The following is a 127,272-nucleotide window of genomic DNA, read 5'->3' as shown; positions in this document are numbered from 1 at the left end:
TGCATTTAAGAAATCATGGTACGAAATGGCCTGAATCAGTATAAGGCAGATTCCTTGGTTCCTAAAAGTGGGAAGAGACTCAAGGGCCACAGTGACTCCAACATTTATTTATGTATTTTTATTTACAACATTTATATACCGCTTTATTGTAAAAAATCTCAAAGTGGTTTATAGAAAGAATTAAAACAATAAAATTATTGGCAAAAGTGTTAGGGACAGATACTTAAAAACATTCAAAATAATAAAACCAACAATGAGTTAAAAACAAATTTAAAAACACAATAGCGTCCACATGCCTGGAGAGGCTTGCCTCAAGAAAACTGATTTTAGCAGGTGCTGAAAAGAGGCGTCTGCCTAATGTCAATAGGCAAGGAGTTCCAAAGCGTAGGTGCTGCTACTTTACAGGACTGATTTCTTACAAGAGCAGAACAAGTACTATGTGGCACCTATAACATGGAAAGCACAGCTTGAACTTGGCCTGGTAGCAAATCAGCAACCAATGCAGATTTCAGAGCAGAGGTATTATGTGCTGATAGCAATTCATGTCAGCAATTGTGCTGCAGCATTCTGCATTAACTGCAGTCCCCAGGTCAGGTTGTGCTGCATGGGGATTTCTGTGACCTTGGCTGACTGGCTGCTAGGATTTTTTTAGTTTGGGTTTTTGGTTATGAATCCTGACTGGTTGTGGGATGCTGAGTTTTCTGCCTTACTCATAGGAATCTTGTGGTTGGTATGGTATTACATTTAGGAAAGTGTTACTGCCTGTTGTGTTGTTTTTTTCCTATTTGCATTTCACTTATCTTTAACCTCACTCCGTTACAGCCATAGAAGCAACAGCAGCAAATGCAAGGTAATTAACTTCCATTAGTGATAAGAGCAAGAATTTATAATTATTATTTTAATTAAAACAAGAGGCTTATGAGTACTTTGAAGAGGACCAGATATTTATTTTCTTTCTGAGCCCAGGACTGGGTTTTTCATGATGCCCGGTTGGGGGGGGGGGAGCAGGAAAGTAGTCGATAAGACAGACATCCTGGCATTGGCAATCTAATTAGCAAGGTATGTGTGGGGTTGTTGCACACTTCCAGGCCCAGTTTCATTTTGAGTATGGAGGTGGAAACTGTGTAGATGTGGTTGACCAAAGGGAGAAGAAATTTTGAGTTAAGCAAAGCTCTGCTTTTATAAAACCTAAGAAACATACAGATACTTTGAATGTCTGAGTGCCTGCACCAGTGGAATACTGGAGGAACTTGTAAAACTTGCTGCAACAGTATTTAGAACTGAGCATGTGGTGTGAAAGACTCCTTTTCCTAACATTTTGGCTTCTTGTTTTTCTCCACCCACCACGTCTGACATATATCATATATGTAATAGTTAACCATACTAAAAAATATAAATAAGTTTATTTTGGTCAATGACCAGCAAAGGTTAACCATACTGCTACCCTGACTTACTTTATGCTTGTTGCTATTTTGTGTTTTTATTATGTTTTTATATTGATTGTGTATTTTTATTGTTTTTTATTATATTTGTAAGCTGTGCTGAGCTCTGTTTTTAACAGCAGAAGGGCAGGATATAAATCCTCTTAATCAACCAATCAATCAATCAATCTTCCATAGTGTTGGAAACTAGAGTCTAGGCATTTAAGGCTGAAAATGATGCTTTTAAAAAAAGATTTCTCACATCTTTCCCCAGTTTTTGGTGGTAATTCCTAGGCACAAAAACAAAACAACTGGACAATCCAAATATTAATAGGCAAATAATTTGCATAATATGCAAATAATATGCAATTAATTTGCATAATATGCAGATTAGCCTCTCCAGATCTGTGGAACTGGAATATGGCAATCCTACCATATCAGGTGTTTAGGAGGAGTCTTAGTTAAGAAGGAACATGGGTGATGCCACCCCAGTTCCAGTGATCACGGGTAGAGGAAAGTATAGCCATAGGGAAGTGGTGAACTACCATAGAAGATGAGGGCAAGGCTATCTACGCCTTGTTCCTCGCTTCCACTCCTCTCATGGACGGATTTCTCATTGCTCATGTGCTGTGCCCACTGGCCTGTGTGTTGTTGTTTAATGCTAGATCGGTACACAATAAGACCACTCTCATCCATGATTTGATCATGGATGAAGGTGCAGATTTGGTGTGCATTACTGAGACCTGGGTGGGTAAGCTGGGAGGAATTGATCTGACCCAGCTTTGCCACCTGGATACTCGGTGCAACACCAGCACAGGCTGCAGGGATGAGGGGGGAGGAGTTGCTGTGATCTACTGAACTTCCATCTCTGTCACCAGGAAACCACTCTGTCTTGGAGCTGGCTGTGAGGGCTTGCACCTGGTGTTGGGCCAAGGAGACAGGAAACTAGGGTTACTGCTGGTATATTTGTCCACCCTGCTGCCTGTCAGCTTCTCTGACTGAGCTGGCGGAGGCTATCTTGGCTGTGGTATTGGAGGAGCCCAGAACAATAGTCCTGGGTGATTTCAATGTCCATGCTGAGGCTGCCTCTAGTGTTCCAGCTTGGGATTTCAGGGCCTCCATGACAACCATGAGGCTGTCTCAAGTTGTTACTGGCCTGACGCATAAGGCAGGGCACACCCTCAACTTGGTTTTTGCTTCAGATGGAGCAAGAGGTGGCCTGGAGATGGGGTGGTGGTGGATGACACCCCATTGTCATGTCAGACCACTTCCTGCTGAAACAACATAACTGTGCCTACTGTGTGGCTGTGAGGGCGGTGAATAAGGCCCAAGGCCCACTTCTCTGCCCCTATGGCATCCTCAAATAGCCTTCCAGTGGAGTTTTCCCATATTGTCAAGGGTCTGGTGACATCAGCTCCAGGAAATGGAATTTTAGACCCTTGGGAGGCCCACTGAATTGTTTGCAAGGCACTTTGAGGGTAAGGTTGCGTACCTCTGTAGCAATCTTGAAGCCCCATTCACATCTATTGTAGTCCCCAGTGAGGTGTCCAGTACAAAGTCTGCTGCAACTTTTTGGGAACAGTTTCAGTTGATGCGGCCTGATGACATGGACAAGGTGCTTGCAATGATGCAGCCAGCAATGTGTCCTCTAGACCTTGCCCTTCTTGGCTTATTAAAGCTTGCCGAGGGGGGTTGACCGAGTGGATCCAGGGTGTGGTGACCGCATTGTTGCGGGAGGGAGTGGTTCCAGCTGCCCTGAAAGAGGTGGTGAGCCAACCACTCCTGAAAAAGCTCACCCTGGACCCATTGGTCTGCAACAATTACTGACCGGTCACAAATACCCCCTTCTTAGGGAAGGTGATTTAGAGAGTTGTGGCACAGCAATTGCAAGTACTCTTGGATGAAACAGATTATCTTGAACCATTCTAGTCTAGGTTCAGGCCTGGTTATGGGACAATTGGTTGTTTTCAGAGAATAGCATTGGGTGATTGTATTTATTTATTTAAAATATTTCTATCCCGCCCTTCTACCCTATAATAGGGCACTCAGGGCAGCTTACAAAAATAAAATCAAACATGTACTTAATAAAATAGTAAACAGTAAAATCACAAAAACATTAAAATAAATTTAAAATACCCTTTGGCATTTCCTCTCCTTAAATATTAGACAGGCGCCATCTCTGTTATCTTTTCGGCCACTACTGAAGACCTTCCTCTTTCAACAAGCCTTTTAAGTTGAGACCTTATCCCAGTCTGCATCTGTGTTGGAATTGCTTTTTAATATCTTTTTAATCCTTTTTTAAAAGATATTTTTAAAGCTGGATCATCACCTTGTAGTGGTGAGTGGGCTTGCATGTTCCAATGAACCCTATGAGCGATGCCATCAGGAGTCATGTACTCCCAGCAGGGTCACCCATGGCGGTAAGGTCAAGGGAGAGGAACCAGACAAAGAACGATCCAAGAAAGTCCTCAACAGCAGAACAGTCGGAGGATAACAATGTGTACTTTACAACGGCTGTGAAAGTGGATGAAGGCTGCAGCAGATAAAAGACTTCCAATCGTCGTGGTATCCATGCCATTGGATCAAAGCCTTTTTCTGTCAAGATTGTGTGTTGATCGTTGTGCACCGATCTCCCCACATAAAACAAATGCACGCACAGGCGTCTTCCAAGAGACCTTATCTTCGAAGTGATCACCAATGAATGTATATTTAATATTGCATAGTTTAGGGCTTAAAGAAACCTAAAGCTTCAGTTATCTCATGGCTGTTTCATACTTTGGATGGTATTTAGTGCTAGTTGTAATCAAGAGTACTCCCACTTAACTTAATAAACACAACTAATTTAGGTTACTTAATTTCAGTGGGTCTACTCTGAGTAGGGCTAGCACTGAATACAACACATTGGCTTTTAAGTGTACCTGAACAATGTTTTTCGTATACATGAAAAGTGTAAATTATGTGAGAGAAACAAGACATTTTAGTAAAACCCCTCTATTATGTAGCAACATGTAAGTAAATGCATCTATCTGGTAACAAATATGGTTGACCGTATTGATTCTATAATTGATGTTGGATGTGTTAACACACCTTTATTTACATATATGAGTTAAAGCACAATAAGAGATTGTTCAACTTTTCTCACTCAAAGGAGTTTAAATGTAGAGAGGGCAGGAATACAAGCTTCTCTTTAAAGAGGCCTAGCAGCCCTCTTACTTTTGAACTGTTTGTTCGTGTGAATGATATTAAAGTATAACATGCCTTGACCTCATCACATGGTATCCGTGTCTACCATAGTGGAGTATGTCTCCTGCCTGGAAAACATTGGGGGGGGGAGAATGAGGGTATTCTTGCATGACTTCACTCAGTATGATACTTCTTTCTGGAAAGAAAAGTGGACAATGTGCTTCTGAATGAAGAATGAACAGTACAAATGTATAAATCAAGCTGTCCTGAATAAACAAAAAATGAATCTAGAGGAGTATCAATAGCTAAAGGTGATTGTGATTACTTGCACAAGCTTTATGTACTTGTGCTAGTGGGTTATATAAGCTATACAAGTTTTTTCTTCCCTAGTGACACTCATTGTAGAGCATATATGGAGAATCTATTGCTATCCAGATGCTGGTGGACTACTACTCCCATCATCCCTGATCACTGGTTAAGATGCCTACGGCTGATGGGAGCTGGGAATCTAACAGTATCTGGAAGGCCACTGGTATAAACCAAGCTATAAACCAAGAACAAGAAAATCCAGTACATGGCCAGTTAGTACTCTGCACTTCCTTAGACTCAGCTCTCTAAACACTCCTAAGTGTCTTTGAACTTTGAAGAGTTCAAAGGTATTTTCAGGTATCATTAACTGACCTCCTTAGCAAAAGCAGAATGAAAGAGTTAAAGAAAGCCCAAGAGATTGAGGAATAAATAATACAAAATAAAAGTTGCCTATAGAATGCTATACAAATAAACTACAAACCAGGATTGATTTTATGCTAGGGGCTATCTTCATGCTCACCAAAACACAGCAATGTGTTTCCTGCTAAATTATTAGTGCCTTGAATAAAGATGAGAAAGACGAGGGAAAGCCTAGAATCTGTCCCAAGGAAGCACCACCTCCACTATTAAAGCAGTAGATAGCATGGTAGTGTTCATCTAGCAACTTCATCCACAAGATCACATCCAATTATAGGGACTAGGTTTCTTGTTTTAATATTTTATATGTGATATAAATATCTGCTGCATAATAAGCTTCCTGTTGTGGATATAGTAAAAACACACACCTGCAAATTCTTTAGTTTTGGATTTTCTTTATTCTACAACACAAGCAACATAAATAGTTATTTGTTTTAAAATATCTTCCTTTAAGAATTCCCTTTGAACAAAATATACACAAAATACGTTTTGCAAAATGACTTACAACGAACTGCTGAACATAGATACAGGAAAAACTAAACAAACATGGTTCACAAAAAAAGGGGGAAGGAGGACTAGGAAGTCATTTTAATTTAATAGCACAAGGAAAGATAGGGCAGGATTCAAAGACAGTTTAAAGGTATTCGTAGTTGTGTAGGCATAAGCTGACTTTGTATGGCCACTCCATACAGAGTGTAGTGACATGAAGCCAAGGGGACCGCCCACTGCTCCACTGCATCTCTCCTGGTTGTTCCTTGCTGCTAACCTCATTCCAAATTGCAGGCCTTCAGGGCTTACAGAATTGCACTTGCAAAAGGCTACGCCCATCTAACAGAACAAAAAGTCTGGGTTTATTTATTTGCAGCCTTCAAAATATTTTGGATTCTTGTGATTTCCTACCTACATGTGAAATGGAGCAAGACTTGTTAAGGAAAGTCATCATTTTTACAAGTCAATTTTGTTTTGGTTATATTCACTTTTAAGCGGGTCATAGCTTTGGCATAAGAGAACAAATGGTCCTTTGGGTCTTTCATTTCACTGCAATAGTGGGAAAAGTGGTTTTTATCCATTTAGCTTGGCACCATATTTCATATGGTGAACAGTAACCAGCGCTGGAAGATATCCTTGCCATATAAATAAGCAGCTTTGTTGCTCTAAGAATGATGTTGCAATTATTTAGTATGGTATCTTTTCCCTTTTAGTTAAGATGGAATGTTTTCTATGGATGGAACTATATTTAAACAAACCCCAAAATGACAGCCCTGCACTAAGGCTTCTCCTTCAAAATGTGTTAACTCCAGCCCTTAAGTTACTACTTGGAGCATTGTCTCAATTTTGCCCCCAAGCACTTGCAGCTCTTAGCAGAAAAATACTCATATAGTAGTGATGCCTGGACACAAGAGAAATTGCACTACGCAGTATGGTGGTAGAGGACTGACCTTGACACAGAGCTGCCATTCTGATTTTTGTGATGTGCAAGTTCCACCCTATGCCGACCACTTCATATGATCAGCAGGCCTTTGCATGGTGAAATGGTGCAAACTTTTACCTTCCACAATACACGTCTTGTAGGGCATAGGCACCTGATTATCCTATGCCTGATATCACCCTTTTTGAGATGGGGTGGGAGAAAGCAAAAGTTCAGTGAGCTCCTATGTACTTAAGCCTTGCCACAAAGAACTTTCTGAGTCATAACAGTAGAAGGTACAGCTCTGCCAGTGTGCACATAAAGTGCAATGGCTCCCTCCATTGAAGTGAATAGGAAACTATTTGCTAGCATGGAATGAAGCTCAATATGGACATCACTATTCACATTGGACTCACCTTTGCAGTATGTGGCTGGTTTGGCAATTGCCTTCTAAGTCTGCGACATTTATTTCATTATCAGGCTGTGGCAAGTTTTCAAAGTCAGCTAAGAAAACCCATTCCATTCCTAACAATGTTACTGCATTCTGTGGCACAGGCCATCAAACTGAGTTTCCATTTGCCCCTTCAGCTTCACCTGCCTAATCCATGACCCCTTGGTGGTCTTCAAAACGTGGAGCTTCTGTCCTGTTCTCTCTCTCCTCCCCCCCCCACTTCACGTGTATGTCAAAGGCCAGCTTCTATAGCTCGGTTTACGGTAATATATATAAAAAAGAAATTACGCAGTGTGCAAACACCCTGATCTCCATAGTAAGCTGCTGGACAGAAAAGAACTGACCCACATGGGCGACAGCTGCAATGCTGAATGCTTTAAAGTGGCCTTTCTACTTGGTAGCCGTAATGCCTTGTCTCCTTGAGTAACAATAGTTTACTTTTGCCTCTCCTCTAACAATGGCTATAAAATCTTCTCATACCACACTTGTCTTCCCAACATGCGCAATTAACAGTACTGGCTCACATGTAACATAAGCCTCTCCGTACAGAGTAACAACAAAAAAGCTATGTTTTCAATCTTGGAAAATTTTTTGGCATTCAGTAGAATGGAAGCAGAAGTCCTGAGTGTGGTATGTCTGTCCCTCTATTTAATTACTCTGTTAAATAAAAGCTTATAGCAACAAGCTAGAATTGCATATAAAATCCAACTAACAAACAATGTAGGTGTGCACCACTTGAAAATGTTCCCCTAAAAAATTCCAACTTCACAAAGAGAGCCATAGAAACACTGCATATTTAAAGTGAAAACCAAATAAAAGAACAAAACAATCAAATTCGGGCACAGCAGCAGCTTCTTTGACAAAGAATTCCATAATATGCATTAGATAGTCACAAGGTTCAGCAGCTGATAGAACATGTACATTCATAGTCTTCTATTAACTTAACAAAAAAGAGGGAGATGTAAGGGAAATGACTTCTTCCCCAGGGCAAACTGCAATGCATCATAAACCAGGCTGATGAAGGATCTAACAACTTTTAAATTCAATTACTGAGAACAATAATCAGGGTCGGTGCAAGAAGCTGCGCTACACCATCCAAAAGTTGTCCTCAAAGTTTTCCCTGGCACTGCAAGCAATCCTGAGATGAGGATCATAGGCTACTCTGTTGGGGTTCTTAAAAAACACCCATAGTTGCAATGGTTACCTGTACAGTTGGGTCAGGTTTGTCAATAATGACCTCAGAAACAGGGTGTAGAGACTGTAGGAATCAGTCTGATCCACAGGGCATGTGAGAAGCGTGTGTATGCCCGTGTGCCACATGGATGTGAGAGCTAGCTACTGAGTTTTAGAAGTAATTAAGATGTAAGGCCCTCTCTATTGTGTGAGGCCAAATATTGACTCTCCTCCTAGAACTAGAAACAGCCGCTCCACCTGGTTGCTCCAGGGAGGAGTGACAGCAAGGCCTCTCTCCATAGGCTCATCTGGGACAAGCTCCTAACTAGCTCCTCCCACCATAGGAGTTGCTCCCATTCTACATCAGAGGCAGAAGTGAGATAGCAAGTAGTTCTCCATTACCTAGGCTAGGACCAGTACTTTTTCTGTGATGCTACGGTGTATCGTCACCTCTTTTTTTGCTGCCAGATGCAGCCATTTTGTGCTGGCACCCACAGCACTTTTTAATATGAATACTGGCACCTCATTTTTACCAAAACAAAAAAATAAAACTGGCTAGGACCAACTGCCATTAGGTTTCTTCTCTCCGAGAACTGGCTCACGGTGTGAGTACACTATTTTAATTTGCTTATTTTTCTCTTCGTGTGTTCCCTTTCTCTTTTGTATTGTATCTATTAAATTGCAAGGCATTCTTTTAAATTATGAACCAGCTTGAATGCAGTGGGAGAAAGGTAGCATACAAGTGTAGCAAATTAAATAATAAATAACGGTGGCTACACACATATTTTATAGACCCTTTTCTAATTAATGGCCTGTATATTTGGCTGGGTATGTTAGCTTGGCTTAAGAAAAAGGATTTAAAAGAAGAAGTGTGGATAGTGGATGATGTTATACTTGGAAGGTCTCCGATCAATCCTTGCTCCGCCATGAAGGCTGGTTACCCTTTCTCAAAGTAGCCTACCTCACAGGATGAATGAAAGGATAAAATGTGCCACCTTCCAAACCTAAATTAGGGATTTATTCCTTTTCATGAAGAAGAGAGGTAAAACAAAGACAGACGGCCACAGAGACTGAAAATAGGAAATTCTGGGACAGTAGTCAATGGTATGACATGTTCATCTAAAATGTAGGGATGGGGCAAGGTAGTTGTCACAGAAAACAGTTAAATTGCTGCTTTATATTTAGCTATATATGATCACCTTTTCCTTGCCTAAGGACCTTTGGGTCACCTTCAAACAAGGTCTATGGCTTTTGGCATGGCTTTCCTTGCACAGAATTAACTAACCCATCCCTAGAGAGGCTGTTTACAGGGCCTGGAGACTTTCAGCACCATGGCACAGTAGCGCCTCCTCCGGTGGGGCAGTTAGGTGCAGGAATAGCCTCCAGCAGGAGCATTGCTATCATTTATTGGGAGGAGGAGCCAGAGAGGTCAGGTTAGGGCTGTGTGGGAGCACCAGAGGGAGGGGCACATTGGCTGTGCTGGTGCACCCATGTCTCCCCAACCACACTACTGCCTCCCCTCTCCCTCTCCCAGTAAGCAGCATCGACTCCCCTGCTCTGCCCCGCCAGGCAAGCTGCTCCTGCCATGTCATACCATACCACACCTACCGCTAGGATGACACAAAATCACGTTAGAAGTGCCTCAGAAGCCAACACACAGCTGATCCCCATCCCAGTGTGAGACAGAAAATTAAACCTGCATTGTGAATCTTGAAAATGTGTTCAATTTTTGGAATTTGGATGGTCTATTTTTCATTTCATGCTTTACAAGAAAAAAAATTTGTTAGAAATAATTGGCCTAGCTTATTACATTTATTGAATGATTCTCCCATCATCTATATGAATGCAGATGCTTTCAAATGTCAGTCTGACAGATTTTGGGGCACAAGGAGGTTCTATACTAAAGACACCAAAGCATCCATTGTACTCTCAAGTAAATTCTGGATGCAAGCCTTTTGAGTTTCTGAGGACAGAAATGCAGTGGAATAGGAAAATATTGACAACACTGAAGGTTTGAAAAAGTAGGCCCTCAGTTTGGCTGTTTCCTGCCAAGCCTACTTTATGTAGGTGTCTATTTTATGCTACCTGCATTCTACTGCAACTTCCATTCCCTTTCTTCCTGCAGAGAAACACTTCCATCTTTTTCACCCTTTGAAAAATATGCAATATAAAATCTGCTGGGTTTTCATGTATCAGCCTGATTTAATAGTATGTGCAGATTTAATATGCAGTATTATTTTGTGATACTTGATGTATAAGCACACTGTGGTTATCACATGCTCTTATAGACTTGAGCAAGACTGAATTGTGCTCTTAAGCAGTTAACAGCATGTAACAGAAGTTGCTAGTTACCAATGACCAGCAAATAGTTACATGTACATCCCTCTTATCATTTTTAATAGGTAACTTTCAGTAACTGCATTTGATTTGTACACCTCGTAGCGTCTTATATTCATTCTCTAGTTGGTAATGCAAGCAGTGTCTACTACATAAGAATGTCATACACTCTTCCCACTCTTCCCAGCCATTCTCTCACAGCCTGACGAACCCGAATGTCAGTCACATGACAAGTCAGCTGACTGATGCAGGGGAACATTGCTGGCTGGAGAGCTGTGAAGATCTGGTCTGGAAGGGCCTGAATCTGGTTAAGAACTGTCAATACCATGTTGGTCCATGCCTATAATTAGATAGGGAGAGAAAAGAAGAGAGTGAGAAAATATGGAACTATACAACTGTGTAAACATAATGATACAAAAGGCAAATGGGAGAATATAGTTCATCATATAAAACAGAAATGTATAATTCTGATGCTGAATTGTTTCTAAAACTGAGAACACTGGCGGTCAAATGAAAAAGTCTTAAGGTTGGAAACACAACCTAACACTAACGGTCTTATCATTACCTTTTCTATTCCAAGCCATCTTGGTTCACCAGTGCCAAGATGCAGAAAGGAGTAGACAGACATGCCAAAATGAAAACTAAAGGAAAGGAAAGGGATGGCATCAGAAAGAACTGGATAAGCCCAGTTATTGTAGGAAGTGATACAAGCATCCTGTTGGGGGTTGAAGCTATCATAGGAAACTCACAAAGAAATGGAAGCTTGACTGCTCTGGCCATCACTCTGAGGGCACAGTGTGTGTGACCTTATTTTGCCAAAAGGTCCAAACGCTTAAGATTGTCCCTGCAGTCACAAGTGTCTCATGTTCTACAACAATTAATGGGTGCTTATAGAAGAGGTACTTTCTGCCAAACAAGGAAAGCAACTACTTTAGTTTAAAAGGCATATGTTCTCCAATTTTAGTCTCTCCTTTGGCCTGCTTTCTTACCTGTATTTGTGCCTCACCATCCCGGACAGATATGTTGAGTGAACTGACCATTGACCCAGAGCGCGGCCTCTTCTCTTGTCTCAAAATCTCTGGCCCTGCGCTGAAGGAGTGTCGCATTTGGCCTTGATCAACCAGATTTTGAGGCCTTTGTGGGAGGGGGGAATCTGGTCCTCTTGTGCTGAGAGGGTCCCCTTTCTTGTCTGCTTTCATCTCTTTGGTGAAATTGGCCAGGTTATGCTGTTGTTTCCTTTTCTTATATTCTGTCATTAGCTTTGATATGGTTTTGTCTGTGGCGATGGTGTAGATTTTGTTGCCAGCACTCTCCCACCACTCTTTTTTCCTGCCTTGGTCCTTCTTCTCTGTTTTGGGGCTCAAGGGTGGAAGCAGCAGTATATCTCCACTTCCTCCCTTAGGAGAGATGTTCTCTGTAAGTGAGTCCCTAATCTGACTTTTGTCATCTTCTGAAGGGGTGTCCTTCCCAGAGAGTCCTCCAGTAGATGGGGTGGATGTTTCAGACTGAAAGGATGGAAGAATGAAGAAGGGCTCTCCTTTGAAGATCGGGAGCTCATCTGCACTATTTTCCAAATCCAAATGCATTTGAATATAGTTGTTACATAACTCCATGCACAGTTTATGAAGCCTTTTGATTAACCAAGCCCAGTCTGCGTTGCTGACTGGCTGGACACTCAGAGAGGGCAGCCTGGCTCTCCATTGTCTCTTCTCCTTCCCCCTCGGTGGGCTTACTTGAGCCGTCTCTTCAAAAATGTCTTCATCTTCTGAAGAGCACTGTTGGGACGAATCAGTGCTTCTTTCATCATCTTCGAAGAGGATTTTCTTCACCTGTTCTGCAGTGATGTTTTCCTGGTTGGTCATGATAGCACAGATCAAGGCATGGAAATAAATGTTGAAGCTCATTGCTGACTGGCGATACAAGTTGGCAGCTCCACCAATGCCAGATACCTTTTTGAGCAGGCACTTCAACCCAGTCCTTGTATCAAACTCTCTGGCTGTTCGGTAGGAATCCAGCAGTAAGTCAAAGATGACAGCCAAATTCTGCATAGAAATGTACCTGAGGAAGCCAGTCAGTTTGGTTTCCGGCAGTTGTTGTGCTGTCTTCTCTTCAGAGTGCAAGGGCCCTTTCACAAACTCTTCCAACAAAACATCATATAAATTCTGCAGCAGCACTTGGTGGGACAACAGGCTCACTACAATTGTTCTGAAAGGAATACTGCATGTGGCCAAAAGAGCACATTTAGAAGCTTAATACTATTTCTTTAATCATTCAGTCATATTTATATCCTCCTCCTCCTCCAAGGAATTCTACATGGTAGACTTAGAACTATATCATAATCATTATGGTAGCTACTTACACATTTTTCCTCAAAACATTATCTCTGTGCCAATCTTCCTTAACCTGGTGCCATACAGGTAATATGGACTACAATTCCTGTCATTACTATTGGCCATGCTGACTGGGGTTGCTGCAAACTGTAGTCCAAAATATCCAGAGGGTACCTGGTTGGGAAGGCTATTCTGAACCAATACTGTCTACCATTTGAAAGATGACATGTGCAATTTATTTTTATCCCTGAGTTTTCTCCTCTGAATTCTCCCACAATTCCTGTCCAAGCTGGAATTTAAATCCCCCCCAGATTATTTATTCCTTTTACTCAGGGATGGGAAACCTGTGCTCCTCCAGATGTTGATGCACTCCCAACGCATGACCAATGGTCAGGAATGATGGGAGTTGGAGTCTAATACAGGAAGGGCTGTAGCTCAGTGGCAGAGGATCTGCCTTCCATGCAGAAGATCCCAGTTTCAATCTCTGGCATCTTCAGGTAGGGCTGGGAGAAACTTCTGTCTAAAACTCTGAAAAGCTGCTGCTGCTGCTAGCCACTGCTAGGTCACAATAGTGTTCTAGATGGACCAATGGTCTGACTCAGTATAAGGCAGCTCCCTATGTTCCCCATGTCTGCTTTATATAGTTCTCATGTAAAATTCTCAACATCTATGTTATATTATACAAAAATCTAATTTGTTTTATAAATATGTCAGCAGTTACAATAAGCAATTTTAGTATCACAATCTTTCAAGCATTGCAGATATAATAATAATAATAATAATAAGTAACATTAAACAAAACACTTATTGAAAATGGAGATTATACAACACACTGGGGCTCTATGTGGGAATCTATCAGGAAAAAAACCCTGTATGTATTGCATTAAAGAATACAAATGAAAGGTCAAATTTGCAAGCCTCAGTAAGATATGGTGTGTTCAGTTCCATGAATAAGATTATAAACATGAGCCAGATGATGTTCTGGACACTATGTTATTCTCTTTGTGTATTTAAAGACAGGATAAAATGAAGTCTTTGGCTGCAATCATATATATTCCAGCTTTTCTCAACCTTTGGGTCCTCAGATATTGATGTACTACAGTTCTCATAATTGTTGACCATTAGCCATGCTGCTTGGGGCTGATGGGAGTTGTAGTCCAGCAACATCTGGGGATCCAAAAGTTCAGAAAGGCTGATATACTCTATTGATTAAGTACCAATCAATTCAGTCGGACGTACTTCTGAGTAGCAATGGATAGGATTGCAGCCATAATTAAGGATACATTTTCAAGAAGAGAAGAGATTATTTAAGCCAGAAACTGGCTGTGAATGCAAACGCTATCAAATGTCTTGTTATTTTCAGTCTCATGGAAATGCAGCCACCATGAAATATATTCCATTTTGTTTTCTGCCTGAGTTTGATTCTCCCCCACCCCTCCTCTCTTTCCATTTCTGACAAAGTCCTTTAAAAATATACTCTTTGTCTTGGGCTTTGACACTGTCTAGTAGCTGCACTCTAGCATTCGTTTTATGACACTCTATAGAAATTGTACAGGCAGAAGCTGCTGATGACTAGCCAAAGGGATGTGCCCCACCTGCATGCATACTTCAGCTCAGTGGAAGAAGTGGCTCTGGGCTTGTGTTTCCCTTTCAAAGTGCATGCAAGTCATACAGTGAGATATTGAAGAATGCCACCATTGTGCATGGAGGCCTTTTCCATATTTAGCTCTCTCACACAAAACTGTGGTGAGGAGGGAACTATACACAGGAACTTTCTTATAGGAGTGAGGCTTCCACTTCACAGACATTGCAGACACAGGTCCCAGTTCATCAAAGGGATGCCATTGCAACTCCACTGGCCCACTTCCTTGTAGAAGTGGCCTGAGCACAGAGGAAAATATGCAACCATTTAAACGAGGCAGCTGGTGAAGAACAATTGATTTTATTCCTAGTACTGCCAGCTAAGATGGTAATTTTCTGTGGAAGAAAATATATATTAAGAAAAGACTTTATTTGCTTTTGGCATGAAGCCAAAATGCTCCCTTACCCAAGCTTCCTGTGTATTGATGGCAGCATTAAAAAAAAAGGAAAGAAATAAGGTGGAAAAAGAGGAATTCTACAAAAGTTCAGCACTGTTACTGATTTGCACATGCAACACAGGCTACAAGAAACAAGCAAGCAAGCATGCAAACTCCCTGTGCAGCCATACTTTACTGTGGATTGCTAGAACTAATTAGGGTGTGAGAACCCATTCATACATCATCTATTTTTATCATGGTATTTTTTGTGTAGGCAAAAGAGGGACAGCATAAATGTTATATGCTCTGGCCCAAGTACACAGCCAAAGTGGTGACTATTTAAGCCATGTAACTGTGATAGCAAAAAAACCCCCAGGGAAACAATTGTAGCTCAGTGGTAGAGTACATGCTTTGCATGCAGAAGGTCCCAGGTTCTTTCCCCTTTATCTCCGGGTAGGGATAGGAGAGGCCCCGGACAAAATCCTGAAGAGCTGCTGCCAGTCAGTGTAGACTGAGCTAGATGGACCAATGGTCCAACTCAGTATAAGGCAGCTTCCTATATTCCTATCCTTCCACATGATGCACTTGCAAATATTATGGCATACCCTTCCCCCCCTTCAATTAAGGGTGAAAAGAGAAAGGGGAAGTAACTCTGAGGCACTACCAAAATAAATGGTTATTTTGGAAGGATGGGGGAGGGAAGAGGGATAATGTGCACAGCTGTAGAAGAGACAGTGCAGCTTGTCTTCACCCCTGTTCTCAACCACCTTTCAGGTGTGAATGACAGACCTAACAGCAGCTATTAACCATGCTAGCAAAACAGATCCTCCCATGTTCATCAGAGGCAATGTAACTGATTGCCAGATGCTAGGAGCGCACAACAAGGACTGGCCATCAATTCAACACATTTGGTAAGGCATCTGGGTACAAAACAGAGGCTGGGCAAGGTCTGATCCAGAAAGTTAATGCTTATATTCCTAAAAAAAAAATTGCTCACTGTTTGTACAAAATACCTATTATAAATATAGAATTTAGGATTTAAGAGTGGTAGCTTTCTATAATAACTGCTCATGAAACTGTACCATCCTACATAATAGACCCTTTCCCCAAATACTGTGGCTAATTCACATCCTGCATTATAGATGTGGGTCTAGGATCTTGCAGTACATGCTACTGGGACTAAGGTTACTTTGTGAGTGCTAAACACTGCCAACCAAATGTTTAGCCTGAGGCAAGACTAGAATGGCAGGATGAAAAAAGTGCCATGCAATCCCCTACTGTGATGAACGGAGGATGTTCTTATTGGAGGTGTCAGCATAAACTGCCTTTCATACTTTGCCATGAGAAACAAATTTGCCCAGCTTTAAATATCTGTGCAGACTCCCCCTTCATTCCCTGCACCTGCCTCATGCCTCGCCTTGCTTTGTCTTTGATCTTAGAAAAAAAAAGGAATCATCTTACCTTTTCTGTGTATGGCCATTGGGCTTCTTGTCAGGGGGCAACTCAATTATAAGCACACAGGATTGAGCATGTTCAAATCCTTCTTTGTTGTTTGGAGTTTTGGGGGAGCACTGAGTGTCTAACATGAACACCTACAAAACAGATAATACCAACTTGCTAAAGCCCTGGGCTGATTCACGAATGAGATACAACTCAGCAGCAAAGCACACAATTTGCATGTGGAAATGTCCCAAGTTCAGGCTCCAGAATTTCCAATGAATGATCTTGCAAAGCAGGAGGTGAGGTGCTCATAAACTATATCCATTCAGAATGCAGAGCAGGCAGCACTGGATTAGATGGACTAATGGCCTCATTTGGCACAAGGCAGCTTTTTATATCTCCTTAACTCAGGACTGCAAATGGAGTTCTAAAAATGGCAGTACCTGGCATAGCAAGTGATGCTCCCCGCCCAAATAAACTCACTATTGAGTTGGATAATAGGTTTCATTTTTTAAAAAGTGTTTCTGAGTTGCACTGAAGAATACAAATGTTTCATTAGGAAAAAAGCCTCATACCACAAGATTATCAGCTCAGCAAGAGAACCAACATTCAGGAATCAACTACAGGGATGTGCATCAGGAGCAGCCTTCTTTAGTTGGTTAATTAACATTTGTATCAATACCTAACCACTCCATAACTAAACACTGTAAAGGGTAAAGAGATCTCACTGTGAACAATTTTAAAAGCAAAGCCCGCAGGGCACACACCAGCCAAAGTTAAGCATGCAAGGAATTCCACTAGAAGTGCACCAATGCCCAGGTTGACTTTAACATGCATGTCCTCACTATGTCTCTCAAAGTAACTTACCTGTTGGGCCATGGCTCGTATTCTCCAATACTCAGCTTCAGCGCTAGGAGAGAGGGAAGGAGCTGCCACTTTCACCTCACAGGCATCCCCACTGAAGTTTTCCGAGCCACTGTGGAAATAGCCCAACAGATTCTATCGAGAAACACAATATCAGATATTCAGTGTGCATTTTGTATGCTAAGCTGTGTCATATTAAGCTGACATCAGTCTCCCTCTTTCTCTCTCTCTCTCACACCTACCTAATGTGCTAAGATGTACTTTCATCATCATGTCCTTTCATTTTATTGTTTTAAAAAAGCTCCCTAGCATGTTTAACGTGCTTCTGAATCTTACAACAAACATTCACTAAAGTGGAAGTAATGCAACAATCCGTTGTGTGACTTGCGAGATTGGACAACTGGTTTTGCAGTACCAAAGCAAGGAAAACAAGTTAACCCTTTTCTTTTAGTGATTTTGGGGTGGTTCATCCATGGGTATCCCCATTTGATCACCTGGCTGAATGGTGGTGTGGAGCCACCCATCCAGCTCCTGCCTGGGCTTATGCAGAGGTGTTGTTTGTCTGAACTGGCACCTCCACATAGATAACATAGGCCATCCAAATTTCTGAATGATAGTGCCACTTTTCCAAGATACTACCATTGCAGAAATCTCAGTGGCTGCTTATACATCACCCACACAAAGGCGCTAGTTCAAATAAACAATGCTGCCACTCTCAAGGTGATCACTACTATATATAAATGATCATCTAAGAAAATATTAGAAGTGTATTGACAGAGATTCTTGCAAAACCCAATAAAAAGCAGGTTATACCTTCACTGGTTCGAGAGTAGCTGAGAAGGCATCCTGTAGTGCACAGCATGCCAGCCTCCACATTTCTTCTGTAAAAACAGGACCAGCTGTCACTAGAACATATCTGTGGATGAGGAAAAATCATGAAGATTATAAACATCTGATAGCCTCCATTTTATTGGGATCAGCTCAAAAGCCCAAACAGTTTTTCTTATTGATGTATACCTATAAAGAGACAAGTGAGGCCCAATAGGGGCAGATATATGTTAAGACTAAGGCAGCTTGGAACATGACTTGGCCATGCTCTGTTTGCACTTTCTTTGTAACATCTGAAGGAGTAACCAATTAATCTTCCTCTATGGGTGGGTGTAGATGATTCAAGTATGTAGGGAAGCCATGCGGTAATGTCTGGTGAGCTTCCAAATTGGTGCTTTTGAAATCTTAATTCCCTGTTGGCAGAGGCTCAGTTTTCTCTGGTTTTCTGCAGAAGCCCCTAGAATACCTTCTTTTAACTAGAGGTAATTTTAACATCCTCATTTATATGTCATGTCTAATAATGTGCCCCCTCTCAACCCCCCCCAGTGACACAACTCTCAATGAGAGTTCTCATTGAGCATAAAAGTTCTATTTTGATAGGAAACAAATAAGTTAGTTATATGAATTGCTTACCACAACAGAAAATCTCAAAGCAATTTACAATAATAAAATACAGTAATAAAAGTGCACTAACATATTAAAACATAATTGAACAAGAAAAAAATCCAGTCATTTGGTGCTGCCCAAATGCCTGAGAAAAGAAAAATGTCTTTGCCAATGATTATGAAGTTGGTGCCAGACAGGGCTCGCTGGAGAAAGCATGTCATAGGCAGGGAGTTACTGAATAGGCCGTTCTCTTATTGCCACCATCTGGATTCTCTCGGAGGTGGCATGCAGTGCAGGGCCTCAGATGGTAATCTCAGGATCTAGGCAGGTTCATATGGGGAAAAGCAGTCCGTTAGGTTTCCAGGTCCTGAGTTGTATAAGGTTTTTAAAATCAAAAGTGGCACTTTGAATTAGGCCCAGAAAGAAATAAACCAGGGTTTAAAGAGAGAGAGAGAAATGCAAGCTTTGACTTGCCCTATTCTTTTAATGCCCTATTCTTTTAATGACTGTATTGGCACCTAACCCTAAACCATGATGTAGAGCTACATGCATGAACTAGAATGAGCCTTAGAAAACCCTCAGGCTCATGCACTTCTTACTCCCATACAACTGGAAGAAGATCTTCACTAGCATCCCCTAATCCCGACACATTGTTTGATAGGAACTAGAGATTATGGTTAATAATAAACTCTGGTTAGTTAACATCCCAGCTTCATAGCCCATGACTTGAGGTTGGCTTGTTTAGAAACTGGCCAGAGTTTGTTTTAACCACAAAATCAGACTCAGACAATATATTAAGGGAAAGTAAAACTGCATGTAGAGGTAAACCATGGTTCAGTACAGGGGCTGCCAACTTTCTTTGGCCTCTGGGGACATTTGTAAACCGAAGAAACTGCCATGGGCAGGACCCATGCACATCCTGCAACCTATTCTGTTAGCTTCTTTCAAGCTGACTTTCAGAGGAGCAGGGGGTACTGACACTGTGGGCACCAGGGAAGCCTTCTACAGAAACGTGTGGCCGTGGGTGCCACACTGCTGACCTTTAGGTTAGTGTTATGTGCAAACTGGCCCCATGTGTTAAAAGGATATAGAAACGAAATCTCTGTTACCTGATACAGGAGCACCCAACTCTAGAGATGGATTCTGTGGGTTCTGCCACACAAGCTACTAGTAACTTGAAGAGGTCTTTGAGCATTGTGTTGATCATATTCTCATAGCCAATATCTAAAGAGGAAATGAAGCTGTTGTCGTTGGTATTAACCATGGTTTAATAGAATTACAACAAAAAGAAACAATTTGAGATATTTAAACCATTGCATGGTTTTTTTTAAAAAATGTAGCTTGTTTATTTTACTGAAAGCATCTTTACAACAGGACACCCTGTTTGCTCGTGGTCTCTGTCCTGTGACCCAACTGTAAATTGGGATCTTGCAAATACTGTAGTCAGGATAATTAGAGATACTTGCTTGGCCAGGATCTAGCAGTTGGATAATATCAGACAATGTTCAGATCTCTTCTATGTTTACAATGCTGTGATATTTAGTACTACAGAAAAAACGCTGACCCAGTTCAGATAGGATGCTTTGTTTTGTTATATGTTTCTTCTTCAGAATAGTGTTTTGATCACTGACTTGAGTCATTTGTCTGTGCTTTAGTAAATGTATTTCTTATCAATGCAGATATCCACAGTGCTGTGTACCTTGTATTCACAGCCCATTTTGGGTCGGGATGCTTGGATACAGATAATGTTTAGGACATATTGGTAGCTCTAAACCTAATCTGGGAATGATATCCCACTCTTAATACTCTGTGAATGTGTATCTTTGAAATCTTATAAACAAATGAAACACAGCAGAGTCTTTTCAGTATCTGGATAAATAAACCAAAATTCCAGTGTATGTTTTATGTTTTACTCTAACATAATCCTTTCTCCACTCTGATAGTAGCTAAAACATGCTGCAAAGGTTTTCATGATGCTGTAAGAGTAAATGCCAATAGCAACGTTTATTTACACAAGTATGTTCAGCAATCAAGAACTTTATTTATTTGTAAAATTTATATCCTGCCCTTCATCATTAAAATGATTGCAGGGGAGGCCACAACATTTAAAACTTCATAAAATTACCTGAATGTATGAAATTTTGAATGTGCTCCACTACTAGTTCACAAGAAAGGCCAATAGCATGCTTGAAATTAGCAGATGCCACATCCCAGTAAGAATGATCGCTGTGACTGCGATGAAGCCAAAGGGACATTGTAGGGAGCAGAAGGTGCACAACTGCATAAATTCCAAATCCAGGACCTAGAGGTTAAAAACACAAGGAGAATGAAGATCTTTTGACTTCAAACATATTTTCAGGATTAACTCAGGGCAATATATCTTGTACATACGTTTAAGTGTGGCCCCCTGGTGGTCATTTATGATCCAATTCCTTTTTCCTCTAATATCTTTTCATTTTTTCAATCTCCAATTTTTTTTGCTTTGCAGGGAATTATCAATATTATAATCATTATTTATTCATGAGTCTCCACTGGTATCAATCTTTATTCTGAACTCTGTAATGACTGTCTGTTTACATTCCTTTTCAAGTGTACTGCAGAGCAGATTAAGGCAGATAATCAAGTCAGTGTCTTCCCCCCTGCTGCTTACAATCAACACCTCATTTCCCCCCTGCTGCTTTCTGTCTATAAGTTACAATAGCACTTCACTGACATCAGTGAAAGGGAATACATGTTTGAAGAGCTCACATAGAAAGTAGATCCATAAAAGTATCACTCATGCTATGGATGATTTTAAAGTGATTTTAAAAAAAAGAATCACAAAAAAGAAGAATGAACGCAAACTAGGCGTGGAAAGTTACATCAAAATTCTCTCCACAAAGATACAGAATATCAGAAATAATAATTAATCTGATAGCAAATCCGATTATTGCAGAAACAGAGCCCATCAGACCCCTCTGAGAATTGGATGGTCTAGACTGTAATGACTCTGTCCATCCCTCTACCAAAGCAGAGGCTGGAATCTTACACACTTTTACTATTAGTCTGTAAATCCAGCCAATTACCTGGTGTTTTGGTAACATCCCTCAATAGTTCAAAGAGCAGATCCAGGGTGGGAGGCTGGTGCTGACGGGGGCAGTTGGATATGGCAGTTGTCAACTCTTCAAGCAGAATGATCCAGACATTAATAAGGCCTAGGGAAAAAATTACATTAGAAGCTGTATGAAAAACAACATAAGCTCCCTGTTACAGAATTTATTGTGCTAGTTTTCTAGTTCTTTTCCCAGTTCACCTCTCACATGCAATGCCCCTCATTAAATTCCAGTACTAACTTCCCATGTTCTTCTTTGGCTTCAATTCAATATGCAGGGAGCAGACCTTTAAAGAAAGCTGTGGTCCCACTGATCAGGGTCCAATCCACATGGGCATTTTTCTGGGAAAGCCTCATGAGGGGTGAAGTCAGTTCCCCTCCATGGATCCTTGGGAGAACAAGGTCCTTGCTAAGGTGTGGGTGAGATTCCCCCCTCCTCGTCAACTCTTTATCTTCATTAGGAAGACAAAAATGGCTGGTGAGGGAAGAAGCCCACCCTGCCACACCAGAGACCCTTGGGGGTTCTTGCTGGGGATCCAGCCCTTTTCTTTTCCCCTACACAAGTTGTTAGGAGATCACTATCTCAGTTAAATTGTATTAACTGTCTGCACAGGTGTGGAGGTCCACTTGCTTATAAGTGATTGTTTTAAAGAGTGACCATTAAATAACACCCATTTCCCATGTGACTTAAGATCCTCCCATTTTTATTGCAATTTGCAGCACTATACGGCATGGAAAGGGTGTTACAAACAAGGGAGATAAGCATTGAATTCCATACAGCGTACCCTATGAATGACAACTGCATTTGTGAAAAATACCAGCATGCTCATCTCTTGCAAACGAAAGAGGCTTCAGTATGGATTGGACCCAGCTGTTTGGTGAGGAGGAGGAGGAGGGTCAGAATCCAGTCCCCAGCTTCTCCTCGGAAAAAACTATTCATCAGGATTACATATTTCTCAAAAGGGCTATTTTTGCATAGCCAACATTGTTTTGACTGGTTTGGGGAACTGCACACAGCCCATTTGCACAACTGGTATATATCCAGTTAAGGATGAAGAGAAATGCACATGTACGGCCCCCAGCTGGAACAAAGCATTATATTCACTAATAGGCAAAAAACCTTGCGGTTTAAGAAAGTACTTATAGCCAACAGATATTTCTATCAAACTTTAAAAAGCAGGGAAATTGGGCAACTCTAGTGAATGCACCAGGGGAGCAGGAGACCTGACCTCCTCTCTGTGATATTGTACTGCCCTACACATTTGTCAAAATGCAAACACAATTAGTCTTTCACAGTCCAATCCACTTCCTGTGTAGCTTGGAAGAATTTGGTAACATGTGCCTCTGAGTATATGGGAGCAGGCAGGAGGAGGAGGAGGAGGGCAAGTTTGATCATTTGCAAGTTTATTGAGTTCAGAGGAATTTACTCCTGTGCAACCGTGGCTAGGATAGGTAAAACTGACCGTGGGGGGGGGAGGAGGGGGAGGAGGGCTGGAATGGGCAGGAGAGGAGGAAGAAGGAAGAGGGGAGGAAGAAGGAAGAGGGGAGGAAGAAGGATGAGGAGAGGGGAAGGAGGGGAAAGGCAGGTCTGATAATTTGCATGCTTATTGAGTTCAGTGGGATTTACTCCTGTGCAATCAGGGTTAGGATAGATACAACTGACCATGGAGAAGGAACAAGGGGAGAGGAGAGTAATGAGGAAGGGGGAGAGGGGAGCGGGGGGGAGAGGGGGAGGAGCAAAGGAAGGGGGAGGTAAGGGGCAAAAGGCAGGTGATGGGAGGGAGGAGGAGAGGGCAGGTTTGATCATTTGCATGCTTATTGAGTTCAGTGGGATTTACTCCTGTGCAATCATGCTTAAGATAGGTAAAATTGACCATGGGGAAGGAGGAGGGGGAGGGGAAGGACTCTTGTGGCTGTATAATTTATGGTGTTACATATGCAGACTAACAAGGAAGTAAATACATAGGATAGTGTTCAATGCTAGTCCTACTCAGAGGAGACCCACTGAAGTTAATAGACATGAGTAACTGAAGTTCATTAATTTCAGTGGGTCTACTCTGAATAGGACTTAGTTGAATACAACCCATAAATCTTATGAGACTAATGCTTACACGCACAATGTATAAGCATTCACATTTTATTTTGTTTGCCCTCATATGTAGGTCACAGTATTACTGCTTATCTATATAGCAGAGAAACTGAGTTGGTAAACGATAGGCATTAAGTCTGCAGCAGAAAATCCTACAACAGTTTCAGAGAGCAGACATGTCCACAGTCATCCACTATGGCAAGAGTAAAGTTCACTCTCCAACAATAGATTGCTGCCACTCCCTTTCTGTGACACAGACTGGACACAGGAACCCATGCAACACCTACATCTGGGGATCCCTTCTCTCAAAAAGAATAGATGCAAGCTTATCAAACTTCTCCTTGGTCACAAAAAGTTTGAAACACAATCCCTCTAGCAGATATATTTGTGCAAAGATATTTTTCTACACAGTGCATGTGCATGTTCTGCTTCTGGTGGTGCTGGAGGAGGAAAGCCCTGTGCATTTGTTTATGCTGCTTTTGCAGATGGATGTAATGCATTCTTATGGTTTTGCTTTTATTTTCTTTTGTACACTGCCGCAGGATTTTTTAATGATGGGTGTTATATAAATTATGTATACATCTAGATAGATAGAGAGATATAAATATGAAGACTCTAAGTGGAGGGCTGCACCTCTTTTTTCTCTCAGAGAACACTGCATTCTTGAGGAAAAGCTATCTGTGTAACTCATCTAGAAATGATATTGATTCTAATTTTTTTGAGACTTAATTATTTCAGCCCTTATCTCCATGATAATCGCAGTAGTGCCAGGTTGCAATTTAAGTCTCCCAGAGAAGGATATGTTCCCAGCTTATCTAAGCATATAGAATAGCAATGATGTAAAATCACTGGTCCCATCTAAGAAGCCCCATTTGGTACGTGCTATTTAAGAAAGTTCCTCTTTAGGATCACACAATGGTTTTGCTTACCTGTGTCATCATCAAAATCAGAAAGGACACATTCAATGCCATCTTCACTGCTTGCAGATTGTTCCTGTATTCTTTGGGGTAAGTTAGCAAGTTTCCCACAGAGAAAAATAGGCTTCAAGGGCATTTTGTAGATTTTTGCAAGCAACTAAAAAGGGAGAGAAATTATGTGACTGGTCTGCGGTATCCACTGGCGTGACGGTTCCTAACTTTCATGTAAAGCATCTACATAGAAAATGGCTCGACTACAATACTTTGATATTCTAGCCAGGAAGGATACATACACTCAGGGGATTTGACTGGACTCTTGGTTCAGTGCTACAATCATAGATGAGGGGAGGAACCCCAGGGAAAACAGAAGGTTAATGTAAGAGAGAAAAGGAAAGAAACAGAGCAGTCACAGCACCCTCTGTGATGTGTCACACCTTTTCACATATGTCAAGGATAGGGAATCTGTAGATATCTTGATGTTGTTGGATTTGAATTCCCATCAACACCTCCCCAGCCAATGATTAGAGATTATAGGAGCTGGAGTCCAACAACATCTGGAGGGGCATAGGGTCCCCATTCCTGACATATGTCAAGGACAGCTGCTTCTGCATCTTAGTTGTCTCTTATGGCAACACAGAAAAAGAGAGAGACCACCAAGACTGGTCCCACTCCAGCACCCAGACAAAAAAAGAACAAATCATATGCAGTGATTGTGGGGTGGAGAGCCTGGGAATGTGCATATACAGAGTACTGGCAAATCATTGTGCAGACTTGGGGAGGAAAAACCTTTTCATCCACATTTATTATTGCATTTAGAGTTTGTGCCAAACCTCTAATCCACATAAGCATTAGAAACAGTCAAAGTACAGCAAATATACTTGTTTCTAATATCAGATGGTCAACTAAAAGCTTGACTCACACTGTTTTCACAAACAAAGCCAAGAACCATTCTCAGTCTAAAAAGCACCACTTGAAATTGCATCTGTGTGAGCGCTGCGCTATACAGCAAGCCATTTATGCGAGACTCCCCATGCTGCTCAGGATGTTTGTCCATGTTGCAGTGACCAATCTAGGGTTGTGCTAGAATTCTTCCCATTTCAGATTTGGTACCAAATTTTCCATTAATTCACTTATTCTCAATTGCTAAGGAAAGGATTTTAATGTAGCAAATTTCCACAGCTATTTTTGAAAATGGACTTTAAAAAAATCTACCTCTGAACATCGATTGTAGAATGATAATTTATCAGTATTTCCTTTAAAAATATTGATATTTCCTTCAAAATATAATTTCCTTTAAAAATATTGATATTAATATTGTTGTTTTTTCCAAGTGAAAAAAGATCAATAAAAGCAGCGGCTATTGGATACAGAATGAACTTGGATCGATAATAGCCTATTAAGTCAACAGAATGCTTTTAAACTGGCACCAGCCAATGGATCCCATCCCTAGCTCAGAGAGTCATTGCATAAGGAGTCACTTAATGGATGGCCTTTCAAACAGCTTCTATGGTTCTGTATGAATAAGCATCTGTGTGTGCACCTGAGAGCACCGCCTGAGGTAATCAAGAGCAGGAAGGCACAAGTCTGTAGACATGGATCCTGATCCTGGTACACAATCACCAATCTCCTTGCAATCCGCCTCCCCTGGGAGGGAAATAAGAAAATGTTTAAGCATGACATAATGATGTTCTGAACAATCTAATTACTATGACCCAATATGGTTATTGTGAAATCCAGAAGGATTTGCTGACTCACAAAATACAAACAGAGGTTATGAGAATAAACTGGTGGAGGGAGATGAAGAATGTCTTGGTGAAGAAATTAGACATAATGGACTCAATCCTGTCTGAACAGAGGGATTCTACTGTAGGGCCACTCTTCTCCCCATACCATCTATTTCCATGTACAGCTATTGCTGCACACTATGCACTATATGGATGGACAGAATATTCACTTCAAGGATGGCCCTTTTGTGCCTCATTTCCATTGAAGCATACAATGTGCTTATGATGTGCAGATGTGTACTCTTGATGTGCGAGAAGGAGTAGCCTGAGGAGGAGTAGGTTGCCAAATGCTTCAACATGAAGTGTGAGAGGACCTCCTTTGAAGAGAATGCTTTGGCTCCAACATATAGCATGTAACAATATTATTTATTATTTCACTGTACAAAACAGAAGCAAACCCCTCAGTAGCTTTTTGAGCTGAGAAACATAAGAAAGAAATATGACATTGATGCCACTCCTGCCTTGCCCTTTGTGAAATTTCTTTAAGCTCCAATTATTGTGATACAAAGCCTGCTTGACACAGCACAACCCTCCACGCTCATTACCAAGAAAGAGCAGTTAACTTTTGCTGTCAGAATCTCAAACATGTGTGAGTGTTCTGAAGGTGCCTGCAGTTTTGGCAAAGGCCAGTGACGTCAATAAACGTGTTAAGAAAGGAAAAGGTTATGAACAGAGAATGGAAAAGGAACCAAAAAAGTCCACCAGCACTCTTGGAACAAGCCAGTGCTTGGGAGGAATTACAATAAAACACCATAACAGTTCTGTGCGGGGGCACTTTCCCAAATCACAGTGCTGAGATTTCAATGCTTGTACAAACCCCACAAAGCTGCACACCCTAAAAAGCATTCACAGCATTCCTTGATGTTGGCTGTCATTCAGTATACAGCTTGCCATCTGTCTCCACAAACATCAAACCCTTTAAGTAAGCATATTTTATCAATTTTTTTTTAAAAAAAACAATCTTTACCCAATCCTTTGACAAACTTCATAAGGCACATAATATAACTGGTAGCTGCATTTGCAAAGACCTGGATGTTGTCTGTATTTAAAAATGCTTCAAAGACGTCAAACACAGGAGCCTGGCATTTTCCTGAGGGAAGAAGAGATGATTAGCTGATGAAGATATACATTAAAAGTCCAAGTGAGACATTATGCTTCTGGAAAGAGTTTTCTAAGTTGCTTCGGGTTGATATGTAATGCAATTCTATGTGTATTAACTTGGAAGTAAGTCCCACTGTGTTCAATGGGATTTACTCTGAGGTATATGGAAATACATTTTTAGTGTCAGCATGGCACTTCCAGATTTCTGGGTGTCAGGTGTCATGCTGTACTGACATGTAACAAGTCTCTTTCATTGTTAGAGATATCGACCTTCATCCAACTGTGCCGAAGCAGCATTTGGGTCTTCGCATGGACCTCCATTAAATGAATGAGAACCATACTGATGAACTGTTTGGCGTGGACAGAAGTATAAATGGGGGAGACTCAATCCAGCTTCCCTGCTTGCCTTCAAAGCAGCTGCTATCATAACTGATTTTCTGTGAGAGCTACAACCAGCTGTGTTCATATGCCTGCCTTGGACTGGGTGATTGTCATTTACTTATCTGCAAGGCTCCACCAAATGTCTGGAGGGTCAATATTTTCAATGGAGAAAAAAGGCTCTATGGGGACAAAAGGCCCCCAAAAGCTGACCTTTTATACAAGTTTGGTTTGCAACTGCCGTTGCCTGCAGCGTTGGCACACTTTTTATTGTTTAAAATAATATCCTTCTTAAATAAATCTGATTGAGTATGTGATAATGCAATTGAGGAGAAACAAAGCTAATTCAGCTTTCTCTCAAATTTGGCAGACTTTATCCACTCAGGAGGAGCTACTATGCCTGCAAATTTCATCTAGTCTATCAAAAGGTAAAGGAGTTACTCTTTGATTTCCTGGTAATAGCGAATGGGGAGACACAAACCTTTGGTTCTCCTGAAGCCAGGTTCTGATTTAGACCTGAATTGAACAGACTCCAAAAGCATCTGAGCCAAATCGGGCCACTTTCTAAATCACTGAACTGGGATATGAACTGATTCTTGCATTCAGTGCATACTCCTAGTTGATATAAACAAACCTAGGGTATGTGAGTGTCTCTGAAGAACTTACTGTGAATCACTCACCAAGTGGATAATAACTGGGCATCTTACATTTATTTATTTAAAAATTATTTTATACTGCTTACTATTAAAATCTCAGAAGGAATTCACAACATGAAAACATTCATTAAAACATACATGCTACTACATATAGCTGCTAGAGACCAGCAGCCAGCACAAATGTGGTGGCTAGTTGACTGACAGCACAATCTTACATAGAAGTGAGTTTAAGGGGCTGATTCCCAGATAAATGTGCATAGGATGGCAGCCTGTGCTTGGCATCAAACTAAGAAAACCTATCTGAGACATTCAACCATTTTTTATAACATTATGCTAAAAACTTGAGCTGATCAGTCATTTTACAAAGAGAGAGAGAGAGAGAGAGAGAGAGAAATAAAATTGTAATAAAATTGTAAACACTGTTTTTTCAATATTTGGGGAAAATGAACTCTGCCAGAACCCCGTTGTTGTGATGCAAAACTTCATACTGGATCAATGGTACTCTTTTATTCAGTGCCATTTTTAGATTATTTACTATAGAGATTAGGTTGCCTTTCTGTATCTAAGCAGTGGGATTAAAGTAAAAGTCTTACCCAGTGAATACTCTCCGACAAGGTATTCCTTAACCTCTGACTTGCTGCTACTATGCACAGTTTCTAGTGCACTGAACAACGGCCTCCATCCGGACTGGATCTGAGTTGAGCACACCTCCACCAGCTCCCCTATCGATGTAACCACCTGGTACAATCAGAGCACACAAAGCATTATAGAATAAAATAACCAACACAGAGAAGATGCTGTGCGAGGCAGAAGCGGCTCAGCAGGTGGGGTGGAGCTGCTATGCTAGCTTCCCAGCAGGTGGGTGTTGCTTACCAGGAAGAGGAAGGAGAGGGGCAGTGGAGAGGCTGGTGTGGTACAAATGCAGTGGTGGAGCCAATTCAGTGATCTTGTACTGTGCTGACCTTTCCTCTGCCCCTCCCCTCCCAGTAAGCAACAGTGACCCACCTGCTGGGAAGCTAGTGTAGCAACTCGATCTCAGACAGTGAGCCACTTCTGGTCTTGGTACCCAACAGAATAATGTTATCATGTTACTTATTGTTATAGAAAACCTACCTGATTTAGTAGAAAGCAATATATTTCTTGGTAACATTATTCTAATCAAAGCAAAAAAACCCCAAACCCTGTACTGCAATGAAACACTAGATTCTGAGACCTACATCCTATGCATATTAAGCATAATACCTGTGTTTAGTTTGCCATTTTTTTCCTGCTTCAGTTACTCAAGATAATCTGTCATTCAAGCTCTTATTGCTGGAAATCCAACTAAAAATCCATCCTGACTTTGGAGATATTGCTAGTTGTTGCTCTTTAAAAGAGAGGCAAGGAATCTGTAGTTTTCCAAATACCATTGGACTCCCATCATCCCTGACCACTGGCTGTGCTGGCTGGAGGTATGGGAGTTGGAATCCAGCAACATCTGGACAGCCACAGGTTAGCCAGCCCTGCTTTAAAACCTACCTGGACTGAGGGATAGACATTTCCCTTTTCCCTTTTTTAAAATAAAAACTGAAATTCTCCAAATGCTAAATGCCATTTCCAATATAAAATTTCAGCATGCCTGTGCAGAATTACAAAATACCAACGAGCCTTGCATGGAATGTTCACATGTCATTTCCCATTAACAGAAAGCAATTGGAAGATTGTAACCGCTAGGTATATAATAGCAATAAAAATCTTCCAGCTGAGAGGAGGCTGTCACCATCATAATCAAGATTTAGCTTGCCTGGTCCTGGACATCCTCATCACAGAGTTCCAGCTGCATGATACGCTCAAAGGGGCGGAACAGCGCCTCATTAAAGTGAAAATGAGGGGGCTCATTCCAGTCTGTCAGAACCTCAGTTAGGATGTCATGGATGAAAGAGACAGCTTTCCGAGAAACATGCCTTTCTTTATGACAGGCAGCCTGCAACAAAGAAAGGTGTAAAAAGCAGGATTTCAGCCAAGCAAAACATGTCTTTTCAACAACTGACAAGAAATATTTTTGGAAGCAGAGTGGGGGGAAATTCAAAGAAAATCTGATGAGGTCTAGCTTTAAAAATAGTTAGAATAAGGAAATGTGCTTGAACTACATTTTATGTTACAATGCCATTTTAATTTTATTTGGCTTTTTATCCCCTGAACTATTTGATTTCCTTAGACTGTGATCCTCTTGGGAACAGAACTATTAACATTCAAAAAAATGGCTGTAAGTCACTCTGAGCCCATCTCGAGGGAGACATCAATCAATTAATCAAACACAAATACTTATCATACAGGCTATTTTTGAGGATCTGTCTGAGCACTGCTTTAGACTGATGATGTGCATGTCTTTCCTTACATATATATATATATAAATTTCTGCACATTTCTGGAGTACAATCTTTATTAGGGCTTCATTCACCTGTGTTTTATCTTTCAAAGAACCTTAATTACACTGGGATTGCCCTTTGCAATTTGAAAATATTACAATACATAAGATAATTACAAAAGCTTCTCTCCCATCCCCCAGTGCAATTTCTCTCACTTCCACTAGGTGTGGTGCCACCAAGTTCCAGCAGCGCATAAGATGGAGCAGAGGACGGCATTTACTCCTTACAATTCGGAGCATGGCCCCTCCGAGACGGAACAAGTGGAGTGCACTTCTTCTGTCTTGGGTGGATTTTACTTCACCTACGAGGGGAAAAAACAGTGCAGAGTATCTGATAATATAAATTAAAATGTATATCTCTATATATGATGCTTTGTTTCTCAGAATCTTACCTGGCATTGCCAAGGAGTAATCAACGGTGTCTGTAACTGAGTGGAAGAGCTGGGACTGAGAGGCTTTCTTCAGCTGATACAGGAAACCTCCCAATGCCATCAGGTTCAGTTTGTCAACAGCATCTTCAAATAGCCTTCAGGCAAAGAGGCAGAATATTCACTTACCCTGACCAAATCATGAAGCAATTAGCTATTCGATGTGCAACCATTAGGCATATAATAGAAATGAACCAAAGAAGTGGTCAAGTAAACAGACACAAGTACCTGGGAGAAGTAATACCTTTCCCTGCTTACTAGTGCATGTCAGAAGTGCGGCTGGATATATTTAATGATATTTACATTTTTCTGATATTGTCAGCATTACAGCTGAATGTGACTACTGTCAAATTTGGGATATTCACAGTAACACATCCATCGAGGTTTCTTGAAGAAACATGAACCCGTAGCAATTGTCAAATGTACTGTCAATACCTGTCAGCCTGGGTAGAGAGTGTGAGAATAGCCTTGGCAGCACCACTTCCACTCATCAGGCTGCCTCCACGAAAATCAAAAGCTCTTCCCTTGCTGCCTTCTTTGATGAGCTCCTGAATGGAAACTGGCTGGATGACAGGATTATTCCTCAGCATTGACTCTTGCTCCACAGTCAGTTCCTGGACTGAGTCTGTACACTGAACTTCTCCCTGCAGCCCTGATGTGGCCTGTTGAACCTGGGTAATAGTTACAGGTGGCTGAGATGTCCCGTCACTGAAATGAGCATGTTCCAGGGTGCTAATGTACTCACAAACCCTGAAAAAAAGGACAGGAAACCGTGAAGTGGATAGTGGTTTATTCACTGCACAGAAAATTTATTCTTTAAAGATGATCTACAGTAGTCTTCAGGCTGCTGAAACAAAAGTTCTTTTTTAAGCAAGGTGTCACTGTGGTAGCTAATCCAAATGCAAACATTAAACACAGAAATTAAGAGATGATCACTGCAAATAAAAAGTAAAAGGATCTCTCCCGCTCTCCCTCCCCCCGCCAACTGCTATGGCCAGCAAAACTTCATGGATCATCCACTACTAGTTACATCAGCTTTTGAGAGATGCTTGTACTCATTGTTAGCTTACACATGATATTTCTGCCATTCTACAATCACAAAAGCTTTTAGCTGGTGAAATTGTAATGTGTTTGAAATGTTTTTAATAGTCAATAACTTCTCAAGAAGAGTTTAAGTTCATTAAAAGGTTTCACAAAAAAAGACTTCTAAAATTGAAAAAATGCAGAAAATATGCTTTTGAATAGTATTACATATAATAGAGATATAATAAATAACTATAAGAAAAGGATGATGTTTTCATTTGAAATCTAGTATTGAAAAATACTAGCTTTGCACTGAGTAAAAAAAGCTAATAGTAGTTGAAAAGTAAGTTTAAAAATCAAGAGGCTATTTTTACACATATAATTTTTTAAAAGGCAAAAAAAAATTGACAGAATGCAACAAAACAAGTAATAATACATAAATTCTTGACATGGACCCATGGGTGGGAGGTAGGGGGCAATCAATCTAGTCCATGTGAATTTTGCAAGTGTTCATTCATTTAGTCTGCTCCGTCCCCTTTCACATTAATCTGTGAATTTATGTTTTTAATCACTACAAAAAATCATATTTTAATATATATTTTATCACAAAATTATGTAAATACACATTTTTATCTCAGTGTACACATTTCTACACATAGTATGTTCTGATACATGTATCAGTCTGGAACATGCAAATTAGATCTGTTCGCTTTCAAACATGGACCAAACGAAATTTCCTCCATCTCTAATTGGAGGTACAGAGGCAAGACAAAAGGAAATTTCCTTCTATTTGCGGCCTTCTTCTCTAACTTCTGAGATGTTATAGAAAGACCATGAACATGCTCAGTGCTTATTTATTTATTTATTTATTAGATTTGTTAGACGCCCATCTGGCAGAGGTTAATCTGCCACTCTGGGCAATGTACAACAAAATACAATACAATCCATGTAAAAACAATTCAAAAAGCAAACAGTATAAAATTTAAAAACTGAATAAACCCCCACGGAACTACCCTCTGCCACCCTAACCCCCTTCCCAAGCCTGGTTAAAGAGCCAGGTTTTCAAGGGGAAGGGCAAGTTTTATGGGGGAAGGGCAAGCTATGGGGTATTGAAAATCAGTGCAGATGCTATTGGTGAGATAAAAATATGGGTTGGCCAGGAGAAAAACCTCAAAAACAGTCATGTGACAGGTGCACTGTGGCGACTGCAGAGCTCTTCCGTTCAGGAAGTCGCATATCAGAACTCACATGGTATAAGGGAAGGGGGGAAAAGAGGAGGGATTGCTTTGGGGTTATATAGTATTTTTTTAATGCTCCTGCTATATATAAATAATAGACATAATGATACAAGGGTAATTCTTTGGGCAACTATGGCCTGGTTCACACATCATACTAAGCCAAACCATGGCTTAGTGCACACGTGCAGGCTCAGAAAAAGGAGATTGTTCCTATCCAGTTGTTCTGCTTGCTTGGCTTAGCATGTCATCTAAACCTAAGCTCAAGCTGTAAGGAAAGTTTGTCCTATGGCTTACAGTTCATGGTTTGTCTGGGAGAACTAAACTATAAGTCCTAAGCCCATAGTTTAGCTCACTACAGAGCAGCAGCAGAATGACCAGGGAGAAGAAAAGTGGCTGTGATCTCCTCTCTGGAAGACTACACGCTCGCGCATGTGCACCATGGCATAGTTTGGCTTAATGCAATGTGCAAATCAGACCTGTATGCAGTAAAATGTCACACATGTACTGAGCCATTGCCTAACACTTAGTAGCCCATAGATTGGGAGAGAATTCTCTATAAAAAGGAAAAACATGTGACTAATTTTTTTTAGTAGTCATTTTATTTGTTTAGCAATATGCCATTACAAACATAGATAATTCAAAGTTTATTTATTTATTTTATTTATTTATTACATTTATATACCGCCCCATAGCTGAAGCCAGCACAAATAAGGAAACATGTATTGAGATATAATTTTCCTTGTCCAATAGCAAAAACCACACAAAATCACTTGGTGTAACAAAATTTTTCTTACCACAAAACTCAGAGAGATATTTCTCATGAGGATCTTTGTATACAGAACACTGGGTAATATAATGAACAACATTCTCTATAGCTGTTTTACAAAACACACAAAAATTGTGTTCTAAGGGAAGTTTCTTACAGCAACCATTGAGAAAGGCAGAAGGCATGAAATTAAACCTTAGCTCAGTAAAGGCGATTCTGCGTGGAGCTAAAGTAATTATCTCCAAATGGTTGGCTTTCTGGTGGTCTGTTTTAAAGCATGGGCACAGCCTAGAAAATCTCAAGTAGTTAGCATATCAGTTAAAGAAGCTCTCCCATACACAAACAGCTATAACTGTAATTTAGACAATAACTGAATCTCAGTCAGCGCACGATCAAATTTTCTGGCAAGTGTATGTAAAACAGCAACTCGCTTTTGAGCATTTAATGTTTTGTTTTCTTTTTGCAGTACAAGCTCACTGTTTGGTTGCTTCTGTGGAGTTAGAAAAGTCCTCTAGAGGCCAAGGGTAGCAAACTAGGCATGTTGAAATCAATAAAAAATGTAAATGTACTGCCTTCAAGTTGATTCCAACTTATGGCGACCCTATGAACAGGATATTCGTGGTAAGCAGTTTTCAGAGGTGGTTTACCATTGCCTTCCTCTGAGCCTGAGAGGCAGTCACCCAGTGAGCTTCATGGCTGTGTGGGGATTTGAACCCTGGTTTCCCAGGTCGTAGTCCAACACCTTAACCACTACAACCACTACACTACATTTCAAAGAAATGGTGTGTCTGAGTATAGCCTAAACTGTCTCAAACTGGGGGATGAACATACAGTTTCAAATTCCATACCTAAATACGTGCAGCCAGCAGTCTTGATTATGGCTTCCCATCTCCAATCCCACATGAAGAATGGCATCCATGCACAAAACGTGGGCTGTGTGGAGGCAGACCCCTTGCACTTTCCCCATCTGCTCCAGTTTTTGCTCCACTTTCTGTTTCACTGTGCCATTATAAATATAAAAGTTAGAAGGAAATCATGACTTGTTATGTCAAAACAACCAAGGCAGGGGTTTACCATAAACAAGTTTTTTAAAAAACATATTTTAACCTTCTTGCACAATTTACACACAGGCCCTAAGTTTTTTCCACACCTTGGCTAGCTGCATTTACTGAATGCGTGGAGAAGGAGGGAGGATCACGCTCGCTGGACCTGTGCAGAACCTGCATCTGATCAGTGGAAAGCATGAAAGGGTTTGTATACAGGCAGGCTCTTCCATGGGACTGGGAGCTCTAATTGGATAGGTTTTTAGTGTGCATGGATGAGTCTATACACATGGAACTAGGTATGCTTAGTTTCATGTGCATGCACACGCACAGAAAGCCTCTTTTGCATCTTCTGATGAATGCTAAGAGGCATAGGCCGCTACTAGCTACAGCACATCTCCTTAGTTTATTTAAATGTTCTTGACTGCAATGCTATGCAAATTCATTGTTAGCAATGCTACTTATCCCCAGATAAGTGCATGTACTGTAAGACTGCAGTCCTTGTTTTTACCCAATGGGATTCTCCCCCGTAGGGTATAGTTGTCTGAGGTCTGAGGGGGGTGTTTTAGACCCCTTACTTTTTTGGGAGCAGGGTTCCTATGCCTCCAGCATCCTAAGAGCCAATCAGCATGAAAGGGGAGTGTATTAAGCACTGAGAGGAACCTTCCAACATGCTTCCTTGTCCTTTCCTGCTGTTTGAAGCCGATCAGAATGAAAGGAAGAGTCTTCTCAGTAGTTAACATACTTCCCTTTCATGATGATTGGCTCCTAGGGATGTCCGTCGTGGTGGTAGGGATGTCTGTTGTTGTGGGAGAAGGCAGGTGCAGAAAGGACTAAGGAGTGTGGAGATGACGATGGAGAGCAATCAACTGAGTAAGGGGGCATGGCTGAGAAGGGGCATGGTATGACTATCATGAAGCGACCCTGCATTTCTGGATTTGCCATGACACTACTGCTTCCCTGCCACCCCCTCCACTGCCCACCGCTTTCAGAACCTTGTAGGCTCTAGCTCTCTGCAGGGAGACAGCCATTTCTGATCTTTACAGAAGACCCAAAGAGAGCAAACCCTATTATAGGCAGGCCCAAACAGCTAAATTTTACAAGGCTTCCAAGTGCTCCTAATACCGACACAACAAGGTAGAATGACCAGCATGGGGCCCATGTCATTGCTAAGTAATGATAACCAGTGGATCCCCTGATGAGTTGTACCTTGAGCGATGGCATCGTTGGGTTCTTGGGCCTCCCTTTCCTCTTTCTCCTCCTGAACACATGAAGCAGCAGCCATCTGAGCAAGGGCAGATGCACAATTAGCAGCAACCCCTGCAACAAAAACAAGACTAAGGAATTTTCATGCCTCCCGCTAGCTATCTACTAGCTGAAGTTTTGATAATACGAAGAGGAAGGTGAAGATACTTGTGTTTTTCAAACTTCCTTGCAAGGATGATGTCTATCTGCCAAAGTTCACATAAAAATGGGACCTATGATGCTGAATGCATTATACCTAAAGCACAGCTAAGCTGGGCTGCCTTCCTCAGTCCGTCCAGACTCATGCAGATGGCATCCTTCTCTTTCTGGTTCTGCTCCTTGACTCCTTCAGCTCCTAGAATGAATGCTAATCCTTTGGAGCTTCCTGCCATGCGTCCAGTCAGAGGTGTAGATAAGGTATCTGTCAAATTCTTCCAGCAGCCAATTAATAGGTATCGAGCAAAAGCGACACCTGAAGCAACAGAAAGGTGAAACAGATGGAGTCTTGGGAAATACAAGCATTACACAAGGCCAAAGCAGATATAACACTAAGAGCATCATTAGGAACCATGTAAGATTTGTTCATTCTTAATTAACAGGAGGTACAGAGGCACGTGATTTTCATCAAGACCACAGAGTGTTGGGAGAAAAGTTTAAAATCTATACCTCCTAGCACTATCAGCCCCCAGGAAAAAAAGCTATTATTTGCAGTGTTGAGGAGGGTTTTTTGTACTGGATGCAAGCTGGAAAGGATTAATCTCCCCTCCCTGTGTGCTGCAATCCTAATAAAAATTGCCCACTCCGCACCTGTTATTAATTCAGAAAAAAAAATCCTGATGTGGTCCTAATGATGAGTTTAGTTTGGCATCTTCTGTTGTGAATTAAGTATCAGTTCGGGTTCAACTGAACATGCTGTTGCAAAGAGTTTTTTTTTTCCTGGATTAGTTATCCTGTTAGAAACTTTCCAGTTCAGGAAATGTTGACCTAGGCAGGTGCTAGGAATCCATTTTTATTGAATATAAGACATAGATTCCAAGAATCAACAGTAAAAGGAAACCATTGGGGCATAGCAGTACAAAAAGATAAAAGCTGTCTTTTCAAACCCAGGCAGCACCTGTGCTTTGGAAATCCCTGCCCACTGACATTAGGCAGGCACCCTCACTATCTAACAAAAACTATCCATAAGCTATAAGTATTCTATCTAAGAAAAAAACTAAACAAAAAATCAACATGAAAATACAACAGTTAAGAGAAAAACAACGTCCAAAGTATCACAAATATATACGAAATTTGGGTCATGGTGCACTCTCTGCAGATCCTCTACCTGCCATAACTGCATCATCCGGCTTTCGGGTTTGGCTGAGAGGAGACTGCGAGGACGCAGAAGCCATTAGCTGCCCACCTATTGTACTGCTTCCCAAACCATCAATGTCTGCAAATAAAAACAACAAAAAGAGGAAGTTTACTATGGGGTTAGAACAAAAAAATGGGGAAATTCCTTAATTAACTCCCTCAAGTGACTTGCATCTGTATGTGTGAAATGCCTCCACTTGTATGAGATTTATGCAACAGGGCTGCCCAGTTGACAGCTGATGGGAAGTAATTTTCAGTGAGTCCTCTTGCCCCCTGCAGTGCCCTCCCACACGCTAAATCTTCTCCAGAAAACTGAGGGGACTCCCCTCAGCAGATTTAAGGGAGTCCATGGCGGTTATGGTGAATGAAATTATTTCTCTCCCTATTCCACTGAGGGAAGACTTACTGTCAGCTGACCCATTTTATATGTGAGGTAAGAAAGCTCTAGCTGTGGTATTTGATCTGTACAATGATGGCCATTCATTCCACACGCATAAGTTGTCACTTCCTGTTGTAAGTGATGGAGATGCCTCTTAAGTCTGACTGAACCACTAAAACAAAGCATCTTTAAAATCTAAGTTATTAGTCATGAAAGGTAAATCAAGATTGAGGAACCTTTTTGGCCAGGTATGCCAGATCCATATCAGTCCCCACCCCCATGGGCCCACTCACCTGTCAAACACCTGATGTCATTACAATATCCAATGACTGACAGGTGGGTTATCCCGCCCACCTGTCAGAATCCCTTGTGCAGCTCTTTCCAAGCGCATGACAGCTATCTGGTTATGGGGTACTTGGGAACTGCAGCGCAAAGGGCTTTGTCAGCCCCATGCTCGGCATTTCCCAAGTGCTAAGGATAGGGCTGGCAAAGCTGCTTTCTGCTTTGTTCAGCTGTGCAGTCAATCCAACAGGCTTGAAGCCACTAATCCAGCAGGTGAGTTCAATCCTACTTTCTGAAGGATCAACTGCTCAGTCAAGATCTCCATGGGAAATCGGTCACACAGTTGATCCAGCAGCCTTGAAGTCACTGCCTATCAGCTGATGGGTGGTGAGTTCAATCCTGCTTTCTACAGGGATCAGCTGCATGATCGAGGTGACCACGGCCGATCCAGCCATGTCTTTATCTGCCCTGCATCTGGCATTAGGTATGGGGGAGATGGTTGCAGTTTGGGGAGAACAGCCTTGTGAGCCAAATGAGACTGGTGCTGGGCCTAATCTGGCCTGTGAGCTGGAGGTTCTCCACTCCTTGTATAAATTAAAGCTAATTTGTGCTGACACATTGATTCAAATAGAGTGGAATATGAAAACATATGCATTCAGGTGGAGAAAAATCCTTTCTGTCTAAGTATCAGTAGATTTTTCTGAAACAACTTCAGTTTGCTATTAGTGAAGTTTAGAAGGGTGTGAGACAGACAGTATGATGTGAAATTTAATAATATTTGACTGTGTAGCAAGTACTGGTAATGGGAAAAGAGCAATTGATATAGAAAGCTGCCTGGGAACATCTCAGTTTTAACAGTTGTGGTAGCTTTTTAAAGGCGACAGTCTCATCCTAGGACATAATTTGTTCATTCTGTCCATATATTAATAATCTGATTTCATAAAAATACACTGAAAATTTGAGAGAGCTTCTTTGTCCATAAAACAGCACACTTTTTCACTGAAGGGAAACACCCTTGGTCTAAGTGTGTAACAAGGGGAGGTTTCTGCAAAACCCACAACTCAATTTTACCTCATATTTGTCAGCATAAGGAAAACAAGTCTAGAGAATGGTGAATTTGTTTGTCTGTTTAACAGAATTATATTCCCTTCAATACATTATGTTTTCCAGATGGCTAACAAGAACCAGCAAAAACAATACACAAACAATGCAACAGAATAAAAACAGAAGTACAAGCAACATAAAAATATACACAATTGTAAAATGAATGAGGCAAAAAGATTAAAAGGCCCGGGAAAGTAAAAGTTCATCTGGCACCTAAAATGTGAAAGTAATTAAGAATTAATGATCAGATCTTAGAGACAAAGAGCCACCACCCAAGAAGGTCCTCCTCCTGAGAGAGTAGAGGCACCCTGAATAAAACCTCAGAAGATGACCTCAGCTCACAAATGGCATAAGTGTAATGTGGACCCAGAAATTACAGACATTCTGTAAGATTAAACACAGTGCATGACTAATCATAGTCTTGCTCCCAGGGGACTGTCTGCTCATAGCAATTAAGCCCTAGAACACTGTATCTAGAAAAGGGATAGGTGCCCTCTAGATGCTGTTGGGACTACAACTCCCATCATTCCTGACCACTGGCCACGCTGGCTGGGGCTGTTGGGAGCAGAGAGTCCAACAATTTCTAGAGGGCACACTATTGGCTGCCCTTGATTTAAAACCTCATTATGGCTGCCCATTAGCTACCAAGCCAAGTTCAAGGTTCTAGTTCTAGTATACAAAGCCCTATGCCGCTTTGGACTAGGATACCTGAAAGATCATCTTACTCCTTATATAGCAAGTCAATCACTACGCTTTGCAGGTGAGGGCCTCCTGCAGACATCATCAAATCAGATTCGTTCTACACAACATAGGAAGCAGACCTTTAGTGCTGTGGCACCTACCCTTTGGAATTCCCTCCCCTTAAATATTAGACAGACCCTATCTCTGTTATCTTTTCGGTACCTACTGAAGACCTTCCTCTTTCAACAAGCCTTTTAAGTAGAGAGCAGTCTGCATCTGTGTTGGAATTGTTTTTTAAGATGTTTTAAAGTGCTTTTAGTGTTTTGGTTTGCTTCCTCTGGGAGGAAGGGTGGGATATAAATATTACTACTGCTGCTGCTGCTGCTACTACGCAACTTACATGATTTTGCTCATATCAGTCGATTTCCCCATGATATTAATTTCTAATATTTTGGACACTGGTCCAATGCATTTAACCAGTGATGTGTATTTATTTCTATATTGTCCTGGTATTCAAACGGTATTATACTATCATGGTACTGACCAGTCAGCATGGTGATGAGTGGGAGGCTGTGCTCTTCAGGACTTCCCCAGTATCCTGCCTCGCCAAGAAGATTTCTCTCCAGTACTTGATGGTAAATCTCTTCAACCCAAGCCTGAGAAAATACCATCAACACTCCACTGGATTGGACCTGCTTCATAAACTCCTTCTGCAGAACAGAACAGCACAGTTCAGCTTGCACAGCATTGCTGGGCATGTTGCTTTTCCTCAGAGATCTCTAAAAATACAGACATGATCAGAAGCATAAAACTGAGGTGAAAAGCATAGGTAAAATTATTCATCTATTTGTGCACATAATATCAACATCTCTCTCTCTCTCTCTCTCTCTCTGATGCAGTTGAGACATAACAGCAATTCATGATGCTACCTATATGAGCAACCATGAGCCTCAGGCTCACATGCTTTGCTTCTCTCCTTAGCATACAGTACATGCCATAGTATGTTTGAGTATGTTGGTTAGATGTGTTTGAGTGATGTGAGTGTGTTGATCATGTAAGGGTGTGCTTGAATGAACTGAATGATATGTAGTTCCAGGTGTAGTTAGATTAACTTGTGTTTATTGTTATATAGGAGGCTGGGAATGTAATTGCTTCATTTAATGGTATGATTTGTTGATGGTGGTTGGGAAGTATGTTTCTTTTGCTTAATTGTCTATTATGTTATTTTAAAAGGTTGAATTTATACCTTTTACTTAATTTTTACTTGTAATTTTAGTTTCTGGTGTCTAGAGGATATTCTGTTTAATATTTATATTCTGTTTAATATTAATATTTATTATTAATTTTCCTTGTATTTTTGCTGCTGAATTTTATGTGTAAAGTTTATGTTGATACTAAAGATAGAGATAGAGAGGACACTCCAGTTGTTAACTGTATTTTATAGAATGCAGAAGTCCCTGGTATTTTTTGTATTTTCTGTTTATTTAAGATGTTTTAACTTATGTTTTCTTTAAATATTAACAGTACAGAAATTGTTCCAACGAATATATAAATAAGTAAAGCTTTCTTAACTTGCTTTTGGTTCTTAACAACCTACAGGTCACAATTTTGTCCAAACTCAATAAACTATGTTTGTGCAAACTGGAGAATGATGAGGTATAAGCAGTATCTCTCTCCCTACAAAGTTAGTAAAATAATCAGAGTGCAATACTCCACTTGAGTCAGGCTGAAAACATTTGCATAAACTTTCATTTTTCTTCTCAAAACATTTTTTAGAATGCCTTTTGAAAAATCTTGCCCTCTGTTTTCTTTTAAGTCCCCATCCATCAAACCCATGAAAGATACACAAACAGATTTCGGACCCAGTAGCTCTGATTTAAACCCATGCATCAACCTGGATTAAGTCTGAGCACTGAGCTGTGGATTAACAGACTATAAGAATTCAGGATGGTTCCAAATGTGTGGTGTTCCTCACAATTAAGGACACTTCCCGACAGAAGTAGTACTGCAGGTTTTTTTGCATTCTATACCCACTCACCATTAATGCAGGGGATTGGGCAGGCTTTTTTCGGTAGTAATCTGTATTGGACAGCTTCAGGTTAAGCAGGAGAGTGTAGTGAGAGACCATATACAGACTATCTGCATTCATCAAACTCTGGAAGCTAAAGCTGGTGTTTCCTTCAAATCCCGGAGCATGCATCATACCTAACAAAAAGGTAGAGACATAACAAGTGCTGTGTATGAGAAATCTAGTTGTAGTGGTTCAATGGCAGATAACTATTGAACTATAACCCACATTTCAGTAACTTGCAAGTCCCTTGCACAGTCCCATCTGATACTGCTGTGTTTCGATGGAAACATATGCCACTATCAGCAATGAGCTAAAAGGTCTGGTGTAGTAAACAAAGTGCTGGATTTGGTTCGGATAAGACCTGGAGTTCTCTGAATGGATGGTCTTGGCCAATCTTATCACTAACCTACCTTACATGGCATAACCCCCATGTATGCTGGCCAAGCGCTCTGGAGAAAGGGAAGGAAACCATGTCATAAAGAGAAGTAAAAAATATTTCTATTGAAAGCCCCCCCCCCATCCTAATACAGATGTGATCTCTACAATGATGCCACCAAATTGTATTTGTTTGTACAAAGACACAAGTGAAAAGCAGTACTGTTTTTAATTTTTATGGAGTAAAGAAAATGTTATAAAAGGGCAGGAAAAGGGACCGGCACACCCTGTTGTGTACCATTACATAACACTCCACAGCACTTGATGCTACACTAAGCCAAAATGGATTTTAACACTGATATTCTCGATAAATAAGTTTTCTAGAACATATGGCGGTGGGTGGGGGAAGCTTCCCAAACTTCTGAAGGGCACAATTTTGCACACAACAGCAGTTTACCATATTGGTGGGTACAACTAATTAATAACGTATAGAACAGCTTGCTTCTTATATATGACTATCTAAGCATGAACATTCAGCTTTTGTATGAGTAGTCAAGTGTATTAAAACATTTGGATCTCTAGGTTATGGGATAATTTCCTCTGAAAATAGATTAGCATTCAAGACTCCCCATATACTGTTGAAACACATGTTATGTACATCTATTATAATACAACTTATAAACTTGACATTTAGATAACATGGTGACTGAAACACTGTTAAAACTGTGTTTGTTGAACTAATTCAATAGGCTGATTTTCATGTGTATTCCTCCATTTGACAAACTGCTATGTCAGAATAAAAATTCCACATGGATTTTCTTGGAAAAATCAATGAGAAGAAGCAGATTGTAGTACCTTGTTTGTGGATCTTTCCTAAAAAGTTCAGATTCTGATACAACCTTTTCATATAGATTCCTTTTGTGAAAGAGAAACAGTTATGTTGGAACCAGCCTACAAAGACATGACCTGTGTCAACTCCACAGAATTTATTCATAGGGCTGCAAGTAGATTAGAATGTGGATTCCCTCAACCAAAAGTAAAAACCGTATTTGATGTATCAAAGATTCTTAATCAACAAAGTTCTATTGTGTTCATTTAATTACTGTCTGTGAAGAAAAAGATCTACTCACAAACCTGAACAAAAAGCTGAAGCAAAATTCTGGAGGGCTAAGTCAACTTCTTCTACTTTAGGAAGAGCAATGAGTCGAGGCAGAAGAGTTTCGAGGGACTGGATAAATAATCTGGCACTGTGCTGATCTGCTTCCTGGTTCTTCAGCAGTTTCAAGGAAAGAGCAGCAGTTCGTAAAGATTTGTGCCCTGTACAGTCTCTTGGGGTCTGCTCTTCATCAGCCAATGAGCAATTGTCTGAACCGATATCTGAAACATCTGACCTTCCAGAATCTTTCTCTGCTGCCATAGAATATTGGTCACATGAGTCAAATTCAGTCCTAGAAAGATCTTGGTCATCAACACTAAAATTGCTCTCACTGTACCTGGATCCACAAGAACGTGCCCTGCAATCAACTGAAAGGAAATTAGTTATATCTGGGTAAACAACCATATGGCTCCGTTGAACAACATCTGGCTGGTCAACGGTTTCTGATTCTGGCTCTTTATAATGAATTTCTTTACCCACTTGTCCAGCTGGCGACTGTATAGAATTTTTACAGATTTCAGAATTATCGTCTGGAGTTGTCTGTCCCAGATCACCTTCTAAGGTTGTCTGACCAGTATCTGTTGTGACACTAATACTAATATCAGGACTCTTTTCATTGCCAGTATCCCAGGGGGTGTGCTCTGATGACAGGATACGTCTTTGCCACCTAAAATCAGCATCATTGATCTCCATGGAATCTCTACTTGTCTCGCCCCCATCCTTTAATTCTTCCAAGCGTCGGAGAAGCAGATGGACCTGCTCCTCATCCAGGCCTTTCCCTTGACTTAACTCATCTAGAGTGCCAAGCAGGGCACACACACAGGACACCGAAGCATAGCATGCTTCAATACCACCTTTCACGCAGGCTTCAGTCATCCCATCCAAGATACTACAATAAATAAAAATAAGACACACTTTATCTTTTTTGCTTGAGTGGATAACATCAAAGCATCACTTAATACAAGAAAAGAAGTCCTGTTTCAAAGAGGAGTAAAGATGTACTTTCTGTCTCTTAGATAATGGGCTCATAATGAGCAGGTATTTAATGATTTCCAATTCTGTGTATGTTGGACTTAAACGTGAAGAAGAAGCATGTGGCATTTCAAAAAGCTTTTATGTACTGTCTTGAACAAGTAAATAGTTTCAGGCTGATCTAACTACAGAATGCTTTTTAAATAACTCTGTCTGAAAAAATGGATGGCAAGAGGGTTGGATTTTAAACAGCAAATTTATCTTACTGATATAAGCTCAATCAGTGTCTTCTCACACATCCACCAAGCATGTGCATCAGGGACTCTGAGCTTGATTCACAAGGATGAAACCTAGCCTAGCAAGCTACCACAGATGGTGTGCTCTTCAAACACAGACGGAAGCAAGGGTGTGCACATTGCCTGTGTCTGGCATGCAGTATGAAGCCTCTGGATGGGCCAGACATGGAATAACTATTAGGAGTTCAGCTTTCTGCTTTTACTTGTTCATTACAAGAAGTACTTTCTACCTGCTGTACTTCAGGCTCCATCACTAGACTTATAGTTAAGCTCAAACTCTTAGCTGAAGCAACTGAGTTGGAGAAGCATTAGTTTTACATTTAAGAATAAACCAAAGCTATTCAATGTAAACATATATTTTACTGATGTCTGATTATTTTAATTTATTCTTTGCTTTTTCTGCTGGCCCATTAAAATAATGAGGAAGGGTACACGTATGCTAATTAGAACTATGTAAATTCCACCACACCCAAGAATTTAAAAAGAAAAGGAAAAGGAAAAGTACCTATTTGGATAGACTCTAAGAAATAATCGGAAAGGAGGGAACTTAAAAAATATTAGCGGCCAAAATAAAGAAATGTAGAACATACAGTTTGAGAAGATCGAGATGGGACTTTCTTTTTGAAATTGACCTCTTTCTGGATTCTGGTTCAGTGGAGCAGGGGCCTGCCAAATCACAGAGCCGCTGAGGACTACCAAGCATCTAAACAGAATACAATTCAAATCTGTATGAAAACAAAAACTTCATGCAGATTAAATAAATGCATGATTCTGGAACTACAGCTACTTCTTCAGTTAGCTGATCTGCCAAAGGACACAGTGAGCTAATTATCTCTACTGCAGGATATACCAACCAGTGCATTATGAGGGGTTGGCTTCAGAAAACACATTTAACCTGTGTCAGGTTGCCTGCACCGGCCACCTATAAGCTACAAAGCAGCCTTGGCCCAGCCTATCTGAAGGATGCCTACACCCAAAATGATCTTCCACTCCTTGACCTCTGTTTGGGGATAGCCCTGCATTATCATTTCTTCACATGTTGTAAAATCGAGGAACAGGGAGGAGAGGGGCAGTCACTCGGGCAGAAGGCTTTCTCACTGGTGGCACCAGAGCTTTGAAGCAAATTGCTCAGGGAGTCTCCCTCCCCCCTCCCGCTATTAATGTGCTGCAATTTAAACAAATAAACAGACAAAACAGCTCTTTCCAGTTAGTTCACCTCTTTCATGATCTTGATAGCTTCTACTCTGTGCTGAGGCGGGGGATACAGCAGCATACGGTGGTAAAGAGACTGCAGTACCGGCTTCATGGACTCCACCGACCCAACCAATCGAACTAGCTCTGCAGCAATGTAATAGATTGTCCGGGCAACGGGACTACTAAGGGCAGGAGCGGTGGAAGAGCAACCTGACCCTCGACCATGATCAGAGACCCCCGAGGAAGGAGAATCAGCCTCATGGCCAGTGTTGCTGTGTGCAGAGGTGATTGTTTTGTCATGGACTGGATTTCCCAAGATTACTATGAGGGCTGGGCACAGCTGCTTCCTGCAAAAGAAATGGCGGCGGCGGGGGGGGGAACAGACAAATAGGTAGCAAAGAGGATGGAATCAATACGCGACTCTGAAACGGGGGAACATATTTCAGTTACATGAATAAATGAGGCAGTTGGGAAGTACTCAGTATCCATAAAGAGCCTACAGAAATGAAAGAACCACCACCATGGAAGAATTTTTGAAGTTAATTTTGACGCTATCAAGATTCAGGAGTTGCCAATATGGGGCCCTCCAGATACTGTTGGACTAGAACTCTTATCATTCCAGACTATTGGCAGTGCTGGCTGAGGCCAATGGGAGTCTGAGTTGAACAGCATCTGGAGGGCAGCACATTGGGCCGGTTTGCATGACATGGTGCACCAAACTGTAAGTTGCCAGGAATGTGCAAATGTGTGACCTTCCAGAGAGGAGCTAGCAGCCCTTGTCTCCTGCCTGGTCCTTTTTGCTCCCATGCTGTGCTGTGCTAAGCCAAGATTTGGCTTATTGTGTTATCCAAACTGGGACGAGGTTAAGCTCTCTCCTTGCTAATCATGCGCTACAGCCAAACCTTGGCTTAGCTCAGCATGGCACAGCAGTAATAAGGAGCAAATCATAATTTGGCTTACTGTGTCATGAGAACCAGGGTATTGGCTATCCTTGTTCTATATTCTAGACACTATTTTAATTTAAAGGCAGGATTATGAGCATCTGCTGAATGAAAGAGCACACCTACTCCCTGAGATCGGTCCCTGTGAATGCACAGACTATTATTGGAAAGGCTTGAAAGCCTTATTCCTCACACAAGGAACCTCATCATCTAACATTTCCAGACTAAGATCTTCAGTTTAGGACTGTTGTTCATTTTATTTTACTGAAATACATATATTACAATATGATGAAATGAATGATACACGCAAACTTGAATAAGAAAGCATGAAACAAATAGGAATAGTCATTCCTCAAAAGACAATGGCTAGCTTGGGGAGTTTTTTCATTCACATGGTTATCCAGAGGACTTGCATCAAGACCTTGCTCTTTGATGGAGGCAGCCACTATGCTTTCATGGACTGGGGCTGATCAGGGAAGAAATGTCCTCAGTCAAGAAAAAATTGGGAGAAATTCCCTTCCATCCTTCCAGCTGGACCTCTGTGACAGAGTGCTCTGGAAGTTACTTTGCCTTGAGGCAATCCCCATGTCATTTCCCAAGCCCTGTTTGGGGGTTCAGTCTGCTCACATGCAATCAAGAGGCAAGAAGTAAGGATGCACTGCAGAGCCCCACCCTCTCTGCACAGGGAGGCTCTTCTACTTGTGGAGGCTTCCTGTGTGGTTTACAACCCTACATGATTTACAACACTGATTGGGCACAAACTATTTCATATTTGCTCAAATATGGTTAAGGCCATTTCTGTAAGACTGAAATTCCAACTTGTTCTCTAAGTAAGTGATTTCTCCTTAATTGGGAATAGTCCCAGTTAACTCAGTTGAACTCAACTGGGCTTAATTCTAAGTAGACTTGAATGGGATTGCACTCCAAAGGGTTCTAAGTAGATCTACTTACCATATGAGGTCAGTGAATCCTTTATGGTGGTGCATAGTAGGAGAGGAACTATTCAGCATTGAGAGAATGCATTCCAGGAAGAGAAGCTGCAACTGCTGATTCTCACTGACAAATGGAAGCACAATGTGTAATTTTATTGTAAATTTCAAACAGATACAACAATATAATAAAAAGCGAATACTTTCTCTTCCCATTTCACAGGAAAATATAAAACCAAAGTTCTTTGCAAATAAAATGAAAGCAATTGGAGCAATTGTCTAGAATTAAATTAACCTGACAAGAAAGAGGAATTTCTTGTAAAAATGAAAGCAGCTCTTCAAACCTCAGGAGAGACATTTCATAGCACACTCATACATAGCACAACACACAGCACACTCATACTGGGAAGAGCCATGGCACAGTGGAAGAACATCTGCTTTGTACTGTATGCAGAAGGCCTCAGATTCAATCCCTGGCATCTCCAGGTAGGACTGGGAGAGACCTTTTCTGAAATCCTGGAGAGCAGCTGCCAGTCAATGTAGATAATACTGACCAAGATGGTCCAATGATCTGAGTCAGAGGAAGGCAGCTTCCTATGTTTCTAATCTGAATCATGTCAGGTGATGAACCTTTTACTTCATTAACAAGAACATGTTACTGCCATTGATCTCAGTGGGACAGAATGAAGCATTTGCTTAACTTTCTCCCATTAAACAATCAATGGGACCTAAACATGCTTAAGGCCCTGGAAGTTATTTTAGTCATGTGTTAGCTGATAGCCTTGGATGGGGATACACATTGCCATGCTCCTTAAAAGATTCAGCTATTTGATTGATTGATTGATTGATTGTATTTGTATACCGCCCCATCGCCGAAGCTCTCTGGGCGGTTTACAGCAACTAAAAACATCAAAAACAAATATACAAATTTAAAACACATCTTTTAAAAACAATTTAAAACACAATTTAAAAAATTCAAAACAATAGCCAGTTTAATGAGTACCACATGAGCATTGTGATACACATTGAGACGGCCTCCCGCTGTACATCTGCCTCTACATCAGCAGTGTGTGCAGAAGGCTGCCTCTGTACATAGAACTTCTGCAGTGCAGTTAGGCAGCTTTTTCAAGGTCATGTGATGATACAGGTTTACATGCTAAAAACAAACGCGGCCTTCCCCCAGGTTCAAATGCTCCCTCCTCCTCTCTTCTCTTCCAGTATAGCCATGAGGAGATCTCAATTTAGCATGTCATTTGAACCCTAAAGGGTGGTTAATTTTAACTACGCTTATTTGTGGCTGGAAGTTGGCTTCTTTCCACTAACCACAGTTAACCCTAACCACAATTTGTCTGGGTTTGGATAACACGGCAATCAGCACCAGAGGAGAATGAAGAGGTACAAGCCTAGGGAGAGGCTTTAGCATTATATATGAACCAATCCTACGACTCTTCCTTCTGATTGCAAGCTTCACTTCATTCACAAGAATGCCTAGTATTAATAATGGGGTGTAAAAAATATAATCTGGTTTAAAGCTGAGATCAAGTAAACAGTTAATATAATTAGTTCTTGTTTCACTGCCTTGAGAATTGCTCAGGGTGAGTTTCTCTGAGCAGCTTCTTAAACGGTAATGCCACAGTTGTTGGAATGAGGAAAGACTTCATTTTCTCTTTAAAGATGTCATTTGAGTACCGTATATTCCGGCGTATAAGACGACTTTTTAACCCAGGAAAAGTCGGGGGTCGTCTTATATGCCGGGTGCTGAAAAAGAGCGGGAAAATTAAGTAAAAAAAAAAGCTGCAGCAGGAGTGGAAGCAGTCGCAGCCGCCGTCCAGAGAGACCGTCGCTGCGAGGAAGGCAACGCAGGGAGGCTCAAGAAGTTACGGCAGAGCCTGAGATGAAATTGACTCAAAACGGAGTTACTGCTGTGAGGAGGGAAGCCTCCGCAGAGCCTGAGATGAAATTGACTAGAAACGGCGTTACTGCCTTGAGGAGGGAAGCCTCGGCAGCCTCGGCAGAGCCTGAGACGAATTGACTCGAAACGGCCAGATACAGGAGGGAGAAGCCACAAAAGGCTCCTGGGGAGAACTTGGGCAAACTCTATATTTTAACTGGAAAAGTTGGGGGTTGTCTTATACGCCCAGTCGTCTTATATGCCGTCTTATACGGTACTTCCTTAATTAGGCTTGGCAACATAATTATATGCATCTATATCCGCTATGCTTTATTATTGAAAGGAACTGAACACCAAAGTTACGCACTTGTCTTGTTCTACTTTTTAGATACATAAGACCAATAATACTTGGTTAAATAAGTATTATTTTGAAACTTATTTCAGTATGCCAGAATACAATACAATCCAGTGAAATCTCCTGAGTAGATGAATTTAAATATACATAATCATCTTTGTCAAGCCAATGGTGTAAATGGCATATTGCAAAGATATCCTAGCCTGATATTCCATCTCCGGTAATTTAAAAGTATTGTATAATGAGAAAGAAGGAGCAATTACCTAAGAGATACCAATTAGGAAAAAAACCTTGTTTCCAGTTATCGAATCTCTAGTACAACATACTGTTGCACGCCACTCCAATCTCTAAGCGGTGAGATTTCCAGGGGTCCCTGCGCTTGCCCTGGGTTTGGTTTTCTTGGGAAGAAGGTCAGCAGAGACTGTGGTGCCTTTATGAAATATGGTTTATTTATTTACACACATTCCAACCTGAGCTTAGGATGGAGGAGTTCAAGGCGTCAGCAGTCCAATATCCAGCTTTTCCATCAGGGTTCCAGGAGGCATCCTAAAGCCAAGGTGCAGACAGCCAGTCTCTCTGCCTGCCTCCAATTCCAGCCTTTCTCTGACACAACTCTGCAACACAAGCCTCTCCTCAGCGGGGGGGGGGGGAGGCTCTCCTGAAGAGTTTCAATGACAAAAGGATCTTCCTGGCCCATTCACCAGTTGCTGGGCACCTGATAGACCCATTAACAAACCTGGTCACTCTATTAGCTTAACAAAAGAAACTCATCTGACCAGCAGAGCAAGTTTCTCACCCCAAGGCACAGGATTCCAAATTGAAGGGGACTCATAGAAATTATCCATTTCAACCCCCAAACTCACACCAATACACTTGTAATGCATTGTCCTGTGTGCAGGATCTAGAGAGGAACAGGATGGGTGATTTTTATTTTTTTTATTTTTCAGTCTTTTACAGTGAAATTCAGTGTAGTATGTCCTCCTGCCTGATAGGACCAACCTATACATCAGGCTGATAAGTAACCTCTTTCCTTTCACTTGAACATCACAGACAAAAATCAAATGCTAGGAACAAAAAGTAGTCCCTCATTTTCCCTCTCCCCCTCCTTTCCCCTCATTAGGTATCACTGCCACTGTCTGTAGCCAATAATCCAGAAGCCTTTGATATGGGAGGAAGAACCCTACCATATTTTCCTAGTCCCTGCAGGTCCTGGAGGAGTGTGGCAGAGTTGCATTGGGCCCTACACTATGGAGACTGTCTCCTCATCCTAGAGGGCCCCTGTTAGCTTTGATGCTGCTGAAAAGCAAGGAAAAAGGGAGGTCTGTGGCATTTCAGTCATTCAGGAAGGAGAGTGACCTTGCAAATAGGTGGAGGTTTATGAAATTTATATATCCTTTCCCACTTCAAACGGTCCTGAAGTGACCCAAGTATAAATCTAATAACCAAATCCAAAGTAATAGCTGGCAATCAAAGTAAAAATCTAATAATAAAAGTTACATAAGCATGTTAAAAACTTTGAGGCAAGAAATTAAAATCTTGTAGTAAACCCCTCCCAAATATATTTCAATATCATAAAAGGGTCCCCTGACACTATAATAATGGGCACTTTGTTAGTATAGTAATAATAGATAATACATACTACTACTACACTTAGAAGGAACTGTTGCAGTAATTAAGAATGTGCACCATTAGCACAAAGATACAATAGATATAAATAAAGCTACTGCTAATAAACTGCTTGCAATTATGAAGTAGACAGATCCTATTTGCAAATAATTACAGTTATTTAGATGTACACATAATTGCAATCTCTAAACTTAATATAGGATACATTAGTATCAATAATTGCTGGGAAACAGTAAATGCCTGGTTTTGCAGTGTAGCTCAGCGTTACTCTATTGTTACCCTTAATAACAATTGTTCCTTAATTAGTTTTTCCATGCTGCAGCTCATGTATCGCATAGCACATCAAGGACTAATCCACTTAAATGTGTGCTAATCATACTCCGGCATGGAATATTCTGGATGGATTACCATTGTCTCATCACAAAAAGGGGAAGATTAAGTTGATAATACCTGGTTACATGGAACTTTTTTATTTAAAGTAACTAACTGTTGTGCCTTACTGTCTTTGAAATCAGACTGTCAGGTGAAAGCAAAGAATAAAAACAAAGGAGTCAACAAAGAAGAAAAATGAAACTTCACAATGGAGACACAGTAACAAATCTTAAACTAATATCATTAAGTCTAGGATGGTATAACAATAACTCCTATTCATGACCTTGTGCAAGTTCCTGCAACAGACATTTTCTGTAAATTACTTTAATAACTTTAGTATGTTCCAATTGCTCATTTTAAAGGTTATGTGAAACTCATTTTCCATTTTTGTATAACTGATGGGAAACTGACAAGCACTAAATGGGACAAAGTAGCCAAAGGAGGGAAAAGAGAAATAGAGAGTATGCATTTTTCTGTGACATTATCTTTATATTTTTTCCAGCTATTATGTACACACATGAAAGCTGCAAATCTGTCCTTTTAAAAACAAAAAAAACAGTATCAGAAGTCTGGAAGAGACACCAGTTGCAATGCTAAATCTGATTCTACATGACAGAGAATTCTGCCCAAGCACAATGTTGGACTCCCCTCGCTCCCCATTTATATTTAGAAGCACTCACTCACCTGATGACTGTCTGAAGTTTTTCACAGAGAACCATGAAGACAGAGACAACATCATCACAAAGGGACTCTGCAGTAGAATCTCCAAAAGGGACAAAGGGCACATAATTAGCAGCAGCAGCAATGTGTGCACCTAACTACCTAATTTGCGGAACTACCTCCAACTTTAATGACTCTGCATTTCACACAGAAAATTCTGGGGAAGGCGAGGATGTGGTATTAAAAATGAAGGTTTCTCCCCTCTGGTCCCAAATTCAGTGCTCTGGCACAAAACCGGGAATGTAACATCCACTGAGAGAGAAGATCCCATGTTCTTTGTCTTAGTTCCCCATGCAAAACACTTCACCTATACTGATCATATAAGGATACCAGTCTGTTATACAGACCATTGAGAATAACTATGAGATGGTTCATGACATGAGCTAGGGGAGTGGGGAGCAGAGGTGCAAGAAGGGGGTCAGAGTCGTATTGGCGATGCTCCTGCTTGCCGGGTTGGGGAAGTGGTGAGGTCATGGGAGCTCTCTGTTGGTGCCAGCCCCACTGCTCTGCCACCATGAGGAGAGTGCTGTTGTTGCTCCGTTCCCCCGCTGCCACCACACCACTGTTCCTGGTAGTGGAGGTTTCAGATGTGCTGTTATCAGCACATTCAGTTGTTTCTGACCTTCATTAAACCTTTGAAGAAAAACTGTAAAACCAAGATTTTGGGAATATTTTTTCTTTCTATCCATTACACACATATTTATCTACTTGTTTCAAGTGCTCAGTCAATAGAAGAGCTTGCTGAAATTCCTAGAGATTACAAGTATGTAAGGGGTAGGAGTGAGGTATAACGTAAAGTTTGTGAATCTTTTAGTATATGAAAAATGCTGGGAGCTCTGGAAGATTGCCATCATGGTCGAAGAACTGCAGGGTGATTCTAATGGACAATGAGCCATGGGAAATGAAGGAAGCTCTATATATGGTGGAAATGCATAACAATTTTGCGTAGGCAAAATGATGGAAAGAAAAAAAGAAAGTTGAGGGGGAGAAATAAATCAATTGCTGAATAGTCATGAACTCATACCTGGGCTCTTGCACCCCTGAAAAACTCCTTGACCTTCAGCTATCTATTGAGGAAAAATAAACATATTGTCATTAGCACAGGTATGAGAAAAGTAACCATGTTCACTGAAGACCAGTTTTTAGTTTACAGTTTCTAGAAAATGATCCAGAGAAGAATTATGGAGCCCATTAAAGCTAACCTCAGTTTTGAGGTGGATCTTAAGAGGCTGCAGAAGTTTGTTTCCAAGCCTGGCTCTGGCAAACTTTGTATCTATAAATGAGATACAGGTAACATTGCCAGGAAACACCAATCCATCTATGGTTGCAATAGGACTCACAGTATTCTCTTGTTTATGGCGTAATTGTAAAGTCAAATCACTCAACATCTGGCTGAGGGTTGCCCGCACAGCTGTGTTAATACTCCTCTGATGATAACTGGAGACATACGTTTCAATGCATACCTGCACAGGAAGGAGAAAAGGAACAGCAGTAGCAAGGTAATTATACCTTCTCGTTTTTTTGATGGAAGAGGCTAACTTGCTTCATTCAGATGTATGCCTTGCACACCTCGATTCAGGGTATACCATTTCAGATTGCAGGTGAGAGCTCACATGATTCAACACTCCTCCATATGAAAAATTTGGTGCACATAGAAAGTTATATATCTGGAAGATGGGTTCTAGCCTAGCCTTACGCTGACATGCCAGTTTTCTACAAACTGGGAATCGCACATACAGAGAACCATGGGATCTTCAACCTATGGAAGAACCCTAGCACAGGTTTACCACCTCAGTGGGAACTAGCCCCTAGTTGGAAAAAATGGAAATAGACTGCTTTCAAGTTGATCCCGACTTATGGCACCCCTATGAAGAGGGTTTTCATGGTAAGCGGTATTCAGAGGAGGTTTACCATTGCCTTCCTCTGAGGCTGAGAGGCAGTGACTGGCCCAAGGTCACCCAGTGAACTTCATGGCTGTGTGGGGCTTCGAACCCTGGTCTCCCAGGTTGTAGTCCAGCACCTGAACCACTACTCCACATTGGCTCTCAGCCCCTAGTTAACAGCATCTAAAACAATTATCTGCTGATATTATTTTGCAGCGTTATTTTATCAATTAAGATAATGTCATTTTCACATATTTAAATTTGCATTTAAGATTTTCAAAATATCAGATGTGACAAAAAAGCATCTCTTAAGCTGAAATCAAGCCAGTAAAGGAGAAAATTGCCTGTCCAGTTCCCTATGGGGCTTCTGGCTCGAAGGTCATGGGTGCAGTCCCTGTTAGAGCTGCTACAATCCGGAAACAGAGCATGGGAAAATGAAAGAAGTACAGGGAGAACTCAAGGAAGTAATGAGGGAATTGTAACATTTCTCTGAACAAATATTTACAGTTGTGTAAACATATTACAATTAGGGATGGAGAGATAACCTATTTCTCTTCCATATCAGTTTCGCATGCGCTCAATCATAGGTCTGTTTCATCCCATTTTTTCAGATTAAAACACACACAATTACAAGTTAAATTGAACACACTTTTCCCTAAAGTATGTATTTTGTACCCATTCTTTCCCTAATATATCCATTTTGAATGCTTTTCAATGCATTTTCCCCTAAAATATGCCTTTCATACAGATTTTTCCATAAATTGCATATTTTTGAAGTGAAATGGAATTGCAAGACATGTTTGCATATAAGCCAAAACTGGCAAATTAAATCACTTTAAACTATGAAATAAATAAATTTCTCCTCCATCACAATTCTCCCTAATCACAATTCTTGCTTGAGTAATTTACATTCAACCTAGCTGTTAAATGCACATTCTAGTGGCTGGCGATTCAGTTATTTTATTAACATAGCCAAAGCTTAGCTTCCAATCGAAAGACAGCACTTACCTCAGCAATCTTAAGCACTGAACTCCCATTCAGCTCAAATGTTGGAGTGTATGTTATACAGAGCAGGACCTACAATCAAAGGAACAGCAAGGGCAAGAGAGTTAGTCTGATAGCACCCTGAAACCCTGGCCAAGGTTGTGAACTGCATCCAGAAACAAGTCCCCCCACCCTCGCACATGACTTTTTTTGTTGATCAGAGACTCACAAGGAACAGGCAGAAAAGTCAAATCCAACCTCTCTGAAAGCCAGAATCCCACATTTGTGGGATTAATTTGTGGAGTCCACAACAGAGGACAGAAATAAAGAAGGTGAAACATATAAAGGTGTCAGCACAGAACAAAGCACAAACAGGCTAAGCACTCATTAGCTTTTGTAATGACTAGAGGAAAACTATAAACCAAGTTCCTTCACTCTGCTCAAATATTTGGGATCACTACTCAGTTTGACCTTATGGAAAAATCCTTTTCAGTATTCTTCTTCTGGAGAGTATCTATCTATCTATTAATCAATCATAATATGCAGGAAGTTGTTTGGATCTAATTCATTCATTTTTATTTCTATTTTTAGTTTCCACAAGCTTTTATTATTAATCCCTTAAAAAAAATCTTTTGAATTTTCATAGCTCAAACTTATGACATGGTGTACAAATAGAATGAAATGTGCAAACCATAAACTAAACACACAAAGATAAAACAAAATTACCAAATAAAATAATAATTATACTAACAGGGATAAAAGGTAAGTAGCGAGACATTTCAGGAAAGCAACTGCTCATTGTATATAAAGATAGAACTCTATAGAACTATTACCTATTGTTCCTTATTCGTTTGTTCCAAATGCTAAGAAGCTGGCAGGTGGCATAGCAAAATGAGAACACCAAATTTCTTAATGTTCACACCAACTAAAGGTGTGCACATGCTGTTGGTAGTGCCCTTGCACCTGATATGCAATTTACATACTGAATAAATGTGTACCACACCAAAGCAAATATGACTACACATTTTTGTCTTATCTTGCTGGTTAATTTTTCTAGCAGGGCAATCTGACAGACTTGCTGATATCAAGTGGTCAAATAAGCCTTTTCCATTTTATTTATTTATCTATTTATTTGATTTATATCCTGCACTTCCTCCCAGAAGGAGCACAGGGCAGCAAACAAAAGAACTAAAAACACTCTAAAACATCATAAAAACAGACTTTAAGATCAATTAAAACAAAACATCTTTAAAAACATTTTTAAAAAAGCTTTAAAAACATCTTTTTTTAAAAAAAAGCTTTAAAAACATATTGAAAAGCAATTCTAACACAGATGCAGACTGGGATAAGGTCTCTACTTAAAAGGCTTGTTGAAACAGGAAAGTCTTCAATAGGTGTTGAAAAGATAACAGAGGGAATTCCAAAGGGTAGGTGCCAGACACTAAAGGTCTGTTTTCTATGTTGGGTGGAAAAGACCTCCTGATAAGATGGTATCTGCAGGAGGCCCTCACCTGCAAAGCACAGTGGCTGACTGATTATATAAGGGATAAAACAGTCTTCTCAGGCATCCTGGTCCCTAGAGCTTTGTACATCAAACCCAGCACCTTGAACGAAGCCCGGTAGCTAATAGGTAGCCAGGCAATGCTTTCAGCAGAGGAGTGACATGTTGGCAATACCCTGCCCCAGTGAGCAGTCTCACCGCCACATCTTGCAGCAGCTTCTGGATCAACCTCAAGGGCAGCCCCACATAGAGCGCATTACAATAATTTAGCCTGGAGTTTACCAGTGCAAGGACAACAGTGATTAGGTTATCCCAATCCAGAAACAGCTGCAGCTGTCTTACCAGCCAAAGCTGGTAAAAGGCACTTCTAGCCACGGAGGTCACCTGCACCTCTAGCAACAAAGATAGATCCCGGAGAACCCCCAGACCACGAACCTACTCTTTCAGAGGGAGTATGACTCCATCCAAAGCATGCAACTGACCAATTATATGAACTTGGGAACCACCAACCCACAGCACCTCCATTTTGCTAGGACTCAGACTCAGCCTATTGGCCCTCATCCAGCCTACCACTGAGTCCAGGCACAGATCCAGGGCTAGCACGGCCTCTCCTAATTCAGATGTTACAGAGAAATAGAACTGGGTATCATCAGTGTACTGCTCACCTTGCCCCAAATCTCCTGATGACCGCTCCCAAGGGCTTCATATAGAGGTTAAACAGCATGGGAGACAAGATGGTACCATGTGGCACCCCACAGCACAACTGCCAGGGGGCCAAAAGACAATCACCAAATGCTATTCTCTGAAAACAACCTTGGAGATTACTACTGTAAAACAGTGCTTCCAATACACATCCCACCAAGTCTGCTCAGAAGGATACCATGGGCAATGGTATCAAAAGCCACTGAGAGATCAAGTAAGAATAACAGGGTCGCAATCCCCCGTCCTTCTCACGATAAATGTCATCCATCAGGGCGATCAAGGCCAATTCAGTTCCATAACCAGGCCTGAACCCAGACCGTAATGGTCAAAATAATCTGTTTCATCCAAGAGTTCATGCAATTGCTGCTCCACAGCTCTCTCAATCACCTTCACTAAAAGGGGGGTATTTGCAACCGGAAGGTAGTTGTCACAAACCAATGGGTCCAGGGTGGGCTTTTTCAGGAGCGGTCAGATCACCACCTCTTTCAGGGCAGCTGGGACCATTCCCTCCCACGATGATGCATTGACCACACCCTGAATCCACTCGGTCAAACCCCCTCAGCAAAACTTAATAAGCTAAGAAGGGCAAGGGTTGAAAGGACACATTGCTGGCTGCATTGTTGGAAGCACCCTGTCCTTGTCATCAGGCCACATCAGCTGAAACCAATCTGAAGAAGTTGCAGCAGACGTTACATTGGACACCTCACTGGGGACTACAGTAGATGTGGATGGGGCATCAAGATTGCTATGGAGGCAAGCAACTTTACCCTCAAAGTGCCTTGCAAACAATTCACAGTGGGACTCCAAAAGGTCTAAAAAGCCATATCCTTGAGTTGATGTCAACAGATTCCTGACAATACGGTATCCCAGTAGGATGAGAGAATTGGGAACTGTCAGACCCACTCAATATCTTTCACACAGGGTAAATCTATTCCCTCCCTGTCTCACACCCAGGGAGGGCCAGTCTTCTGCCAGTTGCAGACTCTCACTCTGAAGGTATCTGGCAACTTTCTCCTATCATTCAGTTAATTGCACAGGTTCTCACCCTGTGCAGAAACTACACATGCGCCATACCACTACCAATCTCCTCTAGATTGTTTTTTTAAAAAAATAGAGGGGGGTAGTGCCCTCAGGACTCCCTAAGGGGATTCCCAAGGGGCAACTGCCTTTGGTGTCACCCCGCCGGCGGCACACCCACCACCCAAGAGCAGCCAGGCTTTTATGCCCCCTGACCCAGCCAGGGGCTGATGGAAGAGGCTGCAAGTTGACTACAGCCTCTGTCTGGAGCCAGGGTCATGCAGGAGGTCCCAGGCCTTGCAACATTTACCAGGAACTTCAGTTGTCAGCAACCCAGTTGAGTGAGCAAGCAAGCACTCAGATGCTCAGGTACTCACTCCTAGGGCAGGTCTTCTTCAGTCCCCCAGTGCTGCAGCCATTCCCCATACCCTTCCATGTTCCATATCCTTCCATGTTCACTTTGATCAAGTGATCAAATCCTTATTCTTCAAATATTTATTGTGGTCTGTGTACAGATTCAAAAGGGCTAATTGTGAATTTATTACTAGATCTTGTTTCACAGTTTTCTAGAAACAAACAGACCTCCAACCCCAAATTACTTGGACCAACTGGCAAGTCCCCCACCCATGTAGGTAGATCCCAGTTTCACTGAACCTCCTCCAGGAAACAGAGGGCACTGTGTTACTTATTCAAGGCAGCTTTCCAGGAGTCGTATACCAGGGATGCCCCATTTTTAACACCTGACCCTTGACCAGACCCAATATTGTTTTAAAAGGGGGGTTCTCATTCATTTACAAGGTATCAGGAAGAGAAGTTCCTTTCAACATATATAGCTGAAATTTGGTATACATCCCAATTACTCAAAATGGGAGATTTTACCATCTTTCAAAATTCATTATATGAATTCTGCCTCAGCAGTCCAGCTTAGGGCAAGCCAAATCATAACTGACATAGTGGGTTATAACCATCCCAACTTAGCCTCTGAATTGGGGAAGGATGATTTATCATGGCCACCAGGAATGTTAGCCTGAATGTAGGCCAGGTCATACAGGCCTTGTCACACACATGAACAATACTTGGGTTGGGCGAAGGAGGAAATTTGCAATTATCAGATAAGAGTGCTAGCTATATTTGTTATGTGCCTTCAAGTCGATTACAACTTATGGCGACCCTATGAATCAGTGACCTCCAAAAGCATCTGTCATGAACCACCCTGTTCAGATCTTGTAAGTTCAGGTCTGTGGCTTGCTTTATGGAATCAATCCATCTCTTGTTTGGCCTTCCTGTTTTTCTACTCCCTGCTGTTTTTCCCAGCATTACTGTCTTTTCTAGTGAATCATGTCTTCTCATGACGTGTCCAAAGTATGATAACCTCAGTTTCATCATTTTGGCTTCTAGCGACAGTTCTGGTTTAATTTGTTCTAATACCCAATTATTTGTCTTTTTTGCAGTCCATGGTATCCGCAAAGCTCTCCTCCAACACCACATCTCAAATGAGTTGATTTTTCTCTTATCTGCTTTTTTCACTGTCCAACTTTCACATCCATACATAGAGATCAGGAATACCATGGTCTGAATGATCCTGACTTTAGTGATACATCTTTGCATTTGAGGACCTTTTCTAGTTCTCTCATAGTGGGCCTCCCCAGTCCTAGCCTTCTTCTGATTTCTTGACTATTGCCTCCATTTTGGTTAATGACTGTGCCAAGGTATTGATAATCCTTGACAAGTTCAATGTCCTCATTGTCAACTTTAAAGTTACATAAATCTTCTGTTATTACTTTAGTCTTTTTGACATTCAGCTGCAGTCCTGCTTTTATGCTTTTCTCTTTAACTTTCATCAGCATTTGTTTCAAATCATTACTGGTTTCTGCAATTAAATATATCTATCAAGCTATGCATTCAGCTTGGAGGATAACCACGTACAAAGTAGAATTGGATTACTGAAAATGCCAGAGCACAAAATACTATAAATGTCTCATTTCATAAGGTGACAAATATTGTTGTACTGTGGCAATATACAAGTGTTAAGAAAACATCTGGAAATGGCAAGCACAAATGTAAATATTCTACCCAAACTTTCTCTGGAGAAGAGTGAAATAGAACACTCTACATTATAAAACAGGATTTCAGTGTGTTGGTATTACTTTCATCAGTTCTCTGCTCTTGCAAATGGAGTAATTCAGGAAAGAATGAGAAAGAAAAAATAGAAACAAATGCATTCTCTTAGATTTTACTCCCATTTCTGTTAGTGATCAAATGACCATCATCTTCTATAAAATATGTTCAAAAATCTGTGAAATTAATTTCCAAGAACTTTAAACAGAAATTGCTAAGCATTATTTATTCCTTGGAGTTGTCTAGATATGCCACATCTGCAATTGCTTGCCTTCAGATATTCAGGGATTACTGCAGGTCCTAAAATCCATGGCAACGATTTAGAGGCATGCATGATGACTCCCAGTTATCTCTGAATACAAGCTACCTGGTTGGGAAGCAAGAAGCAGGGACTAAATGCAACCCACCCCCATTCTTGTGTTGCGAACAGCTAATTGGCAGCATTTAGACATTACATGCATGTAGCAATGCCTCTATCTGGCCCTTAGCAGGATCAAAGTGCCTGAATGCATTCCTTCACACTAATGATCCTTAGGGAGGGTCTCAATCAGGGTACCTTGACATGGTGCCCTCCAGATGTTGTTGCACTCCAACTCTCATCAGCCCCAACCAGCATGGCCAATGGTTAGGTTTTATGGGAGCCATAGTCCAACAACTTCTGGATGGCACCACGTTGGTTACCTCTAGTCTAGATAAGCTGGAAGCTTGTGACATTGCACTATTATTTGGAAGTTCCTTATTGTATAAAGACTAGTTATCTTTCTACTTGTGCTGAACTTACTAGAATTCATTTTTTATGCATTTTCAACTGAATTTAAAATGTATAGGCTATGAAAGGAACAGGACTTCCTTCTATCTAAAGCATAATATTGTAGATTGGGATGATTATAGGAGTGTGGCACAGATTCAGCTGAAGATGGCTCCCTGCTATTTATTGATTATAATAATTTATTTATAGAATTTATTGATCATTCTTCTGTCTAAAACGATGATTGTCTGTTGTGTTACTGTACATTAGTTCAAAAAAGCATAACATCAGTAGGTGGTAAGAGGCAAATCAGAGGCCCAGTTCACAAATCATGGTAAACTATAGTTAATGGTTTACCCTGAATGCATTAATCTGGACTGTTTTGCTCTTTTCCACTAGTGTGCAGAGGAAACAAACCACAATCCCTAGCTTAGCATTATGTCCAAACCTGGGATTGTGGTTTGTTTTGCTTAAACAATGATCAGTAAATTAAAATCAAATGTTGGGTACAGATTGTGGTTTGTTGCAGGCAAAAATAAACCACGGTACTTGGTTCAGATATAATGCTAAGTCAGTGACCATGGTTTCTTTCCTCCATGCACTTATGGGGAGCATCAAAGCTGTTCAGATCAGACTTACCGGAAGGATTGCTCCGCCTGTGGCTGCCTCTGAGATGAGCTCTGTCTCAGAGGAAGCTTTTTTCAGTTTAAAATCAGTCAAAAGGGAACTTTGACTGGTATAAATGTTCTCCCAGGCAAGGGTGAACCGAAGAGATTATCCACAGAAACTTCGTTGGGCTGTCGGTGGCTGGAATTGATCAGGAATTCCCTGGGAAAAGAAGGCATACCTAGCAGCCGAGAACGGAGTTAGGACTTCCAGCAAGCTGGACTGGAAAAAAGCGAGACGTTTTTCTTTTAAACGATCTACAACAGGCGAGCTTTCTTCTGTCTAATCTTATCATTTGGCTTAAATTACTACAGCAAAAGAGATTTGTTTAAGAATCAGCAATCAAGATACCTGGGTGAGTTACACTTCTCTCTTTTATACAAGGAATTAAGGAGGAGGAAAGAAAATTTTAAAAAAACTTATCTTATTTTTTTTATGGCAAAAAGCCGGCCTGAATTTGGAAACTATAAAGATTAAAACGGATGAGGGGCAACTTACCCAAAGAGAAAATCTGATTTAGATGATTATTTGATTGATATATGTCTGGGACTATTTTTTCTTGGACTACTTTCTTTAGACGAATCTGCTGTTCATGTATGTTACTAATTGTTCGGCGCTGTGAACCAAATTTGTTTTGCATTCTTGGACGTGCGGGAGATAAGAACTGTGCTGGCCAGATGATGTCAACAGGCATGGAATATTAACTCTTTTGTTGTTGGAAAAAAGCCTTTATGTTTGGGAACAGTGGTTAATATCAGAAATTAAAGGCTTCTTTTGGAATATTAACTCCTTTGTTGCTGGAAAAAGAAATAAATTGCTCTTTGCTTGGGAATAGTGGCTATATTGGAAATTGAAGGGTGTTTTTTTTCTCGGTCTTAAGAATGACAATCAAGAAAGTGGCTGAGACCCTGGATGTACAGGAAGGGGTCCTCTCTCTAAATATGTTTCAGAAAATAATGGATGAGATTGAGATGGCGAAACAGGAGCTGAGACAGGGTAGACAAGAGATGAAAATTGAATTTGGCAAAATGAAGCAGGAGCTGAAAGAAATAGGGGATTCTATGAGAGAGGACGTAGATGAGATCAAAGATATAACTGGACAAGCAATAGAAGATGAAAGAAAAATTAAAGGTAGGATGCAAGTCCTGGAGATTGGAACAGATATATCAAGTGTGGAACTGGAAAAATATTTGGAGTTTGTGGATCCTGGAGATAAAGATTACTGTTTGGAATTCGGCGTTGTCCCTGGAGAAATTGATGAAGATATCAGAGATAAAGCTATCAATGTTTCGATGGAATTTCTGGACTGGAATGATTTGATGGAACTTGAAATAGAGAAAATTTATAGAATTAATTCCAGATATGTGACAATGGAAAAACTCTCAAGAGATGTGCTAGTGCATTTCATAAAAAAGAGGAACAGAGATATGACTTTACAACAATATTTCAGCAACACATTCAGAATTGATGGCAAGGAAATATTTGTGATGAAGGAAATTCCCATCAGACTCTTACTATATGACTATGACTATGACAGCAAGATTATTATGGGTGCAAGGATGGAAGTTGGAAGATGGAATTAACACTGATAATGGAAAAATGGCTATTGAAATTACTGGACCTAGCAGACTTGATGAGATGGATTAATTGACATGTTTATTTGGAGAAAAATCGATGGATATATTTTTCAAGGAGTGGAAACCTCTCTTTGACTTTTTGCAGAAAGAATAAAGTGATGTTAATGAGATTTGATGATTAATTAAGATAACTACTGGAGGAAAGTGATTTTGTAATATATTAAGAGACAGGTTTGTTATATATTATAGACCTATAACTGATCTGCGACAAATCGGAAGTCAACATTTCATTTTATTGTTTAATTTGTTTCTTTTTTGTTTCGTTTTGTTTTGTGTTTGAAAATTTGAATAAAATTAATGATAAAAAAAAGCTGTTCAGATCAGTGCATTCAAATCAAATCATTAACTACTGTTTATAATAACATACAAACTAAGACAATAAAAGGTTAAATACTCTCTTCAACAGTGAATAATATAAAGGTTTAATAGTGCACCTAAAGCACAAAAAGTTGCCTGCAGCATCTTCTTAGAGAGCTCATTCCACATTACTGATGCCACCCTAAAGGAACTGGTATTATGTGCAATACAAATCTTACTTTAAAAAAAGACAAGATATCTAGAGCGAGGCGTCTAAGTCAGTGAGAATTAAGGAGGGCACAAACAGTGCTAGACAAAATGGAAATAAGAACGTGAAAAAGAAATTTCTCCTATGAACAAAGAACCCTGTTATGTTTAGTGATGACTGAAAAAGACAAACAATATTAGATTGATTCTTGTCTTGCAAATGCCCTGGTGAAAGCTGTTTCCATTAATGAGTAATCCATATTGAGTATGTGGATCTTAATTACAACTAGAGTGCTTCCTTTCTTAAAAGAAATGCTGCTTTGCTCTTTGGTTGTCCAGAATATGAAAGTTATCCTGATGAGTTTTTCAAATTGAAGAAAAGAAATGATGGAAGCAACTGTTTTTATTAGAATAAAATCCATGTCCCCTAGAACTGGGTTGGGCGGCATTTTAGAGTGCTTCTGTATGGCCTGTGGGGTATTAGAAATGTCCATTTTTAGTCTGCATGGCTGCACAGAACAGATTTTAAAAATTATTGCAAAAAAGTAACACACAGCCCGAATAATTTTTTCTCTAAGTACCACATATTTTAAGCCCACAAATCAAAATCTTAGGAACTTCAGGTTAACGTTTCAAGAAAACACACTTTAAATAGAAAACACTATAAAATATAATATTTTTTCTATCTGCAGATCCATCCATCCTTCGCTACACTGGCCCTGGCAGAAGTGGTACTATTAGGAAGAGGCAGGAGAGATTAATAGTCTCGCTATTATGTATTTTTATTATATATATTATTGTGAAAACCTCCACCAAAAAAAGCATCTCTCACAGGAGAAAGAACTGCTTGAACAGCTACAAGAGTATCACCTACACAAGTAGGCTTTGGTATTTTGCAACTTTCACAGCTATCACATCAATCTCCCAATCACCTTTTCCACATCTATTTGCATGATCATCCCACACAGTAAGTGACAAGCAGCTGTTGTGTATTTCACATTACTAAATTAAAAGGTCAACTAGCAAGCAACAGACCCTCACATCAGATGAGCACATCTACTCAAGTGTACAGGGTTCCTTGGGCTTTCCTCCAGCAGCTAGGAAAGCATGTGCTCTGTGCCACTCACATTCAGAGGGGAGGTGGGTATAACACCACCTTCATAAACCAAATACTGCTGATGAAATATGCTGAAAATGAAGGGAGAGAAAACAAGAAAAAAAACATGTCCAATAGAGTTCTAGGCAAGGGTAATTGCATTAAAAAAACATGAAAAACAATGGTTTGGTATTAATGTGGGCATACAGCATCAAGGAACAACAAGCATATCTACATGGTCATACACCTGGGTAGGAATTTGGGATATGAAAACCTGGGATACATTGCCTGGGGCTTAACCAAACACAGAACCCTAGCGTTAACTCTGCACGTTATGCAAGGACTTATCTGTCCCTAGGTTCTGTTTCAATATTTATTCCCACTGCTTGGTGGCCATTTCAGGTGCTCTTTAAAATATTCTCCCAGCCTTGTGTGAACCATTTATCCATGAACAGATCACAGACACACACCTGGCAGAATGTCTACATGACCCAACCACATGGGTTGTGGGTTGTGTTGGTCTTTCCTTCACCTCCCAGCAGGATGCCAATTCCACAGAAATATTCCACGTGGCTGGATCAATTACATGCAGCCCCAACTTCTCCTAGGATCTTCCCATAGGTAACTAAGCCACTCCTGTATGGTTTGGAGAACATTTAATGAGTCCTTCACTAATCTCAGATATATTTATTTATTTTTAAGCAATAAACATTCACAAAACATACACAATTAAAATCACATCCTGGATATGTAATGTATGAAACTTTAACATGAAAATTATGCGCAACCCTCTGGCTCATTATCTATATAGCTCAGAAAAGTTGGTCAGGAAGCACAGGAGTTAGTGAAAAGCAAGAATCTGACAAAACAATGGATGGTAGGAGACATGAAGTTGAAGAAAATAACTGGGGCAAAACTACACATAGTGCTTTAAGGAAAGAGGAATGATAGACTCTAACAGGGGAATTACACCAGTAATGACTTCTACTTTCATGACAGCATTGTGATCTGTCAATCCTAAGGACTAACAAGCATTTGCAGAGGGGACTGAATGTAATGTGTTGATTGGAACTGACTAGCCAATTCTCTAGCTGCAGTCTTCTAGCTTTCTTCAGTACTGTACATGCTGTTCATTCCCTCAAGAACAATCCTGGCTATATTTTCCCTTCTCCAGTACTCCACAGTGCTCAATCACAAACAATGTTTCTCATGTGAACATCATGTGAGTGAATGGGCAAATATAAGTTCATACAGGCTATACCGGCCTTTCCCAACCAGTGTGCCTCCAGATGTTGTTGGACCACAACTCCCATCTTTCCTGACCATTGGCAATGCTGGCTGAGGCTGATGGGAGTTGTGGTCCAACAACATCTGGAGGCACACTGGTTGGGAAAGGCTGGTCTATGCCCATGGGCAGTTTTCTCTCTATGAAATTAAGAAGTCTCTCCTTTTCTCCCCTGCAATTATTTTAGTTACATGGTAGATATATGGACTAAGTGAAACGACTATATGCCTGCTTTCAGCTTTTGGAAGCTCTAGAATATAATAGATTCTTAGCCTTGTTTGTGGATTCCTGTTCACATGCTCCCCATTGTGTGAGAGTAAGAAGAGAGCCACACTCACTGGCCTCACTCCCTTAAGACTTGATGTCTACACACTGGGAAGAAATCTGAAGTGCTCTACACATATAGGCTCCCATGTGATTTAGAATCCTGGTCATGTAGCGTTCTAAATCACATGATGAGGAGGCTTCCTGCTTCACACTCCCTACCTCCATGTGTAGACTATGGGGAGCTGCCAAGGACATGATTAAAAACAACTATTACTACATTAGGCATAGATATTTACAGTCCAAAAATTAAGAAGGAAAAATAAAAGAAAACTCACAAAGTAAAACAATCTACCCGACCCCAGAGTACCTTTCCAACCTGGGATCCCTTTAACCCAAACATGCATTTACAGACCTTTTTTTAAAAAAACCTTAAACTTGTATGGTGGTAGTGCTGCTATTGTGACCCACTTAGGTCAGGCTGTGGTCTGGTAGGTGGTCCGACCCACCAGTTGAAGAACAATGCCTTATCACTGCATGTCAGTTGGCTATGTTGCTCTCTCTCTTTCCATCTCCGAAAGAGGCAAGAAAACTAAATATACTGCCCCCTCAGAAATGTCATGTGATTTTGTTTGTTGAAGTTATTTATTCATTTAGCATGGAAAACATGTTAGTTAGTTAGTTTTACACTTTCAAAACAAAATGCAAATAAAGAAAGCAGAAACAAAAAAAGCAAATTGCCAAGAAGATACAAAAACTTTTTAACTATGTCTTTTTCCATTGGGGGGGGGAGCATCTACTGATCAGTAAAGTGAACACAGGGTTTCTCATGCCTTTGGGAAATGTATGTCAGAGTTTACTACAAGTTCCGTATTGTTGCATAGCAAGCAAGGATTAAATAAACATTATTCTCTGAATTCAGAAACAGAATAAAGGCATGCCACACATAAATAAAAGAGTCTGTCATATGTCCCTTGTTCAGATGGATTTTCTAGGTCAGTTTCTCTGATATTGCCAGGAATCACACTTTTTCATACCAAGGCTCTCCTCAGCCCTTCCAAGTGTTTCCAGGAATGAGTGATAATCATCCTTGTTGCCATAAGCAAGAAATTAATTCCCTATGGGTGTTATTCCAGCCATCCCAGATGTTAAGGAGGGCTAATGTGGGGATTGACCACAGTTCTTGCTTATTTCTATAAATACCTTCCCCCAGAAATTCACCACAAAGTCCTACTTGTGACCCAGGAATAGAAAGGCTTTCTACAGCATGTGTCTAATTTTCTTAATTACTCTCCCTCTATCTTGCATATACTCTATGAATTATTTGGTTTATCCCACCTCAACCTCATGCTCCCCCTTGGCTGCCAATACCACTCCATATGTTCATTTCCAAGAAAGGTTCCTTCTGCCACATGGAACATGCCATCCATCCACCAATTTTCATGTTTTCTCAACAGGCTGCTTCCATTATGGAATTTGCTCCCACAAGATGCAGTGATGGCCACCAGCTTGGATGGCTTTAAAAGAAGATTAGACAAATTCATGAAGGACAGGGCTATCAATGGCTACTAGCCATGATGGCTGTGCTCTGCCACCCTAGTCAGAGGCAGCATGCTTCTGAAGACCAGTTGCCGGAAGCCTCAGGAGGGGAGAGTGTTCTTGCACTGAGGTCCTGCTTGCGGGCTTCCCCCAGGCACCTGGTTGGCCACTGTGAGAACAGGATGCTGGACTAGATGGGCCACTGGCCTGATCCAGCAGGCTCTTCTTATGTTCTTATGTTCTTACTAGTCTCTTATCTAATGCATTTGCAGATAAATAAATAACCTAGTTAGAATTTACCAAAATCCAGAAGACAATTGTATTACAGAATTGTCTCTGATTGTTTAAATAAAACCCAATATTCTGGTTCAAGTAAATGTGTGTGTCCTATGAAGGATACAAGGGCAAATGCATTCATAACTCTGGGTGGATTGTGTACTCAATGTATAAAGCATGACATGTTTAATTATGAAGAGGATGAACACAGTGGTTTCCCATCAGTCAGTGGAGCTGCAAAAAGGTTCTGCTGTCATTGGAAACTGAGAAGCGCCTTTGGAAACAATTATTCAGAGTGATCGATGCTTAAAACGCCCGGGCAAAGTCTTACATTAGGAATGGAATAACTGCAAAGTATGTGACTTGTTGAACATTCTATAAAGAAAGCATTCATTACTCTGATGTGCTAGGACAGAACTCATTCTGAAAACCAGGTGAAATGTCTGCTTGTGTACAACAACCATAGTAACATTGAAACAAGGATAAACACTGAAAAGTGTTATTTAATGGCTGCAATAGTAGATTTTGCATTCAGAGTTATGATGATACAAGGAACATGTGAACAGAAAGCCGGGGGAAGAAGTACAGTACTAGTGCAATCTTAGGTGCATCTATGATGTACGCTCCACCCCAAGTAAGTGTGTATAGGATTGCCCATTATGCATCGCTTTTATCACCACTTCTAAACATTAAACATCAGTGGCAGATGCGACATAAAAATAAATGCAGCATGAATTCAAAGTCTGACCATTTCAACATATCTGTAGACAAAACATTAAAGTCAACTGCAACTGAAAATGATTCAGCCTTCATCATTCAGACTTTGGAATGAAAACAGCCTGTTTGTCTGTCTATGAGAGGGGCCTTTTCAGCATTGGACCCACATTTTTGGAACTTGATTCCAAATGAGATCAGACAAGACCCATCCCTATAGGCTTTAAAGTGGGCCTTGAAGACACTTGTTCTCTGCTGCTTTTACAGAATGATTTTAATTGGGCTGCAGGGATGGTGCTGCCAATACCTATATTCTGTTATACTGTGGTTTAATGAGTGAACTGGGTTGGCTCTTTTTACGTGCTGAGTATTTTAAGGTTATTGGGCATTTTTAAGTCTTAAACTCTGTTCTTTTTACATTGTTTTCGTGTGTTCTTTCTATATTATGTAAACTAAAAAACACATATATTCATACCTATTATGTTTGCCACTTTGTGAGAATATTTTTCTAAAAAAAGAATAAAATTAAATAAATTTATAAATACAAATAATAAGTAAATGAATAATTTCAAAGACCCATATCTGAATGTTTAAATTCAGACTTCTGTCTGAACATTCCCATTCAAATTCTAAAATCTTCCTACCCCAGGGATCGTTATTTTGTATAGAAAAGCAGTACTTTCCCCGACCCTAGTTCTGACTTAAGTGAATCTAGGATGACAAATGAAAATATTATTTTATTTCTTTATTTAATTAATTTATATCCCACTCTTCCTCACAGAAGGAGCCCAGGGCGGTGAACAAAAAACACTAAAAGTCTGTAGCACAAGTGCATGGATAAGCTATTTTGAGATGTCTCCAGGGGAAGCGCCATAGGTCACTGGCATCTCCAGGTAGGGCTGGAAGAGACTTCTGCCCAAAACCCAAGAGAGTTGCTGCCACTTGGTGTAGACAAGGTTCACTGTCAGTAGTGGTTGGTATGGTGGCACAGGTAGGACTACATTGCTCTCCTTACTTTGGGTTGCTGCCACTGACAAAAAGGGTGAGGGGCAAGGCATGTGGAACTCAGCATGTGGTGATGCATGGTAGCAGGAGTGTCAAATTGGCTCTGCCGCTGCACACTGCACCACACTGCGCTCCCTGTGTTCCTCTCAGAGAGTGGCAACTACCCATGGTGTTGGGAAGCCAGGAGAGTAATGGCTACTGACCCAGTCACTGCTGTTGACTGTGATAGCCTAATTTATCACCAGACATACCCTTTAGACAGGGGTGGTGGACAGATTAAGATGGTGTACCCCTGGAGACTAATGGAATCCACTGGATTCCTGAATGCCCTGGGGATGTTCCCAATAGATAGAGCAGGTGGTCCTGTTGAAGCCCTTGCCATGCTGTGGAACAACAAGATGCATTGGGCTATTAACACGGTTGCCCCTGAGCATCCTCTCCAGCATTGTGGAGCCCGGTTTGTACCTTGGTACAACAGTGAACTAGGGCAATGAAACAGGCTGGATAATGGCTAGAGCACAAGAGGAGAAAGACGTGCTGTAAGGCTGATCGGGCATGAGTAAAACATCATAACTGTGCCTACTGTGTGGTGGTGAGGGTGGCGAAGAAGGCCCACTTCTCTGTCTCCATTGCATCCTCAAGTAGCTGTCCAGTAGAGCTTTTTCGTATTGTCAGGGTCTGTTGACATCAATCCCAGGAAATGGGAATTTTAGACCCTTCAGAGGCCCACTGTGAATTGTTTGCAAGGCACTTTGAGGGTAAAGTTGCTTGCCTCCATAGCAATCTTGATGCCCCATCCACATCTACTGTAGTACCCAGTGAAGTGTCCAGTGCAACATCTGCTGCAACATCTTGGGATTGGTTTCAGCTGATGAGGCCTGATGACGTGGACAAGGTGCTTCCGACAATGTGGCCAGCAATGTGTCCTTTCGACCCTTGCTTTTCTTGGCTTATTAAAGTTTGCTGAGGGGGTTTGACTGAGTGGATCCAGGCTGTGGTTAATGCTTCACTGTGGGAGGGAATGGTCTCAGCCAGCCTGAAAGAGGAGGTGATCCGACCTCTCCTGAAAAAGCTCACCCTGGACCAATTGGTTTGTGAAAACTACCACCCGTTCGCAAAAAAACCCTTCTTAGGAAAGGTGATTGCGAGGGTTGTGGAGCAGTAATTGGTGAGATGGGTATCCGAGGCCCTGTTTTACAGTGGTTCTATTCCTATCTTCAGTATCATTTTTAGAGAACAGCATTGGATGATTGCCTTTTGGCCCCCTGGTAGTTGTGCTGTGTGGTGCCACAGGGTACCATCTTGTCCCACATGCTGTTTAACACAAAGCCCTTGGGAGTAGTCATCAGGAGATTTGCGGTGAGGTGTCAGCAGTACTCTGATGATACCCAGCTCTATTTATCTGTAACATCTGAATCCGGAGAGGCCATGCTAGCCCTGGGCCATTGCCTGGACTCAGTGTGGGCTGGGTGAGGGCCAATAAACTGAGTCTGAATCCTAGCAAAATGGAGGTGCTGTGGGTTAGTGGTTCTCAAGTTCAGATAATTGGTCAGTTGCCTGCTTTGGAATAGGTTGTACTCCCTCTAAAAGAGCAGGTCCCTAGTCTGGGGATGCTCCTGGATCCATCTTTGTTGGTAGAGGCTCAGGTGATCTCAGCTTCGACTGGTAAGACAGCTGCTGCCATTTCTGGGTTGGGATAGCCTGACCAATGTTGTCCATGCATTGGTGACCTCCAGGCTGGATTACTGTAATTCACTCTATGTGGGGCTGCCCTTGAGGTTGGTCCAGAAGCTGCAGCTACTGCAAAATGTGGTGGCGCGACTGCTTACAGGGACAAGGTTTTGGTGTATAAAGCCATATGCAGCTTGGGATCAGGATACCTGAAAGCTCGTCTTGCCACTAATATACCCAGTCGATCACTGCACTCTGCAGGTGAGGGCCTCCTGCAAATACTGTCTCATCAAGAGGTCTGTTCTGCACAACACAGGAAACGGATCTTTAATGTAGTGGCACCTACCCTTTGGAATTCCCTCCCCTTAAATATTAGACAGGTACCATCTCTTATCTTTTCAGAACCTACCTTCCTCTTTCAACAAGCCTTTTAAGTAGAGACCTTATCCTAGTCTGTGTTGGAATTGCTTTGTAAGATGTTTTTAACATTTTTTAATAAAAAGATCCTTTTCAAGATATGTTTTAAGATGTTTTTAAAGATGTTTTGTTTTAATATATTTTAAAGTCTGTTTTTAAGATGTTCTAGAGTGTTTTTAGTGTTTTTGTTTGCTGCCCTGGGCTCCTGCTGGGAGGAATGGCAGGATATAAATTTAATAAATAATAATAAATAATGATGTGGGGATGCCTACAAGTCTGCCTTTACTAAGGTCCAATGCAACAGTTAGGTATAACTACAAAGAAAGCAAAGTATGCAAAACAAGTACCTTAAAATATATAAAGTATTACTTATGTTTCAATCTTATGCATACGCACGTAGAAATAAGTTCCACTGAGCTCAGTGGGATTTACATCCAAGTAAAGAAGCAAAGGATCAGGCTGCACTTGTTTTATTGTACACCCAAAAATGAATCTACAAAAAGATTCAGGGGGGAAACCAACCAGAGCATCAGTTTCAAGTTAAGCAAGTTACATATTTACCATTTATTAAAAGGATTCCTTAAAACAAACATCACAAAACCCAATACTAGTTAATCCACCACTCACTTGGAAGAACACTAAGTTTTTTTCAACCGAACAGGTGGCTACTACTTTGCCTATTAAGGAAAAACAGATATTAACAGTCCCTATTTAATCCCTTAACCATATGTGTTCTTCTAGTGGCACAAAAGGCTTCTGCTTGTTTCCATGCCTGCATGACATACCACACCAACCTGCTAAATTTATGAAGATTAGTTTTTCTAGGGCCAGGGTGAAAAAACAGGATCATAGTCTGTTAATATTGTAAGAAATATTCCTACCAACAATCCAGGGGTTCTTTATCGCTTTAATTAACAGTAAAGAAAAAGGGTCTCATAAATACTAGAAAAGGTCACTGCTGACAGTAATTCAGGGAAATAGTTGAACACGGATGAATTAGTTATTTCCAGTTCTCTCTTTTCTTTGCACACAGCAGCTGTTTCAGCAGTTTCACATTTTCTAGGACAGACTTCTTCAACCCGGTGCCCTTCAAATGCATTGGATCACAACCTCATTCAGACCCAATCAACACTGCCAATAGTGTAAGCCAAACCATTTGGACTGCACAATGGTTGGAGAAGGATGTTCTAGACACATCAATAAAATCAGGCACCAAATATTCCATTCAAATCTATTATGTACATGGCAGATAATGAAAGGGTTCAGGTATGAAGCTTGTTTTTGTTTTTTGTTTTAGTGGAAGACCTTGGGTGACTGAAACTGACATGCACATTTTAGTAGCTTTTACTGGCATAGAGATAAAGACATAGAGAATGTTTTAATGCTACACTGTAGCATGTCAAGCAATTTCTGGGGCTCAATCAGAAAGGAGTAGTAGTTAACTAATATTTTTTCAAATGGTGGCTTGTAAATCTACTACAGAAATGTTGCAACATGCCTGTAGCATGAATTTGGACGAACACAAAGTATCTGAAATGGACTGAATTAGGTACAAGAGACTGAGAAATTCTAATGTATCCCACTGAGAACTTGTTTCCACTATCCTGTCCTTAATGACCAACATTACAGCCTTTAACTCGGCACTGTGCCATGATGTAATAAAAGGAACTGAGACTTTAACAAAAGGGAAAACACATTTGTGAAATGAGAAAATAAGGTGCATATATATTACACTGTACAGTGGAAATCTGGTAAATGTTACCATTCACATGTAAATACTGAGAATCTCTGATGAATTGTGTAAAAATATTTCTATCCCACCCGTCTACCCTACAATAGGGCACTCAGGGTGGCTAACAATAAAATCATACACAGGAAAAAGAAACACAAAAACATTAAAATAGATAAAAAAGACTATTTTATCTATTTTAATGTTTTTGTGTGTGTGATTTAGATAAAAATGATAAAAAATAGATAAAAACATAACATGGTTAGAGTGTTGGACTACAGTCTGGGAGACCAGGGTTTGAAACACACACACACTCCACAGCCATGAAGTGCACTGGGTGACCTTGGGCCAGTCACTGCCTTTCTTTGGAGGAAGGCAATGGTAAACTACCTCTGAATACCTCTTACCACGAAAACCCTGTTCATAGGGTAGCCATAAGTCGGAATCGACTTGAAGGCAGTACATTTACATTTAGATAAAAACACCATTAAAAAAATCTAGGGGAGTGATATTAAAGGGGACTAATGAGATAAAACTAAAAAAGGAGGGAAATAAAATCAGTTTCAGGCTATAACTTCAGCATTATGTTAGCATGATTATGTCCTCATTTGTCAGGCATTCACTAGAGAATATTGATAATCTCATTTAGGAAACTGTCAATGTCCCCTGGTGCATCTCTGAGGTATTGGATATTCACAAAACTCACCAGTTTCAGTGCTGATATAACCCTTAATCTAGTAAAGATCGTTGAGGGAAGAACAGGAGAAATTATCAATGAGACTGTGAGTGCGTGATTCCCTGGCTAACTTTTAAACATAGTTCATAATCAGGAATGTTACATCTACATTAGTGAAATAGCAGCTTATGTACTACAGTAGGGCCCCACTTCTCAGTGCTCCACTTTTTGGTGTTCCGCTAATACAGTGCCAGTGGGGCAATCAGCTGGAAGGGGGGCTGGAACTCCCTGTGCTCCAGCTGATGTTGCCGGAGGAGGGGAAGATCAGCTGTAGCATGCTACAGCTGATCTCCTTTTCTGGCACAATCAGACTCCTGCGCTCGAGCTGATTGCACCGGAGCAGGGGAAGATCAGCTGTAGTGCACTACAGCTGATCTTCTCCTCCGGTGCGATCAGCAGGTTAGGTTCCAGACCCCCGCACTACAGCTGATCCGCTTTTCGGTGGTTTTTGCTTTTCGGCGGGGGTCTGGAACCTAACCTGCCGTATGAGTGGGGCCCTACTGTATGTATCTGGAAAGTTGTTTGTCTGCTTGCTATGCATTTGTATACCTTTAAAGCAGAGCTTGGAAAAGTTACTTTTTTGAACTACAACTCCCATCAGCCCCAGCTAGCATGGCCACTGGATTGGGCTGGTGGGAGTTGTAGTTCAAAAAAGTAACTTTTCCACGCTCTGCTTTAAAGATACTGTAACCAACTTTGCATGATATGTATTAAGATCTATATCAGGTTTTCATCTATGTGTGGATACAGTTGGATGCCATTTGTAATTAAGATGATGGACTGAACCTTTCAAAACTGCCCCCTGTTTATCAACTGATTTCAAAACTGCACTGATGTTTTTATTTCTTATTTCTTATTTCCTGACAATCCCAGGTATGAGGCTGCTAGTAGATTATATGGTATTTTTTATTGCCCAAAAGTTAGACAATAAATAATGTGGGTAATGTTAGCAACAGGAGTTATTGATTAGAGGGCAGTGCAGGTAACAAAATTCTATTTGGTGCAGGGGATATTTGTTTCCTTATGTCTTTCCAGGTGCTTTAGAATCTTACAAAAGCCAAGTCAGAGACACATTTCAACAGTTTGGACTGCTTTGAGGTGACAAAAGATACAAGGAAACAAAACAATAGCTGTTTTATCTCTCAAATCATAAATAAAAATGTGTAGCCTTAGTAGAAGATCAGATACCACCCATATAGCTGATCTGATTAAAGCTGGTGCTGTTTTTGTCAAGATGGCACATATTCTTGCAGACAATGCAGAGTAATGCAATTGCACCAAAACAAAAATTCAAAACACACCACCCTCTTTAAAAGCATTTAATATACACATCAGTAACAACTGTTGAAGTCTAGAGTCTAATCCAAGCATATGTCTTTCCTATCTTCTTTTGTTTGTTTGTTTACTCTTTCACCAAAAGAAATTAAATATGTGCAGTTCTGAACAGGATTCTGCAATTTAGCCACAGGCTATAACTATGGATTTTTACCTCTTATTCATCCTATGGGATCTCTGTGCAATGAAGGGTGGGATATAAATTCAACAAACAAAAAAACAAACCTGGACGCTGTAACTGGCTGAGAATGGCTACATTAAACACGCCTGACAGAAACTATTTAGGTTTCAAGAATTTATGTTCCTTTAGGATTAAGGATTTCCTTATACATTAAACAGACAATACATCAGCCTAAGGATCTGCATGTATCCCTGACTCCTGGCCAGGGCTCCAGACAGCCAAGGAACGCAGTGGAGCGAATTATGCAGGATGGGAAGGGAAGGATACCTTTCCCAACGTCTCATGACTCCTGCAGTCTCCCCCCCACACTGTTATATAATGCTGAAAGGTTCAGGGATGGCTGCCAGGCTTGATCCTAAGCTCTTTACTGCTACGGGACAGGGGGAGAGGTTTATTCCTCCCTACTCCCTTCCTGAAACATCGCTGTATAATGCAGTGATTTAAATTCATGGTCTGCACTCTCTGAAAACTAATTCCATCCTCCAGTGTAATGTCATCTGTTAAGGACTTAAGCAGGACAATTTCTCCACCTTCTTTAGGAACATAGACATCGGAAGCTCCCTTCTCCTGAGTCAGAACACTGGTCCACCTAGCTCAGTACTGTCTACTCTGACTGCCAGCAGTTCTCCAGGATTTCAGGCAGGGGTCTCTTCCAGCTCTATCTGGAGATGCCATGGATTGAATCTGCGACCTTCTGCATGAAAAGCAGATGCTCTACCACTGAGCTACAGCCTTCAACCAACACCTTTATCATTCTGCAGCTCAACTGTCCTTAGCATTCCATAGGTCTTGGAAGTCACTGAGCACGGGTCATTTTTGTTTTAAATTTTCTTTTGCCTTTCATGTACAAACTAACATACTTCTGTATAAACACTGGGAATCCCGAGTACGCATAAACTACAACCAGGGTGGCCCCATTTCACTTCCCAACAAATAGGTGGATGACGACCAAGTTAGGGTATTATAGGGAATGATATGCTGGATGTTTTAATAGGCTAAGTCAACTGCTAAGATTAGATAGAACAAAATACATGTAGATCTGTGCCTTTTCCTCAAACCCCTGCCCACATGCCTTCCACCATAATAGCATAAACTAAAACAATGAATATCAATATTTTGTCACCCTATATAAATATGCAAGGGGTAAAAATGAAATCTTATTCTATATGAACAGATTTGGAGAAAATGACATCAAGATCCAGTAAGGCTCTTGTTATATTCTTATGCAGAAATAGCTTACCCGTGTGATTCCTGGGAGAGAAACAGTGACTGAGGAATAAATTTCAACAAGTGCTGTTATAACTTCATAAAAAGCATGAGGAATACTTCCTTGATGTTCCTGTCTCAACTAAATTCAGCACTCACTTTCACGCTGTCTCCCTCTCTCATATTCCTCCGTTAAGAGCAGTGAGACTGGTGAGGACCAGGTCCAGAGCCTTCTCAGTAGTGGCTCCCTCACTATGGAACTCTTTGCCAACCGACCTTCGCTAGGCTCCCTCCTTGCTGTGTTTCCAATGGGCCTTGAAGACCTGGCTCTTTAACCAGGCTTGGGAGGTTAGGTTGGCAGTGTGCAGCTTCTGAGGTATTTTAATCTCTCAATTTTTAACCTTAATTTTATTTTTAATTGTTCTGTGGATGTTTTTGCATGGATGGTATTCGTGTTTTGTTGTACGTCGCCCAGAGTGGCAGACTAACCTCTGCCAGATGGGCGTCTAACAAATCAAATAAATAAATAAATAAATTCTCACACACACCCCGAAAAGAAAGAGGCAAAAAATACAGCAGCACATAACTAGACTACTGTGAATCTAACACAGGACACGTTGTGCTGGGATTAACCCTTAGGAAGTCAAAAATATCCCGAAGGGGCATCAGGTATGAGTGGAGTTTAGCTAGATTAAGCCACTCAAGAAGCCTCTGATATTCAAAGATTTAAGCAGTCTGGATGGCAACAACAAAATTGTTGGCTTTATGATTTGCTGCCACTAGTTGGTCAATGTGAGACAAACCAGACAAAGCTGGTAAAAGGCACTCTTAGCCATAGAGGATGCTTGGGCTCTAGTGACAAAGATGAATCCAGGAGTACCCCTAAACTATGGATCTGCTCCTTCAGAAGCAGCACAGCATCATCCAGAACAGGTAACTTGCCTATCTCCTGGACATTTTCTTCCTTTTCTGAAAAGTCATAGTGATCTAAACAAAGAAACAAACAAACCTAGAAATGAGAGGCATAAGTTATATACATCCCATACCTGAGAAAGCATTTCTTTTAACCAGTCATGCAGTCTTTTCCAGCAAGGAACTGACATGACAAAAGTCGATTGGAACAAGAATCGGACAATATTTCCTTGCCCTCCCCGCCAGTGTACAAGGCTGCTTGCCAAATAAGCACTCCAGCTAATTTAATTCTTAAGTAATGAAAGCATGTATATTTCTAGGAACAGTAATGTACATTAAATACACAAAGTCTCACACATCAGTTCAAGCACTAAAGCTGTGCCAAATGTTTGCATTTTGAGCACAAAAAAAGCAGGGTGGGGGCTTTCAAGGCATTAAAAAGCTTCTCAGAAAAAAAGAACAATCCACCATGCCAACTTTTTTTCCACACGCGTTTGCAACTTCTCACAACCCACTGGCTTCTGATGGGCCACCACACATAATTACCACCTGTGTTTGGCCTCCTGTGTCCTAAATTTTGAAGGCCCATTATACAGTGCAATGCTCAGCAGCAGATAGAGTGGTGGTGGGACTGCTACCTAACCTCTGGGCAGTTGCTCCTGCTTACTGAGAGAAGGGGAGGGGCAAGGTAGCAGCAAGGTGCAAACACACCTGGTTACGCTGCCAGTGCATTTGAACTGCACCAACCTCACTGCTACCTCACCCCTTCCCCTCTACCTCCCAGTAAGCAGCAGCAATGCAGCAAACCAGAGGTCAGGTGAGTGGCAGTGCCTACCACAAAATCTGCTACTGGCAATGCTGTGTTTGCAAGAGATACTTCCTTTGTACAGTAGACATCAAAATGCAGAACAGTTTGCCATGTAGTTGCTTCTAGCTACCAAAGGTTCTTCAGTCAATAGTTCTGTCATCATTTATATCTTCTGCTATAAACGTTGGTAATGTTGAATCATTGTCCTTTGAATCCAGCCTTAAACTAGTAAAGCAGAGTTCAACTTGAAACAAAAATACAAGAACTAGTTTTGTACCATGATGTAAGAAATTTTACTCAGGATTCAGACAACTCCAAGAGAGCTGCAGCTCTGAGTCAGACAGGAAGTCTCCCCTGCAGCCACGTAAGTATCGACGTCTATAAAACACTAACCTTCATCACTTCTACCTGTAGGTCTTCATTGAGGGAAGGAGTCACTCTGACTGCATTCAGCATCTGATTAAGCAACTGCTTGTCATCAGAGTCTGTTTCCATGGTTACAAATCTCTCATCAGACAGTAGCTTCTGCAAAGAAAACATGAGGCCACTCAATCGCAGAGATTCTCAATTTGCTTGATACATAATGCTGTTATATCACAGTTACCCACACAAAATACCTTATTTTTCAAACTCTGTCTTTAATACTAGGCTTTGATGGGTCAGGAAGGCCTAGCTGACACATGCATGTACATCACTTGGATAAAGATGTATGTGTGAAGTCAACCTGCCCTAGTTATGACCAATTTCAAACCTTTCTGTATGATGAGCAAGAACCAGATGCTCCTCAAACAAGGGAAATTATTTCTGCAAATCCCATTCTCCTTGGACTTCAACTAGTCCAAAATACAACAGTCAGTTCCCTTTAGATCTCATATAACCCCTGTTCTAAAACAGCTGCATTGGTTGCCAGTTCATTTCTGGGCCCAATTTAAGGTGCTCATGTTAGTGCTTAAACCCTAAGTAACTTAGGCCCCAAATATCTGAAAGACCAGCTCCTTCCCTACAGACCCTCTTGGGTGTTGAAATCAGCAGAGGGGGGCCTTTTGGTAGTTCCACCACTAGGAAGGTGGTGACCTAGGAGAGGGCATTCTCTGCAGCAACCCCTAAGTTGTGGAACTCCCTTCCCACCAAGGTGTGCCTGGCAATACCACTGTACAGTTTTAGGTGAATGCTGAAGATGCACCTCTTTACACTGGCCTTTGACAGCTGAGATGTGTATTTTCAGACCCACCCTGTTTTGTGATTTTAGGCTGCTTTTACTGCTGTATTTTAAAATTGTTGTAACCTTTCCTGGGACCTTTGTGTGAAGGGCAGGTAATACATGATACATAGGATAGATAGATTAGGATAGATAGATTAGGATAGATAATTAGTTAATTAATTGGTGTCTAGAGGAGACTTAACTCCCAGTCAGAAGGCTGCTCTATTTCCCTGCTCCTCTAGTTTAGATCTAGAAACGTGGGGAGTTTCTGCCTTGCCAGAGTCAGAAGAGTGATCCTGACTCTGACAAGGCAGAAACTCCCCACATTTCCAGATCTAAACTAGAGGAGCAGGAAAATTCTCACCCCGATATTATCAACATGAATATATAACTGAAGGCCAAACTTGCTAACAAACGTACAGACAAAATTATAAACTGAGAAAACAAGTGGGGAATGTCCCTGTCAAGTTCTGTTATATGAGTGTAGAACAACCACTCACTTCTGAGAAGACCTGCCCTCAGGGCTGTGGAGTCAGAGTCAGAGTCATGGAGTCGGATTTGGAGTCGGGAGCAATTTTGGGTGGAGTCGGAGTCGGTAGGGGCTGATGGGAGTTGTAGTTTAAAAAAGTAACTTTTCCAAGCTCTGGATTCACGTGGTGGTGATGAAATGCCTTGTGCTACCATTTTACTACAGTAAATTTGTTATTTCTAGTTAATATACATTTGCCATTTATGAAGGAGTCGGAGTCGGACAGTAGAAAAATAGAGGAGTCGGAGTCGGAGTTGGAGTCAGAGTTGAAGGTCTGGTGTACCAACTCCACAGCCCGGCCTGCCCTCCAGGCCTCTCTTTCTGGCCCTTTCCTCAGGCCACCCCTCTCACTGGATCTGCTCTACACACTCCTCCAGGTCTTTTGCTTGGCTAGAATGTGTCCTTGCACCATAATGACACCTCTTGCTTGGCTGGAAGTAGCGATGTATGAGTAGAAACCTCTGGCTTTTGCATAGTTGAAGTGTATAAAGATTTGAGCGGCATCTGTTTCCCACCCACCCCGCCCACTAATTATCAGCCCTGGAAAGTTGCCCATGAGGAAATGTGGTCCTCAGGTTGAATAAGGTTTCCCACCCATCTCAGAAACTAAAATTTCAACAGGGCAGCCACTTCCATGATTCACAAGCACATCCCCATGAGGCTGAACCTCATCGCCATGTACCTGCATCCCTGCTAAAGCATGTTGGGCCAACTTCATGTTCTTGCTTTCCAAAGCAAGCTGGAGTGGAAGGAGACACTTCTCCCTGGTATTCAAAGAAAAAGAAACATTGTTCAGGACTAAGCACTCAGAAAGTCTGCATGGGTAACTTTTGAATTTGGCACCTGAAAAATAATTCACAGTGTATTTTTCATTTAATCTTCTTCGATGCAAACATTAATTTTAAAAAGAGGAGTTAATGCACCTGGAATAAAAAAAAACAGTCTGGAGGGGCCACAAACAATGGTCACATCCACACCACACATTTAAAATACATTTATACCATTAACAGCCATGTTCCCCAAAGAATTCTGGGAACTGCAGCTTATTCCTTACAGAGTTACAGTTTCCAGCACACTTAACAGACTACGGTTCCCAGAATCTTTGAGGGGAAGCCATGACTTTTAAAGTTGTATAAGAGTGCTTTAAATGTATGATATAGATGAGATCAGTGTTAGGAACCTCTTGGCTGTGGTTGAGCAGGCTGCAGGATTATACACTCCCTCCCCACAGCTCTTCTCTTTGGAGCAAATTCCCCCCATCCCACTTAACTACAGTTATGGGATACATCACCACCAACTTTTAACTGTGATTCAGCTAGCTAAGATTTGAAACCACACTTTGAAGCCAAGAGAAAATGGCTAAGAGGCAACCATCGTTAAAATTGGTGACAATTCATTTCAACTTTCTCCAGAGAGAAGAGAGGATGAAAACAAAGAAAGCATACAATCCTTTGGCTTGCTGCCAATTTCTTAATTGTGGTTAGGGTATGCACTAGCATTACATCTGTACCACCCATGTTCTTAATTGGGTTTTCTGGGTCTGATAGGAGCCAATTTCAGGGAGCTGTTTTTGAATGGAATAGATGTGAAGTGTTTGTTTAGGAAGGACAGCAAAGAAGTAACATTTTAAAACCAGACTTGGTACCCTGGGATTAAAATGTCTTCTTATACTTCTCTTTTTGAAAAGCTATCCCCCCTCCCAGCTCACCAAAACAAAAAACCACAATACAATGAAAATTATGACGGCAAGTTTATTTCTTAATTCCTTTTTCAAGATATGGACATGTCTTTACATTAGCTGATAAGGCACTTTTTTTAAAAAAATGAACAATTGGTAATGTGAGATTGTGCACACAAACACACGTTTAGATGGCTCATTCTTCCAATAATGAAAAGGACCCTCCTCAAGATTCTGGATTTCAGTTTGTTTTGGCAAAGGAACTGCCATTCAGTTTAAGTACAGGGATGCCATTGCCAAGATCAGTACTGATCAGGTGTTCACAAGGAGAAATTCCAAATGCCTGTCAAAATATAATAATAAATGGCCAATTTGCTGCCCTTTAATAGGACCCCAAAATGTAGCACCATTCATCCTACCTTATAAGGCTGGCCCCAAAGATAGGTAAGACTGCACGAGAGTGAGAGTGTCTTGCACATGGCAAACTAACAACCCCACCACTACAATCGCCTTCTTAGCTGCAACCAACTTAACAGCTGGTCTGTGCTGCAAGCTCATCTACCTAGACTTTAGAGTTCAGGAGCGGGATTCAGATGAATGTAATAAGAGAAAGCTATTAGTTTGTCCCCTCTGCTGCTCCAAGATTTTCAGGGGCCTTTTGTAAGCCTAAAAGGAATAAGAAGCCACAAAGCGTGCCTGTGTGCATATTCTGAACAGTCATGCATGCTCTAATTTGGTTCATTTGTATCTATGTATCTTAATCTTGTATCTTAAGAAATACATGTTTCAATCTTAGCCATTGTTTTGTTCACCTGGCAATCAGCCAGACTTTTTCAGTAGGAGGAGGAGGAGGAGATGTATTCCAATAAAATGGAGCAAAGTAGTGGTTTCTTACAACTGAAAGCCAGGTATTATGGTTTTATGGATCACTGCACAGCAACGGTGCATTTCAACAGAATGCCTGCCCTCTACACTAGCCTTCCCCAACCTGGGGCCCTCCAGATTTTTTTGGGATACAACTTCTATCAGTCCAGGCCAGCATGGCCAATGGTCAGGAAAGATGGGAGGGGTAATCCAAAAGATCTGGAGAGCACCAGACTGAGGAAAGGCTAATCTATAATCACATTCCTTTAACCCAGCCTTTCCCAACCAGTGTGCTTCCAGATGTTGTTGGATCACAATTCCCATCTTTCCTGACCATTGGCAATGCTGGCTGAGGCTGATGGGAGTTGTGGTCCAACTACATCTGGAGGCACACTGGTTGGGAAAGGCTGTTTTAACCAATAAAAATGAGACTTCTTCATAAATCTCAGAAGCCAAGTGCAACACTGCAAGAACATGGATTGAAAACCAGGACTGATTCATTTAGCTAGAACTATGATTAATACTAATTGATCCACTATGTTTTCATTACTGCATTACTACTAAATGAACTGTCATTGTGTCATCCGTGAGATTCCCCCCCCCCATCAGTCAAGGGTATGCTCCAACTATAAAGCAGCTACAGTAACTTGGCCAATCAGAATACATAGTTGGCTCAGAATGGCAGAGCTTTAATTTTAAAACTGCCAGTTGATTGCATGTTGCAGCATCTGAGAACCTATGACTTTGAAATAGAACATTCCTGACTCCACCACAGTCCCCCTTCAAGCTTCTACTTTGTCTTAGAAGCAAAGAGATTGTTAATAGATAACAATCAGCAGGTTGTTTTAGTGAAAGCACCTCATGCATCCCAATGGCTGTAAATAACTGCTCTGTTTGTTGTAAAGTCTTAACAGTGTTGAGCATCAGAATTGGTCACATATATTAGATTTTGTTTCCTAAAGCTTCAACCCTACAAACACATTTGGAATTAAAGGACTAAGGTAGCAATGGAGTCAATAAAAGTTCACTACACGGAAGGATGTCAGAACATTTCAGGAGCAAGATTATGGAGGAGGAAGGTAAAGCTTAAAGAAATCAGATGGAACCCAGTTGTTGACACACAAAATGAGGGAGTGGGGTACCTGGGAAACAAAGAGATACAATACAAGCAGGAGCCTAGGACCAATGTATGTGTAGGTAAGTGAAAAGGTAGTAAACAATGTGCCACTTGTGCCTACATTTCTTTTAACATTTGCATCCTAAAAAAAAGATGTGAAGAGTATTAAAATAATGCTTCTATGTATTCCCTCCACTTGTTGGTTACCAGCATTTTTTTTCAAGTCCCAGCTTTCAGTGCTTTGCTTTTTGTAGAACCAAATTTGATGTATAACGAAGAATCCCAAAGATAAGAAGGATAATATACTCCCACATTCCACTAGGGATGGATAGATCACTGCATCTTTGAACATGCACATGGGAATCCTGACAGTGCATGTACATACAGTACTTGTATCCCATCCATGCTTCATGTTTGCGGCAGGAAACACTGGCATACACAACAAACCTATTTGCAACAAACAGAATATGTGGAGCTGTCCTAATTATTTAGAAGGTGCATTGTTTTGGCTGAGAACAGACAGGAACATACAAGACTGCAGTGAAATTAGAGAATTCTGTGGACCAAAGCATTCTCATTCTAATTAGAGTGAGCCAGTAAGAAATAAATGTGATGAAGAAGCCAATTTCCATTATTAAAATGAACAAAATAGTGCAGATTCCATTTGCTGGCTTTTTATGATTAGGAAAGGAACTGCTTGCCTCACCCTCCAAAGGTGTCTTCCCAAATTGCACAGTGGGAACAGAAGAGCTGAAATTCCAGAACATCCTTCCTGAAACTACTGGCTTCAGTGCTAAGCACTGACCCTTCCCACACTCCATTTTGGGGACTGGCTAAGCTGCCTATTTCTTCTTTCCAGGTCTGAGAAGCTGTCATTGTGGACAAGAGTTTATGACAGGCCAACTAAAATCTAGAACACTAGCAAGGTCACAGAAAGAAAGCCACTGGCTGTGAGAAATGAAAGTTCAGCTACTTCATTCTGGCAATAAAAGACTTTAAATGTGAAGAGAATGGCAATGTCTCATTAATTCAAGCTCTAAATGAAAACTGAGATGGAAAGGAGAATTGACACAAACCGAATATTTTTTCTTACAACATCTGTAGAACACTAACAAGCCCAATTGTCCTCAAAGGCTGATACAGCAGAGCTTGGAAAAGTTACTTTTTTAAACTACAACTCCCATCAGCCTCAGCCAGCATGGCCACTGGATTGGGCTGATGGGAGTTGTAGTTCAAAAAAGTAACTTTTCCAAGCTCTGCCAGACAGAGAAAGTTCACAACCCAGCACTTCTGGATGATCTGTTTATCGAGCATTCATCCTGATTTGTTTGCAGGGAAGTTATATGATGTTGCATCAAGCAAACATCCCATGTTTTCCAGTGCATTTCCCCATCATTTTCTTTATCACAAAAAGTCTGGTTTTTGTGGAAGCAGATTTGTTGCATTAAACCTCCAAATCAACTTGCAAATTTATTGTCATTTGATTGAATCCCACCTGAAAGCAGCAACAATGTGGAGGTGCCCCTTGTTCCTTTTGTCATCTGGCTGGCAAGTGTGGGAGACAGGATGCTGGACTAGACAGGCCTTTAGTTTGATTTAGCAAGGCTCTTTTTATGTTCTTACTTTATTTCATATCCAAGTGCCTGGCTGCATGATTAATCAAAGTGCATTCTAATATTACCCTTTGTGCTATACTTCTGTTAAGTCCTTTTTCAACAGGAATAGCAACATCTCCTTTTTCTATATGAAATTGGGGAGGGGAGGCTGCTATTTATACCTTTTTCTCATGCTCATTCTTGTCTGTGCTAGAATGTCCATCTAGTCAGGTGTATCATTGTTACACAGATGCTCCTGCTTGCCGCCCTGGGCTCCTACTGGAAGGAAGGGCAAGATATAAATCAAATAATAAAACAAAATAAATAATAATAATAAATTGTGAAATCAAGTTTTACAAAAGGTGGGGCACAGGTGCTGTGTTTGCAGCAGTTCTTTAAAAGAAGTAATGTCTACATGGTTACTTGTGTGGCAGAGTTCAGTGGTGGTGGAGTAACACTAAAGAATCAAAACGTTGAACACCTTATTAAAGGTCATGGTGGAGGGACAGTTGCCCCTATCATTAAGTATAAAACAAAAATGCCCTATAAGGGGACTGCCACACTTCAGCATCTGCATCCAACATGTAGGTAACAATATAAAGCTAATGTGCTATACTACACACAGCACAAAATATCACTGGGAAAATACACTACAGCTATGACAGGAGAGTAGCCTTGAAGAAAGGTTAAGCACACGACTCTAAAATGTTTTTGCTCTCCAAGCCAAAAGTTACAGTTACTCCAGTTGTCAAGCCCCATCCCCCAGTTGGGGGTGGAGTGTGTAACATTGAGAGCTGCTGCCTCTAGGTGCCCTGAGTGTCCTGACATAGCAACATCCAACATTCTCTGGCCCTTGTATTTACTGACAGAGGGAATGTGGGAAAGTGTGCACTGTGCATTTATCCCCCCCCCTTTTCTGCTTCACCAGAGAAAATAGGAAAGGCAGTTTCATCCTGGTTGGCAGAGGTTCTTTGGGCAGCTTGGACAAACTGGACAAATAATTCCCAGCCTTCCTCCCAGCAGCAGAGCTTAAAGGTGACAGAGATCACCAGGCAACTGCTTTGACAATCCCCACACAGCTCTGCAACTTCAACGTTTAGAGGAAGGCTGGTTTGTTGTCACAGTTGACAAGAGTATTGTGTCACATTTGCCATGGCAAGCAGATATGGTGAAGCCTGGTCAGATATATTCAGGTTTTGACAAAAATTCATTTCTGGATTGTGACTTATGCATAAAAAGTGATTTTTTAATGCAGAAGTGACTGAGAGATGTTGCTAAGGTGGTTCTAGAGGACAAGTTCAGGTAGACCTTTCTAGAGAGCATTCTCAATCTGGTGTGGTGTGTCATGGAATTTCATGCATTCCTCTCTCACGTAGCAGAGAGAAACAAACAAATTAGTTAGGCTGTACTGTGTTTATCTTGACACAGCTGTCTGTCTCCAAAAATAATGAAAAAATTAAATTGGGTACTCAGGAAGATATTACGTTGAAATAAATGTCAAACAGTTTGTTCTTTATTTTCTCATCAAAGTGAAAGTGAAAGGCACACACAGAAGACTGGGACCTGCTTGAGAATGCCATAACACTTGGCAGACACTTTGGCAAAATTGGTAACCAATACAAATATCTTCTAATTTCTTCAGGAAGAACTGGAAAAAATTGTTGTGGTATCAAATCCTAGGAGTTTATATATACATTGTATTAACCACCTGGGGCTTGACATGAAAACATATTTGTGATTAACTATCTTTCCCATCTGGAATTTAATGGCATATATTTAGACAGAACTGCAAATTTTGTTCAGGTGTTGCTACTAGCAATCTAAGTTAGATAAAAATTCAAGGACAACTGTGGAGAAAATTATGACTTTTTTTTCCTAGGCTGGGCTTACATCAGAATCAGAGTTGCTTTGATGGGCATTACTGCTTTTGTACTTAAAGCAAACATTAATAAAAACAACAGCTGGCTGTCAAGAGTATAATGAAAAGCAAGTAAAATCATTCCTATTATTGGCTAACATAAACATATCTCTCAGAATGACTATTACTCACCTACAGGTAAACTAACTGGATCCATCTTTATTTCATTTTTCAACAAGAGAATCATTTAAATAAACACAAAGCCACCAGCATCACAGCATTGTCAAGAACGAATGTCAGACACACAATGTGCTTGCTCAAGAACAGATGAACAATGGAAGAAAAGGATAAAAATAGCAACAACACTAAATACTGACAGCTATTCAGGGTGTGCTATGAAAACAAGATGGCCTTGGAGCACAATCTACAGCAGTTTCCAAAGAGTAGCCATGTTAGACTCTAGAAGCACAAACAACAAAGGTTTTTGTGGCATTTTAAAGTCAAACCAGTTTATTATCAGATTCATGATGTGTTTTCTGAGTTGCAGGGGATAGTAGCGGAACTGTAAACAGTGAGGTGAGAAGGAAATTAAATGCAGAAAAGTAGAGATGGTGATAATTATGTTATTGACAGTGGCCATTCACAAAAAAAATCCAGTAGTTGATAACACAGACATCCATTCCATCTGCAGGTGATAGCACTGAACCTCTTGCTTGATGTAGTGAAATCCAACAGTTTCACTCTGCATTTGAAGTTCCTTTGTTAAAGGAATGCTACTTTATAGTCAATTACAAAGTGTTCTGGGAGGGTAAAATGTTTCCCCATTGGTGTTTTCCAATATTGCCATTTCTGATGTCAGATTTGTATCCATTTATTCTTTTTATTTATTATTTAATTTGTATCCTGCCCTTCCTCCCAGCAGCAGCCAGGGCGGCAAACAAAGTGCTAAAAACACATCATAAAAACAGATCTTAAAATACATTAAAACAAAACAGCGTTAAAAACATTAAAAAAAACTTTTTAAAAGGGTTAAAAACATTATTAAAAACATATTAAGCAATTCTAACACAGACACAGACTGGGATAGGTCTCAACCTAAACGTCTTTTGCATAGAGGATTGCCTCTTTGTTCCATGTAGAATGAAAAAGTTCATTCTTGGCAGATGATGGCATATATCACACTGGTAGATGAGCAGGTGAATGACAAGTTGTGGATGGTAACATTAGGTCCTGTAATAGTGCTGCAAGAATAGATTTGGGGACAGAGTTGGCATCCCTTAAATAACCAGCCGATCACTACGCTCTGCAGGTGAGGGCCTCATGCAGTACCATCTTATCAGGAGGTCCGTTCTACACAACGTAGAAAGCAAGCCTTTAGGGTTGTGGCACTCACCCTTTGGAATTCCCTTCTCTTAAATATCAGACAGGCACCATCTGTGTTATCTTTTTGGTGCCTACTAAAGACCTTCCTCTTTCAACAAGCCTTTTAAGTAGAGACCTTATCCCAGTCTGTGTCTTTGTTGGAATCGTTTTTTAAGATGTTTTTAAAGGTTTTTTAAAAGGTGTTTTTAAAGATTATTGTTTTAATATAAAGTCTGTTTTTAAGATGTTTTAGAGTGTTTTTAGTGTTTTGTTAGCCACTCTGGGATGCTTCTTGGAGGAAAGGCAGGATATACATTTAATAAATAAATAAGGGTCTGCCACAGATCTGGTCCCTGTGTCTGTACTTCTGTTGCATGAGCTATTCTTGCTGGTGAGTAGCTGTTTTACATTGGGGACTTGTCTGTAAACAACTACTGCCCTGACACCCACCTGTGAGAAGGAAACATCAACGTCCAGAATGGGTTGCAGATAACTGATTTTATGTTTTAAGTGGGAGCTGCTACAACAAGCAGTAGTCTGTCATTTTTTCCTCCAATTGTGTCCTGTGGTACATTGTTCCTGACTTTGTTGATCTGTTATTTCCCTGCATTGGATGGATGTTGTAGCCTGATGAAATTTGTTTTAAGTGCAAGTCTGTCCATGAGCCTTAACAGATGTAATCATATCACAGAGCTTGACTGCAGATGGTGGGTTTAGTGGTACATTCTAAATGTGCAAGAAACTTGACTATTATCTTTTTTAATCTTTTCTTTTTCCTAAATAAATAATTTTACTTTTACATCATTATAATTCTACATGAGGGCTTCATTCACATTCACCCTTACATGCCTGCTTGGCCTAATGTGCTACTGAAAATTTAGGACATCCTATATTTACTGGAGTTCCTTTTTCCTCTTTTGGGCCCTTTTATTGGATATCTGCAGGTATTCTCAAGGCCAAACTACACATTTCATTAAGAATGCTATTTTAAAACTTGAGAAGAACCTGCCATTTCTTGTTCTTAATAAAAAACTCAATCTGGATTGAGACCATAGCACGGGGGCATACTTTCACCCATTACCTTTTTGCTGAGGCTGCAATAAGCCTTGCAAACAAACTCAATAGCCCTGAAAAAAGTAATATAAAACTCTGGCCTAAAGCTAAACTTAGTGTCACAAGACCTCACAATGTTACCTGCTTCATATACACAATGGAACAAGTGCCAGATGGCCAGCAAACTTGCTGCATCTGTAGCAATTATCAAGCCAACCATCCATGAACAAGAGGTGGTATGGGGGGTAAATCAGTTTTCTCTACCTGCTTAGAATCCCAGTGAAAACTGATGGGAAAGAAATCAGATGGGAGAAGGAAGAAATGATGAAATTAACACTGCTCACACAGTGAAGGTTTTTAAGCTGTTTTCTGGGCTCGAAGCTTTCTAAACAGAACAAGATGGCTTAGTTGCAGGGTTCAACAGGGTTCATAAAAGCTTAGGGAGAGGGAGAAAAAAAAACAGAGCAGCCAGACCTGTTTAGGAGATAAGAAGTAGTGTGCAAGACCTTTCTTTTAAAGATTAAAAAAGATTAAAACCACCCTGAGCCATCTTGTATTGAAGTAAAAGGTGTGGGGGTGGGGCGGATGGGGAATCTTGGAAGGCGCCTGATTCCAGATGCTCTTAAACCTGGCAGTACCTCCAAGTGTACCACTATTATTATTGTTAAGCCAATTGAGGTATATCTTCAGTAAGACAGAAAAGTCTTCTTGCTGATGACCGATGGTAGAAATTGAGCCCTGGTAGACAACAGCCTACATAACCACATTTTCAACCAAACTGTACAACATTGCTTTTTTGAGACTGGACCATTTTCTGAATACTACAGATCTGTAACAAAAAGTAGAAAGTGATAAATAACACCCACATATGGCTTGTTTAGATCATGTTTTACTTCTACACAGTGCTTTTTCTGGGAGACGGGTAAAAAATTAGGTGCCAGTACTCATATCTTGATATAAGTGCTGTGAGTGCCAGCACAAGCTGGTTACCGTGGACAGCAAAAAAGAGGTGCCTGTACTCCATACCGCTCAGTTCCATCACAAAAAAGCACTGCTTCTATATCATAGTAGTGTTACTTTGGTTTCAACTATAAACAAATCTCAAACCCAGCAAGCACTTCAAATCCTAACCTTGATAGCTTTGCTAACATCTATAACTAAGGCAGTATAAGTTGCCTACCTTAGCTGATACGCAAGGATCTTGGTCGCAGCCTCTGGGGATTCTAAAATTTCTGTTTAGAAAAGGGGAAAAATCATTGTAGAGGGCAATGAGGATGGAAACAGTACACCACAGTTATTGCACTGAATGTCTGATCACCATAAATCTTCTACCACCATAGCAAACATTAGTCATATTGTTTACTGTAGTTTTTCCTGAGGCCTACCCTTTCAAATGTGCAATTACATGTCCCTAAAATTTGGCAGGATCAAATGTCCATGCTCATCTGGATAGCCTCAGGTTCACCATTCCTGGTTCATAGGATGAAATCCAATGCTGCTGTTCCATTTGCAGGATGGCTTTTGATTCAGTGGAGGCACCTACTCATAAGAGAAGAGGAAGCAATTTTCATCCATTTCTCCCTTCTCAATACAGCCCCTAAAATCTGTTTCAGAGGACTGGGAGATCCTTCAGAACAGCAAGTAAGTGGTGTAGGGGGCTGCAAAGGAAATGGGATATTGGAGAAAATTTCATATATTAGCAGATGCCTCTGCTACATCAAAGACATTTTGCAAGCAGAACAGCACACCGGATTTCACCTAGAGTTACTATGTGCAGGCAAAGCTGGTACTTCCTTTTGAATTAGTTTGCTTTCCCCCCTGCTGCCTTGGTCCAAATCGCATGGCCCAAAGCTGTTTTCCATTCAGACTGGCAGAATGAGTGTGAGAAGGAGATCAGCATGTATGTCTTTTATCCATACGATTTATAAAAATTAAAACTATTTTCTAGGAAAAAAGCAATCAAATGGAACCCCTACCCATATATTGCCACAGGGCAGCATGGGAAGGCAGCAATGCCCAGCAAACACAAGATGAAAAAAGCAGTATAAACACATGGGGCTGCCCTTGATGACTGTTTAGGGGCTTCAGATAGACTGTTGCATTTTACAATACTATCTCTTTCCAGAGATGGGGCTCACTACAACGCACAGTGCTCTAGCGTCTGCCCTGGCTCCTTATAACCTCATAAACACAATTCAAGGTGCTGGCTGTCAATGAACAGCCTAGGCCCAATGCACCTAAGAACTGCTTCCTTTACTCCCTGTTACAAGTTCCAATTCACAGTGCAAGGTACCAAGGAATTTTGAGGCCGTTGTCTTGGTAATAAAGCTTCTTGCTCCTAGTCTACGGTATTCACAAACGGATGGTTCTCTTTTTTTCCCCTTAATGCAGATGTGCTTTCTGCTTCTGGAGCAACTAGTTGCAATCAGATCACAAAATTTAAGTTTAGACAAGACTCTAGTTACAGGATAATTTTTTTTAAAACAAACAAACAAACGACCCAGCTTGTGGCAAGATTACAGCAGGCCTACACACAAGGAAATGGACACTACTGCTCCTTGTTATGGTTCTGTGCTCACCACCAGAAAGCTTTTTCATTTATGTTTTTAATAATTTATATTGCATTATTATTTATCATTTATATCTTGCTCTTCCAAAACGGCTATTCAGGATGGCAAAAAAGAGCAGGGGAATACAGCCCCCCCCCATCCACACAAATCATGTGTGGAATCTAACAACATAATCCATGCATTTTAAAGAATCTTTAAAAGCCTGCTTAAAAGAAATAATTTTCACAGAGACATCTAAACACCTGCAGGCTTACACACAAGAGGGCTGCTCTGAGCAGGGTACTCCATTGCTTCAGGGCCACTGTGTAGGAGAGACATGAGAAAACATTTTTGCTTAGCAACACCTTTTATGGACACTACTCAAGGCAAGGACACCCTTTTCTCCCAATACATAGCTCTTTTTCAGTAATGGTAAGAGTCTCCAAGCAAATGTGCACTTATCATTGGTTCTGTTGAATTAATGCAAGAAAGTAAACTCCTGAAATTGTGCGACATTACAGTTGCTTAGGGCATGATCAAGACAAAGTTAAGCACTTTTAATTCCCATTGATCTCAGTAGGCAGAGATAAGCATTATACATAAATTTTCCTGGTGAAATAAATGGGATAATTTTTTTCCCCACTTCAGCCGGGAGACTATGCCCTTTATTCACAGACTTCCAGCCCATTAAGGCTGTTTTCTGTTCTGCAAACTCCATAAAAAAACCCACAAACATAGATGCTGTGTATTTAACTCAAGGATGCATTAAAGATGTACGCTACTTTGGTACAAGTTTGTGTAAAGGCATGTATTTCAGAATAACCCATGTGTAATCATACTGTCTATATGGTGAGGAACATGTAAAAAAAAACCTAATATAACAAAAATGTCACAATACATAGGGAAATAACTCAGGGCAATCTGCACATTTAAATGGCATCAGACAACAGATTCGTGTTAAGGTCAGCAAGAACTATATTTTTTCTTTTAATTCATATTACATTGGATGCTGCTCTCTCCAATCAGATGCTGCTTCCACAGGACCTGGTGAAGTAGACGAAATAAATCTGCTTTGTCAAATGACAATTGGTTGGGCAGTCACAGGACAGAAGGAATTAAGTCTTTCTACTCAACAGATCTGATTCTTCATTTAGCTGCCCCTGTTATGCCATTATACTTCATTTTTAAAAATTCATGATCTAGAGTTATACCCATTTTATCAACAGCTAACCTTCCTTAGTTCACTGTTCAGCAGTGAAAGACCACAATACAAAGTCAAATCCACAGCCCATTCTTTGTTGTTTAAAGGTTGTTTTTTAAAAAAATAACTTTATAGCTTATACATTGGTGGGGAAAACAATAAACAATTGAAAATTGATGCTTTGATATTTTGACTTTAAAGCGCTGCTTAAGCAAGGGAAATTATTGGCGTAGTATGTATTACTAGGTTTGAGAGACCCGCTGAAATCATATCACTGAAATATTCTAGGTATAATGGAAAAGATTTATGGGGGACTGGGGAAGCTTTCAAAGAATTCTATGCATCCTAGAAGCAGCTCTGGCAAAGAGTTCTGCTCAATTACCCTACAGGGAACTCAGGTTGAAGGCCAAACAGATCGAAAGCCAGAGATGGAAGGAAGCACAGGATTAGAACCGTCCTGGTCATTCGTAAGAAAACACAAACACACCAATCAACCAACAATACAGCACAACAAAACCAGCACGGTGCTTTTATATCCCCGATGCCGTTAACATTTCCCCAAGAACAAGTTGTGAGCTAACGGGAAACGATTAAGCATATGAATAATACATCTTGGACCAGGAATCAGACGCGCCCCCCGCCCAGTGCCGACGCAAGGCGTTCATCCACCGTGCTCGTCTAGCCACCGGGAGGGCTGCCCTCTGGCGCCGGGGAAGGAGAAAGAGGAGGGTGTCCTCCGTTGCTTGCCCGCTTCCTTACCACTGGCCCAGGTGCAGCTCTCCTTGATCGCCTTGTATTTGTTCCCCGACGCTTCCTTCTGCAGCTTCTTCAGGATTTCTTCCATCTTGCCCTTTTTAAAAAATCCCTGTCGGGGATCCTCAATCAGCAGCCAGGAGGGGAAAAAACCCAAGACGGGAGGTCGAAACAGAGGGGAGAATGGTGGGTCCTCGGCCTCTCTAAGCTGGGGCTGCGCGCAGCATCGCACCGCCGGCTGCCCGCTCCGGAGGCTGTTGATGAATCATGCTAAGCTCCATGACAGGGACACGTCACTCGGCTCCGCTCCCGCCTCCGCCTCCAGTCTTTGGCCGCCCGAGTCGAAGGCGGCAGCGCCAGGTTCCTGCGGTGGCGGCTTCAGCTGGGCGGTCGGGCGGGCCAGCTCACAGCGCGCTAACGCCACAGCACCACCAGCCGGAGGGAGGGGCTCCACTCGTGTTTGCTAACTGGCCGGATCGATGGATGGGATCAGATTCGCTCGGAGGAAAGTGGAACAATGTATATCCCCCCCCCCTTTCCATGCGACCTGGAAACCGTGGCAACAGATTTATAAAACTTGGAAAGAGAAAAACGCGAAGAGATTTTGGAGTGGAGGGAATGTGTCAACGATGGACAAATACTGTCAAGAACTGTGTGCTTAATTTCTTAAAACATAGATGCCGGAGGATCAGGCCTGCAAAAGCTATGTTCGGTGACCGGAACCCTAGTCCCCCCTCCCCCCCTCCCCCTCTGGTTAAATTGGTCAACATCAAGTTTAAAACAAATGAAAGAAAGCATGCCAATAGGATGTTGCTCGATCTCTGACCCAGTATGGCAATTTGTATATTATTACACTTGATAAGAGTTTTCTGTTCATATGTCACAGCGTGTAGCCATTTACATACAGACCCAGTTCTCACACCATGCTAAGTCAAACCATGGAGATGAGATAACAGCTGCTGCACTCCTCCCATTGTCCTTCTGCTGCAGTCTTGAGACTAAGTCATGGTTCAGCCTTTGGCCCTCCAGAAGCTGCTGAACAACAACTCCCATTGGCCCCAGCAAGCATCGCCAATAGCCAGGAATGATGGGAGTTGTAGTTTAGCACCATCTGGATGGTCAAAGGTTCCCCACCTCTGTCTTTGAGCATTATCTAAACCCAGGCTCATGGTTTACCTTGATTTACAGCTAATGGTTTGTTTGGAAGAGACAAACTACGAGCCCGTGGTTTAGCCCCGGGGTAGCATAGCAGCTCTAAACTCTAATTTGGACAGAAAACCAAAGGGAAGTTGAATACACTGAATACCAAATATGTTGAATTTACAATTGGTGCATTTCACATTTCTTCTCAGGCTGTAGTCATTGTTGCACTTAGTTTATTTGGTGTTATGGGATGATACTTACAGGTCTGGATGGAAAGATGTTAATGATTGGGGTGCAGAAAAAATTGTATTCCAGTTAAAATACACGTGGGTGGTCCTCGGGCACTCTCCATGTGGCTTGCCAAGCCCTGGGAGGTCAGCCTGCTTTTCCACACTGCCCAGCTGTTTTGTATCAGTCGTTCTCATTCCCCTTCAGAATCCCTGCTCCATGTCCAGTGACTGTTGAAGGTACTGCTGGCATGCACAAGAACGAGCTGTTTGGTGCAAAAATGCAATGCCCTCTCTGGGAAGATCTGCCAGGCCCCCTCTCTTCTTATGCTTAGACAGATGCTGAAGATCCACTTATTTAAGCAGGCTTTTTAACATTTAATGGTGTGGAATTTGTGACCCTCCAGGTATTTTTGGATTATATCTCCCATCAGCCCTGGGCATTAGCCCTAGGGCTGATGGGAGTTCAAGTCCAACTCTGTCAGGTTATATCCAGTTACATCATTGGGGGTGGGGACTGCCACTGCAGAGTTCCCACCGATGGGCAGGTGGAAGGTGCTACCAGCTGTAGCTCGCATATGCTCCCCAAACAGGGCATTTCGAGGGCAGGGAGGGGGCAGAGCTGGTCTGGCCTAGAATCTGCTGAAACCTAAGTCTTTTCCACTACTGGCGAATTGTAGCAATGGCCTGAACTGGGCCTGTGCTGTGCCAGTCTTGAGCTGGTGCAGCAGAAGTACATAATTTCCCTGCTACTCCCTGCTTTCCTCCTTGGCCAGTGCAAGTGGTGGCGCTCTGGATGTGGCAGTGTCTTTATTAGTCTGTTAAGTGGCCCTATTGATCTGGTGCCCGCCAGGATATAACCAGCATGGAGTTTTCACATTCCGCCATGTTAAATTGAAAATACCCCCCAAGCCATTCTGCTTCTTCCCATAAGCTCATTTCAAAACAAAATCTTACAGAACATATAGTCCTGAACTCAGAAACGCTTGTTTAACAACCCTCTAAGTTTTCATGGCAACCACACATAACACTCAGAGAGAATCCAGAGTTCAAAGTGTAAAACAAGAGGGGGGGAAATCCAGACCCCTTTTGACTTTTTTCTGTCATAATTTGTTGAAATTAATTAAAAATCAGCCATGTTCACAGAGTACCTATAATCTTATTACTAACCTTGCCCCATACTCTGACCTTCATCTTCTGCAGTTTAAAATTTTTAAAAAATGAATGGCTGATTTTTAATTAATTTAAGAATTTAACATTGGACTCTATGATAGTGCAGGCATACTCAGTAAGAACAAACTATTAGGGTTCTAAAAGCCAGACTCACAGCTGTTTGGCTTGGCTAATCAAGGGGCCACACCCATGCCAGATATTTTTTCCACTTTAAACTGTCATGGCTTCTAAAGAATCCTGGGAAGTGTAGTTTGTGAAGGGTGCTGAGAGGAGACTCCTATTCCCCCGACAGAGCTCCAGTGGCCAGAGTGGTTTAACAGTCAGCCCCTCTTCTGGGGACTGTAGCTTGGTGAGAGGAATAAGCTGTCTCCTAACAACTCTCAGCATCTTTCACAAACTACACTTCTCAGGATTCTTTGGGGGAAGCCATGACTGTTTAAAGTGGAATAAATGTCTTGTGTGGATGGGGCGAGGGACAGTTTTGGTTTAAATTTGGGTGGGGGTAGAATAAAAAGGTGGGGCAAACACCCCCAAAATAATGATACTGTTAATAATGATAATGTTTTCCTTTTGGAAAGGAAAGGGGCTTTCCTTCTGCTCAGTGCCCACTCATCCAACCTTCCTCCCACTCCCTGCCCCCCTGGTCAGTTTCACCTATCCTAAGTATGATTGCACAGGAGTAAATCCCATTGAACTCAATAAGCATACAAATGATCAAACCTACCCTACCCTCCTCCTGCCTCCTATCCCCTTCCCTTCCCTTTCCCCTCCCCTCTGAGCATATGGTGAGTGGTGGCAACACCTGCAATCAGGACTGCATCTCCAAAGATAATTACATTTTTTGTATGTTTGTTGGTGTTCTTACTTTGCTTCTTTCCTGTGTTACTACTGTTTCTACAGAGAATCTAGCCTAGAAAATTATTTCTCTCTTTATTCGTCCTAGAAATGTTTCTAAGAGCAAAGCTGAAACTGTCTTAATTTCCTTTTATTTTTGCTATATTGCCAAGAAGTGTAATGTGGTCTGCTAAAGGATGTAATATTATATTTAGTGTTGAAAAGGGTTTTGTGTTTGCTGTGACATTTGTTATGTTATTGCTTTATTACTGTTGTATTATTTTGTTGTTATGATTTTTTTTGTAATTGTTTACTTTTGTTGTAAGCTGCTTTGAGCACAATTTTTTATGGAAAGGCGGCATTACAAATAAAAAGGGGAAATCTGTATCAAATTTAATTTTTATTAATTTCAAAGCCTTTTTATTGGTCAGTGTCATATGATGGTGAAGACAGCCTTTCGTGTTTCAAACTGGTGGTTATACTCTATTTCTGTTTTTGGTGCATTAACAGTTGAATCTGAAACTGCAGTTTTGATGTAAAATCAGACTGATTATAATATGTTGCTACTTAAGCAATGAATCTAGCTGTTGGGAAAAGCAAACATGCCCAAGATGCATGTGTTCAGTCTGCGATGCTTAAATCACTCCACTTAAGGAGTCAATTAAAAACATAGAGCACACCTAGAAATTTGCTGGAATATATTTCACTTTCCACTGTTTCATCTTGTGCAAAATGAGACATTCCTCACGTCCACTGGAGACTATTCTGCAGAATAGTCTGTGCCATTATTCCGCAATTGTTTTTGGAGTTTTTAAAGTGTAAATTATGCAAAGTGTTGCTGTACTTCACATATTTACAGAAACCAAAGCAAAAGAAAATAATTTACTATGGGAAACTTCACTAAAATTGCAACGTAAATCAAACATTTTAAGTCACTATCTGAAGAATAATCTAAAGTGACTATCTGAACTATATCAACTGCCTTAATATTGTTGCTTCTTCCCTGCTGAAACAAGATCAGTACAGCACATGTCTTGTTTCTATTATTTGGGCTGATTGCAGGTGTTGCCACCACTCACCATATGCTCAGAGGCACATGTTACCAAATTCTTCCAAGCTACACAGGAAGAAGACTGGACTGTGAAAGACCAACCCAATTTTTTTTACAAATTTGTAGGGCACTACAATATCTCAGAGAGGAGGTCAGGTCTCCTGCTCCCCTGGTGCATTCAGTATAGCTGCCCAATTTCCCTGCTTTTTAAAGTTTGACAGAAATATCTGTGGGCTCTAGGCACGTTCCTAAACCGCAAGGGGTTTTTTTGCCTATTAGCGAACTGTATCTTTGTTCAGATACAACCCAAAAACCAGATGTGGGGAACCTTTGGGTCCCCAGATGTTGCTGAACTACAACTTCCATCATCCCTGGCCATTGGCCATGTTTACTAGTGCTGATGGAAGTTGAAGTTCAGGAGGGCCAAAGGTTCCCCATACCTTCCATAGATTTTAATGTATACACTTTAGTTACGTTTGGATTTTAATCATTATAAAACATTTCAATCAATATAATTTAATCAAGGTTTCTATTTGTGGAGTAACAAGTGTCTACATAGAATAATTGTTCCTATCTTGTTACTACCAGGAATTGGCAGGATTGTTATGTTCCTTCAAGTCGATTACGACTTATGGAGACCCTATGAATCAGCAACCTCCAGGAGCATCTGTTATGAACCACCCTGCTCAGATCTTGTAAGTTCAGGTCTGTTCCTGGTCATTTTCGTAGAAAGTATGGAACTTCTCTATCTTCTGCTACCAATTATATAATCAGTTTTATTCCTATATTGACCATTTGGTGATGTCCATGTATACAATCATCTCTTTGGTTGTTCAAAAAATGTCTTTGCAAGAAACAAATTATTGGTTTTACAGAATTCAATAGTCTCTCTCTTGCTTCATTTCTATCTCCTAAGCCCCATTTCCCACAATTTCTAATTCTTCTCTGTTCCCTACTTTTGCATTCCAGTCCCCCATGTTTATCTGAACATCTTATTTTGGTGTGTGATCAATTTCTTCCTGTACTTCTGCATAAAATCTCACCAATTCCTATTCTTCCGTGTTTGCTGTTGGAGCATAGACTTGGATGATAGTTATGTTAATAGGTTTCCCATTTAATCTCATTGATATCATTTGTTCAGACCAGAGCTTGGAAAAGTTACTTTTTTGAACTACAACTCCCATCAGCCCCAGCCAGCACATGGTGGCTGAGGCTGATGGGAGTTGTAGTTCAAAAAAGTAACTTTTCCAAGCTCTGGTTCAGACCTTGCATTATAGCTCCTAATTGCTTTTGCTACATAATTTCTCACTATTAAAGCAACCTCGTTTCTTCTTAATCTTCCATTCCCTGCATAAAATATTTTGTAGTTGCCTGACTGAAAATGTCCCATTCCCATCCATATTAATTCACTCACACCAAGTATTGTACTGTTGATACGTTCCATTTCTTGCTTGACAATTTCTAACTTTTCCCTGGTTCATTCTTCTCACATTCCAAGTTCCTATTGTGTGTGTCATACAACTCCAGACTCTCCTTTCGCATCTATGAGCATCAGCCTCCGGGCTTCCTTTCGGCTTTGACCCAGTTGCGTCATTAGTCACAGTGCTACTCCTGCTTGTCTGTTGTTCTTCCCCAGTAACTCAATGAGTGCCATCTGGGGGTCTCATCTTCCAGCACTATCTCATGCTGCATTTTGGATACCCTGTTCATAGGATTTTCATGGTAAGAGGTATTCAGAGGTGGTTTACCATTGCCTTTCTCTGAGTTTGGATGCATCTTAGTCTGGTGTCTCAGCTTTGACCATTCTGCCTTGGGTGACCCTGCTAGGAGTTTAGCCTTTTGGTCTAGGCTCCTGACAGCATTGCTCTCAGCTTCTTCGACAATCTGGTGACTGCATTTTGGACCAACTATAATTTCCAAACTGTTTTTAAAGTCAGCCTTAGGGAAAGGGCATTGCTGTGGTCCAATCTGGAAATTGCTAAGGCATGAATTGCCAATGCTACGTCTATCTTCTCTAGGAAATATCATTTTTGACAAACCAACCAAAGCTGGCAAAAACTATTCCTGGGCTTAGCCATCATCTACACATTCAGGGAAAATGTCACGTCCAGGAATACCATGACCTTTCAGGGGAATTGCCATCTTATCTAGTTCAATTTGTACTGTCTCTGCCAGATTGCCAGTACCTATGACCAGCAATATCTCTATAGTGCCTGCACATTTTGCCTCCTATCTCAGGTTCTACAAATGCTAGAAACTTACTTTTTTAAAAGGTTGATAATCGGGGGGTTATGTTTCATCTGTTTATGGTTCAGTGTCCATGTATCAGGCTGGCACTAAGCCAGATTCTTCTTAGAAATCCAAGCTTCTAATTACCTAAACATGTTAAATAGTTCCAGCCCGGATCATTTGGAAAAGGACCTCTCTGCTGTATTTCAATACATAATGTATTTTTTTCAATATTAGTACTCTCTTAACACTGTGTTTATGGACAGAATTATCACTGGAACATCTTTTGTTTCAAACATCAGATACATCTTTTCATGCACATTATATTTAAAAAGACTTCATTTTCTATACTCCAAAGGCAGGTTCTTAAAGTACAGAGAAGGACACCCTGATATGTTGTGACAAAATATTAGGGAAAGGATAAATGTCCTGATCTGGTAAGTGACTTCAGGACTGAGGTTTTCAATAATAAAAATAATTTTAAAATTACTTTCAGAAAAATGTATAAACATGCTCACCACAGTCTCGAAGTGCTGGATTTTGGTCACAGAATTCCTTAATGTTGCATCTACTACCCTCTAGTGGTTAATGTGTTTGCCTTTTTTTTCTTAGCAATGCAGACAACCATATAAATGTAAATGTACTGCGTTCAAGTCGATCCCGACCTATGGCGACCCTATGAATAGGGTTTTCATGGTAAGCGGTATTCAGAGGGGGTTTACCATTGCCTCCCTCTGAAGCTAGTCCTCCCCAGCTGGCTAGGGTCTGCTCAGCTTGCCACAGCTGCACAAGCCAGCCCCTTCCTTGTCCGCAACTGCCAGCTAGGGGGCAAATGGGCTCCTTGGGACTATGCAGCTTGCCCACAGCTGCACAGGTGACAGGGCACGTAACCCCTTTAGCTGGCCCTTTACACCCAGACACAAGCGGGGATTTGAATTCACAGACTCTGGACTCCCAGGCAGGCTCTCCTTTCCACTGTGCTATACAGGAGTGAAAAACTATTAGGATACAAGGATGAGTTGCTATAATTTGTTTTCGGTGACAATCCTATACACACTTACCTGGAAGAAAGTCACATTCAGTCTGGGGAAGGGCTGTAGCTCAGTGGTAGAGCATCTGCTGGGCTCTTCAAGCAGGCTTTTGGGGTGGGTTAGGTTTTTATTGTTATGGTTTTAAATTTTAACGTTTTAATGTATTGTTTTTTTTTTTATCTTGTACGTCGCCCAGAGTGGCTGGATAACCAGCCAGATGGGTGACTAATAAATTTAATAAATAAATAAAATGTAGAAAGTCCCAGGTTCAATCCCCAGCATTTTTAGGTAGAGCTCGGAATGTTCTCTCCCTGAAACCATGGAGAGCTGCTGCCAGTCAGTGTAGACAATACTGAGCTCAATGGGACCAATAGCCTCATTCAATATAAGACAGCTTTCTGTATTCCTGTTGCAACTAATGGGACTGACGTCTGAGTGAACATGGACAGGACTGTTAGCCTGCTATGCTAAAAAAAGGAAAGGAATTATGCATCACAACCTTATACATGTGTCTGCTCAGATGTAAGTTCCATTGAGTTTATTTATTTATTACATTTATGTTCCACCTTTCTTTCACCACAGAACCAAAGGCAGCATACAAGTGGTTCCCAGGTGGTCCCGTATGCAAGCACTGACCAGACCTAGACCTCCTTACCTTCAGCAAGGTGGTGACTTCATGTGCCTTCAGACCAGTCTGTGAGTTCAATTAGACGTATCCCTAGGTAAGTGTGTATAGGACTGCAGCTGGAAATTGCACTGTCAGGTAGTTTCTAAATGTAAAGCTATCAGATAATGCCTGAAGATGTCCAAAGTATCTGTGTGTCAGATTGCACAAAAATGCTGTTTGCTGCACTATGAGGTGAAACTGGATTAATCAAATGCATTTTGCTTTTAAAACATTAATCGATTAAAATTAATTCTTTTGTATCCCAATATTTGATTTTTTTTAAAAAAAGTTTATTCATCACCTTTCTAGGATAAAATCAAACTCAATGTGGCATACAATTAAAATATAAATCACACAAAATTAACAGTCCTATAAAACAATCCAACAACAACAAAAAAGAAGCAGTAGTAAAAATAAAGACAACATTGGTGATTTTCATGTTTAATGTACATAGTAGATTCTTCTGACTAAACATCACTGGGAGAAAAAGAACCTTATTATGTAAAAGCATTTAAGGGTTTATTCTCTGAGGCATCTTCACATCAAAATGAAATGGGTATAGCCTTCCCAGGATTGTGCCACTTCAAACTGGAAGTGGAGACTTGCTTCTTTGATTGCTTTCCCAAGTTAAAAAAAATGATGATACTTAAACAGAAATAACTACCTACTCATAGAAAATTAGCATATCAAGGGCATGAGTTGTAGCCTAGTTTCTTCTTTACTTTTCTGCTTGCAGGAGTTGGGCTTTTATTTCATGACACAGTAATCAAACATGTGATCTAACTGCATTCTGAAGTGGCACAGTACAAGAAGTTTGGTTTGTGTTTCTGAAATCCAAAGCAGCTTAGCTGGGACAACTTTGGTTCTTAGTTGAAAACGTGTGTATAGTATTCACCCAAAGCCATTGGGTGATTTAAGACACTTATTAAGGGTGGAATCAATTTTATTTAAGGGTTTGGCCATTTTTAAGAGCAGCATCTTATTTAAGGCAGGCCTGACTCTGGCAATTACCATTTAACCAACTGCAAACTGCTGAGTCGCTAACATTATTGACAGATTTTCTCACACGAACATAGCTACACCCGTTTAATAACACTGATTCATAAAAGCTGTATGGGAGTGCTTTGCAAGAAGCGTCTGTCCCAAAGGTCTCACTGTGATTCATTTGAAAAAAAGAGTATCATGTGGCCAAATCAGACATGACAACAAGGCTATCATTCATATATCTGCCCTGTTCACATATAAATTCAGATTGGGTGTGTCTTACTTTAACAATAAGAGGGAATACATGGGAGAAAGCTGTTAAGCCCACCTCCCTATGCTTTAACTCCCCTTGGCTGGTTGCTCCAGGCACTTTTCTTAGTTTCTGAATGTAAGCCAGGAACCCAGGGTGTGTGTGTGTGCGCGCACTTAGAAGCAAGATGAGTATGGAAAGTCCCACCTGCTTTTACTCTCAATGAATCCTCACCTGTACATCATACGGGGGTTGGATGGGCATATCAAAAGAAACACCTGTGCACTGCTGTCATGTATATGACATTTGGTCCAGCACACAGCAAAAAACAAGAGTGTTTAGTCACACTATTTCCCAGCAGAGGGCAGTATATAAAAAAGAGGTTCTGCTATTTGTGGCCACACCAGTTGAAATCGAATGACATGAACATATGAAGCAAACAAGGGTGAAAACTTTTTTTTAAGTTAAGTTACTTTTAAACAACTCAGTCAGTTAAATGAAAGGTTTGTGTTTAAGAGAAAGATATTCTGTGTCAGCTACTTCTTGTTTTAGTTGTTGTTATTTCTCTTGGTCTATTTTTTTACTCTTGGTATCCTGAGCACCAAACTAAGACCACATTCACACCATACATTTGTTCCACCTTAAACAATCATGGCTTCCCCCAAAGAAACCTGGAAAGTGTATTTTAGGAAGGGGACTGAGATTGTTAGGAGACTTCTGTTCGCCTCACAGAACTACAGTTTTCAGAGTTCCCTGGGAAGAGGGACTGACTATTAAACCATTCTGACAACTGTAGCTCTAGAAGGGGAACAGGAGTCTCCTCTCAGCATGCTTCACAAACTACACTTCCCAATTTTCTTTGTGGGGGGAGCCATGGCTGTTTAAAGTGGCATAATAATTGAATAAATGTATGGTGTGAATGTGGCCTAAATGCAGCTATGTATCTGAAATACAGGTGAGCCCAATCATGTTGGGAACCAGTATGCAGAGATGGGAATCTTATCTCTTCACTTACCCACTGTGATCAGAAGTGAGATTTTACACACAAACCTGCATTGTAAACCAGTTGGTTCAGTTGAATTTTTAAAAGCACACAAAGCCATAGTGTGTGTTGTTAACAGATAAAGATATAATGCTCTATATTCACAAATCAAATGGTTTTTTTTAACCAAACTTAAAAGCATTAGATTCAGAATAACGAACAGGACAAGTGACATTCCAGCATGCTTATCAAACAAGTTACGGGAAGGTTAGTACCTCTAATCCATAGAACCTGAGGGCCAAACTAGATGTGCGATGAAATGCATAGCAGGCGGCTATGTATCCTGTTTTTCCTTTCCTAATGATAGGCATGGGGAGCCCAACTCTCCCTTTAAAGACAACAGATTGTAAGGAGAGGCGAGAGGCATATCTCTTCATTCCCCAATCAAGATTAGAATGGAGATTGCACACTCACACACGTGTGAGAGGCGAGAAGCCTTTAAAAAAATAGACTGCAGTGGCATCCGGATATAATGCAACATTTTGTTACACTTCCACTTGCCACCCTGGGCTCCTTAGGGAGGAATAACAAATTATATAAGAAATGAAAACAAAGTATTATGCTATCATATACATGGTCACCAAAAGCAAATTAAAATAGAAAAGATTATCTCCACTTTTGAAACAAGCTGAGGCCTCATCTACAGATGCAGGAAAATGGAGTAATGAAATCCTGAGCTGACAAATATACTGCATCACTTCAGACAAAAGGTGGTGAATTTCAGGCTTGATAGTTCATCCACATAAAAATTCCCCACAAATAGAAAACTAGCACATTAAGGAAAGAGGAACCAGCTGACCAGGTTTGAACAAGATATGATCACCCACCTACAGTCTGTAGTGGTACAGCCCACGAACCAACCTATTCGTGCTGCATGTGTAGACTAGGCCTCTTTGTTTCCAGGGAAAGGGTATTCTTCAGTTCTACAAGTTCTTTCATTCGTTTGTCAGATTATTAATTTGCCATTTATAGCCATATGCCCTGATAATATAGTATAGTCTTGCAGGAAAATCAATACAATTCCAAATTTAGGAATATGTTTAATTAATAAATCTCTTTTCCAAATTTACAGGTACCTTCCCAGTCACAGCCACACCTTTACATTCACGCCCTTGTCAATGTGTCACTCCCTCACTCTCCTTCTTTTGCAGCACTTTGTCGGAATCTCCAATTAACTGAATATGACTTGTGCATTCCAAAATAGTTGGAGTATTAAGTGGAAGCTGACACATCAACCTTATGGAGGATAAAGCTATCCACAGCTACTAGTTATGATGGTGATATGCTACCTACAGGATCAGGGGCAGAGTGATGGGGAATATAACAGCAGGAGATGGCTATTGCCTTCATGCCCTGCTTGTGGGATTCCAACAGGCATCTGGTTGACCAGTTATGGCAAAAAGGATGCTAGACTAGATTGGCCTTTGGTCTAATCTAAGCAGGGCTCTTCTTATGTTTTTACCTAAACACTTTATTTGGAACTAATGGTACTACTTACTGACAGGTGCAGGTATGCTGATTTGGCATGCCAGACATCTCTGGAAAACAAAAAAGATCAGTGTAGGCAGCGCAATCCAAAATAGCAAGCATAGCACAGACATTCTGTACTAGCTCCTCAAAGAAAATGTTATGGTATGGTATATTTCTATGCCACCTTTTGCCCAAAAAGGCCCCCAAGGCAGCTCACAAAGAATACACAGAAATACAAAATACAAGTAAGAAAAGAACAATAAAAGTTACAAAAAATTAAGACAAAATTATAACATTTTCAAAAAAGCAACAACAACAACTAAAAGTCAAATACATTCATATTCCTGGTAAAGGGGAGTCTCCACATAGGTGTCAGAAAGAACTGGGGTAAGGGGGCAAATTAGATGGAAACGCTTGTCCCTTGAGGGTCCCAGTAGTCTCACTCCTGCAGCAATATCTCTCAAACAGCAGCTCTTAAAAGGGTTCAGACAGAGGGGGGGGGCAAATGAAATTTTATCCTTTTGGGATAAGTCCTAAACCAGCCATTAGGGTTACCAGCCTTTCTGGGCCCAAGGGCCCATTTACAAACCTGAGAAACTGTTGTGGACACCACATACAATGCAACCAAACACACACTACAGCTTTCTCTGTTGGTTACAAAAGAATGCTCTTTCAAGCAGGGCCGGTGCTATCATTAGGCCAGCTAGGCAGCCCCCTAGGGCGCAGACCTCAGAGGGGCACAAGTACTGACCTTTGAGGGGCACAGTTTTGTACAGATTAGTTTTTTTAACCCTTGGAAAAAATGCAACTAAAATAAATTTAGCAGTTTCAAGTTTTGTGCTTTTCATTTTTTCTACAAGACATCTGTTTTGGAAAATTGAAGTTAGCAATTTGGGTGTGTGTACAAGTAGTTAGCCTTGCCTAGGGCATCGCTTTCAAACCTAGTGATAGCACATTGGGGCAGGGTGGGGTGGGTGGGGGATCCACATGGATAACCCCTGCATTACAGAAACAATTCTCCAGATTCATTTTTCTATGTTGAGTCACAGTTTAAAGACTTGTTTAGTTTCATCCCCATTTGTGATGGCATAAGAAACATGCTGTGACAGGCATGTGCAGAGTCTTATGTATTGTGAGAAATTTTAATATAGCCATGATTAGTATTTGCAAACAAACTTTGCATCTGATATTTTGTAATGTTCCTACTTCTACACAGGTCTGTGCAATGCTCGCTCTTTATGATATTTTGATTGGTTGAGTAGGCCCTATCAAACATAATTGTAGGCCCTACCAAACATAATTTGTAGCTGTGTAATGTGATGATATCTAAAATAAATTAATAACCAGTCCTAGCCACTGTCAAGGGATTTATTAACTGCACAGAAACTTGCTTATGTGCCCCTGTACCAGCAAAGCTATATTTATAAATACACATACATACATACATACTTAACCAATGTATGCAAGGGACAAAGATGATCAAGTTTGGGTTGGTGGTGCAACTGCATAGTAGGTTCACAGCTTGGGGATATTCTTTGATCCATCTTTGTCACATAGAGGCTCAAGTGACCTCTGTGGCTAGGAGTGCCTTCTACCAGTTTTGGCTAGTACACCAGTTGCAACCATCTCTGGACCAGGATATTCTGACCACAGTGGTCCATGCATTGGTAACCTCAAGACTTTTCTGTTATGCACTTTATAAGGGGTGCCCTTACAGTGTATCTGGTCCAGAAGCTGCAACTAATACAGAATGCAGCAGCCAGATTGCTCACAGGAGCGTGTAACTCCTTTGGTGAGAGAACTGCACTGGTTGCCAATTTGCTGCCGGGCCAGATTCAAGGTTCTTGTGTTAATTCACAAAGCCCTAAGTAACTTGAGCCCAAAGTACCTTAAGGGCTCCTTATGCTTCACCTCAATGGCTGAGATTGTCTAATCAAGCAGTTTCTGTGGTCTCCCACACAGCTGAGAGATGGACCTTTAGCATGGGACTATATTTAGTGTGGAACAATACTGAAAACTGCATTGTTCAGACATGCCTATGGAATGTGATTTTTTTAACCAATCAATTTTTAATTATGTTATTATAATACGTTTTTATATTGTGCACAGCTTTGTTATATGTGAACTATCATCCTTGGACCCCGCATGGAAGGTTTATTGTTGCACACAAACAAATTCTAAATCTAGCCCTCCTTTTATGCTGCCTGTACAAGTTCCTCTCAGACTCTACTTTGCAGTTACTTTTTAAATTTGTTCTAAGATATGAAAGTTTGCTGAGGGCAACTGTGGCCATGTTCAGAAAGCATCAGCTGCAGTTTCCAGACCACTGCAAGGACGGTCCAACATAGAGTGTAGTAGAGTAATCCAGCCTGGAGGTTATACCAGTGCATGGATAACAGTGCTCAGGCAATCTCAGTCCAGAAATGGCCACAACTGTCTTAACAGCCAAAGCTGGTAAAAGGTACTCCAAGCCACTGAGGTTACCTGGATCTAGGAGCACCCCCAAACTACAAACCTATTTCAGAGGGAGTACGACCCCATCCAAAGCTGGCAATTGACCAATTATCAGAACCCAGCCATTTCTGGACCAAGATAGCCTGCCCACAGTTGTCCATGCACTGTAATCACCAGGCTGGATTACTGTAATAAGCTCTATGTGGAGCTGCCCTTGAGGTTGGTCTGGAGGCTGCAGCTGGTGGAAAATGTGGCAGTGCGACTGCTCACTGGGTCAGGGTATCACCAACATGTTACCCCGCTGCCGAAAGAATTGCACTGGCTGCCCATTAGCTACCGGGCCAAGTTTAAGGTTCTGGTTTTGCTGTACAAAGCCCTAAACAGCTTGGGACCAGGAAATAAGATGACCTAAAAGACCATCTTACCCTTTATATACCCAGTCAATCACTGCTCTCTGGACGTGAGGGCCTCCTACAGATACCATCTTACCAGGTCCATTCTGCACAACATAAGAAGCAAACCTTTAATGTTGTGGCACTCACATGATGGAATTTCCTCCTCTTAAACATTAGACAGGCACCATCTGTTATCTTTTTGGCACCTGCTGAAGACCTTCCTCTTTCAACAAGCCTTTTAAGTAGAGATCTGTGTTGGAATTGCTTTGTAAGATGTTTTTAAAGCTTTTTTTGTATAAAAATATTTTTTTTAATATCTTGTTTTAAGATGTTTTTAAATATGTTTTGTTTTAATATATTTTAAAGTCTGTTTTTAAGATGTTTTGCAGTATTTTTAGTGTTTTGTTTGCTACCCTGAGCTCTTTCTGTGAGGAAGGGTGGGATATTAATTTAATTAAAATAAAATAAAATACTTCAGGTGGGCAAATTTTTTAATGCTCTCATACATAAAGCTTGCTGCTGGGAAAAAACGTGGACAACAGGGATTAGAATCTTTCTCATGAAAGTACTATTTTAATTGCAGCTTTTTGTATGTGTTTTATATGGAGGATCTTTCAAAAATATACTCCCCACCTGCAGTGGAACAGTCCAGAATGCTACCAACTAGGGTTGCCAGGTCAGAAGCATCCCAAACCCTGACATTTCAGGAGTGGATCCTAGTGACATCATAGGGTGTGTGTCCCTGTGATGTCATAGGTGTGGGCCCTAGTGATGTCATTAAGCATGATAAGCATTAAGCATCAACCACAGTGGCTGGGAACATACAACTCAAACAAAAAAAAATCCCTGATTGGAAATTAAGATAGAAATCTTAGCTAAATGAAGGTGCTCCAGGTCCAGCTGAAGTGATGGGATCATTCCTTCTTACCTGCTTAGAGCTCCTGGGTAAGGAACATTTATTCTAACCTACTTGCTTCTGGCAAGAAGGGTTTAAGGGTCCTCAGGCCAGGCCAGTCACCAGAAGGCTGTTGCAGGAAGAAAGGCTAGTGTTGTGGAGATGTTAGATGGGAGCACTCAGAGTAAAGATGGATGCTCCTGAAGGCTGCAATTCTAAACACACTTACCAAGGGACTAAGCCACATAAACTCAACGGGATTTACTTCTGTGTAGATATTGTTAGGATTGTGCTGTTGGTAAAGCTTGACTAGGAATCCTCTGCAACAATATCCATATCCAAGTAGGGTTGGCAACCCCCTGCCTGGAATGCCCTGCCTGACTTTTAACGTGGCTGCTCCAAACTTCTTTAAAGACTTGACCCTTCACTGCAGAGAGAGGTTTGAGAAATTAGTAAGAGTTAAGAAGATTCTCTACTCTTTCCTGCCTACTCTGTGGGCTGCTATAAACTCACTTTGACAGCCAACCCAATTCCAGTGAATAATAATTGACAGAGAGAAAACACACATGGTTTGGTCTACCTTCACAGGCAGTAGATTGGGAACAACAGCAATTGAAGCTACACTTCCCACTATGTGAATTCTCTTTTACCGCTATTGGACAAGAAACAAACCATAATGCAAATAACAAGGTGCATCATCAGTGGGTTTAAAGAGGTTGAGCTGACCACATGGAATCACTGTTGTTGCTTTTATGGATGTAAGGGAGTAAGGTCAGAGGTAAATTAAATGCAAATAGAAAAAGAAAAACAAGACAGTGATGATTTCCTAAATGCAATACTATACCAACCACAACATGATTCATACGAGCAAGACAGAAAACTCAGCATCCCACAACCAGTCAGGGTTCCTAACCAAAACTAAAAATATCCTGGCAGTTATTCAGCCAAGGTCACAGAAATCCCCACATAGCACAACCTGATCCCGGGGCTGCAGTTAGTGCAGGATGCTGTGGCACGATTGCTGACATGAGTGAGACCCTATCAGCACATATTATATCTGCTCTGAAATCTGCACTGGTTGTGTGCTTTCCGTTACAAGGTGTGATTTCCATGTTACAGGTGCCACATAGTACTTGTTTTGCTCTTGTAAGTAATCAGCCCTTTAGTGTGGTAGTACCTATGATTTGGAATTCCCTGCCTATTTCCATTAGGCAGGCACCTTTATTGTACTCATTTTGGCACCTTGTAAAAACATTTTTGTTTAGGCAAGCCTACCCAGACATGTAGAAGCTATTACTTTTTTTCTGTTTTTAACTCGTTGGTTTTATTATTTTGAATGTTTTTAAATACCTGTTTTTGCCAATAATTTTATTGTTTTAATTCCTTCTGTAAACCGCTTTGAGCTTTTTTACAATAAAGCAGTATAGAAATATTGTAAATAAAATATATAAATAAATTTCTGAGTCACTGTGGCCCTTGGGTCTCTCTCCTCTTTTATACTGAGCCAGGCCATTTGGTACCATCTAGCTCAGTACTGCTGTAATGGATTAACATTGGCTCTCCAGGAATCCAGGCAATCGTCTCTTCCAGATATTGAATTTTGGACCTTTGAATGCAAAGCATGTGCCCTACCACTGAGCTATAGCCCTGTTTAAAAAAGTATATTTTAAAACAGTTATTTTTATTTCACTAATGAATGCATAGCATAGTAGGGCAGATCCACATAATACATTTAAAGTACATGAATCCCATCACAGAATCCTGGGAACTGTAGTTTAAGGGTGGTGGGAATTATAACTGTAAGGGGGAAACTACATTTCCCAGGATTCTTTGGGGGAAGTCATGCGCTTTATATGCTGGTTGGATGTGTTTTAAATGTATTATGTGGACCTGCATTACTCCATAAATTTTGCCTGCATATAGATCATTTTAATTACATTTTAATATGGAAATAAGATACAAAGTTTACTGGGTGACCATGGGCTACTCACTATCTCTCAGCCTAATCTGCCCCTCAGGGTGAAAACAACAGAGGGGGTCCATGACCACCCCAAGGTGCAATCCTATGCATGTTTACTCAGAAGCAACTCCCAATGTATTCAATGGGGCTTACTCAGACAGGGAAGCATGCACAGGACTGCAATTCAGTAATAAGGAACTTCACTCACCCAATCCAAAATTCAGAATCATGCCATGTTAAGCTGTTTTGCAACTGTTTTATACTTAATGGATTTTAAATAGATTTATTTATTGTTGCAAGCTGCCTGGTTTCCAAGCCTATCTCACAGGGTTGTTGGAAAGACTCACACACACTCACACACACACACACACACACACACACACACACACACACACACACACACACACTTGTTGTTATGTGCCTTCAAGTCAATTATGACTTATGGTGATACACAAACCCTATATAAATGTTTATTGTCAAAACCAGTTGGCCATTGCAGAACTTTAAAAGAAAGTATCAGTTTCTTGCCAAATAAACGTAGTGACATCTAAGTAAGCCCTGTCTAGCTGCTTAAAAAAAAAGGATCAGAGAGGGAGAGAAAGATTTACAACACAATCCTTTTCTATGTTCACTCAAAAGTCCCACTGATTTTCAGCACAATTCTAATCACATCTACTCAAAAGTAAGTCCTACTGAATTCAATGGGGTTAGCTCCCAAGTGTGTGGAATTAGCATTGCAGCTTTACTGGTCATCAAAATGATCCAGGAGCTGGAGCAACTCCCCTATGAGGAAAAGTTACAACATTTGGGGCTTTTTAGTGTTAAAAATGGGGTGGGGGAAATAAGAGATAAACAATAGAGGTATATAAAATGATGGATGATGTGAAGAAAGTATGCACTGGTAAGTTTTTCTTTTTCTCTCTTAATGCTAGAACCCAAGGTTATTTAGTGAAGCTGAACATTACAAGATTTAAGACAGACAAAAAGTACTGCTTCATACACCACATGAATAAACTAGAGAATTTACCACCAGAAGATGTTATAGCTTTCAACTATATTAGGTAGGGTTGCCAGGTTCAATCCCTGAGACTGATCCTGTATCTTTAGGAGAAGAGAAATTCAGCCAAGTGCCGGTGCTCTTGCAACCCTGTAATGGGAAAAACCACAAGGTGGAATTCTCCCTTCCCCCTGTACAACTTTTAAAGATACAAAAGACCTCTTGGAGGCTGGGCCTGGCAACCAAAAGGTCTTCTGTATCTTTAAAAGTTGTGCACGTGAAAGGGAGAATTCCACCTTGTGGTTTTTCCCATTACAGGGTTGCAAGAACACCTGCACTTGGATGACTTTCTCTTCTCCTAAAGATACAGGATCAGTCTCAGGGATTGAACCTGGCAACCCTAATATTAGGGGATCAACTTTAATAGGGGATTCAGCAAATTCATGAAAAATCAGGCTATCAGTGGCTACTAGTTATATAGTATATATAATATATATATTGTACATCAGAGGCAGAATGCCACCAAATGCCAGCTGCTGAGGGGCAAACAGCAGGAGGCAGCTGGTGACCTCATGTTCTACTTGTACAAGAGTCCTTGGTTGATCAGTGGGGGAATAAAATCTTGGACTTTAGTCTGATCCAGCAGGGCTCTTCTTCTGCTCTTCTTAAGTTATTTTGAAGTGGATTGCTGGCTCAGGATCACTGGATCACTGAATTCATACCCTGTGAAAAGTTAGGGACTGTGGGCTGAATAGTCCAGGTGGAATTGGTGATTCTGTGGGTTAGGAATGCATGAACAATGAAGACATTGCAGAAAACTGTCTGTGGGATTTGTTGATGGCGGGGAAAGGGGAATGTTGCCCTGGCTCTGTCTGGCTGATGGATAGATTGCACTGCTGGCTGTTTCTCTTCAACTTTTACACGTTCTGAAAAATAAATCAAAATGTACATTTCCAACTCAGGTCACAAGGAAGCCACAGGAAAAGACCCCTAAGACTCCCTGGAGGATTGGACCGAAAAAGCCCCACACTGCTTAAGAAACGCCTACAATTCATGTAAAGAGTATACTGTACTTGGGGAGAATATATTTATGAAGTGATTCATGAGGAAAAAATATTATTTGCAGCTTGTTCTTAACCACAGTTACTTGGAAGTAAATATCCCTGATTTCAAAAGAAGACTTCCACATAAGTGTGTGCTGGATTGTGAGGTGAACTTTTCATGGGGCTTACTTCTGGAATTGGGCTGCTAACCGAAGAAAAGTTATTGGCTCCATACAGAGCTTGGAAAAGTTACTTTTTTGAACTACAACTCCCCCAGCCAGCATGGCCACTGGATTGGGCTGTTGGGAGTTGTAGTTCAAAAAAGTAACTTTTCCAGGCTCTGCTCAAAACCTATTTATCATGCACTGCTAAAGATTAACAAGAATGCAGCAGTACAGTACAGTACTTCAGCAAATGCACGCTACAGTACTTGCTAGGAAAGGGTTAAAGGCCTGGGAGTGTACTCGGAATCAAGGTTTGTTTACCAGCCAGTTTCTTTCTGGCTCAACAGGTTACTGCTGCCACTGCTGTTCTTAGCACTTGCCTGGAATCTAGGTGGGGCTCCCTCCTCCCTAAGAGCTGATTAAAAAGCACAAAGCTTACTCATTGACATCACAGGCACACAGACACAAGCCTAGTCTGAGGAAGACTCCTCTCAGGACTTGTTCACCCATCTTCTGCTGAAAGTTGCCTGCCCAAAATGGTTACGTGCAGCTTGGCCTGCTGGAGGTGTAGATGGCTCCTGCCCCTTCTCCTGGGTTTAGCTATTATCCTTGGCATAATTGCGTTGGCTGGCAGGGGATGGTTGGAGTCTGCCGAGGAGCCTTATGTACGTCAAGCATCTCTCTGGTGGGATTGCATAAAAGCAAATGAGAATGACAACAGCTGGGGATGCAATTCCCTTATGAATTACAGTGAGTATTTGCAAGTGTATAGGGGTGCATTAGTGGCTTCTAGGCCCAAATTCTAAATTTAAAAATTGTTTTAAATTAGCCCAAGTTGTTATCTCGCATAATAATGTATTGAAATAATGGGGGGGGGATCCAGGTTAAGCATTCTGACCGTTTAAAATGGGTTAATTGGTGTTGCAGTGTTTCTGAGAGGATGTATCTTAAGAGGCCGTATGTTGTACAAAGGTCACCTTTGTGAATGCTGCTTACTGTTTAGAATTAAGGAAGAAGAGAAGTATAGATTATCTGCATCTAGGCCTCGAATTGTGGGAAGCATTGACATTTGTGAGTGTTGTTAAATGAAAGACTTAACAGTTGCTACTAGCAAAAACTATCCAATCCAGGAAAATAACATTTTTGATCTGGTGAGCCTAGAACAAGCAAATCTGACTGGGCTGGCATTAAAGGCAACAGGGGCTGCAGAGAAAGAAACAAGCAGGAGAGGCATGAATAAGAATTAAATAGCTAGGCCTTTGTTTTCAGATTGCTCAATTAAGCATTTTGATGGGTAATGAGAACTAGACTGCAACAATAATAGAAGAGGGCATTATTTACTTCTAGTTCCATTTATGATCATTCTCTTTGCTTCAAAGGCCCTGGCTGAGGCCACTCCCTTTACCCAATTAAACTTTTTTAATTATTATTTTGAGAAGGCTTGGCTACCAGCATTATTGTGTGCTTGTTTTAATTGCACAAAATGCCCATTTTGTGACTGAACTTTGTATGGCACACTTCTGAGTAGTCTGGTGACTTGGCCTGTCAAAATAATTTTGTAACCTGACTTTCAAATATGTTTCTTCCTGCCCAGAAATCAAACTTTCTTATTAAGCAATATATTAATCCTTCAAAAAACTTAAAGTAGTATTCAAGCAAGACAAGCTGTGTTCTTTCAGCATAATAGGTACAAATAGGAGGTAAACTTTAGCCTTGGGTGTAATGCAGTACATACTAGTTAGCTGTAATCCTAGGCCTCAATTCAGTAACGTTATATGTGGCTGAAACTTTTTTTCTTCAAGTGCCAGACTCTGCAGAGCAATTTCTCATTTTTAAAAATGGGGCCATAGAGGAACATATGCTTTGCTAATGTGCTGTTGCATCTAGAGATAAACAAAAGAAGAAAAATAATATAAAGATTTAAAAAGCCTTAATATTGATTGTGGCAGTCTTTGTGTGAAATGCTATTTTGGGGGCTGTATGGTGCCTGGGATCTATCTAATAAAACAGAGAGAGCACTTGGATTTTAGGAACAGAGAATACTTCTTACTTAGCATGTCATTTAAAATAGAACTTTTGTCTAGTTTTAGATTGATAATTAAAGTTTTTTTAAACCCTTAAAGTCAAATTGGAGATGAAATATGTATCTTGATATATAAATGTGATATTTTTGGCACTGAAATCTCATACTATCAACTTGTAAAAATAAGATGTAAAAGGTTTTTGCTTTTATTTCTTAAGATGTATGGGAATCTTAAACTTCTAATTAATATTTATTAATGTTTAAAGATTGTTAAGAAGAGCAATTGGAAACAGGTTTTAAGACAAAACTTTTTCACAAACTATATAAACTTTTTAAGAGCCTTGTCACTTACATCCTAGTTCACCAAAGAGGATCTTTACACGCTTTTCCTTCTACCTACTGAAAATAAATTAATTGTTTTTGAAGGTTTTGCAAACTCGGGGGGGGGGAATCACATTTTAAAAATACAGAAAATAAAGACTGGAGTTACCTTGTTTTGGGGTAGGCATACTACTGCCCACAGTCACAGCTAGACTAAAATTCTAGATTTCTGAATTCTTTTCCATGGGACAGCAATCACATCTCTACCAGGGAAGAAATATATACATATATATAAATGAGCAAAAACTTCATTTGTTGGTTAAGAACACTGAAAGGCCAGAGCATGCTAATTTATCACAAAATGAATGGGCAGAATATTGCCTTCACATTTTGCATCATATTTTGTGTTCTAGAAAGACTAGAGACTTTTAAAAAATGAAATCTGTGATTATGGGTCATCTGACAGTGGCAATAGCCCTGCCCTGACCTAAACATGTTCAGATGAAGGTCAGAATTGGCCTTAAGCATGTACAAACTGTACACGTGTTGGTTCTTTGTACACAATTGACTATTAAACATAGGCAACAGTACTTGCTTGTATATAAGACTAGAGCAGCGTTAGTAAACAAAAACTGAGATAAGATTCCTCATATTGTATTGTTGCTAAGTTGAAAACGACCACAGCTCCATTTTCTCTCTATAGTCTGCCATAGCCAATATGCTTAAGCAGACTACTGTGTTTTTAATTGCAGCAGCTTTGTATTTGTATGAGAACCACTTTTATTTTAATGTGTAATTTGTACCTAATCGTATCTCGAGGCAGTTTTTCACTCATGTTAAAGAACTTTGTTGGGTTAGAACCTTCTATAGGGAACTAACATTTTAAACATTAAAGAGATTTCCCACTTTTGTAGATGATACTGAATAATGATAATGAATAAATACCATCTTAAGTTGCTTTTTAAAAATGAGTAACTTTTAGAATATTTCATAAACATGTTAGAGACAACTGTGGAGAAGTCCAGCTGCTGTCATGCCACAGCCAGCATAGACTTTCCCATTTCTTCTGCCATCACTTCTCAATTTACCTTGGACCCCTCCAGACTGGTGTTTTATTGCAGGTGTATTCTGCAACATGTTCTTGATGTAATACTAGTATATTAGTAGGGTGTTTATTCTGATTTAGTTTGTTCTGCGTTGCTTCCTCAATGTTACCACATACTGTACTGCTGTCCGGAGGAGCTATAGTGCATTTGTGGTATAAAAAGTTACAGGATTTCAGCAGTGACTGCAAACAAAGCAGTGTGACTGCCCAAAAACCTCAGATGCAAATAGTATTGAAAGTAGGATCGTGTGACCACCCTTAAACCATCATGAGCACACATCATCATGAATGCACCTGGAGGGGCTACCTGTCTCTTGGTAGGCAAACTGTAAGACCCTTATGCTACAGGACATGTGCTTCAACCAGCTGGAACTCCATGTTACTGCAAGGCAATCTTCAGTTCCATGACTCCTTTTGTTGCCCTAAGTCTGTGTATGTAGCATAAACCAGCATCCAGGCTTGTGCTGAGATTTCTGTTTTGGGCTGTCGAAAGGACTCTGTCGGACTCTGTCAACCTTAGGTTCCAAGTTAAGAAGCTTTATTAAGATCCAGGATAGAGATGTAAGGGGGGGGAGACATAAGACAGTTGGCATAAAAAAAATAGTGTTTACTTCCTAAACTAGACAGCCTCACAACAGAATCTTAAATTTACTTGCAAGGATCACCCATCATGTTTGGAAGCTAACAATTTTTTATAGGACATACTATGTTGCATTGGCATCTTTTGGCAGCTCAGGGTTGTAAACGGTCAGAACTGGCAGGTATTTCAAATCTACTCTAGACAGACAGAAGTATCGGCTGGGAGAGATTTCTGTTGTATGCATGAAGGATGCTTAAAGCATAACAGATAGTTGCTATGAAATGAGGAAGATAGGATTTTGTGCCAGCCAGGTGTAATGGATTTTTAGAGACAGGTTTCTATTCTCAGACTGTTCTGCACAGCATATGTAATATGTTGAGACTGGGGTCATATGTTAATTTTTAAAGACTTTGCTTTTCAAAGAAGGATGACTTGCTTGAAATTTGTTTGGAACTGGTGTGAGTTAAATCTCTGGAGCATAGTTTGCTGCTTGCAACCTAATTGCGCTAGCTAAGATTGACTTATCAAAAATAAACCAGTTAGTCTGTAACATTGCCACAGAACTTCCCATACTTGCCATCATGCTTTGTTTGTAAAAATGTAGTAATGGATGCTGTGCGAAACAGAGGATTAGTCACTGCACAAAATGATAGTGGTGTAAATGCTAATGCTGTGCTAACGCTCCTACCCCACCCTTCTCAATGGTAAAGAAGCGTAACTGCAAGAAAGAATACTTGTTAATACATACCATCATTGGCTGCTGCTTCTTAATCGAGTTTGTACTTGTGTTAGGTATGAATGTTGCAGAGGGTGGGGAAAAGAGCCACTCCCTCCATATGGGGGGGGGGAGGGAACCCTCTGCTTGGAAAAACTTCTTAATTCCTATTGGTGTGAGAACTAAATTAGACACAACTTGGGAGTCATGTGTATTTCTCCAGTTTTCCTTCTTTGTAATGAAGAAAAAAAACAAAAATGACCCCGGGAAACTACTTGTATGGAGTACAGAAATGGGGATTGGGAGTGAGGAGAGAAGCTCTGAGATGAGAGAAGCTCATCTACATGGTGGTTTAGTGTGTGTTTGGTGCTACTCGCATCCCTATTCATTTGCATGGTTCACATGACATTACTGGCAACAGAAGCTATCATGCAGTTTCCGCCCGTAAATTCATCCTAACCCAGTCCTCTGATAATACGAAAAGGGCAGGAAAAAAAACTTCACTCCATATCTCTAGCGCTTGCAGATGCTGCGCTCTGATGGTTTTAGGTGGGTGTGTCAATCGTTCCTCTCTCCATGTCCGTTCCCTCCTCCTCCCTTCTTTGATTTCATTTCCTGTGGGCTGACAAACAACTGTTCTCCCCCATTTTGCAAGCTTTCTTCATGTTGCTGCAAATGGTGCCTTATTTTCTTTTCTTCCTAACTTGTGTGCAAAAGCACAACAGTGCTCAAAGAAAGATTTATATTTCAGCTGTATTATACCAGTGAAAATACAAATAATTGCACTTCCAGGTTTTTTTTAAATGAAAGTGGTAGAACAAACTGAGCATGCCAGGTAACCAGAGGGAGTGGAAATGTTAAATTAGAGGGTGTGGTCATTAGGAAACTCTGTGATTGATCCTTCTCAGTGTGAATAGAAAACACAGTGTTTGCAACTGGCATTGAACCCTTACCGTGGACAATGCAAATAGAAATAGGAGGTAAAAACAGTGTCTTTAGTACAAAGTAATGCTCCCATGTGGATAAGCCCTTGCATTGTTTTCCATCTGGCTGTACTCCCTCAAAAGTTTCTCCTCTAAATAGAAAAATGTGGTTATCTTTTCCCTTGCAGCTGAGTAGGGAGATTTGAGGGGAAAACAGAGTTGGGAAAGTGTTAACTCTTCCTCAACCCATTCTTCTACTCAAGTTCAGCCTCTAGAGATTGCTTTCAAGGTTTTTTTAAAGACACACAGGACTGGGTGTTGGGATTAGTTTGGGAGTGAGAAGCATTCAGATTAGATATTGAACACAGCCATTTTGAAATAGAACAGGGACAAAGAGTATGTCTGAAGAACTACTTTGTCTATATTACAATCAGACATACTGTTTTATATTAGGAAACCTCCATTTTGTATCTACTTACTAATTATTACATTTCTATCACACCTTTCCTCCAAGGAGCTTCAGGTGGTGTATATGGTTTTCTCCTTCCCATTTTATCCTCACAACAACCCTATGAGATAGGTTAGGCTGAGAGACAGCCCAAGTGAGCTTCATGGCTGAGGGGGGATTTGAACCCTGGCCTCCCAGGTCATAGTCCAACATCTTAACCGTTACACCACACTGGCTGTCTAGAATCTAGTAAGAAAAACAATACTGAATTGTAGATAGGCTCATGTTTGCTTTTTGACGTCTGACATAGCTTGCAAACTTTTAAATGTTCTCAAGTTCAGGTTTAGTTCACACCTTAATGGGCAGAAATTACCCCCTTTTTTCACCAGTCTAAATCATAGTTAAACATCATGTCTGCAATGATATTATGGGCTATGAGGCTGAGATAGATGATTTCTATGAGTCCCCTTCCAGCCTCTGATTTGGAACCTTGCACCTGGAGGTGGGCTCTGCAGCTGAGAAACTTTGTCCACTGGTCAAATGAGTCTCCTTTGTTAATCTAATATAATGGCCAGGTGGGCTAATGGGTCTGTTAAGTGCCCGTTAACTGGCGAATGGGCTAGGGAGATCCTATTTTTATTGAAACTCTTCAGGAGAGCCCCCCGAGGGCTAAAGAGAGGCTTTTGTTTTTAGCTAGTCTGAGGAAAGGCTGGGAATGGAAGACACGGGGAGAGGCTCACTCCCTGCACATGGCTTCAGGATGCCCCCTATAAGCCGGATGGAAAAGCAAGTTCTGTTGGACTGCTGATACTCTGAACCCCTCCATCTTATGCTCAGGCTGTGAATGTGTGTAAATAAACCATATTTCATAAAGACACGAGACTCTGCTAACCTTTCTAAGGAAACCAAACCCTGGGGAAGCGCAGGGAACCCTGCAGATATCTCACTGCTCGGATATTGGGATAGCACGCAACAGTATTAACCACAGCACTGTTAATACTTGCCAGTGGCCCCTCTTAACCAATTTGAAGATGGTTAGCAAACCCTGATTAGGAAGGAGTAGCGTTTGTTTTAACAAGGGATGGAAAGACCTCTCAATTTCAGTTCTCTCAGTTTCTCACTTTTCCAGTCTTAAATTTAGTTCTCTGCATTTAAAAAATGAAAATTCTCCAGCATTGTAATGCTAATTTCTCCACTTTTGTAAGCAGTGTTTTGATTAATGTACACATTTTTGCAAGCAATTTCTTGTCATGTAATGCATCTTTGTTTGTTATTTTCCTTCATGTATTCATTTTTCTGCACACTTTCTCTTAACATATGCATTTCCTCTTAACATATGCACATGGGCTCCTGCTGGAAGGAACGGTGGGATATAAATCAAATAATAAATAAATACATTTTTGTAACCATTGTTTGGTTGGAAAATTGCATTGCCAAATTCAAGTATGTGTGAATTTTGAAGCATTGCTGTGTTTCATTTCTCATATTGTTTCAGAAGGTGTGAATTTGATAGATTCGGATTGAAATGCAAACTGAACTAATTTCTCACCCATCCCTAGCTTTAACCATGGTTAACATTAGTCTGTTCAGGCATTCTATTCTTATGTAATTTACCACACAAGGGGGAGCAAGGCAGGGCTGAATAGCCCCACCCCACATCACATGTGTGATTTGTTGCTTCTGCTGGACACATATGCCGGCAGATTATCTTCACATGTCCAGCTGGATACATGAAAGCTTCCATGCCTTCCATATGACCACAAGTGTATGTGTAGATAAGGGGTTAATTGGTGCATGTTATGTGGGGTGGGGCTGTTGGGCACAGCTCCTTTCCTGTCTCAAGTGTTGCGTTTACACTGGAGTGTGACACTTGAATGAGGCTATTCACCCTGAGGAAAGACAAGGAAAACTTGTGCAGAAGGAGGATGCAACCCTATAAAAATAAATTACTGAGCCATGTAGAGACACAGAACCATTTTAGCTTGCATGGCTTGCATGCTGGAATAATAATTTTTATTATTACTGTTGCACCATCAATGTAACAATTATGATCAGCATCAAAGTTTAACAAGTCTAACTACTTGGGTGTATTTGTACTAGCTTTTCCAAACTCTCTGAGACCACAAACATAGCATTTCTAATCATTAGAGGTACAGTGAAGCTTTATAATTAAGAGTTTCCTGAATTATTACGTGTGAAGTGTCTTTATAATCATAAACTGTTCTAATCAGTGGTTCATCAAAGGGTTATATAGCTTGACCTAGCCTTGTCCATTTGTTTATCAAATAATTGCCTGTTGCTAATCCTTGTGGCTGTAAAATATTTGATTCTTAGCAGGAAGAAACCGGGTTTATTTAAAGACGCTTCAAGCCAATGACCATGGTTAAGGCAGGAACTGGAAGAGAACTGCGGGATCAATCTTTCCAGCTCTTTTCTTTCTGCCGTTAGTTTCTCTCTCTTTACCTTCCAAATTTAACTATGGTTCAGGCCAGTTACAACATCCCCACTGTTAAGTATGTGTAATGCTAAACAGGATTTTGAAAGATATTTCAACCCTGGTTGAAATTCTGGTCAGTATTGAACCTGGTTAGCATTAGCCACCATGAGACTAGGAGCACTTTGTAAGGCCTTCTCAGAAGATCCTGGTTATTGTAAAATAGCTGCTCTTTTTTCTAGATAGAACAGCTATGTTGTTGGTGAGACTTCCCCCCCCCCCACTTGCAGTGGCCATTGCAGCTTGGAATTGCAGTGTGTGTTGTGGATCCACAACATTGTGAAAACCTCTTTGCTACTACTTAACTAACATAATCCTCCCCTTATGGCAGTGTCATTTAAAAAACGTTTCACATTTGTTTCTGACCGCTGTAGAAGCCCAGTGTTTTTGCTGTAACACTCTATTACACTATTGTATAGTTTTTAAAGAAGCTGTATAAACAAAAATGCACAACACAAGCTAAGATACACTTTCTTATGCCATTCAATAGTTTTAAGCTTATTCTGGCATTAAGAGGTATATAAACAACAACAGCAATAATAAATACGTAATGCTAAGCCATGATTTAGCAATATGAGAATGAGCGGCAGTGAGGCTTGACCTCATACCCCCTCCTCCTTCAGTATAGCTATGAGGAGTGATTTAGAAGCTTCCATTCCATTTTAGGCTAACTGCAGCTTGTTGTGACATCTGCACCTGGGTGACCTGCCGTTAGTTTTCATTACAGTTAGTGGAAACAAGCCAACTTCAAACCATGTTTATGAAGCTGGCTTGTCTTAATTGACTACAGGTAATGTTAACCACCCTATAGGGTTCAGGCATAATGCTAAACTGGTAAATCTAAAATGGATCTCTTCCTCATGACTATGCCAGGCTCACTGTGGCTCACCCTTATACCATAGTATAGCATTATGAATGAGCTGAGTCATTGTATGACTTTTCTTGCCCTCTCTATTTTTATATGTAAGGTGTATGTGACTTCATTACTGGGTTTCACATCTACTATATTTCAAAGCAACTCCCTTGCTTCTGCCTCATCCCAGCAAGGCATCTCAACAACAACAAAAGGGTCTGGACTCTGGAGTGTAATCCTTGAAAAAAGTAATGACATTCTTATTCCACTAGGTTGTTTATACACTGGCATTGCCATCCTTTGTTCACTCACTTTTTACAGACAATCCAGACAAAATGCTGCATTTCAGATTTTCTTGTTTGTGTTTTTTCAGAGCTGATTTGTGGAGATATTTTATTTAAAACACAATTGCAGCACTAGTCAGTCTATTCTCCCTGTGCCTTCTAAATTAAAAGCTGTCCCCCAATATATAAAAATGTAAAGAGCAAAATTATGAGATGGAACTGGTAATTAAAGTCCCCCCCCGGGTGGAATACAAACTGACAAAGGGCAATTAATAGACTAGTCATCAATAATCCTGAAATTGCATTCAACAAGAAGCAATAAAAGGGTAGAATCTGGAAGCAGAAAACTTTCGGTTTATGTTGGGAGGTGTACGAACATAAGAAAAGCCTGCTGGATCAGGCGAATAGCCCGTCAAGTTCAGCATGCTGTTCTCACAATGGCCAACTAGTTGCCCATGAGAAGCCCGCAACCCGGACCTGAGTGCAGGAGCACTCTTCCCTCCTGCGGTTTTCAGCAACTGGTATTCAGAATCATATTGCCTCTGTCTATGGAGGAAGTCAGGCAGAGCATAGCCATCATGGCTATTAGCCATTGATAGCTTTAACCTCCATGAATTTGTCTAATTCTCTTTTAAAGCCATCCAAGTTGGTGGCCATCACTGCCTCTTGTGGGAGCAAATTCTGTAGTTTAACTATGTGCTGTGTGAAGTAGTTTCTTTTTTCTATCCTGAATCTTCCAACACTGAGCTTCATTGGATGTCCATGAATTCTAGTGTTATGACAGTGGGAGAAAAATATTTCTCTATCTATTTTCTCCATGCCATGCATAATTTTATACACTTCCATCATGACACCTCTTACTCGCCTTTTCTCTAAACTAAAAAGGCCCAGATGCTGCAACCTTTCCTCATAGGGGAGTCGCTCCATCCCCTTGATCATTTTGGTTACCTTTTCTGAACCTTTTCCAGCTCTACAATATCCTTTTTGAGATGAGGCGACCTGAACTGTACACAGTAGTCCAAATCCAACTGCACCATATATTTGTTTAATGGCATTATGATAGTTTTATTGTCAGTACCTTTCCTAATGGAAAGCATGGCATTTACCTTTCTCACAGACTCCACACACTGTGTCAACATCTTCATCGAGCTAGCCACTGGAACCCCAAGGTCTCA

At 40.8% G+C, this 127,272-nt stretch overlaps 2 protein-coding genes across 6 annotated transcripts in view; one reads left to right on the top strand and one right to left on the bottom strand.

Moving 5' to 3' along the window:
* Positions 1-5,762: 5,762 nt before the first annotated feature.
* On the bottom strand, positions 5,763-96,725 carry ARFGEF3 (ARFGEF family member 3). 5 transcript variants are annotated; one of them, XM_061623971.1, is made up of 35 exons: positions 96,349-96,378; positions 93,020-93,071; positions 87,749-87,845; positions 82,995-83,076; positions 80,976-81,107; positions 56,540-56,608; positions 54,989-55,111; positions 54,673-54,715; positions 53,613-53,691; positions 48,707-48,811; positions 46,837-47,161; positions 46,211-46,323; positions 44,331-45,241; positions 42,789-42,955; positions 41,295-41,529; positions 38,276-38,383; positions 37,208-37,423; positions 36,916-37,026; positions 35,512-35,662; positions 32,072-32,386; positions 31,601-31,734; positions 31,365-31,510; positions 30,585-30,764; positions 29,395-29,539; positions 27,634-27,756; positions 26,423-26,526; positions 24,895-25,039; positions 21,851-21,979; positions 20,911-21,087; positions 19,895-20,009; positions 18,165-18,267; positions 17,355-17,486; positions 16,509-16,639; positions 11,689-12,916; positions 5,763-11,039 (listed from the first exon to the last, which is right to left on the bottom strand). In XM_061623971.1, exons 3-35 carry the CDS (start codon positions 87,787-87,789, stop codon positions 10,848-10,850), a joined length of 6,510 nt encoding a protein of 2,169 aa, XP_061479955.1. In that variant the 5' UTR covers positions 87,790-87,845; positions 93,020-93,071; positions 96,349-96,378; the 3' UTR covers positions 5,763-10,847. The 5 variants fall into 5 exon arrangements, with proteins under 5 accessions (XP_061479955.1, XP_061479951.1, XP_061479954.1 ...); XM_061623967.1 differs by lacking the exon at positions 87,749-87,845 and having other exon boundaries at positions 96,349-96,725; XM_061623970.1 differs by lacking the exon at positions 87,749-87,845 and having other exon boundaries at positions 41,295-41,460; positions 96,349-96,725.
* A 19,959-nt stretch (positions 96,726-116,684) lies between these two features.
* LOC133383375 (p53 apoptosis effector related to PMP-22-like) overlaps positions 116,685-127,272 on the top strand; it is a 14,622-nt gene continuing 4,034 nt past the window's right edge. Inside the window, exon 1 of the mRNA XM_061623966.1 lies at positions 116,685-117,101. Coding sequence (XP_061479950.1) covers positions 116,888-117,101 — 214 coding nt within the window. The 5' untranslated portion in view covers positions 116,685-116,887. The remainder of the gene's footprint in view (positions 117,102-127,272) is intronic.

Source organism: Rhineura floridana, chromosome 4 (genome assembly GCF_030035675.1).
Source record: "Rhineura floridana isolate rRhiFlo1 chromosome 4, rRhiFlo1.hap2, whole genome shotgun sequence".
In the NCBI taxonomy this organism is placed as follows: domain Eukaryota; kingdom Metazoa; phylum Chordata; class Lepidosauria; order Squamata; family Rhineuridae; genus Rhineura; species Rhineura floridana.
The sequence above is the reverse complement of the archived record's forward strand: the minus strand, read 5'-3'. Positions and strand labels throughout refer to the sequence as shown.

Coding starts and splice junctions, on each gene's coding strand:
- ARFGEF3 (XM_061623967.1), bottom strand. CDS start 96,433: ATGGAAGAAATCCTGAAGAAGCTGCAGAAGGAAGCGTCGGGGAACAAA. Junction 37,027..37,207: donor CCAGCTTAGCTGTGCTTTAG/GTATAATGCATT, acceptor TTTTTGTTGCAG/GGGTTGCTGCTAATTGTGCA. Junction 32,387..35,511: donor TGCTGGCTGCACGTATTTAG/GTATGGAATTTG, acceptor CCTTTTTTTCAG/GGTTTGTGAGTACATTAGCA.